General features: G+C 36.4%; 8 protein-coding genes, 1 long non-coding RNA gene and 1 other non-coding gene across 13 annotated transcripts; 7 read left to right on the plus strand and 3 right to left on the minus strand.

Moving 5' to 3' along the window:
- The first annotated feature begins 9,377 nt into the window (after window positions 1–9,377).
- Window positions 9,378–12,520, plus strand: LOC131943723 (quinone reductase). The gene is made up of 3 exons (XM_059303942.1): window positions 9,378–9,677; window positions 10,838–11,074; window positions 11,911–12,520. The coding sequence occupies exons 1-3, from the start codon at window positions 9,524–9,526 to the stop codon at window positions 12,141–12,143; spliced, it is 624 nt and encodes a 207-aa protein (XP_059159925.1). The 5' UTR covers window positions 9,378–9,523; the 3' UTR covers window positions 12,144–12,520.
- Window positions 12,521–22,203: 9,683 nt separating this feature from the next.
- On the plus strand, window positions 22,204–23,616 carry LOC131943717 (uncharacterized). Its single transcript, XR_009386934.1, has 3 exons — window positions 22,204–22,668; window positions 23,012–23,236; window positions 23,328–23,616. It is a non-coding gene; the product is annotated as an uncharacterized LOC131943717 (long non-coding RNA).
- A 1,793-nt stretch (window positions 23,617–25,409) lies between these two features.
- LOC131943713 (uncharacterized) lies at window positions 25,410–38,352 on the plus strand. Its single transcript, XM_059303927.1, has 3 exons — window positions 25,410–25,610; window positions 36,297–36,533; window positions 37,439–38,352. Exons 1-3 carry the CDS (start codon window positions 25,469–25,471, stop codon window positions 37,669–37,671), a joined length of 612 nt encoding a protein of 203 aa, XP_059159910.1. The 5' UTR covers window positions 25,410–25,468; the 3' UTR covers window positions 37,672–38,352.
- A 604-nt stretch (window positions 38,353–38,956) lies between these two features.
- Window positions 38,957–57,127, minus strand: LOC131943712 (protein unc-45 homolog B). The gene is made up of 22 exons (XM_059303926.1): window positions 57,025–57,127; window positions 52,853–53,068; window positions 52,320–52,495; window positions 52,036–52,125; window positions 51,483–51,650; window positions 50,904–51,111; window positions 50,358–50,525; window positions 49,577–49,745; window positions 49,147–49,216; window positions 48,803–48,895; window positions 48,549–48,683; window positions 48,139–48,233; window positions 46,673–46,814; window positions 45,926–46,066; window positions 45,451–45,566; window positions 44,747–44,813; window positions 44,510–44,623; window positions 43,504–43,619; window positions 42,594–42,711; window positions 41,293–41,439; window positions 40,965–41,174; window positions 38,957–40,233 (listed from the first exon to the last, which is right to left on the minus strand). The coding sequence occupies exons 2-22, from the start codon at window positions 53,052–53,054 to the stop codon at window positions 39,796–39,798; spliced, it is 3,183 nt and encodes a 1,060-aa protein (XP_059159909.1). The 5' UTR covers window positions 53,055–53,068; window positions 57,025–57,127; the 3' UTR covers window positions 38,957–39,795.
- Window positions 57,128–57,636: 509 nt separating this feature from the next.
- Window positions 57,637–57,708, plus strand: Trnat-cgu (transfer RNA threonine (anticodon CGU)). Its single transcript has one exon. It is a non-coding gene; the product is annotated as a tRNA-Thr (tRNA).
- Window positions 57,709–60,006: 2,298 nt separating this feature from the next.
- Window positions 60,007–71,820, minus strand: LOC131943719 (elongation factor 1-beta). 2 transcript variants are annotated; one of them, XM_059303938.1, is made up of 9 exons: window positions 71,721–71,820; window positions 67,983–68,118; window positions 64,881–64,964; window positions 62,501–62,579; window positions 62,193–62,365; window positions 61,843–61,906; window positions 61,363–61,488; window positions 60,542–60,660; window positions 60,007–60,105 (listed from the first exon to the last, which is right to left on the minus strand). In XM_059303938.1, the coding sequence occupies exons 2-9, from the start codon at window positions 68,094–68,096 to the stop codon at window positions 60,067–60,069; spliced, it is 798 nt and encodes a 265-aa protein (XP_059159921.1). In that variant the 5' UTR covers window positions 68,097–68,118; window positions 71,721–71,820; the 3' UTR covers window positions 60,007–60,066. The 2 variants fall into 2 exon arrangements, with proteins under 2 accessions (XP_059159921.1, XP_059159922.1); XM_059303939.1 differs by lacking the exon at window positions 64,881–64,964.
- A 302-nt stretch (window positions 71,821–72,122) lies between these two features.
- Window positions 72,123–76,997, plus strand: LOC131943707 (ras-related protein Rab-13-like). The gene is made up of 6 exons (XM_059303920.1): window positions 72,123–72,269; window positions 73,855–73,957; window positions 75,315–75,479; window positions 76,265–76,411; window positions 76,723–76,863; window positions 76,977–76,997. The coding sequence occupies exons 1-6, from the start codon at window positions 72,184–72,186 to the stop codon at window positions 76,995–76,997; spliced, it is 663 nt and encodes a 220-aa protein (XP_059159903.1). The 5' UTR covers window positions 72,123–72,183.
- An 8,353-nt stretch (window positions 76,998–85,350) lies between these two features.
- Window positions 85,351–90,914, plus strand: LOC131943722 (26S proteasome non-ATPase regulatory subunit 14). The gene is made up of 10 exons (XM_059303941.1): window positions 85,351–85,434; window positions 85,988–86,042; window positions 86,852–86,926; window positions 87,210–87,329; window positions 87,605–87,675; window positions 88,013–88,163; window positions 88,327–88,434; window positions 88,875–88,949; window positions 89,350–89,475; window positions 89,907–90,914. Exons 2-10 carry the CDS (start codon window positions 85,995–85,997, stop codon window positions 90,066–90,068), a joined length of 936 nt encoding a protein of 311 aa, XP_059159924.1. The 5' UTR covers window positions 85,351–85,434; window positions 85,988–85,994; the 3' UTR covers window positions 90,069–90,914.
- Window positions 90,915–91,859: 945 nt separating this feature from the next.
- On the plus strand, window positions 91,860–108,684 carry LOC131943715 (ras-related GTP-binding protein C). Of its 3 annotated transcripts, none has more exons than XM_059303928.1 (11): window positions 91,860–92,105; window positions 94,187–94,277; window positions 101,776–101,915; window positions 102,263–102,357; window positions 102,630–102,763; window positions 103,165–103,364; window positions 103,841–103,955; window positions 104,428–104,570; window positions 105,135–105,158; window positions 106,244–106,383; window positions 106,787–108,684. In XM_059303928.1, the coding sequence occupies exons 2-11, from the start codon at window positions 94,275–94,277 to the stop codon at window positions 107,017–107,019; spliced, it is 1,227 nt and encodes a 408-aa protein (XP_059159911.1). In that variant the 5' UTR covers window positions 91,860–92,105; window positions 94,187–94,274; the 3' UTR covers window positions 107,020–108,684. The 3 variants fall into 3 exon arrangements, with proteins under 3 accessions (XP_059159911.1, XP_059159913.1, XP_059159912.1); XM_059303929.1 differs by having other exon boundaries at window positions 91,862–91,915; XM_059303930.1 differs by lacking the exon at window positions 105,135–105,158.
- Window positions 108,685–110,283: 1,599 nt separating this feature from the next.
- LOC131943721 (uncharacterized) lies at window positions 110,284–113,747 on the minus strand. Its single transcript, XM_059303940.1, has 2 exons — window positions 113,589–113,747; window positions 110,284–111,443 (listed from the first exon to the last, which is right to left on the minus strand). Exon 2 carries the CDS (start codon window positions 111,413–111,415, stop codon window positions 110,843–110,845), a length of 573 nt encoding a protein of 190 aa, XP_059159923.1. The 5' UTR covers window positions 111,416–111,443; window positions 113,589–113,747; the 3' UTR covers window positions 110,284–110,842.
- Window positions 113,748–127,511: the final 13,764 nt, after the last annotated feature.

Below are 127,511 nucleotides of genomic sequence, written 5' to 3' on the forward strand. Positions count from 1 at the left end.
GACATTTTAATAATTAAACAAATGATAGACTTATTTTTTAAAATTATTTCAAAGAAAAGTTGTTGGAGAGGTTACCTCCCTTAGCTTAGTGCCTGCTGAAGGTTTTTGAGATAGGCTTTAGTAGCAAATGAATTAATGTATGCTATTAAAATACCCTCTCTTCCTTACCACTTAGTGTTTACTGTATATTGTTCACCATTTTGCTACAGTGGTAATATTTGGTTTCCATCTTCTCCAGGCAGTTGAACATACTGAGTAAATCAAATTACACAACCAGCAGCTGCAGACATAGACATCAAAAACTGTTTACCTCTTTTGCTTAGAAATTAAAAGAGTACTTTAATCAAATTTTTTGAAGAGGTTGTAAATTTGACTATTTTAAGAATTAACCTCTTGTATTTTTTGGTACATCAAACTTTTACTTTATTTGTCTTTAAAAACAAAAATTTTTTTTATTGAGAATTATTTATGTGTGCTCATGGGTGACGTCTATATATTATCTTTGTCTTTGAACAATGGAGCCGGGAACACTTGGAAGTAATGTAAACAGTTCAAAGTAGATTGTTATTAACTTGAATGATATTAATGTTCTGTTTACTTATGAGACAGCTGTTAAACATAGGATATCTGTCAATTGAAGCTCACAACAGTGCTTTGTTTCTGTTTAGTAGTCACACTTATTCCATTCCAGGTTTTAAAATGGGCTGAAAGTATTTCACTTCATGAGAATGTGTATGGCTGGTGTATGCTTGGCCCATTTTTCATGTATCATGTTAATGAATAGTGTGTGGATTCTATACGAGAAGCAGTTCTGTTAATAAAGCCCTTGTCAACATTTTTGCCTTTATCATGTCAAAATTCTGAACAGCTAAAATAAACTTGGTACTAAACTGCACTTAAGAAATTCTTGAAGTTGAAGGTAATTTGCGTTGGTCAAATATCATGGAAATTTCATTTTGTTACGCGGTGTACAGTTAGGTGAATGGTGTATAATATTGTTACTATATTTTTTCACTTACACATAACATCAAACTCTTTGGCTCCATTGGTGTGGTTTTTATGTTTTTTTCTTTTAGTACTATGGCTAAGGTGTAATATTATTAATGCTGTCTATTACATGTGGTTTGTGTTTTTCACTGGAAAATGTGATTGCTATTCACAATCTCATTTCAGGTTTGTTATTATAGTCAGCATTGTTTTTTTATCTTATAGGTATTGGGATAACTGTTTAAAACAAACTTTTTGTGACATGTGGTCTACTTAAATATAGACATGCATCAGACATGTTTTGTTTTCATCATAAATCCTTGTTAATTCTACGGTCATGTCAATTTTTTCACTTCATCTTATATGGGTAACAACACAATTTTTTTAAACACTGGAATGTTTGTGCCTGATGTACATTTATTATATGCCATAGTTTTGGTGTATACTGACTTAGAGCTGCCAAAGTTTCCATGTGTGTAATGGTTTCAATGTATGACCACGTATTGTTACAACAGATCTGACTCGCAATGTCACCCAGCAGGGCTGCTTTTAACATAAGAGGCAAGATTTCTTTGTTGAGCTGCTGATTCAAGCCCTGCTTGGTTGATGTGCTGTTGCAGAATTCCAATTTCTTACTGTAAATGCCAGGAACTTTCTGCTTTGACCACCAGTTTGGTTTCTGTGGGTGTAACCTGCAGTGCCAGTTGTTTTTTTCCTGATACCACAGGTGTGGTCACTCTAAGCGACTGCTATTTAAAACTGTTTCTGTTAGGATTATTAGATAATATTAATAGGGGGATTTTTGCCAGGATTAAGATGTATTCATTGTGTCAAAGTTTTTGTCACCATTAAAAGTATTGTATCAAGTGTTTGGTTGTCCTTCTGGTTAGGGTAATGGGAGATAACTGGTGTATATTTTATCACAAAGTACGTGAGTTATTTACCTTGTACCATTTAATTAAAATACCAGTAATTTCTAATTGGGTAAATGTTTGATTTTGTTAAGTGGTTGTTTTAATGGGATTGGGTGTTTCTCCTGGATATCTGATGTACCGGTACCTTAAAATTGTAACTTCAAAAAGGAATTGCACTAATTCATTGGGCAAGTCACCTTGTGACGCTACTGTATACTACTTCCGGGCATCTGGGGGGGGGAGATAATTTATGTAGAAAATATATACTTTTAACAGTGTCTGGAATAAACACTTATTGAAATAAATAACTAGTACTAGTATTGATTTTAAAAACGTTATAAATAACGTTCCTGAGATTTTTAGAAGCAGTTTTTTTATTGGGGCTAAAGTGTAAGCCAACGCGTTAAAAATGTCTACCTTTCATTAATTTTGTTGGAGTGGGGATAGACTAGTAGTATGAAGTTATTTGGCTATGTGAATTATTCCGAATTTAACCTGATCTTGGCGTACTGTGCGTGACACATGATAAGTGTTCGCCGGCGTCGCAACCGTGTAACAAGGTCTTTTTGAGCTGTTCATGTAAATAAATCCAACCCTTGAAACAACTGAACTAAGTTACAAAATGTTACATAGTTTCAGCGATGAGTGCTATTTAGTTGTGACGAAAGTGCGTACTGCCTTTTATTTCAATTTAGTTTCTTTAAAGTTATGTCATGGTTTAAATATATAGCTTAGCCTAAATCAAAATCCTAAACGTATTTTCACCTTTAAGAGAAACAAGCTAAAACAGCTTGCCCAGTTACTCTTAATGTAACTATTCGTCATTATTCTCCATCCATTGCACCTAATTGTAGACGGTAAACATGTTGCCATCATTTAAATCATTACCGTGTTGTCTCTTCGATGTTTCAATAACGGCACAGCTAACATTACTAACAAGCTGTTCCGTAGACCTAAAAGGCTAAATCTACTTCATGTGCACAGAATCCTACCCACGCTGGTATCGACTTCCACAGCCAACGTTTCAAGCTCGCTGTATTGATTTTGTCAGCAGCAGTGTTGCAACTATCCGCGTCGTGCAAACTAGGTAGGTTGCTACACTTGTCGACTCGCTCAACTGTGACGATGACCTTGTCCTGATCAAGGTTCGTGTATTTTTAGGGGGGGGGGGGGGGGGGGGCGGCACCGTGATCATGTGTAGAATGTGTCAAGTCATGCCAATCTAGCGTTTTGGCTAGAGTAATTTCCCCTGAATTATATCTCCTTTGATGTCGAAATACCGGGTGCTTTATAAATTAAATTATTTTCAACGGTGACCTTCACTTCTTGAAGTTAATTTGAATTTTTTTTTAAATGTTTAAGGCCTCCTAGATCTAGTTATTAAAGTGTATGCAATGAAGAAAAAAAACAATTTTCCTTTGTATTACTATTATGGTCTATCTGTAAAAAGCAGTTTTCGGCCCATATCTCGGCAACCAGACTACTTAGCGACTTGAAACATGTACCAATCGATTCCTGCCATAATTTAGAACAATATTGCCGAAGAAAGTTTTCAAAAATATCCTTTCGTTCGGTCACAAAATTTTTTTTTAATTAATTAAAATTTGGACCGAATTAGTAAGCATATTTATCCAACCACACCACACGCGTCATCGCGTTCAATAGCTGCGCCATCACGTTCAATGGCTGCGTCATCACATTCAGTAGGCGCGCAATGGTTTTTAGTCATGTAACTCTATTGTAAATAAAACATGTAAAATACTGGGAAAAAAATACGTTGGAAAACTGGGGGAGGGGGGGGATTATCTAATGGGAAAAATTTTCAACCTACTTTTCACTGTTAAGTGCTTAAATCTACGTATGAAGTCGCCAAGGACAGTTCCAGTACTGACAGATTGTCAACCCCGCACCAGCGGCCTAGCCAGGTATTGGTCATATATATATACAGTGACGTCGTTAAAGTAGGTCGGGTGTTATCCGATGCGGTACATCACAGTGTCGTCCCCCCCCCACCCCATTTTCTTCACTCTAAATTTTGCAGTTATTTAACCCTTCCTCTCCCCCCCCCCCCAGGTAAAAGCTTTAAACTGTTCACATTTAATATTAACGATGATTATCTATAGTCAGTTGTAAATACAGCTGGTTGTAACATTGTTTTTGTCACCTCTTCCCCCCTTGTAAGGATCAACTCTAATTAACCATTCATTGAAATTGAACTGGCAAAAAAAAAAACATTTATTCTATATATCTTGTTGTTTTTTTCTTGGTGCCACCCCCCCTCCTGAATGGTGTCACCCGGTGCTAATGCTACTCACACACAACCCCTCCCCCCCTCCCAGCTGAATTTCAAGCCTCGTTGACAAGAAGATGACGTTTCGATCCAGGGACCTCATCAGTGCTGAAACAAATCGAAAGTGGTCTCAGCTAGGTACGGCCGATCAGTTCTAGTGTTGGTTCAGTGGTGTTGGTATAGGCTGCTATACAGGGCGGGCATTGATTACACTGCTGTGTGTACATGTGGAGTGTACGCGGGGTGCGTACATGGCATGAATTATACATTGATTGATTCAAACCCTTTGTGTACAGGGTAGTTTCTTCCATGGGCCAGGTGAAGTAGAGTACACCTGTTTATGTAGCCTCGGCTTAAGAAGGGGGTAATGTTGCCAGCATTGACTTTTCCTTTTGAATTAACGCTGGCAGACTCGACCCCCCCCCCCCCCCCCCCCCGATCCGAGCTCTATAGGGCATTTAGGGTTAGCAGTCATGCACTCTACCATCCTACCACGCCGTATCATTTTTGTTTGGAAATGTCGGGGGCGCAATTTACCAATCATTATTCTTTTTAACAGATTTTATTTGGGTGTAAAACAATTGATATAGAAAATAAATGAACAGACTATGTTCTTAACTTGGACTGTGTATAATTCAGTAATTCAGCTCAGAATGAGCCTTTAATGGGTTTTTTCTTACCCCGTTTGGCGCCCCTATCCCAAACTTCAGCACCAGGGGCAGAGGCGTGGGGGGGGGGGGGTACATATGTCCCCGGGCGCCGACCATAGGGGGCGCAAAAATTGGCTGGAAAAAAATTAATAGCTCATTTTAGCTGCAGTTTTGCATTATAAATATAAAAAATATATGGGGGGGGGCGCCAAATTGAAAGTTTGTCCCCGGGCGCCGGGAAGGGTCGCCACGCCTCTGACCAGGGGGGTCGTCTCACATCCCCCCCCCCCCCCCGCCCCACCCTCTACTAGCTACGCTTCAGTCGAAGTTCAGACAATGTGAACTGTAAAAAACATACTATCTACATAAAAAGTTCTTGATTCCCCACGACAACAGAAAAAAACATGTACTTATAACCACTCTACCAGATGACAGCTGTTCCAAAGCTACAGGAAGTGCTGACAAAGTTTGTTTCTGATTACATTCAAGAGAAGCGCTAGCGACCATATGCAACACACAATGGCGTAGGCAAGGGGGGGGGGGTCAGGGGGAGGATAACCCCTCACATGGACTCACACCCCTATATATATATATATATATATATATATATATAATATGACTTTATACATAATATGGAAAAATATTTGAACCCCTCCCATGACCAATTCCTGGCTACGCCACTGGCAACACATAACAGATGCCACCTCCTCCCCGTCCTTAAATATACATGTAAAAAGTGGCTTATGTCTTGTATATCCCACTAATGCAGACAAGCAAATTAAGTCGCAGGGGTTGTGGCTTAATTGTCTGCTGGGTAGGGGAGGGGTTGGGACGTGATCGGTCGCATTGTGAACTGATTTTATTCATATAACAACAGCGATTCCCCCCCCCCCCCCCCCGCCCCCAGTGAGTTGATTAGATTATGCGCACACAATAAATGTTTAAATAACGGTGATTTATATATATTTACATTTCTATAACGTAAGGTATGAAGATGGTCGGGTAGACTAAACAATGCAATGTTAGATAATGGCGCAGGTAGGATTTTGAGAAGAGGGTGGGGTAGGGTTTTTCCGGTTTCACTTGAAGGGGGGGGGGGGGGCAATAGAAACTTGGGGGGGGGGGGTGTGGAGGCCAGACTCTGGTTAAAGTATATATGTTCAATAAATTATAAATATGTTTAAAAAATTATTATGGGGGGGAGGGGGGGGGAGGAATGAAGAGATAAATGAAACAGCAACGAGGTAGGGGGGGGGGGGGGGCTTACACTGTTTGCATGTGTATTCTATAATGATTCTGGGAATTTATGGCATTCGCAACTGTAAAACCGAAGCATGGAAAACTTTAACCCTAATCATGACCCCAACCCCAGAAAAATATGTTTATGGCGTGCGTTTAAATATTCAAATGTCTAAACATCAGAGATGGGTCACGGTCACATCACAGGTGGCGGGGCTTAACTTTTCGTCCGGCACTTTTTGCATGTGGCGAGGTTTATCTCGACAAAATCCCAATATTATAAGCCTTCGCCGATTTATATTATGGTATGTAGCCTAGATTTGTCTCTGTAGATATCATTGTTTTGTTAAGGGCTAGTTCTGAGTTATCGCCTGATTTAGAATCGCAATATCAACATTAAAAGCGTATATAAAAAAGAGAATAACTTTTTTACAGCTCCGCCATTGATCATAGAAGTATAGACAGTTCTAAAAATAAACCTGTGAGATTTGGTGTGGGTGTAACTAGGTAAGAAAAAATATATAAACATTCGCAGAGTTAAGGGACTTTAGTCCAGTTTCACTTGATACAGTTAAATGTTTGCACGTGAAGCTTTGCGATTTATCAGTTACGTAGAGATCGTATTCGTTTTATTTGTCGAGTCACGCTAGCTAGTTGCACGTGCATTCTGAAGCCTTGAGATTGCTATAAATAAATGCCATTAACATTTAATGAAAGCGCAATCGATTTTTCTTGTCCGGCAAGGGAAGCAACTATTGTCATTTAAACGATTTTCGCGAGTAAGTAATCAAAAAGGCCGCCAAGTCTTACTTTCATTCTCTATGTCAATATTCAAATATCTTCATAGTAAGGAAAAAGTAATTTAAAAAGTGTTTAACCTACTCGGTGTAATGTAGGCAACCCCCTTACACAACCCAAAAAAGAAACACCATTTCTGCTACTGTTTGTACAAAAAATTCGGTCTACTTCCGGGTTAAAATCAACATGGGTTCTCAGAACTCAAAAGGTTTCAACAGAGCGTAGCAATTATTCACCAATGTGAAAAGTATTGAGTTACTGTGTGCTCCTGGTAGCTGGTGAAGGGCGAATTAAAACGTAATGTCAGGGTGTCATCTTAGAAATGCTATTCACGTCGAGAGGGGCGTATAAAGGTAATAATAAAATACTTAAAATAAACTTTTTAAAAAACCACGTTTTTCTTGTGGACTAAAAAGTAGAACATAAATTTTCATACATTTGATGACAAAAAACGTGGGTACGTTCACCATCGAATTTCCCGACCCATCTACCCGACCCACGTTTTTTGTCATCAAATGTATGAAAATTTATTCACAAGAAAAACGTGGTTTTTTAAAAAGTTTTTTTTAAGTATTTTATTTTCTCCTTTTTAGTCCGTTGCTACACATGAAAAACGTGGTTTTTAAAAAAGTTTTTTATATAGTTTATTTTCTACTTTATCTAATGACTTGATTAAGTATGACTTGACTAAGTGTTTATAAATACACGGACTAAAAATCTTGAGCGACCAGGATTCGAACCTGGGTTGTCGCGGCCACAACGCGAAGTACTAACCGCTATACGATCACGGCCAGCGCGCTCACATCGATTGGGGCCGAAGTAACTGTGTCAATAGGCCTCCAGTCTTGTCGGTATCTTTAGAAATCATGTCCTCAATTTTATGGTCCTTGGGACGTAATTAAATTAAGCTAACTACGGTCTCTAATTGCTAGTTTTTATGATTGCATCTGAAATTGTTAGGCGAAAGTAGCCTACATGCCAAATTTCAGATCTCTAGAGCAATCAGAAGTGGGCTAATTTTCGATGTCAATTTTAACAACAAACCTCCAAACAAAGAAACAAACGCGAAGCTGAGTTAAGAAAAACGTGTTAAAAACGTGTTAAAAAATAAGAAATGACGAACTGTTCTTTTCACCGAGACTGCTCATAAATGGCCCAATATGGTGCCGTGTTAACCAGAGGTTCTGTCAGGCAGGTTTTTCGCCCCCTCAATTTCTCGGAGCACGTCTATACCCCCCCCCCTCTTTCCCAACCCGCCGAACGAAATGAAAAAAAAATACTTTTTATAGAAAGTATATAGTTTACTTTAGCCAGCGTCCGCCTCACTCCGGAAATGTCAAGTGCCCCCCCCCCCTACACCCACACACACCCAGACAAAAATACATGAAAGAAACCCTGGTGTCTGCATTTTTTTGTTAAAAAATTAGTGCAACTATAGTTTTTAGACTAGACTTATATAAATTAAGGGAATTGAAATGTTGGTATGGTATTTATCTTCTTCGTTCTTAAATGTAACACCGAGGGGCATCTAAATAGCCCAGCATCAATTAATCTGCAACACACACACACACCAATGCAATTTTTCTCTGAGTTCGGTTTTCTGGGCCCTGTCTAGCATATTTATTGATCTAGCTAAAGATACTGTGTTGATTTTTTCCTACTATCACCTCGTCTAGTTAAATACGTATGCCTATAATAATTATGAGGCTTTGGCCTAGTCTACTTAACGTTTGAAAAGCTTTCATATTTTAATATAGGTTACTGTTTAAATGAATCCAACAAACTTTTTTTTTCAAAAACGTAGGGATCTTGTCCAGATAAGCCTCGCCAAAAATTTAACCTCCGCCACCCAAAAATATTATAAAAAGATTATATGAAACTTTTATTGAAGAGGGTGAAATTGGGACGTGCCATCAGCGTTTCTTCCAGACTTTTTTCTCCGGGGGGGGGGGGGGGGGGGCACTTGATATTTTCGGGGGGGGGGGGGTCGGTCTACATTTTACTACATTTTTCGCCCCCCCCCCCCCCCCCCCCCAAGAGATGCCTGGAAGAAACTCTGCATGCCATTCATAATTTCCATGTAAAGGTCTGTATTTCGGTATCTTTAAGTTTACCTTTAACCCTCAAGACTTCGTGCGTAGGCAAATTGGAGCTGGCAAAATGTGGCGGGGTTTAACTTTTCGCGAGTGCACTTTTGCATTAGTGGCGTAGTAATGACAAAGTAGTAATGACAAAGTAGTAATGACAAAGCTGGAAAAGATATGCTTTCTTATTTCTTAGTATCGACAATTTCAAAAAAAAAAAAAAAACGATTACAGCGATAGAAAAAAAATTGACAATCCGGAAAACTGCACCGTCATTGTGACTAGGCGTGTCTACACCAACGTCACTAGGAAACGGCGAGTCGAATCGCCGCATACCGGTAGGCCTATTGCTATTTCCCCCCGTTTCGCATCGACTATTTTATAATGGACTAATCCATAAAGTGGGCGTGGCCAAAACTGAGCTGCACTCGCTGCTATCAGGTGTGAACTGGTTCAACGCCGGGTAACCAAACCTCATAGTGATTTTCTTCTTTTTTTTCAGGTATAAATAAGAAATTCTCTTTCCCGGTTCGCCATTGTCATCTAACACTTTAGAGTTGTATGTATCGAAAATTTTCCGAACAAGAAATGGCTTCAAAGAAACTGAAAGTAGTTTTATTCCTCGGCTCAACAAGGGAAGGACGTATGGGATTGAGGGTTGCAAAATTTATTCAGGGACAACTGGAATCTAAAAATTTCCAAGTGGAATTGTTTGGTAAGTATGTCTAGTAAATCTAAGCAGTAAGTAGGTCGATTGATAAAATCTTAAGTTTTGTTACACAAACTGCACCATGGTGTAAGGTCACCAAGGGAAGTAACTAGGTAAAAGAATCTTCCTCGTTCTCACACCCCATTCAAATGTGTATTCTAAAATTAAATACAATTGTTTAATTTAAAAAAAAACCCACAGATTATTCCGGTTTTATAAGATATAAACCAATTCTATTTATAAATATGTGAGTCTATTTAATTTAGGTAGGACTACATAAAATAAATATTAAATATTATAAATAGGCCTAATAAATATGTTGGCAATTATTGAGCGAGATAAGATAGACATAGATCTAGTCTTTTGCATTGAGTAGGTTGAATCTTAATCATTCAATCAATGATTCAATGTGTCTGGAAATTGGGAATACAATCAATCAATTATATGCCTTTGCAAAGATAGTCTATTAAGAATTAAGTAGTAGATCATTATAAAGAGAGTCTATTAAGTACTAAGTAGTTGACTGCATATTATAATATAGTTTTATCTTATTCTTCAACCTTGGTATAATTGTGCTTAAAAATGAAATGTGGAACAACCAGTGTAAATAGTGTATTATGTGTTAGATTGCATTTAAGTTCAGGCCTTCATCTGATTTATGTCCAACTTATGGCCAAGATATCTTAAAAAAAAAATTGACTCTGATAAAAAGGATAGATTTTGGTCTACTAGCCCGTTACAGTTTATAGTTTATAGTTAAGTTAATAGTATTAATACTATTATGCTCGCATGTTTGATACTAAAAACATTTTGATTCTTTCATTATTTTTTTCATATTATTGTCAGACAATATCAATGGATTTTTATTAAAAGGGGTGTTTCATCAATAGTATGCCTAGTTGACTACTATGTCAATGACTACACTCTCTATTAAAATGTTATACTTTTTGACCCTTCAAATCAAGTTACTCTTTGAATAAAATTATTGCCACTACACACAATTTTTGTAAATGCACTTAATATTGTGTGTTAAAGTTGTACTTTTTGACCCTTCAAATCCAGCTCTTTTGATTAAAATTATTAACTATTGCCACTACGCATAATTTTTCTAAAAGCACTAAGTATGTGTAAAATATGTATTAATGTTATATTTTTTGACCCTTCAGATCCAGTCACTCTTAAGTTCCCAGTGTTTGAGAAAGCACTTCACCACTACCAGGACAGGTCCAAAATCCCCAAATGGATGGTCGACTGCGAGACAAAAGTGAAGGAGGCGGACGCCTATGTGGTGGTGTCAGCTGAGTACAACCACAGCATCCCCCCCGCCCTCAGCAACATGATGTCCCACTTTGGGCCAGCTTTGTACAGCTACAAGCCCACTGGGATTGTCTCATATTCTATGGGTGAGTTGGATTGAGACAGTGTTTTTATGTTTGTATTTATTTAGTTTAGGAACTTTTCCAAACTAGTATCAGATAGTCTGCGCTTTCAAAAATTGGGGTACTAGTCTAGTAAACTATTTTGATTACTCTCTACCCAAACTCTATTCCTTCCCTTAAACTAGATTATTTAACCAAATAGTAGTAACACCATTTATTAGTAAACTAACTGTCAAAGAATGTTGGAAAATAATGCACCAGTAAAACTTTTTTAATGACTGTAGGCCTACATGGAATGGTTTCAGTTGATGAATAAAGAATACAATTCAATTTATTTACTGCTTGAATGTGAAAAAAATGAAGTTAATCAGTTTTTTTGGGAAGTAAACATAAGTTTAAAGGATAAATAAAATAATTGAAGTGGAAGCAATTGTATAAGAATTAAATTAAAATTATTTCCAATTTAAGTTTGACATCTCTTATGCATTAGTAACATTATAATTGGATGCTAAAATAGTTATCTTGTGATTATCATGAGTCAGGTTTTTATATTAACTACTTCAAATTTAACTGTATAATTACTGTTTCTTAATGTGGAGTGTCATCATTTATTTAACTAACATCAAAACAAACAGGAAGCTTTTGCAATCACATTTATTTTTGAAATGGCAGCATTTTTAAAAAGTTTATATTGGAAAGTATTTTTTCTTTTAACTATTTTGGATACTATGTCATCACTATAAGTGTATTTATCATCCATGAGTTTTGCAGCACAATCTGTGTATGTTTGTAGGTCCATTGTGCATCATTATAAGTTTATCTTGAGTGTTAACATTAACAATGTATGTGTATGTTTGTAGGTCCATTTGGTGGGATGAGAGCCGCCATGCAGCTCAGGTGTTTTCTCAGTGAACTCGGAACCCTGAGTGTCTCAAATATTTTTGGAATCCCAGAAGTCCACAAGGCGCTTGATGAGAGTGGGAAGCCATTAAATGACCACATGGTTAGCGGTGCGGAACGATTAATCTCACAATTGGATTGGATGTCATGGGCTATGAAAAACCACAGAGACAAAAATGGTGTACCAAAATAAGTTTTTACATTTTTTTTTTGCATCAAGTTTTAGTAACAGCTATTAATTTTGCCTTTTTATGTTTTAGTTACTTTAAATAATAAATCTGCAATTTTTGCTTCATCAAATGAGGGGTATGATAATTTCCTATTTCATTTCTGGTGAAACATTTGCATAATAAATTTAGTTTTGTGATAAAATAGTTGTTAAAAGAAATATAGCATAATTATTAATCTCCAATAACTCAAGTACTTATTGGTGTTGTTGTGTTATAATTCAATTATTTGTATAGAAAGTATACTCAAATTCATGTCTCGAAAACAAACACATATTTTTACTTTAGTATTGACATGTACATGTTTAAATATATTAAATTTATGTAGAACAAAAACATTGAATATTTGTTAAATTCTTTTGTTTGTGTAACAAAAATTAATGGTTCGTAATTTAGACTTGTGACACTTTGCTAAATAAATTATCTTTTTTTTCTTAGTTGACTAGTTTATTCACTATCTTTTATGTACATGTTTATAGTGTACAAACAATTATCATGAAATTTGAAAAGAAAAATTGATATAATCATAGGAATACGGATTTAAGCTTGACAAGTTGGTCTCTCTAAATAACTAAAATCAAACAAATCTATAAATCGGAACAACAATTGAGCTAATCTTTCAAAATGAGTGCCGCTGACATTCCCTACAACATTCAATTTGGGAAAAATGACATTTTTAAAAGCTATCAAACAAGTGTTGGAAATCCATTGCGAAACTTTCCCATCCTGTTTATTTAAGACTAGTGCTGTATAAATAACTAACAACGGTGTTTCTTCCAGACTTTTTTCTCCCGGGGGGGGGGGGGGGGGGGGCTTAAAATTTCCGGAGGGGCGGTAGACTTTGTTAGGGGGGGGGGGGGCGGACACTGTTAAATGTATATATTTTCTATATACAAAAGAGTTTCTCCCCCCCCCCCCCCCCCCCGAAGAGATGCCTGGAAGAAACTGACTAACAAGTGTATAGAGTATAGTGTGTATAGGGCCTTTAATGCAGGAAGTCGCCAGTGTAGTTAGAATGTTTGAGTAAACATTGTTTATTTTTAGCCATAGGCGTCATCTTATTTGCCTAGGCCTGTCAATGTTTTAACTAGAACCTAGATTGTAGGCAGGAAAGGATGTAACACAACTGGTTTCTTTTGTGTAGGGGTTATCCTGTTATGAAATATTTACCAACCCAATAAAACGTACCTTTAAAAAAAATTATTTATTTTTCGCATATTTATATACTGTATTTGCTTAAATTGGTTTAAGACGATGGCAGATCAACTTGTAGTAAACATTGAATAATTTGAGCTGTTTCTTCTCAAATATTTGCAGACTGGGGTGGGCTGGGGGTCATGCTCATTTATAGATACACCATACTTTTAAAAACTATTTTTACCCCCCCCCTATCGCCAATACATGCCAGGACGCCCTCTCCAAATGGTGTCAGTATACTACCCCCCTCTCAAAATTGCAAATTTTGTTTAAAGGGTCGTCCATAAATGACATCACACTCGTAGGGGCGATGGGGGGGGGGGAGGGGTCCGTAATTTTGTGTGATGAGAGGGAGGGGGGGTCAGATGGTGCGACGTCACACTTTTACATTATAAAAAAAGCAATGTTAGAAAACTAATTTTAGACGTTATTTTGCGTTTTAGAAAACTGTTTTAATAAATTGTAATAGGAATTGATTAAAATACTCTATTTTGACAGAGTTCAGACAAAATTTTAGAAAAATATCGATGTTTTTAAAAAAAAAATTCAACTGCAATTTTGAGGGGGGGGGGGTTGTAGGCTGATGTGTGACGTCATTTTAGGGGGGAGGGGTCCGGCTTTTTGTGACGACGTGTGACGGAGGGGAGGGGGAGGTAAAACTCGTCCAAAAAAGCGTGACGTCATTTATGGATGACCCCTTATCTAAAACCGCTATTTAAAAAAAAAAAAATTAACTGAGCTCAGTCAACATTTCAGTATATTGACCCTTTTTTATTTACAATTTTCCCAAAAAGAGTTATAATTCGCAAAATAAAAGCTAAAACTTAGTTTGCAACATAACTTTCTAACAATATTTCTTCCAGACTTTCCGGAGGGGGGGGGGGGGGGGGGCTGAAATTTTCGAGGGGGGGGGGGCGGACACTGATAAAAGTATGTTTTCTGTAGATAGATTGGTGCGAGGAAGAAACAATGCTTTCTAAAATGCGAAAGTATTTTGCTACATTTTCTGCTCCCCCCCCCCCTTCAAAGAAGCACGATGCCCTTCCCATAGGAATGTGAAATCCTTAAAGGATGACCCCTACAACCTAAAACAGTAATAATAAAGGAAGCTGCTGAAAGATTCAGGCAGTAGTGTAGGCAGGGGGAGCGGCTGCTCCATTTAAGAATATTGGCGCCTTTTTCGGAGAATAATTAAATATAATTTAAAACAAGTTCCGCAGCAAAAATTTAAAAAAAAACAAAAAAAAAAACAGCAAGTACGTTACTGACATGTTGTCACCCCCCCCCCCCCCCCTTCACCCTTGTCGGGGTTTGTCTAATTTGCTCTTAAAAGACGATTTAACACTCTAAATAATCACTTAATTAAGTGGAATTAGGCCTATTCTTTTTCTGTATATATTTTGCTAGTTTTTGCCTTGGTGTCACACCCCTAAACGGTGTCACCCGGTGCGGTCCTACCCCCCCCCCCCCCACCATCGCTACGCCCCTGCCTATCACCCCCCCCCCCCCCCCCCCGAACAAAATTGAACGTATAAAGAAAATATATACTTTTACCAGTGTCCGCCTCCCCCCACCCCCTGAAAAAAGTCTGGAAGAAACACTGGTCCTAAAAACCTGTATATACTCCTCAGGGTTGAGGCTAGTTTGAATACGATTATTACTTATTTAACGTACAACACGTGTCTCAACGGTACAATTCCCAAACTGTTACTAGTGAAAGGATCGTTTCCCTTTCTAAATAATAGTAGACCAAGTTAGTAATTTGATGTTAGTGTCCTTCCATCCCCCCCCCCCCCCACCATATTCCAACCGACAGATGTTAGCAAGCCTACACGGTGCCTTCATGTTAACGAGAGTATGAATCAAGCAGGGGCCAGAGTCATAGCGACCCTCCTCGGCGCCCGGGGACAAACTTTCAATTTGGCGCCCCCCTCGAGAGCAAATTTCTAATTTGCACCCCCCCCCCAAACTTACGATTTGCACCCCCCTCAAACTTTTGATTTGCACCCCCCCCCCTGAAACTTTCGACTTGCACCACCCTCCCCCAAACTTACGATTTGCACCCCCCCCCCCCCAAACTATTTATAATGCAAAAATGACATCTTAATTTGTTTTTACAACCCATTTTGGCACCCCCTAAGGTCGGCGCCCGGGGACATATGTACCCCCCTGCCCCCCCCCCCCCCCCCCCATCGCTACGCCTCTGGCAGGGGCGAAGACAGACAGGAGAGGGGGCAGGGGGGGTGCGCCTGCTCTCGACAATGGCTGAGTCTATTTTCAGAAAGTAACGCCTTTTTCGAAGATTTATTATACTTAAAAATTAATACAAGCCAATTAAGAGAAGAACATTACGAACGTATTTATCAATAGGCAAAGTTATGTTAGCCTTTCGTCACTCCTTGGACTTAAGCCGCTGACAAGAGCTTTAATAAAATCCCTGTCCCGAGCTAGTCTCTCCAAGGTGTATCCAATCTTCTTGGTGTCTTTTTCCTGGTCAGTCTCCCTTGATCGGCCTCTTTTCCTTTGCCCTGCAGGATATTAAAATACTAATTAATAGCTAGAGCTATATCCACCGTAGGAATATAACAAGCTCATGAAATCAGCATCGGAAATCACATACTCACAGTTGTGAAGTAATTTACTTACTTGGGCTCTACTATCGCCAGAGACCTCTCACTAGGGGCGGAACTACAGTGCCACCAGATCCCGCAAATTTTATTAAATAATGATTTCAGTGGATTTACCAGTAGCATAATTATCTCCCCTTTAAAAAAAATTCTAGCGGCGCCTCTGTTGGTCATGTGATAAGTGGTGTGAAATTTGACTTTAAACCTAGGGGCCAAGATCTAGACTAGATCTAGATCTAGACTAGATCTAAATTCTATAGTTTGCGTTCATTATCACGGCAAGTTTTGAGCTAGGTTAGGCTAGTAGAAGGTAGATTAAGTAGAATAATAGTTCTAGTAACGACAGGGTTAAATTATTTTTACGGTCCATAACAAAAAAAAAATGCCGAATTCCAGGTTTTGTCTAATTCTAAAATCAAGCCAAAAATGGTTAGGCCTACAACTACAAATGGCTACATTATTGAGTTTCAAATACAACACTAGTTCTACTAATCTAGATCTAAATAGTTAGTAAATAGATATAAGCAAATTCTTGTAAATTAATCTGAATATAAAACAACCTGTATTTTGCAGTCATGAAATATTAAATATGATCAGTGGCGTAGCCAGGATCGTCTCATGGGGGGGGGGTTCCAATTTTTTCCAGCATTATATATATATATATATATATATATATATATATATATATATATATATATATATATATATATATATAGACGCAATAACAGTACTAGAACACAGCAAACAGATAAAAGTACTTATAACATTACTTACCTATAATCGTAGTTCAAGTCTTCTTGGACTCTTGGCTAATTCATCAAGAACCTCATCCGCTAAAATTTCAATTTGTCGGTGAATATTTAATAATGCCAATCCATTTAGTCTATCCTCGCAAGTAGTATTTCGCAAGTACGTTTTTAGCCGTCTGAGAGTGGAAAAAGAGCGTTCGCTAACGGCAGTTGTTACAGGCAATGTTACAAATATTTGCAGTAGTTTGTGTACTGTTGGAAATATTTTTACGTCACACATTAAAAAAGCTTGATGAGCGTTTTGCGGTACATTTCCACTTGTAATAATGTGGCGCCACCACAGTTTCAGTTCTCCAATGCTTTCATCGATGACACTGCTGTTAATCAAACGTTCATATTTTTGCATAAGTATTATTGCATTCTTTTCCTGTTCTTTGGTAAAACCCGAGTCATTGGGTAAAAGACACATAAAACCTCTCAAAACAGATTTATGTTTTAGCAATCTGTCTCCTATTTGACATATAACCGAGTCAAGGAAAGGAATAAATACAGCTATTCTGTAATACTCTTCAGGCGTATTTGCCATAACATTGCAGCGTTGAATTTGTTTTCCAGCTCGACGTGGAATAAGTATATCTATGTCGAAGTCCTCACAAATGTCTTTGACTTCATTAAATACGGTAGTAAATTCTGATTCAGCATCCTTCCGCATATTCACTAGTAGGCTACTTGAATCTTCTGTAAATTTTAGAGCCGCAGATAGATCAAAGTTTTCTGTTTGGAGTATTCTGCTGACAGGAAGTGTTATTGCAAAGATTTTTGAGATAACTCTAAGAGAAACTTGAAACTCAAGACTCCTAATTGCTCCTAAAAGTTGAACCGCTGTTGAAGAAGTTGTTGTATCGTGCCAGGATGACATAATTTCCAGTGCATCAACAGTTGCTTTTTGAAGCTGTATAAAAACGTTGACAGACTCATGACGCTCAATCCATCTGGTTGCGCACAATCGTTTAAGTCGAGATGCTGATGCTTTAGGTGTTAATTTCTCTATTGAATTTGCAAGCAAAGATTGTCGTTTTGGTGTGTAAAAAAAGTTGTATGTACTATTAAGGATTCCCATACAGTTTCTCACAGCTGGTAGTTCGCAGGCATCAGAAAGTGCTAGGTTTAGACTGTGAGATGCGCAATGCACGTAAATAACCAAATCAAATTTCTCAGCAACATATTGTTGCGCCCCATGAAGTCGACCACTCATTGCAGCGGCTCCATCATATCCTTGACCTATCATAAAATTACCGTCTATGTGTAAATTTGCTAGAGTGTCCATTAAAACATTTGCAAGTCCTTTGCCTGTTAGATCAGTTACACCTACAAACTGTAGGAAATCCTCCCTTATTTTCTTTATGTCGTTATCATAGTAGCGAACACACAACGAAAATTATTGCTCCATACCAGCTATATCACTAGTTTCATCGGCTAAGACAGAAAAAAATTTAACAGAAGTAATTTTCGCAACAATCTTTTGAACAATTAATTTATTGCACACATTTATCACTTCATTCTGAATGGTGGGTCTTAAGTATCTTGCATTTTTTGAAGAATTTTCTAGATGATGTTTAAGTGTTTCGTCTCCACCCATGGCTTTGTATCTCAAACAAGCTCGAAAATTTCCATCATTTTCGTCAGGATCCTCCAACTGAAAATTTCCGAAATCCCTGTGCCCCCTAAGTGCAAGACCTTGTCGGCCGCAAAAAATTATAGTTTCTATTATGGTCGCTAACCTTAAACGATTTTCTAGAATTTGTTGACTTAATGATGAGTTCAAGGCGATGTTAATAGGTTCTATTTTTTTCTCCATAACCGATTTACGATTTTGGGAAAGTAAAATTGCTCTTTTATGATATTCACATTGCTGGTGCTCATTAAACTTGTCTGTTGCCTTTTTCCAGTTTGAAAATGGAATTTTTGATAACTTACCTAATGGCTGACTACCTACACCACCATAATTCAAACTAAACAAAACACAATATTTGCAAAATGCGCCATCAAGTAATTTGGAATAAGTCAACCAGTTCCACCTAAGTAGCCACGAATATTGAAACTTTAAATTTCTTTGTCCGCTTGCTGGAAATTTAAAAAGTTCTTCAGGACGCCAGATGTTTTCTAATAAATACAACCGTGTATCATCTGTAATAACTCCTTTGATAAAATTGCCGATATCATTTGCATAAGAAACAGTCAAAGGTGCTGAATTTATGGAAATTTCTTGATGTAATGTAGTTTGAGAGTCAATAGTACCATCTTCATTTTTATCATTTTCAGTTTTATTTTTCTTTGTACAGAAATCAGTTAATAAAGTAGTTTTAAATTTCCTTTTTCCATCCGACATCATTAAAATGAATTTAAATTGCTTTAATTATCAAAAAGATACACATTAAAACACGACTATGCGAATAAGAAAATAAATAATTATTGGTCTTTCTTTTCTGACTGTCTAAAAATGACTACTGTAGGTTCCTGGCTCTACATCTATATTTAACCACCTACGCAGTTTTTATATCTACCAACACTAAGTTTTGTGTCAACAATTGTGGGTCCAGCCCACGCTTTCCTGCCAGATGTGCATCCGGTAGTAATTGAGACGTACCCATATTCAAACCCCCCCTCACCCCCCCCCCCCCCCCGTCACACCCTTTAACTGATAACCTTGTGTCCTCTGCCATCTATCATTTTCAGTTTACTTATCTTTTTAAAAATTAAATAGTTTTCAGTTTCCCTGTTTCATCCGCCATTAGTGAAATGAATTTCAAATGTTTTGAAGTAGTAAAAACATACACATTATAGAACCTCAATGCGAATAATAATCAATTCCTTCGTTGTTGTTTTTTTTTAAATTTCTAGACGCTCTCCGATTGCACTACAATCATATTAGACAACAAAGGCCTACCCACGTAGCCCACCCCTCCCCATTCGACACTCCTTAACTGATCTAACCTTGGCCAACTTTCCCTTGGCCTACTGCGTTCCAGATTATTATACTTAACTTTAGCACGATAATAAAATTCATAACTAAATTCTACAGGCAATTCTCATCACAATGATATACATTGTTGTTCTAGAGGCTGCCAGGTTAAGTGTTTAGTGTTTAAGCCCTAAATAATATCGACACAAGTCAATAGCTGTAGCTTAACGTAAAAAGGTAGTCATATTGGGGGTACATGGGGGGGGGGTTATAACCCCCCCCCTAACCCCCCCCCCCCTGCCTACGCCACTGAATATGATTATGATGTACCCACTTTCTGCGTGGCAACATGTTTGTCTAGATCTGGAGTCTCCAAACTACGGCCCGCGGGCCAGGTGCGGCCCGCTAGGTCCTCTCATCCGGCCCGCGGAGATCTTTATGTCCATGGTAAAATGTTTGTTAGAGGTGGCTGAGGAACTTTATCCAGAAAATTCAAAACAATTTAGGTGCAAATAAAAAGTTGTGGGACAGTTCTGAGCAGAGTATTTAAGTTAAGATAGGAAATAGGTGACTTCCTGGAAAGTAAAGGCAAGCTACAGCCATTAATATCTGATGAAGATTGGGTATAGAAATAATTATTGGCCTCTGCTGCAGACATAACTAGTCAGTTAAATTTTCTGAACCTAAAACTACAAGAGAGGGAAATCTAGCTTATGATCTATACACCTAAAGGCTTTCAGATCCAAACTTTTTTTGGAACAAGTACAGGCCAACAACTTGACGCAGTCTCAGCAGTGCAAGGTCTTTACGGCTGAAGCAAGCACTGAGTTCCCCACGTCATTTGCATGCGAGATAATCAAAGACCTCCAGCTGCAGTTTCAGCAGCGGTTTTCTGACTTGGATTTAAAGGCAGAAGAAGTAATACTGTTTCAAAGCTCATGTGAAGCAAATGTGGCCAGTTGTCCAGATGAATTGCAGCTGTATGCAAAATACACACAGAAGTGCGGGTGGGTTTTTATAAGTTTTTGCTCATGGAAGACTTTCCTAAAATTAAAACTTTTACATCAAAGTACCTTTCAAAATTATCAGCAACATACTTGTGTGAACAAACATTTTCAAGGATGAAATACGTGAAGGATAATTTGAGAGCATACTTGGACCTCGATTGTGTTGTTGCCCTCCGACAGTGTTTCTATTAGATTTTTTCCATGGTAGGGGGGGGCACTTGAAATCTGTATATATTTCTATATAAATTATATTTCGTTGGGCGGGAAGGGGGGGTAGACGTCCTTCGGGGGAGGGGGGGGGGCGTCCACCCCGAAGATATACCTTGAACAGACTCTGGCCCCCGAACTGATACTCGATAGTTAATGCGGCCCTCCGGCTGAAAAGTTTGGAGACCCCTGACTCTAGATCAAGAATGAAATGTGTACTATTAGATCGTAATTTTAGATTCGAATCTAGTAAACCAGTAGATCTAGATCTAGTAACATAAGATATTGATGGCACAGAATGTTATGTTGAAACGTGTTTAGAATCATGTTTAAACTCAACACTTAAAAATTAGAAAATATTTCTAGATCTAACTGCTTAAAAGATTCCTGAAAAGATAATCATAATAAACCGGGAGTGATCTCCCCTAAACTTTCTCGAATATTTTTATATAAAATAACAGGGGATGGGAACTCGGGCTATAGACATGATTTTTAATCCATTTTAAATACTTAAAGTTTTAAAAATAGAATAAAATCTCGTAGACAAATTAATTGCACACCAAGTGAACGCGAAATAAAAAAGCGCATAATAGTGCGCAATATTATTAGTACTTTTAAAATTTACATTAGTTTTTTGAGAAATCGGAAGTAGCGTAAATTACTACTTCCGGTCAACGGAAATTACTCAAAATTTAACAGAAGGTAGAGAATTAGATCTTTTACTTACATGTGAAATTTCATTTATCTATCTGAAATAGTACTCAAGTTATAGGCTTTTGAAAAATTCAAAGTAGAAAAAGTACCACTTCCGGTTATCGGAAATCGCTCAAAAGTTGATACGGATCTACGATTTTGATAAAATACTTATATATGAAATTTCATCAACCTAGCAGTAACGGTACTCAAGTTATCGTGTTTACACACGGACACACAGACAGACACACACACACACACACAGACATACGGACAAGATTGCAAAATTATGTTTTTCCGTATCAGTGAGGTGTAAAACGTCGAGATTTGTAAAAATCTCGATTTTTTTTTTTTGCACGATTACAATACTTTCTCTATACTACGTATATACGAGAAAGTAAAAAAGCTAGTTTCGTCAAGTTTTTTTACCGCGCTTCGCATCGAGTAGTTTCAATTACATTAAGGGGCTACAACACCGTACTCAGCTTGATTTTTTATTTTATTTTTATTTTTTTTTTCGATTTTTTTTTATTTTTTATTTCTATACATTAACATCTTATTTACCTAATGCCATTATCGTTTTAACTGTAAATTGACATTTTCATACATATTTGTGCATTTGAAGAAGGTGTGTGTGCCTGGAAAAATATAAATTTACGGAAAAATGGCCTCCATAAACATGCCTGTCGATTCTTAACTAAGCGACCTAGCATAGCAAGCCGTATATCAGAATGACCGGCTTGCAATTCCTCATTTAAATAACCTAAATACATTGACCTAGTTTTAAATACTAAAATAGAAATCGCGAGGTGAATGCATGATGGAAATAAGAAAAGCTGTATTCCCATTGGTTACCAGGCGAAGCCATGTTGTAAGTTACTAAAATTAGCTCATGTCAAGGCGACATATGACCGAAATGTAAGCCGTTGCCGAGATACGGGCTATTATTTTGCTCAGCGCATGACTTCCTTTACTCGACATCTGCGAACCTGTGTGCTTCTTTTTTATCAAATAAGTGCATATTTTTTGTTTGTTGGCTTCTTTTTACGGTAAGATTTGATTTAATTACTATTTTACTGAAATTATTTTCTAAAATATAGTTATTAATTGTATTTTCATCAATAAACTTGGACTATTATTCCTTATCGATAATGAGTCGTTCTAGATCTAGATCTCGAATCTAGATCTATTCTAGATCTAGAACTAGATTTAGATCTAGATTGGAGATTCTAAATCTAAAACCTAGATCAAGATCTAGAAGTAGAATTTAGATTCTAGTCCAGATCTATATAGGTAAATATGAGTCTATAAATACAAACAATAGTTTATAATAGAATAATAGATAGATCTAGAAATAACAATATGCCTTATTATTTTTAAATATTTTTACAGTCAATGCCTGCAGTCTCAAAGCTAGTGCTGCCAAGCTTGCTAGGGTTGATGCACATCACTTGGGACTGCACAGATGCACTAGATGCACCTACAGTACCTGCATCTCAGTGCACATGCATCGGTTGCAGCTACACTACTTCCACCAACCATCGCAAAGAAAATTTAGTGCTTCTGCAGTCTAATCGCCGTAATGCACTGAGTGGATAGATTGGAAGTCTTACGCAGGTATTAGGATTTGTCAAACTTGTTTGAATTCTTGAAATCACTCTGATAGCTAGAATGTATAGATCAGTATATTGTCTCAATCTCATTTCAGCAGCTGAAAAAATCTCCAGACCTACTTCAAGAAGGCAGTTTCAAGTAAGACTGGCAGTACAGGGAACTGAGGTGGAAAGTTGGAGCTCCTTCTAATCATGTCCCTTTGACAGATGAAAGGACACACACCAGGATTGACAGACAGGGAAAACCTCCTGGTGCTTCTGGCAAATGTGTCATGGTACATAATTCAACACCGCTATCTCACAAAGGTTCATCATTCATCTTAGAACATGTTGCCAAAGCTGTCCAAAATGTTTATTAGCAACTGACGACAAATGCCATATTGAGCAGTTACATGATAGATTCAACCCAAATGAAAGTCTTTCTGCATGCATCTAGGCATATGGCCCCAATCATGGGATTACATGACAGTTAGTAATACTGAAAGATGGCTGTTATTTCACCCATAGCCCAACAGAAACTAGTTCAGGCTGAAGGCAGATCATCATATTTTTCTTCAGCTTTCTAAATAGAGAATGATTAGGCCTACTGTAACTATTTTGTTTTTGTAATGTTAGTAATATGCAAATGTTTTCAGAGTTGTATACTGTACCTCTATGTAGCTATTTTGTAAGCTAATTCAATTTTTTTGTAAATTTTACTTGACCTGTTTTGAAGTTTTTTGTTCAGGGGTACATTTATAAAACCTGATTTACAAGAATAATTACTCCTTAATTTCAGAAACCAAATGATAATAGTAACTTCTGTACATACTAAAACTATTTAATAAGCTTTTACTAGGATATTATTTGATTTAAAAGCTTTTATTAATTTTTAAAATATTTTTGATAACTCTTATTTACAATTTATTTTTAGGGGGTGCACCTCATTAAACCTAATTACCAAGACTAATTATTGCTTGATTTGATTGAAACTTTGATTATAGTATCTTGTATACATTGCTTAAACTATATGATAAGCTTTTGATAAGATATAAAGAGTGTTTAACAGTTTTTTTTCATTTTCAAACACGTTTTCCCCTTTTTCTCACAATTTTGTTTTTTTACCAGTTTTAAAACTTCAAAATTTATGATCTCAAATACTGTCTATTAGATTTCAATGAAATTTGTACAGTAGAAACACAACATAATTACTGTTAGAGTAATAGAGACTTTTTTAGGTTATCTTGAGTAGTTTTGTTTTTAGAGAATTTCAAAGTTGATTTCATGGTTAATATTTTAATCTAAAAACAAAAAATTTGTAACTTCAACATTTTGTCATATATTCAAAAAGTCTCTCTATTCTCCTGTTAGGAATCCTCTCCTTTATTTAAATTAGAAGTTTTAAGTCAATACATTAAATGGTTATTGAGTTAAACAGATTGAAGCATGATATGTCTAAATCATTTATTTCTGTATTTTTTAATCGGCTAACGCTGAAGACACATTCACATTGGTCTAAAAGTATATAAAATATCTTTATAACTGCAATACATGTGTTTGTTTTCTTAAAAAAAATTTTTTTGTAAATTTTTGTATGTACGGTGTAGTGCCCCCTTAATCATTGAAAAGAGGAATGGATTATATTTAATATATTTGACTAGGGGCGTTGGTTGTTAAAATATATAGATCTGGATTCTAGTTCTAGTCTAGTTATATTATATATCTAGTAGATCTAGAATTGAGACTAGTTTTTCATTATATAAGTCTCGTGTTTAGGCCAGCTTTAGACGTAGACAGAGTTTCTTCCAGGCATCTCTTTGTAACACCCCCCCCCCGAACGAAATGAAATTTATATATTTTATATAGAAAATATATACTTTTAACAGTGTCCGCCCTCCCGAAGAAAGTCTACCGCCCCCCCCCCCCCCCCGCGAAAATTTCAAGTGCCCCCCCCCCCCCCCCCCCGGAGAAAAAAGTCTGGAAGAAACATTGGACGTAGATCGGCCACTAGATTCTATATTTATATTTTCGCGAGGTCACAAAAGTTGCTTTAGTTCATAAACCGGTTTTATTACTTCGTATGTAGCAGGCAGTCTATAGTCTATAGGCTCCGTAACACTAGGTAATTAGGTTGTGCACTAAAAGTTAACAGAGCGGCAACAAGTCTTGCAATGGCGTGCGGTAGTATAAAAGCGGTCTGCAGGCCATGTTTATTCAGTACTTGGGGTGATGACAGAGTAATAATTACTTGAACAAAATGGCCCTCTCATCGGCAGATCGAAAGAGAATGCGAGTAGTTGTGTTTCTTGGTTCTACAAGAGAAGGACGGATGTGCACTAGGGTGGCAAAGTTTGTTACAGAGCAGTTTGAGAAAAGGAACTACGCTGTGGAATTATTTGGTGTGTAAAATTATATTTATAATTTTAATTTAACTGTTATACAATAGCTAGGTTTTTTTTTCTTTTACATGAAGGACATAGATCTAGGTCTAGGTCGTAACCAAGCGAAATAAAAACTAGACTACGACACTTGTACCAAAAGTTGATTGCAAACTCTAGATTCTAGATTTAGTTGGGGTTATAATACAAATTAAGATTGCTTCTCAATTAGTTCAATGTTTATCTACCCATTTATATTATGGTGTAGGCTACAAACCAGTAGCGTCGCTAGGTCGAGTGTCACCCCATATATATATATATATATATATATATATATATATATATATATATATATATATATATATATATATATATATATAAATATATATATAAATATATATATATATATATATAAATATATATATATATATATATATATATATATATATATATATATATATATATATATATATATATATATATACAGGGGCGGAACTACAGTGCCGCCAGACCCCGCAATGCGGGGGGGCCCAGACCGATTGGGGGGCCCAAAAATCCTGGCTAAATTATTAAAAAAAAAAAATTAAATTTAAATAAAAAAAATTAGGTGGATGTCGAGTTATCTTTCTTCTACAGTTACAAACAAACACGGTAGTCGGCAAACGTCTATGAGAAAAATGCACAGACTATTGCTCGAGAGACCGCCAGACATATAGACAACTTCAAAGACGCAGCCTACCGTTCTTTTTTAGTGGTGTCGATTAGGAGAACAAAAAAGCTTTGAAAATCGGGCTGGGGAAATGTTGCGGCGACTATCCTGGTCTTCTAGACGACCGGAAAAAGTCGGCACTATTGATGTAGATGTTCATCGGCGTTTTCTTGTCCCCTTCCCTTGAACCTTCCCAACTCTCTACCCTCCCCCCATCCCCCTAACCTCTACCCCTCACCACACCCTTACTCTTACAATAAGATGTAATGCATAGATTAACGAACCGTTTATGAACTACTGAACTGTAAACTGACCACTTCTGCACATTTTGTTAAAGACACTAGTCGTTAGTTGTTCATTTACCTGATGAAGTATTTCGTTGACGAATCTAATTCACACAACAAGAAGGTAAGACTCGTCTTTATATTATTAATCGTTTTATAATTAGTAAACGTGTTAATGGAAAATTAGTTATTAACACTAAATACATTAAAGTTAAATATTTTTAGGATACAATGATCTAGCTTTTAAGCCTAAAAACAACCAAAAGATCTATACAGGGGCGGAACTACAGTGCCCCCAGACCCCGCAATGCGGGTGGGGGGGGGGGCAGGCCGTTTAGGGGCCCACTGCTGACCATAATTAGTATTTTTTTAAATTTTGAATTTAATTTTCGTGCATTTTTGCCTTGATATTTAGTTTGTAAAAGAAAAACACTGTAGCTGCGGTACGATTATCTTTATTTTACAGTCACTATACCACGCTCTTCAGCAAAAAAAAATAAAATCCATTACACAAAATACAGTGTAAAATATAGGCAACGCTTCAAATTTGAATGACACATTTGACTCGTTGCCCCCCTTTGATAGCTAAATAGAGGACACGTAGCTGTTTGACCGATCCTCCAAAGTGTACTGTGGCGGATGGGGCAGGGGATGGGGATCAAATTTTTTTTTATTTATAGTTGTATTTTTTAACCATCGTCAAGGCCGAGTTCTATTTCCCCACGCTGTCGCCGGCAAAATTCTTTTTAAAAAAACAACAAAGACCATAGCACGAGAAGCCGCTACACATGAAGTGGCTTTCATGATGCGCGGTTCTTCGTTTCGGCATTAGTTTGGGACCCGCCGAAATCCATTTAACATTTTTCAATGTTAATATGTGTTAGTGATAGTGGTTGAATTTGTATTCTGTACTATCTTGTATCCTACAAATAATAAAAAAGAATATAATACTAGAAACTTTGTTTTTATATACGTTTACTGGTTTTTTTTTTACTTTTACAAGAAATATCATAGTAAACTTTTAAGGCCTATACTTGGAATTATCTCCCCTGAGTAAGTTTTACAATGGGCGATGCTGACGTACTTAGATCAAGGCGTTTTGTCGTCTCTTTCAAGTTTTTTTCCCGAGCCGACCCTTATCCCATCCCTCTTTCTCAACCTCACAAGTATCGAGGAGATAAATGTATCGTTTATGAACTACTTCCTAACCGTACGATTCACCACTTCAGCACATTTTGTCAGACACTAGACAGCACTAGTCAACAGATATTGATTTATTTGCATACTATTAGTATTAGGCACATCTAATTCACAAAACAGGGAAGGTAAGATTATTTTTTATATAATTATTTAGAAATTAATTAGAACGTTTAGAATTAATCGAACATTATTATATAATTAATAGTCAATTACTATTTATCAATGACGTTATTGAGGTGGGGGGGGGGTGTGTGTGAGGGTCTGGCTTTTTGTTAGTCGTTAAAATATGTGACGTCATTTGTGGATTCCCCCCCCCCCCCTAAATCAGAAAGTTATCCGACGCGTGAGCTGGCCACATACAGTTGTACATGTGAAAAACACGTTTCTGTCTATTTTGCATTACAGCATCATTTACCCAATCGCCATGAAAACTTTGGAAGCTGTTGAGGACAGCCACCAGTGTTTCTTCCAGACTTTTTTCTCCGGGGGGGGGGGGGGGCACTTGAAATCTTCGGGGGGGGGCGGTAAACTTTCTTCGGGGGGGGGGGCGGACACTGTTAAAAGTATATATTTTCTATATAAATTATATAAATTTCATTTCGTTCGGAGGGGCGGTAAAAAAATTTCGGGGGGGGGGGGGGCGTCGCCCCCCCCCCTCTCCCCGAAGAGATGCCTGGAAGAAACTCTGACAGCCACGCAAAGGTTTCTGTCATAGGCTAACATTTGTTTACATATTGGAGTGGGGACGCCCAACGGAAATATGTGATTTAGCGCCCCTAGATCTTGCATAAGCGGATGAGGTTACTACTTGAAATCACCGGCGACAGTGTCATCCTGAGCGCATCACATATGAGCAGGTTGGCTCCCACATCCAGTCGTTTAAAAGTTCCGACAACACTAGGAATAAGTCTCGCTACTACACTCGCTGATTAAATCTAATCAAGTGTTGCACCAATGTTTCTTCCAGACTGCCGGAAGAAACAATATGTCGCGCCCATCCCCTGTGCAGTAATGTAACCAGTGTTTCTTCCAGACTTTTTTCTCCGGGGGGGCACTTGAAATTTTCGGATGGGGGGGGGGGGGCGGTAGACTTTCTTCGGGGGGGGGGCGGACGCTGTTAAAAGTATATATTTTCTATATAAAGTATAGACATTTCATTTCGTTCGGGGGGGAGGGGGTGGTAAAAAAATTTTCGGGGGGGCTTCGCCCCCCCAAGAGATGCCTGAAAGAAACTCTGAATGTAACCGGTAGCTCCCAAAAGCCCCGTGACTCCCCTGACACCTGGGCCGTCGCCGAGGGACTTACAGCATGCCTTGGCGTGTCTAGTTGGTAGAAATGAACTGCCGAAATTGTTAATATTTAATTCAACTTCTGGTAAACAGGGCACACGTCTAAAAAATACACGGTTGTTAACGTTTTGATAAAAGCCTCTTAATAAATCATCGTCAGTTTAGTGTGTCGGGCTAGATTTAGAGAGTCGGTGTTTCTCACTTCGAAAACTTTATATATATATATATATATATATATATATATATATATATATATATATATATATATATATATATATATATATATATATATATATATATATATATATATATATATATATATATATATATATATATATATATATATATATAGGGGCCCCCAAAAAAAATTCTGCGGGGGGGCCTTTTTTTTCTAGTTCCGCCACTGTATATATATATATATATATATATATATATATGTTTATATATACACTAGCCTTTGGTACCCGTTACACGAGAATTATCGGTCTATTTTTTTTATATATATGGTATACATTTTTTAGAAGAGTGTTTTATAAAATAGTTATTGGTCAAAACGCAATGTTTAATGATATTATTGACAAAGCAAAGATATAACTAAACGAGCCCACCCGCGGCGTATCATACGCCGCTATTTAGTTGTTTTTTAAACTTTTCAGTAATTCATAATTTGTGAATTCGACAGTACCAATGCTGCCACTGAAAATATTTGCTTTAAAACACTAAAACCCTCTTTTCCCCCAACCCCTGCCCCACCCCCTCGTGAAAGCAGCCTCCTCTTAGTTACCTCCCCTTAGTTTAAAATCGTTTCAAACTAAAGTATCTGCCCTTAATAGCCGTCACTAAACCCGGCTCTACGGTTTGTAAACATTTAGCGTGAACCACAGCTCACCAGACCATGTGAGAGGGGGGGGGGGGGGGCGGTAGCAATAGAGAGGAAGAGAGGGGACTGCAAGGCGCGCTTGCAGCTTGTTTTCTAACGTCTCCCAGAAGAGAATTATATATATAGATAGCTAAAAGTCGGACATATTTAAAATAACATAGACTACTAATACCTATTAGAAAAAATAAAACCAAATCATATACATAATTAGTCAACACAACACCATATTAAATGCACACATTGATTAAAAGACTGAAATGACTCAGTTAAAAACCCGGCTTTTCAATTGTAGTTATGTTGTTTTTTAAAGTAATTTGTATTAGTTTTGGCCGAGGAAATTGTATAAATTTCATAAATTACGTCTCGATAAGTAAATCTATAGATCTAAATCAAATTTTAATGAAATAGTTCATTTCTTCGTATTCTAAAATTGGAAGATGACGCCATTGGTTTTGTGTACTTTCCGTACTTCAAACATGTGACGTCATCGATTCCGGCGTTCTTGTCCCAACTATAAACACTTTACCTGTTGCATAATTAAAACTGTTTTTCTACATTCGAATATGCCTTTATTTTTTATTTTTCTTCTTTAAATAAAATATTGTTTATACATTTAAAACATCTACCATATTATTTTCTACTAAAGTCCGTATCAAGTTCTCCATAGATCGCTGGAGATTCTGATGTGATATCCTGCGAAAATATTTTGCGGACAGAGAGAGAGAGAGAGAGAAAGAGAGAGAGAGAAGTGCGCACATGGTCTTTTATATATTAGGATATATATATATATATATATATATATATATATATATATATATATATATATATATATATATATATATATATATGTGTGTGTGTGTTAGCCTACATAGGCCTACAATTTAAATACATGCCATATACACGTAGATGTATGTGTGCACGCATGGGGATATGTGTTTTTTATATCGTTCCTTTCTTGATGTATTTAAAATTAGTAAAGCTACGCACTTTTGGGCTGAACCTCTATTTGTAATGTATAGGAAAGTGAGCTCTATGGTGACGATGGAGATTTGCCCAACGTTTGAATCCGCTAAGAACTCTTTACCTTTTTTCGTTCTGATTATTACATTGGTTGTCTGTGAAAGTTGTGATTGGAGTTACCCCCGCCCCTTCCTATTTCTCTTAATGGTCGCAATTTGGGTCACGTAATTATATAATTCAACTATAATCTCAAGTGAAAAAAAAGCATCGTTTTCATAGTAAATTATTAGATTTGGTATTACCCTTACCGGTCATTGGTTGACTTCTCGGATATTAAAAATATTCAACACAACTTTTTTTTATCTGTGTAAGTTTGGCAGGTAGTGTAATTCCCCTCCCCCCTACCCCCACCCGGGTGATAGCTTTAATTTGTACTCACGTAAATGTAACGATGTTTATCTATAGTCGGTTATTAATACAGCTGAATGCACCTTTGTTTTCTCTATAGCTAGCACATTTACGTCATGGGCCACCCTCCCCCATGTCGAGATTGTCAATGTGTACTTAGAAGACTAACTTTAATTAATCATTAATTTAACATGCAAAAATAATTTTTATCTGTAAATGTTGAAATTTTTTGCCTTGGTGTCACCCCCATAAATGGTGCCTCTTGATGGGGTCCGCACCACCCGCCCTTCCTTGCGACGCCTCTGCTACAGATGACCCATTTACCAATGATGTGTGAAAATGTAATATTATTATTTTAAAAAAAGCTATTAAAAAATATTAATTTCGTTTGGCACACTATGTTATTTTGATATATTGCAATTTGTAAAGTGACCCGGAACTTTGTAGTCATCGGTCCACAGGCTTGAATGCAAAAAATGCACTATGAAACTTTAAGTTGAGAAGTCTTTACTTACTTTTGACTTAGTTCTCTTTGCCTCCATATCCTTTCATTTCGTCTGGTCCTCTGCTATAAACTGCTATTACTGCTATTCCTTGCGGATTTGGCAGCCTTGCGTCATACTTCTCCTAAGTGGAGCTCTGGTTCTACCGAGGACTGGTCAGATTTGGTTTCGGTTTCCGTAACTATACTTTGCCTTATGTGGGCGAGTAGTTAACCCATCGCACAACCCCCAACCTGGAGGACCAGGGCACAACGTTTGGTCTGGCACCTACCCACAGGACCAGGGCACAAGTCTGGCCCCTACCCACAGGACCAGGACACAACGTTTGGTCTGGCCCCTACCCACAGGACCAGGGCACAAGTCTGGCCCCTACCCACAGGACCAGGACACAACGTTTGGTCTGGCCCCTACCCACAGGACCAGGACACAAGTCTGGCCCCTACCCACAGGACCAGGGCACAAGTCTGGCCCCTACCCACAGGACCAGGGCACAAGTCTGGCCCCTACCCGCAGGACCAGGGCACAAGTCTGGCCCCTACCCACAGGACCAGGGCACAAGTCTGGCCCCTACCCACAGGACCAGGACACAAGTCTGGCCCCTACCCACAGGACCAGGGCACAAGTCTGGCCCCTACCCACAGGACCAGGACACAAGTCTGGCCCCTACCCACAGGACCAGGACACAAGTCTGGCCCCTACCCACAGGACCAGGACACAAGTCTGGCCCCTACCCACAGGACCAGGGCACACGTCTGGCCCCTACCCACAGGACCAGGGCACAAGTCTGGCCCCTACCCACAGGACCAGGACACAAGTCTGGCCCCTACCCACAGGACCAGGACACAAGTCTGGCCCCTACCCACAGGACCAGGACACAAGTCTGGCCCCTACCCACAGGACCAGGGCACAAGTCTGGCCCCTACCCACAGGACCAGGGCACAAGTCTGGCCCCTACCCGCAGGGCCAGGGCACAAGTCTGGCCCCTACCCACAGGACCAGGACACAAGTCTGGCCCCTACCCACAGGACCAGGGCACAAGTCTGGCCCCTACCCACAGGACCAGGACACAAGTCTGGCCCCTACCCACAGGACCAGGACACAAGTCTGGCCCCTACCCACAGGACCAGGACACAAGTCTGGCCCCTACCCACAGGACCAGGGCACAAGTCTGGCCCCTACCCACAGGACCAGGGCACAAGTCTGGCCCCTACCCACAGGACCAGGACACAAGTCTGGCCCCTACCCACAGGACCAGGACACAAGTCTGGCCCCTACCCACAGGACCAGGACACAAGTCTGGCCCCTACCCACAGGACCAGGACACAAGTCTGGCCCCTACCCACAGGACCAGGGCACAAGTCTGGCCCCTACCCACAGGACCAGGACACAACGTTTGGTCTGGCCCCTACCCACAGGACCAGGACACAAGTCTGGCCCCTACCCACAGGACCAGGGCACAAGTCTGGCCCCTACCCACAGGACCAGGGCACAAGTCTGGCCCCTACCCACAGGACCAGGACACAACGTTTGGTCTGGCCCCTACCCACAGGACCAGGGCACAAGTCTGGCCCCTACCCACAGGACTAGGGCACAAGTCTGGCCCCTACCCACAGGACTAGGGCACAAGTCTGGCCCCTACCCACAGGACCAGGACACAAGTCTGGCCCCTACCCACAGGACCAGGGCACAAGTCTGGCCCCTACCCACAGGACCAGGGCACAAGTCTGGCCCCTACCCACAGGACCAGGACACAAGTCTGGCCCCTACCCACAGGACCAGGACACAAGTCTGGCCCCTACCCACAGGACCAGGGCACAAGTCTGGCCCCTACCCACAGGACCAGGACACAACGTTTGGTCTGGCCCCTACCCACAGGACCAGGGCACAAGTCTGGCCCCTACCCACAGGACCAGGACACAAGTCTGGCCCCTACCCACAGGACTAGGGCACAAGTCTGGCCCCTACCCACAGGACCAGGACACAAGTCTGGCCCCTACCCACAGGACCAGGGCACAAGTCTGGCCCCTACCCACAGGACCAGGGCACAAGTCTGGCCCCTACCCACAGGACCAGGACGCAAGTCTGGCCCCTACCCACAGGACCAGGGCGCAAGTCTGGCCCCTACCCACAGGACCAGGGCACAAGTCTGGCCCCTACCCACAGGACCAGGGCACAAGTCTGGCCCCTACCCACAGGACCAGGACACAACGTTTGGTCTGGCCCCTACCCACAGGACCAGGGCACAAGTCTGGCCCCTACCCACAGGACCAGGGCACAAGTCTGGCCCCTACCCACAGGACCAGGGCACAAGTCTGGCCCCTACCCACAGGACCAGGGCACAACGTTTGGTCTGGCCCCTACCCACAGGACCAGGGCACAAGTCTGGCCCCTACCCACAGGACCAGGGCACAAGTCTGGCCCCTACCCACAGGACCAGGACACAAGTCTGGCCCCTACCCACAGGACCAGGGCACAAGTCTGGCCCCTACCCACAGGACCAGGGCACAAGTCTGGCCCCTACCCACAGGACCAGGACACAACGTTTGGTCTGGCCCCTACCCACAGGACCAGGGCACAAGTCTGGCCCCTACCCACAGGACCAGGGCACAAGTCTGGCCCCTACCCACAGGACCAGGACACAAGTCTGGCCCCTACCCACAGGACCAGGGCACAAGTCTGGCCCCTACCCACAGGACCAGGGCACAAGTCTGGCCCCTACCCACAGGACCAGAGCACAAGTCTGGCCCCTACCCACAGGACCAGGGCACAAGTCTGGCCCCTACCCGCAGGGCCAGGGCACAAGTCTGGCCCCTACCCACAGGACCAGGGCACAAGTCTGGCCCCTACCCACAGGACCAGGGCGCAAGTCTGGCCCCTACCCACAGGACCAGGGCACAAGTCTGGCCCCTACCCGCAGGGCCAGGGCACAACGTTTGGTCTGGCCCCTACCCGCGCAGATCTGTCCGACTTGGTTAGACCTGCCAGGAGCACTAGGCTCCCGCCGGCATAGCTCTGGGGGTCGCTGGGGTACACAAGCCATCCCACCACTTCAAGGCGGTGTGCCATCAGGATGGGAGTTTGGAAGGGGCCGCTTTTATTTATTTCCCTAGTCGCTTGGACACTGGCAGTCCCTTCCGTGTGTAATACTAATAGTACCCTTTTCGGACCTGATGATCCAGTGGTCGGCTGAAGTAAAGTTCCTTTTGCTTCAGTTTGTGATGGGACTGTATCATCGGCGAACTGTCTGGCCCGGTTCGAACCTTTACCCCTCAGGGCTTTAGGCCAGGTAGCCGAACTTGGGTCTTTAAGAAATCGTGTAATCTATCATTTGACCTCGCCGTTACCAATAACATGATGACAGCGCTGGAAAGCTGGGCAGAGATTTGATGAAGAGCAGGAAATCGCCATCAGGAATGAAGCGAATTTCTGGAGCCAGGCGCTAACGCGGCTGGTAAATGTTATCCTGACGATGTGTCTGCCGTGTCTGACTTTATTGAAGATGTGAATATGTCAGAGATGGAGAAGCGCCCCCGAAATTTTTTTACCGCCCCCCCCCCCCCCCCCCGAACGAAATGAAATTTATATAATTTATATAGAAAATATATACTTTTAACAGTGTCCGCCCCCCCCCCGAAGAAAGTCTACCGCCCCCCCCCCCCCCGAAAATTTGAAGTGCCCCCCCCCCCGGAGAAAAAAGTCTGGAAGAAACACTGATCTCACTATAGGGGCGGCATGGTCAAATAGTAGAGCTTACGACTTACATGAAAGTCTCGAGTTTAAATGATGGATTTGTCTAGTGTAGGATATCCTTGAGTTAACCCATTCGAACGTTTTGGAAATCAAGGCAGCTAAGCATTGTGCTGTCTACACTATACCTACATATGCCGAGGTTATTAAAACAGATGAACTCTACTTCATCTGCCCCATGTGTCTTGGGCACAAACTTGAAAAGATGCTGATGAAATTTATAATATAGCTCTAAATCCTGGGAAAGGTGTGCATTGATACTCTATGATTTTATTTAGACCAAGTGTCAGCAGTAGCGTAGCGGGGGGGGGGGGGGGGGGGGGACATATGTCCCCGGGCGCCGATCTTAGGGGGCGCCAAAATGGGTTGGAAAAATAAATTGAAAGTTTGAGGGGGGGGGGGGTGCAAATCGAAATCTTCAGGGGGGGGGGGGTGCAAATCGAAAGTTTGAGGAGGGTGCAATTAGAAATCTTAAGGGGGGGGGGGGGGGGGGTTGCAAATCGAAAAGTTTGTCCCCGGGCGCCGGGAAGGGTCGCTACGCCTCTGCAGTGTCAGTTAAGTTAGCCTGTATGAAAATGTAATCAGTTTACAATAGCCTTGCCTACAATACAGAGTAGTAACCGCTACAACACCAGCATGTTGTTTTCACTTCATTTAATCGTCATGACTTTTAGATAGATTTTGTTGTACAAGATTTCATATTTAAAAAAAAAAAAATATTCCCCAGACCCTGTAGTCTTGAAATTTCCAGTGCTTGAAAAACCTATGCACTTTTATGAGGACAGCACCAAGATACCCCAATGGATGCAAGAATGTGCGACAAAAATTAAGGAGTCCGATGCCATAGTTCTGCTGTCGTCTGAGTACAACTCGGTCATTCCTCCAGCCCTCACCAACATGCTTTGTCACTTCAGCCCTAGTTTGTTTACATGCAAGCCTTGTGGGATTGTGACATATTCCTTGGGTAAGACAGTTTGTTGGATCAATTAAGGAAATATATCACAGTATTAATTACCAAAAGCTTAGTTAAAAAAAAAATTCCCTTATATGGTGTAGGGTAAATTTTCTTTTCACTTGTATTATTTTAGCTAGACTTTTTTTCCCTTGTATATCAATTAAAGTAAGTTATAGAGAAAAAAACAATATTGCAAGGGCTGGGGTAGTGAAAACCTAACTTTATGGCTCTGCAAGATTATGTGTCATGTCTAAATAACACCCTTTGGGTAAGATGTTGCGGTGAAATATAATTTTATTCATGATTTAAATTTGAAAGATATTGGCAAATTATGATATTTACTGTTAACTGAATTAGTTTCATTGTAAAAATGAAATGAGACAAATTATGTAATAGTTTATACCAGCTTGTAAAACCACATAATTTTGTTTCAATAAGCAACATTGTTTTATTTTTCTTTGTAAAAGTCATTTGAGAAAATATGTTGTCTAGACATCAAACTATTTTTCACTTTCCACTAGTTGACCTATTTGTTTAACAGACACCTTTCACTTTAACTAACTGTAAAAGCAATTCTATTAATACGATAATTCATTGTTAATCTACCAACTGTGGTAAAAATCTGAATAATCCCTATCCATTTCCTTTATGATATACTTTTTTTTTGGAATGAATTTATTATAGTATTAGTAGCTTGTTAACCAAGTCGGTTATACAGAAATATTAACTATTTTAAGTAGGTGCTTAAAGCAAACACTTCAGTTGACAATTTGGCTATCTTACTGCATTTACATAAAATCGTAATAATAATTTATGAATGTTACTATTTAAATGTTTCTTCAAACTACCTTTATAAATTATCAGCAACATATAAATGTTTATCTCCCCTTTTAAAAATTTTTTTTTCCTTTAAGGAGTTTTTGGTGGGATGAGAGTAACTATGCAGCTGCGAGCTCTCCTGGGTGATCTGGGATCTTTAAGCATTGGCAACACTTTCTGCATACCAGAGGTGAATAAAGCACTGGATGAAAATGGCATCCCTCTGAACGACAACGTGGTTAGGAGCGCAGAGAAAATGATTTCCCAGTTGGATTGGGTGACTCAGGCATTGAAAAGTCACAAGGGCAACTTTGGCTTACCTTATTAAATTGACCGACTCCTGTCAACATTACCTGAGTAAACTGATTTTTAAAAGTATTTACCTCAATAAATTTAATTGCTATTGTGTTTAAATAACTCAGCAAATGTCACATTAGTATTAAATTATTAAATTAATCTTAATATTTCTTTACATATCTAAATTAAGTTTTGTATGTATCATTTTGAACATACAATACTCAAAACTACTAAATGTTGGAGCTAATTGTAATAATGAATCTTATGTAATTAGTCTTTGATTACTACTATGTGTTACACTCTTGGAGGACCATTGTTTCATGTGAATTAGTTCATATTGCATTGAAAAACATAAAAATAAAGAGAATACATTATTTAAAAATATATTTGTATTTTTTTTAAGTAAGTTTTTTTTTGTTTGACATCACAGCATACACTATTTGAAATCACACAATGCAATCAAATTTCAGCTATATACATGAACATTATAAAAATTAGGTACAGTGAATGGGTTGTATAAAATACTGCTAATGACTTTAATGATACTGAGTGCATAACTGGTTTTAATCTTTGGAATAAACAAAAAATTGATTCACCATTGCAAGATATATATTCTACTTCAAAGAAGTTGTCAATTAAACAATTATGTTAATTATGACAAATTTTATCAGAACCCATTCATATTTTGTCTACATTTGCAATATAAGCTCATATAATTAAAGCAATATGTCTTTCATTAAAATCTTTATATATTTGTCACAATAAATTATGATTTTATTCTTTACTAAAGAACTTAAAATAAAACAAAAATAATAGAAAGTTTTTTAAAATAGTTCTAATTGGGTTTTTTGTGTACAAATCGGTTAATTACAAGCTTTTATTTAAATCACTTCCTCTGTCGTCAGTCTGTCTAGACCGAAACGCCGGAGTGAAAATTCGGAAACTTCTACTTGACCGATACAATTCACAGTTGGCACGTGGGTCAAGTCATGAAGACAATGCATAGTGACATTAAATTTGACTTAATTGGATGCCTAATTAATTTTTTTATGAATTAATTAAAATTTGGACAGAATTAGTAGGCATGTCTATCCAACCACACCACACGCGTCATCACGGTTCAATAGCTACGCCATCATGTTTAATGGCTGCGCCATCAAGTTCAGTAGGCGCGCAATGGTTTTTAGTCATGTAACTCTATTGTAAATAAAACATGTAAAGTATTGAAAAAAAAATTCATAAAAAACGTTTTAATAACAAGCTTTTATGTACTAATGCACTAAAAAGTTTAAAATAAATTATAGACTACTATTTAAATTACTATAAAGAAAAGCGTGGGTCTCTTCCTAAACATTAGTAACGGTATCCAATAGATACTAAAGTGACCAACGCTTTTCTTTATAGTAATTTAAATAGTAGTCTATAATTTATTTTAAACTTTTTAGTGCATTAGTACATAAAAGCTTGTTATTAAAACGTTTTGTATGAATTTTTTTTTACTTTATACAGACCCCAATCTTGAAAAGCTGCACACTTTTTTGAACAGAATAGGCAACAAAAATTAGTTTAGAATAGGGAGGTTGGAGAAGCAGTCAGGATATGGGTAGTTGCAAAAGATGATTTCATTATAATATAACCAACATGCAGGCACACGAAAGTAACAAAATAGATTACAGTATAAAAAATGATTTTTGTACAGGAATATTGCACTATTCCAATAATCGGTGGATTGATATATAAATTTATAAATTAAGAAAATTATGTTTTTAATTTTGCAAACAATAAAATGTATAATTAACTAAATGTAACAAGAATTACATTTTCCCATGTGTTTGATATTAGCTTCATGACCAACAAAATGGGAACCCAAAATGCCATATTTAACTCAGAACTAAATGTTTTTAAACACATCAAGGTGTTAACTAGTCATTTTGAAGACTATCACATTTTACAGTAGTTTCATTCCTTTTATCACACATTTTGATGTCTTTCAATTTTTAAGTTAAAAAAAAACAACCTAAAAATAAATGCTGATTCAAAATTGAACAATTATCAGATCAACTTTAGCACCTTGAATATCCAACATATTCAAATTTGCATAGTAGCACAATCATAGTAATAAATAGCACAGTTAAAAAAAAAATTAACATACTTATCATTGTGGCAAACCACCCTCATCATTCCAAACATCCCCTTTCTCTAACTCTTCTTTGTCAATCTCTTCCTCCTCGTCATTGTTAGAGCCTTTACTTTTGTTCTCAGCTTCCAACTTAGCTACTTCCTCGTCTGTCAGCTCTCGAATTTTCGGACCTTCTACTGAAGTGTCTTTCTTTTCTTTTTTATCCACTATAATTTCTTCCACCTCTTCTTCGTCAACTTCCTCCAAGTTTTTCATCTTTTCTTCTGCCTTTTTCTTTTCTTCTTCCTCCAATTTCCTCTTCCTCTCCTCTTCCTCCTCCTCTTCTTTTATTCTTTTCTCTTCTTCCTCCCGGGCTTGACGCAGCTGTTCCCTTAAAATTTCCAAGAAATTATCTGGTGCCTTCCCCTGCTGATTTTCTTTAATGAGCTCGTATTCAATAGCTTTTTCCAGGGCCTGAAAATAAGATTACAACTTATCTTTTATTATACTCTTCATTTTTTTTTTACATAAAGCAGAGTTCATACAAAAGTAATGGGATGGTGGCTGAGTAGCAGAGCGCTTGACAGCTAGCCCGAAGGTCTCGAGTTTGGATCTGGATTCGGACTTGTAACTGTAGGACATCCCTCAGTCCACCTTGCTCTAATGGGTATATGATTTAAATTTGGGAAAGGTGGTTGAGCATGATGCCAAGGTCAAGAAACACATGAACTTGACTTATCTGCCCAATGATTGCTAGGTCTAAAGAGTAATTTTACTTTTACTTACTTATATACAACTGTAAAAATAAGTGCTTACAGAGTACAGTGGTTTACAGAGTACAGTGGTTTCAGATACAACTTAAGTTCGAAAGTTAATAAAGGAACTGTGTGGCTAGTATAGAAAATGCCACGCCTTCTTTAATATAGTGAATTGCTAAGGGGCAAACAACTAGCTAATGTTCTCTAGTTGGACACTGTCACAAAGACAAGTCCTCCATGTCTTATATAACTACCAACTTGCTTTTACTAATACCTTGCAGACGAGGAGATATAAGCCTGATTACCAATATACAAACTTTAATTCCTATGGCATGCAATTCTATGTTCTACACCTTGACCCCACAGACCTGCTAATCCTTAACAAACAAAACAAATATTTACAAACTGGTGTAGAAAAATTAATTTTAAAATCAAGACAGTACTCACGGCCTGGGCAGCCTTGGTGGCCATTTCTTCCTTGGGATCAGTCTGCTTGGCCACGGCCATGAGGATTTCAAGCATCGGGCTGTCAACAACAAGACTGGCCAGTTCCTTGTCAGCAAACACAATATTCATGACGACATGACATGCACGGTGCTGTATCTCTGGTTGTTCGCTGACCGTATGGACTTGGAATATATCCAACCATGTTTTCACCTACATTACACAGATGACACAACTTGCATTATGGAATACCAAATTGACAAATAATACAAATGCAATATTTTAAGACAATATCTTAGAGAAGTAATTTAAAGTTTATACTTTTACACACCTTTACAATTTTCCTGCATAAAGAGGGTCTGGCTGATAAAATAGCCAAGGCCCCTGTTGCAGCTTTAACCAAGGCAGGGTCATCTTCACCAGAGAACAGAACCAGCACTTTAACTCTGTCGTTCTCCCCTTCAAATAACTCTTGAACCTGGAAGGCATTAGGTTACATTTTGTATTAAAATGAAATGAAATTTAAAACAATTTCGTACTGTACAGGGGCGTAGCGAGGGGGGGGGGGGGGGGGGCGGGGGGGGGGGTGCGGACCGCACCGGGTGACACCATTTAGGGGGGTGACACCAAGGCAAAAAATAGCAAAATATATATAGAAAAACTTGATGGGGGGGGGGGGGGGGGGTGCAAATCGAAAGTTTGAAGGGGGGAAGTGTAAATCAAAAACTTGAGGGGGGGTTGCAAATCGAAAACATGAAAGTTTGTCCCCGGGAAGGGTCGCAATGCCTCTGGGGGGGGGGGGGGGGTGACACCATTAAGTGCCGCACCGGGTGACACCCGACCTCGCTACGCCACTGGTACTGTATACATGATAATTTTGTTTAGAAAAAGGATAAAATTGAAATGTTTTTTTACAGTATATATCAAAAAGGGCAAAGATAATCTAGCTCCTCATAAGTGTTGTTTCAAGTGATTTTTTTCCCTTGTATTTATACCCTAACCCTCACAGAGATATGGCTAAAAAAAACCTTGTTTCTCCATTGCTAAGTTTGAAAACCTAGAATCAACATGAAAAAAAAGGGAACATATTTAATCTACCTTATAACATATAACATATACACCATGTGGCTGACCTCTATATATTTAACCTACCTCTTCACTCAAGATCATATTACACATACACCTTTGTTGACCTATGTATATTTAACCTACCTCTTCACTCAAGATCATATTACACATACACCTTTGTTGACCTATGTATATTTAACCTACCTCTTCACTCAAGATCATATTACACATACACCTTTGTTGACCTATGTATATTTAACCTACCTCTTCACTCAAGATCATATTACACATACACCTTTGTTGACCTATGTATATTTAACCTACCTCTTCACTCAAGATCATATTACACATACACCTTTGTTGACCTATGTATATTTAACCTACCTCTTCACTCAAGATCATATTACACATACACCTTTGTTGACCTATGTATATTTAACCTACCTCTTCACTCAAGATCATATTACACATACACCTTTGTTGACCTATGTATATTTAACCTACCTCTTCACTCAAGATCATATTACACATACACCTTTGTTGACCTATGTATATTTAACCTACCTCTTCACTCAAGATCATATTACACATACACTCTGTGGCAGCCCTTCTCAGCATCTTATGTTCCTCAAACATGTAGTGCTCTATTGATGGAATTCCTTTCTCTTTTACAATTCGGTTTCTGTGAATACATTCAAAGAGATGCAGGTTGAAAAAGAAGTTACTAAATGAAATTAACTTTGGGTATTAAAGCATGTTATACACAATATTTTAATCATTTGTACATGAATCTGGTACACAATAATATTGTAAACATAATGAAAACAATTGGCATGTTTTCCATAACAAGTTTTAATAATTTAGTTTTAATTTAGAAATCTATGTTTTATTAAAGCAAATTTAAAAAAAATTAAGTTAAATAACATATTACACTAGCCAAAGAGAGGAAGACCACTGGAGACATGGAGGAGAAAGATGGAAGAAGAAGTGCAGGCTACTGGCAAGACCTGGCATGAATTAAAGTGGCTCACCCAAGACAAAGTGGAATGGCGGATATTGTTGCTGCCCTATACTCCACAGAAGCTAGGCAGGATCCTATGGGTGTGCAAATAAGAAGGAGGAAGTGGCGCTGGGTGGGTCACACACTGCAAAAGGCTCACACAAATGTTACACGCCAAACGCTTGAGTGGAACCCCCAGGGAAAGTGGAAGAGAGGGCGCCCAAGACAGACCTTGAAGAACTGAAGCCAACAGGGATGTCTTGGGAGATGTCAAAATTAATAGCCGGGGATAGAAAGAGATGAAAGGAAATGGTGGAGGCCCTATGCTCCATAAGGAGCAAAGAGGACTAAGTCAAGTCAAGTCTATACTCCACAGGGAGTGATGAGGATTAAGTAAGTACATTTTACACTGCATATATATTAAAACATTTTTTGAAAGGATATATTAATAAAGTAGAAGTTAGGATGCTTTACCTGACTGAGTCACTGACTGAAGCCAAATTTGTTAGAGCCATCAGGGCCTCAAAGTTCTGTAACCCTGACCTGTCAGCATGTAAGAGGGACACCAGCGGTCTGACAACTTCGTAAACCTAAGGAGAAAATACATCTGGATATTGCCTTATAAACCTAAGGAGAAAATACATCTGGATATTGCCTTATAAACCTAAGGAGAAAATACATCTGGATATTGCCTTATAAACCTAAGGGGAAAATACACCTGGATGTTACATCGTAAACCTAAGGGGAAAATACACCTGGATGTTACATCGTAAACCTAAGGGGAAAATACACCTGGAAACCTAAGGGGAAAGTAAACCTGGATGTTACATCGTAAACCTAAGGGGAAAATACACCTGGATGTTACATCGTAAACCTAAGGGGAAAGTACACCTGGATGTTACATCATAAAACTAAGGGGAAAATACACCTGGATGTTACATCATAAACCTAAGGGGAAAATACACCTGGATGTTACATCATAAACCTAAGGGGAAAATACACCTGGATGTTACATCATAAACCTAAGGGGAAAGTACACCTGGATGTTACATCATAAACCTAAGGGGAAAATACACCTGGATGTTACATCATAAACCTAAGGGGAAAATACACCTGGATGTTACATCATAAACCTAAGGGGAAAATACACCTTGATATTATTTAATAAACCTATGGTAAAAATACATGCAGATTTTACTTCATAAACCTAAGGGGAAAATACCATGGGTCTGACAACCATAAAACCTTAAGATGAAATATATATGCATACCTGGATACATTATTAAATTTACCTAGTCTTCAATCACAGAGATAAATACAAAACAAAATAGTTAATCCAAGTATAATTTTTCTTTAGACTGTGCACGGCTATTGACTACTATATGGAAACTATTTGCTGTAAAATAATGCGTTATTAACAAGAGTGACAACACAAACATATTTTAAATTATCCTACTAAAACAAGTGATACATCTCTTACCCTCTGTCCTGGAAAAGCAAAATGAGGATCTGATGTCACAGATATTTTAGCCAGTGCATGAGATGCCAAAACCACTCCGTTGTCTGTGTTGTTGTTCATCAAGTTCAAGAGGGACTAGGAAAAAAATTACGATTTTCATTCAGTTGAAACAATGCAAAATTAATAATTTATAATTAATTACACACTTGAAAAACTTTGTTGACTAGGCATTAAATTGTGAACTTTAGAACCATCTACCTTGATTCCACCTTGCTGGATTATAAGACCACGAAGTTTTTCTTCAGTTGACAAGGACATAAATACTCTGAAATGTAGAAAATTGGAGTCTCAAAAAATAAACGTTTCATTAATGGAATTAGAAATGAATTATTTTTTTGTGCAGATAGTACAATAGTTTGTCTATAGAAGAATTGCAGGGAAGCAGAAAAACATTTATTTATCTGGCAATACAATAGTTTATTATAGAGATAAATGGCAGAGAAACTAATTCATTTATCAGGCAATACAATCTATATATATAATTCTCTTCTGGGATCAGTTAGAAAACAAGCTGCAAGCGCGCCTTTGCAGTCCCCTCTCTTCCTCTCTATCACTATCACCCCCACCCCACCCCCACATGATCTGGTGAGCGGTGTTCACTCTGTTTACATTTTACAATCACAGAGACGGGTTTGGTGACGGCTATTAGGGGCAGATAATTTAGTTTGAAACGATTTTAAACTTAGAGGAGGTAACTAAGAGGAGGCTGCTTTCACGTGGGAGGGGAGGGGGTAGTGTTTTTAAGCAAATATTTTCAATGGCAGCATTGGTACTGTCGAATTCACAAATTATAAATTACTGAAAAGTAGAAAAAAAACCAACTAAATAGCGGCGTATGATACGCAGCGGGTCGGCTCGTTCTTTATAATAAAGACAAATGGTATGGAAACAAATCAACTCACCTAGATATAAGCTCTCTACTGTTTTTGCTGTCTGTGTCTGATAGAGCAACAAGGGCATTAATAACTCCAGCTTTGGCAAGCTTGTGGATTCTCCCAGAGATAAATTCTGGTTTGTCCTAGGTAGTAGAGTATAATTTCTATTAAATGGAAGTACATTTCACTGTAAGCCATAACAGGGTTAAAACATTTTTTTTCCTTAAAGTAATGACAAGATCTCTGTGGATAAAAATTAATAAGAAATTAAATCACAGGATCTGATGTTTTAATCAAACAGCACAGTCAGATAAAGAAAAATGTATTTATTACATTTCAATTTTTACAGGGAAAAAATTCTGAATTTGTCCTTCTTAAAATCAATGTTCAGACTAAAACCTTAAGTCAGTTTTTTTATCACCAATGTTTTTATATATAGTTTGATACACTTTGCTAACAAAAATAAATTTTATAAAAGTTATCAAGAAAAATGTTTAAAAACCTTGGCATGCTCCTCTGGTATGTGCTGTTTAGCAAACTTAGCTAATTCAAGGAGCTCTGGCATGATGTCCTGCTTGTCGTAACTATTGGTACAGTTGACAAGTACAGTAACCGATGCATAGGTTGTATTGCGATCGGAAAGCTGCAAGAGGGAACACAATAGTAGTTAATACTGTATGCAGTAGTTGCACATAATCTACATAATAATTTTAGATGAACCCTTGCAAGTATCAACGGGTTATTTTATTTCTAATGGAAATCAAATACAATATTTCTAGAGAAAAAAAAAGTACACCAAAACATGTTTGTGCATTGAACCCTTTTTTTTTGGAAATATTTTTTGGATAAAGGGTGGGAGGGGGGTCTTTTTTTAACATGAGTGATTATTATAATTTGCTGTTTGTACTAAATAAATAAGAAACTATAGGCACAGCATAATCTACTGTTAGTAAAATAATAATACACATTTTCTAGAATATTAATTAGAGAGAGTGGAAAGTTGAAGGTTATAGAAAATAGGGATTCTCTATGTAGATAAGTTGGCTACAGAATTAGTAAACTGTCATTTTTAGGTGTGGCTGCAGGGGGCCACAAATGAACAAGGGAATTCATTTTTAGAAAGCAGATGAACTCTATCTTCCCCATGTGTCTTGGGCACGAACAAGAAATGATGATTTTTAGAAATTAAATAAATATTGGAAAAAAAAAAAAATCAACTAATGTTTTAACTAAAAACAAATGCACTTACTTTGGCCAGATCAAAAATAGATTTGATTGCTTCTGTGTCATCCACCAGTTCTTCTTTAATGTTAGCATCTAGGGTTAGGTATGCCAAGCCTTCAGTTGCCCACTTGCGGAGATCTGAATCTTTAGTTGCATTTACAAGAAATCTGAAAAGAATAAATAAATATTTTTAGTAAAATTAAGATGTAGCAATCTAATATAAATAAATTTTATTTGATCATTCATGTTTTGTAAAATAAATAATTCAGTTTTAATCATAAAACCTTGTTTGAGAAAAATATTAGACAATATATTAAAATTTTGTAAATGTGACTAAAGCTGATTTTCACTTTTTTTAAAATATATTCTCAAAACACAATGCTGATGTCGATGGTGAAAAGTGTTTAGGGATCAGACCAATCATCACTATTCAAAATGTGATATCAAAATTTACTTTTTTACACCTTTATACTACGAATATTAGTTTGGTTCTTTTAAAGACGGTTTTAGTTTTAAATACTAGTAAGTTAAGACTTATAAAAAATGTCCCCGCATATGAATCAATAATTAAAAGTAAATAAAATCCCAATTCTGTTACCTTTACCACCTCCTTTCATTTTCAGGTGTAGTTGCAAAAAAAGTACTAGGCTTAAAAAAATGTCATAATATTTTAATTAAGATAACTATAAATAACTATAAATATTTATAAATAAAATACTTAAAAAAAACTTTTTAAAAAACCACGTTTTTCTTGTGGACTAAAAAGTAGAAAATAACTATTTACATACATTTGATGACAAAAAACGTGGGTACGTTCACCATCAAATTTCTCGACCCATCTGCCCGACCCACGTTTTTTGTCATCAAATGTATGTAAATAGTTATTTTCTACTTTTTAGTCCACAAGAAAAACGTGGTTTTTTAAAAAGTTTTTTTTAAGTATTTTATTTTCTCCTTTTTAGTCCGTTGCTACACATGAAAAACGTGTTTTTTAAAAAAGTTTTTTATATAGTTTATTTTCTACTTTATCTAATGACTTGATTAAGTATGAATTGACTAAGTGTTTATAAATACACGGACTAAAAAAATCTTGAGCGACCAGGATTCGAACCTGGGTTGTCGCGGCCACAACGCGAAGTACTAACCACTATACGATCACGGCCAGCGCGCTCACATCGATTGGGGCCGAAGTAACTGTGTCAACAAGCCTCCAGTCTTGTCAGTATCTTTAGAAATCATGTCCTCAATTTTATGGTCCTTTGGGCGTAATTAAATTAAGCTAATTACGGTCTCTAATTGCTAGTTTTTATGATTGCATCTGAAATTGTTAGGCGAAAGTAACCTGCATGCCAAATTTCAGATCTATAGAGCAATCAGAAGTGGGCTAATTTTCGATGTCAATTTTAACAACAAACACATCCACGCGAAGCTGAGTTAATAAAAACGTGTTAAAAATGAAATCACATGAAAAAAAGATAAAAATATACTTGCTTTCTGCATATACGAGCTAACTTCTCAGTTGAACCTTCAGCCATAGGTTGAGCACTAGCATCAGTTCCCATAAAGCTCCCAAGCTTGCACAGGCCCTAAAGTCAAGGTACACAAATATTTTTATAATTATACCAGTCTATGACAAGGGACTCTCCCAAAATAAATTTTTAAAGATAGGCTAAAATTGATACTATCAAGTAATATATTTGTTTACATCTAGAAAACAAACGTTACTATTTAAAAAATATATTTTACAGTGTCATTATCAATATCATGCACAGGTATGAAAAATATCCAAAAATTTTAGCCCAAAATTAAATACACTTTTAATTAAGATTGCTTACATTCCACACATCATGTTACATCCATTCATTTAACTCTACACAATTCTAAGCTAAATCTATACTCACCACTAAAGCTCTGACTTTAATATGATCTTCCGAAGACTGGTACAATTTCTTCAATATTGGAACAGCATCTTTGAGGATACCACTGCATTTGTCTTTCTTTGACGCTGAGCTAACAATAGCTTCTACAGCTACCCTCTAGAAACACAAAAATAAAAATAATTTAAAAAAAAAAACGGAACAAAATCAAAATTACTCTATAGCTCCAGGAAAAATCTAGAAGTAAAAAAAAAACAACCAATCTTGACAAAATTTACCTGGTACTGTACGTTGTCTGTCTCCGCTAATGTAAACATAAGCTCAGTGACACCTTCCAGACCCAGCAACATTCCTCCCACATCATAAGTACCCTAACACGGTAATTCACAATTTCGGTTATTTGAAGAAAAGATAAGTTACTTTATAATTAAGTAATGATTACTTCAAATTTCTAATTAACTGCAATGTAAATTCTAAAATTGTTGGGGTAAGAAAGATAGATATTACACAGCTGATTGTAAACATTTTAACAATATGAGTTGTTAAAAGTTGATACCTATTTAAATACTTCCCAATTATCATAAACTATTTGAACATAGAAATAAATAGTTTATACACATACCTGCAGCAGTGTAGAGAGGGCAGCCACTGCCTCTATCTTAGACTCAAAAATGCCATCAGAAAAAAGATCCCTGAAACCAGAAATAAAACATGTTCAAAATGAAAAAGAAAGAATACAACGAGCAGAAGCGATACTTTAAAAAAAAAGGATATCAAAATCATTATTATTAATTTAAATCATTTGGTAAATAGATACATGTTTCTGCATACAGTAATAAATAGCATGCAAATTTTGAGTGTGAACATTTTAAGGCGTGCTGCTACAGAACAATTTTAATCCAACAAAAATGGGCCAAATCCAGCCTGCCCAGATTCAAACAGAAAAACCACAGCTGGCTGTGAGCATTATTCTACATGTTATACCAAATTTTGAGCATGTTATAGTCAAAGCAAACAATTTATGATGAAAAAGTCATTTAAAAAAATCTCACCTAAAGTACTCATGGCACTTCTCCTTAAATTTATCCCTGAGCTTGTCATTGATAAGATCATCGTATATTTTCGAAAGCGCAACGGAGGCATGCATTGATGAATGTGGAGTAATTTGCAGAGTTTTGAATTCCTTTTGCACACCAGCGACAGTCAAGAGATTTTCTACACCTGAAAAACAAACATTACTGAGATTAACTTTGTAAACACACAGTATGAATGAATAGTAGAGCAACAACAATCATCTTTTTTAATGATATAATATTTGGTGTTCTAAATAAAAGTTATTAACATCCTTTTTATGACCCGAGTTTCAACAGTTGTAATTTTTTTCTATGAATGCAGCAAGTAAAAGAATTATGCAGTCAGTACTATTCCCAGCCAAATACTGAAGCTTAGATGACATACAAACTTACACTTGAGAACTGAGTTTAAGATGTACAGGTTAGCATTTGTGTCATTACAGTTAATTATTATGTTCCATTATGAAAATCAGATGTAGTTTAATATTTCATACACGAAAATAACAAGATAATTATATATTGTTGATCTAGCTATTTTGTGATAAAAATTACATGTTGTTACTACATTGGTTGCTATGGTCAACATTAGCAAAATAGAACCAGAATTTCTGCATCCAGTATATAAATTCACTAATACAATAATACAGCAGCACATTACTACTAAAATAATAATCAACAGCACACTGCAGCCTAGTCAAACAGAAATTTTCAAACAAACTTTTTTTTTACTGCTGTATTTTGAAAAGCTGTTGAACTTTACCCTGTGTATCCAAGAAAGGCTTGGTCCAATCTAAGCCGTCCTTGGAGGTAACATTTTTGGTGATAAGCTCCATGGCAGAATCTCTACCAAAAGCTGAAACTTTACTGCTGACTAGCATCTTCACTAAAGCTTTGAACACTTCATCAAGGAATGCGCTGGACTCTTCACCTAAAGATAGAAATTTAATTAGTGAATCTCAGTTTCATTTAAAATATTTTAACTATTTATATTCTCTAAAAAAAAAATAAAGTAAGCAGCTCCATTTATTCTGTGGGTTTGTATTCAGCAATCCAGACAAAAATAAATAAATTGACAAAATGTTTTTGATTTACTATGCAAATTTTTCATCAGGTTAAAATTTGTGAATAAATGTTTTGAATAAAAATATGTAACTTCAACCTAAATTTGTAACAAATAGTCTTTTAAAAGTTATAAATTTATAAAATGAACAGAAACAATGATTCAGTACTAGCAGTTGTCTAATTTTCTAATATCTGTATAAACATTAAATTGGAATAACAAAGATTCATCAGCGGGATAACTTACTAAGTTTTATGTGCGGGTAAGGTTGTCTTTCACCCTTTTTCTTAGCCTCTTCATACTTTTTTAAAGCATCCTGATGTTCATTAAGTCCAGTGAAGTAGGTGATGAGATTCTGGATCAGAAGAGCCACAGACGACGCCATCTCTTCTGTATCTGCCGACATCAGATGTACCAAGGTGGGAATTCCTATCTCTTTCATTATTGCAGCACACTGTTACGTTAATAAAAACAAAACAACAGATTTTTAGAGAGAAAACTAAAGAAGTTTTAAAGAACACTAAGATTGTATGAAACTGAGATTTGCAGATCACTTATTAAGATAGGAAATTTTTCCCATGGTGGAAAAAGGTTTTATAATCATGTATCTGATAACAAATTAAAGATTTTTTTTACAGGTTTTCCCACAAGAATATGAGAAATTTCAAGGAAAGTCACAGTAAAAATTGATTCTCTCTTCAAATGAAAAATTGGATTTTCTTTTAGAAAAAACTGACTTTAAATTTTTTTTATTTATTGAATACTTGATTACAAAATGACCACTTGAGTAGTGCAGAACTGTTGAGGTAACCAGGAAGTACTCACCCTGACTTTGCTACCTTTGGCCAATGAGCCCAGCACCCTAACAGCTGCTTTCTGTATGTCTTGGTCCTTCTCTGCCAGGAGAGGCTTCAGCTTGTTCAGGCCTCCCTCCTGTACTATCTGTGTGCTGCCAACATTTTCTCTTGACAAAACTATCAGGTTATTTAAAGCCTGAAAATACAGGGAGAAAAATTTATAATTGATTCATTTCTCTAAGACCAGAATCCCACCTGTCTATTAAAAGTATATCATCATCACTTTAAGCATCATGTGAGCGCACATTCTCCCCCACATCACAGACATTTTCTTGTTGAAAATTTTATTACCACTTTGATCCGGCAGATTTTCTTAATGCTATTGAATTTCTCAACCTACTTTTTTACTATAAGATATTGAGGCCATTCTTTTGTTGCTATTATCACTACATGACTATGGCCTTAATACTGACAGTAACAATCACATGATACATACCTGTACTGTCCTGACTGCTATTTAAAAGAACTTATTAAGCTTTTAACAAGACAACAATAATGTTAAGTTTTTTGTTTCTCTTTACCTGCAACCGTTTCTGCTTGTCAACTGTCTGGTCAAAGGCGATGTTAAACATCTGGGATACTTTGTTGCCCGTTGTGGCCTGTTGCTTGGCCTAGAGGAAAAAATTGGTTTACAATGCAGACATGACTTTTAAACAAAACATTTTGTTTTGACTAGCACTGAGCTTAGCATTTTAGTTTAGAAAACATCGCTTAACAAAATAAGACAATCTAGTTTGATACAGTAGACATAATTTACTACTTGTGAAATTCGAATCTAAACTTTGATTTTAAACAGATAACTTACTTTTTCCTGAACAATGCTGTTAAGTCTGTTAAACAATGGACGAGCTGCTTTATTCTGAGGGTCTACTTTGATTAAGAGAATCGCATCTTTGTAAGCATCTTCAACCTGACCCAAACTTTCGTATGCTTGACATCTTCTAAATAAAGCCTTTGGGTCATTTGGTCCCAACTCAAGGGCTAAAAAAATGGAGATTAAAATAAATTATGAGTTAATTAATTATTAATTAATGATCCATTAAAATTGTGTTCTCTACAGGGCTGGTATACTCATTTACATGTTTAAAAAAACGTGTAAATTTTTTGTCAAAAAACAACGTAAAACAATTTACCCCACAACAACTTCAATTAAAAATTTTTGAATAAGATTTTTTGTCTACATAATTTCACATTTTCTTAATTTCCCCCTTTCCACGGGTCACAAAACTCGGGCCCTGTTTTTCCTTTTTATGGATGACCTGTATTATTTAAAAAACATAGGATTTATTCTACTGCCTAACAACAGTTTTATTTACAAAAATGACATTCATGGCTTACATTTAGTGGCATCAATTACAGCATCTTCATTTCTGTTTAACTTGAGAAAACATGCAGCTCTGTTTTTGTAGACAATGGCTTTTTCCTGGTCTTTTAAAGGACCTGTATCAAGGGCCTGTGTGTACCAAGAAAGAGCATCCTCATACTTTTCACTTTTAAAGGCCTGATTTCCTTTTTCACGCAAGGTACCTGATTCTGTCATTTTTTTTTCAACTTCTAAAAAAATAGAAAATAGAAGAAAGAAATTAAAAAGTGAGAATACAAATAATTCTGATATCTTTGAAAAAGTTTATAGATTCTATATTTGATTTTTTAAAACTACATGTTCATATTGTTGTTTATCTATTCAATTACTTTTGTTTGTCTACTCATTAATAAAAAAGTGAATCACATTCTCTCTGATTCTCAGCCTTTAATAATAACTTTGGTAAAACCTTAGTTTAGCGTCGGTTATTATTCTGGAATCGTATAGCAGTAAAAAACAGTAAAACAATGCCTAAGTCTGTCACACACTTCCGGAATTCACCGGAAGTACTGTAAACCATACTTTATTTGGCGTCATCTTTTATTTTTACACAGAATGTTTAAAATTTGGATAGATTTATTTTTGTAATCATTTTTACATTTTGTAATCATTTTTACTATTTTCGTAATCTAGATTTTTTTTACTTGGCCTAGCAGCTAGATATCTAGCTAGATCTAGATCTAATTAATTAATGGTCGCATATCCGATGCAAGCAAAAAACATTAAATTATTACATTTGACTTCATTATTTATATTTATATTAATATGTTTTTTTTATTTTTAGATCTACTAATTTAAATCTACTATTATATTTATTCTTGTTTCCTTTTGTCGATTAAACTTAAAAAATTAAAACATTAATTTACTACAATCGACTTTCAATTTATTTATATTTCAATGGTAAAATAAACCATGGTTAACTCTAGTTACCGAAACTCAACAAACATTACCCGATAATTTCCGACGCTAAACTAAGGTTTTACCATAACTTTAGGCCCTAATTTTAAAAATTCAGATTCTTCAGCCTTGTCTTATCAATAAAAATAAAAGATAGGCCTAGAACTTTTGGTAAAACCTTAGTTTAGCGTCGTAAATTCCAACGTAGCTAGTAATGTGCGATGGAGGTAACTAATGAATATTTCTTTCATTTGGCCATATTTATGACATATTTTGCATAATATAACAGATAATTAAATAACAAATCACAATCCATGATCAAACCAGTCAAAAATATCCTGGAATAAACTTTAAACTACCCCGTTCGAGACAACACTGAGTAAATACAAGCAGCGGCCATGTTTCAAAAACAATAATAAAGAAGTTTCCCTTGAAAAATTGTCTATTCGCATGTCTGTTGTGTTGATTTTGTGGTTTAATATGGTTGTTTTGTATTGTTTTAATATATGCCTGTATAGTAATTTTTCTTTTTCAATATAGTTGACATGAATGACTAATAGACCTTTTCAGACTTAATAGTGTGCATCCAAGACCACAACAATTGTTGGGAGGTCGAACTTTTGAACACTTTTTTTTTACAGTAGGGCCTAATCAAATTAATATTAGATCGCCCTTAAATGACGTCGCTCTTAAGATAGTAATGACAGCGTGCATTATTACAGAACAAACATATGAGCATATTGTTTCAGATAGAAATTGTGATTTGTGGTGCGGAGAGGTTGAGTAGAACTCAGCAGAGGCGTAGCGAGGGGGGGGGGACATATGTCCCCGGGCGCCGACCTAAGGGGGGGCGTCAAATTGAAAGTTTGAGGGGGGGGGTGCAAATGAAAAGTTCGAGGGGGGGTGCAAATCGAAAGTTTGTCCCCGGGCGTCGGGAAGGGTCGCTACGCCTCTGGAACTCAAGGATGTGATTTTGAGACGGGTCAGTTTTTTTTTTCTGAAAACGGGATGGTTGTGGGAGAAAGAACAGCTGTAGAAGTATGACGCGTCATTCATTGGAGATCCATTTTCTCAGTGGGGACGATAGAACTATTAAGAAGGGTCAAGAAAAGTAATGAGCATGCTGAATCGCATTTCTTGAACCCCACCTTTTCATTCCCCCACTTAGCACATCGTCACCGAGTTAACGCGAGACTTTCGGCCCTTTAAAAATGTATTAAGCTCCCACCGTATAGAACTAGCCTACCCATATTAAGCTCCAAAAGAAGTTTGGTGAAAACGGGATGGCCGTCCGATTTTGAAGCTGCGCTGCGCTTTATAAAAAGCACAATAAACGATAAGATGACACTTATATTAAGTAAATTATAGTTCTGAATATTGATACATTAAAAGTGATATTCGAAAATTAAGAGCCAGACAGTCAACATAATATTTCAATTTAAGTCCAAGAAAATAAATTTCCTCAAACGATGGAACATTACTAAATTTTAGCGCAGTTTAGCGAAATTGAATTTAAGTATTTACGTCATCTTACAAAGCGCGATAGCTTACTAGTGCTGTAACGCGGCCCATGCTAATGGCCGTATTCCTAACGCCCCGCATTAGACGCGGCTTATTTGTCGGCAGGCCTTTTTGACGGGGATAATGTGTTGAGGCCGTTTTGCCAAATGTCTTAAACTAGCAGGCTTGCAACATTTGTGATGATTCGTTTTGAGCAAGGTATACGTATACTGATGCCTATTTATCGTTATTTTGATTGAACAAAGCATTATAGAGGTTCTCCATCAACCACCTAGGTATTTTCCCCCGTTCACCTCCTTTCATGATACCGACACGTCATAATTTGCGGAGCCGCCTGAGTTGACGTCACAAATCTTCACTCACTCCCGTAGCAAATCATATGTGACATCATTTATGGACAACCCCATATCACTCACTTGGGTACTTGATATTGACAATTTGACAACAAAGTATAACCAAAATGTGTCTGGCAGGTGGAGACTTGCGATCGACCATAAATGACAACACTCACTTAAGGGGTGGACTGGCTCATTGTTTTAGATGATGTTTTACGAGGGAAGCTGGTGGATAATACATTTTGTCTCTCTGTATATAGAAATGATGACAAACATTTAATGTTGTCAAAATTATGGTTAGAGATCTTAGGGGTCATCCATAAATGACGTCACGCTTTTTTTGACGATTTTTACCTCCCCCCTCCCCTCCGTCACACGTCGTCACAAAAAGCCAGACCCCCCCCCCTAAAATGACGTCACACCTCAACCTACAACCCCCCTCAAAATTGCAGTTGAATTTTTTTTTAAACATCGATATTTTTCCAAAATCTTGTCTAAACTATAACAATTTATTAAAACAGTTATCTAAAACGCGAAATAACGTCTAAAATTCGTTTTCTTACATTGCTTTTTTATAATGCAAAAATTTGACGTCGCAACATCTGAAACCCCCCCCCTCCCCATCTTCACAAAATTACGGACCCCCCCCCTCCCCCTATGAGTGTGACGTCATTTATGGATGACCCCTTAGATAAGGCAGAGTGAAGCGTAATTTTTTACATTATGACTTGTTTTGACATTGACAACAAAAATATGACGGAGGTTGGGGTTTAATTAAGGTACAGAGAAGTAAAAAAAATGTCATAAGTTACGATAAAATCACTAATTGATGAAAAGAAAAACCTGAAATGAAAATAGTGAACATTCAAACAAGAAAAAACTCAAACTATATAGCAATAATAAGATCAAATAAACATTAGTAAAAAAACACGTGATTTAATACATGGATACAAGTTGCATCTCACAATGCTTCTAGAATTAATAAAGTTGTTTGTTAGGAAATTCAGGGCAGAATTTAAAAAAAAAATTCTTTATAATACAGACTATACAACAAGACAATCATATTTAAATACATTTTCATACGAATAGAAATGAAAGGGAAGCTACTCTAAATAACATTTTCTTAAGATGGCTGCTGTTTTTAATAGCAAATTTACTATCTCGAACAGGGTCGATAAAAATTAATTTCAGGATACTTAAATTGATTTAACCATAAATGGTGATCTATTATTCAATTATCTATAATATTTTATCAAAATATACGAAAATATACTCATATTTAATGACATATTCATTAATTCACTCTCTCCCACATTACTAGTTTTGGCCGAATTTACGACGCTAAACTAAGGTTTTACCGAACTTTTAAACAAGACGATAGATTATCAACTCACTGATATAGATCTACAAGTCAGATAACTTTTACTGGTAAGTGAAAAAGTAATTGTGTAGATCTAGATATCTAGATCTTTAGATCTAGACTAGTTGCGTTTTATTTGACTCACACTTCACTACTAAATCTGTGCTCACTCTTATGGAAAGTTCAACCCGGAAATAATAAAATACATATTTACCTCACTGATAAAAGATGCACTTATCTAGATAATTCTGCTAGTTTGGATAAAATATTGTTTGTTTTGCAAATTTGGATTTAATGATTAAAGAGACATAGCTACGGGTTTAAAAATACGTATATAAATGCCAAAACCGAAAATCTGGTATGAGAATTAAAGCATTAAATATTGATCAGTCTATATAAGTTTTTTTCTTAAAGGGCGACAACTAAACACCAGTCATTTTTTTTCTTTACGCGATACCCATAAAAGGAAGTTGCTTAGATGAGTGTATTTTACGATCTCGGTGTTAGGTAATAGAGATTAAGCAAATGTATTTCATAGTGCGCTATCTAAGGCAACGAAAAATCAATTTAAGTACCTTATTTCACCAAATATAGCACAAATATGGGAATTCAAATATGTACTTTGCATTTGTCGTGATTTGCGTCAGCCTCTGTGGCCAAGTGGTAAGGCGTCGGTCTCGTAAACCGAAGATCCAGGGTTCGATCCCCTGCGGAGGCATATTGAGTACGATTTTTTCGTAATTTTTAGAGTTCTTTCTATTCATGGATAGATTTTATTCTAAAACATACTCAAGTCATTAAGTGTTCTCTAAAGAATTGAGATCTACACATGGACAATGGACATATATACATAGATTCTAGTATAAATTGTTTAGCAGAGACATGATTGATAAAGCTTTAATGTCATCTTGACCAATGATCTTCACACATACAGTTAGGTGTAGCCCCCTTCCCGCCTCTCCCACAACCCCTTTAACAATTTTGCACTTTCGGTTTGGGTTTCACCCATTCTCACTTTTGTTATTTTAACTGGATAATTCTTGTCGCACTGTTTTATAAACAGTAGCATTGTCATTCAGGTGTATACATTCTCTATGCATACGTACAAGGGCATATCAACATTATGATGATTAATTTAACGGGTCATGTGGACATCCACAAGAACCTAAACAATTCATTCCCCCATATTCTAGCCAGCCTTATATCATCCCAACTTATCTCCTTCATGCAGTGTTTCTTCCAGACTTGTTTCTCTGAGAGGCACTTGAAATTTTGAGGGGGGGGGGGGGGGGCTAAAATTTGGGGGGTGGGGGGCCGGACACTGGTAAAAGTATATATTATTTTGTATATAAATTCTATTTCTTTTGCAGGCGCGATAGAAGTTTTTTTTTTTTTTGGTTGTGGGGGATGCTCTCAAAGAGATGCCTGGAAGAAACTCTTCCCCCATGTTCGTTTAATAATTGATGCCCCTTATTGATTCAAGTTCAGGGAAGTGGCCATTGATGGATCTAGTAGCATGCGTAGAAGTGCTTAATCCTCACAATTTGATTCTATTATTAGAAATTTATAATTTAACTTTTTTACTTGGTTTGTTTTTTAAAAGATGCAAAGAGACATGTTTGTTGGGCGCAGGTTTGTCCACACTACCACCGACAGGGCATGCAGAATGAAAGCCTTGAGTGTATGTTATTTACCCCCTTGTATTAGTGAGGTAGAACTTACCTCAGTGAGCGCCCAGGTATCAGTGGTGTCTTGGGGCGGGTTTACACTCCCGCAGGGCGCCTGGTGCAGACCCTGATTTGGTTTAATCATTAAACGTCGAATGCTGTGTCCCTATTGTAAACTATTGTTGGGTGCGCCATAGTGCTCATGGAGGGACCCTGAGGAGATGAGGCTCACAAAACCTTTAGGACCAGTGTTTCTTTCAAGCTTTTTTCTCCAGGGGGGGGGAGGGGGCGACACTTGAAATTTTTAGGGGGGACTAAAATATTTCCGGGGCTGGGACACTGTTAAAAGTATATATTTTCTATATAAATTCCATTTCACTCGGGGGAAAGGGTAGGTAGAAGAATAAACCCTGACCATAATAGTGTTCACCAAAAGGCCTAAGGCCACTTTGAAATTCAATTTCTTTTTAAGTAGAAACCTCCCCAGGGGTATTCTCAATAGCTTCTCAAAGTTTCATGCCGATTTGTTAAAGGCTAAAGGACATAAAAACCAATGAACAAAACATACTTTAAATATATATAGAAGATACTTTACACACATCATTGTCACATCAGCAACAAAAAACTAATTGAATCCTATTTTAGTATTTTTTAACAATTTTTATACTGCTACTCAGTGATACTGTTTTATTTTCTTGTAGAAGTAAGTAGTATTATAAAAAAGTTTTGTTTTCATGATCACTCACTTACCACAAATCCACAGTTTTGGATTTAGATCTATCTATAGTTTTTGTGAATAGTAAATTACCTGTTGAGCTTTTTAAACACGGGCACTCTCGATTAAACTGGATTTTTTTTGTCTTACTCCCCTAGTGTGAACTACCCCCAACTTTTAAAAAAGGGAGAATACTATGGTGTTGTTTTTTTTATTGTTTAAAAAAGTAGTGATGTCCCTTGTCATTATCCCTTACGTGTAATATGGCCCTCTTAAAATGGTATGCAGGGCGAGGACACATGTTTAAAATTAAGAGTACTGTATGAATGTATCTTTCATAAGTTCACCTTTTGTGCTGTATTATCAAGTATTTTTCTAATCTACTTGAATAAAATGAATGGGCCTTTTAAAACTGTTTTTAATTAAGGTTAAGCAGAGGTATGCCATTCAACATTGTTAAGATATTTTCAAATAATAAATATTTTAAGTTTTGAAAAATGTATCAATTTCTACACATGAAGTGAAGACTCAAGAAAAATTGTACATTGGTGAGCAATAGTTGTGCTTCTTTCTACATCACATTAATTTTGCAGTCTTTACTAAAAAACAGAAGAAATGAAAACAGGAAACAAAATTTGAAATATAAATAACATTTGCTTTTATTATTTTTACAATTTAAAATTGTATTCCATATCTAGATTTTGTTAAATGCAGCCACATCAACACTTTGGACCTGAAAATTCAAACAAAATTTTAAAATTTGAATGTTGTCTAAAGCATAGGACGTAAACTAATTTACAGAAATAGTTTAGAATATGGGAGAAATCCAAATGGATCATTGCTAAACATATTATTGTGTTTCTCGTTAACATATAAAGGAAAGCTTTTTTAAAACCAATAGTTAGATATTTATGAAGTTTTAATACATTGAATTTTTTTCTCTCTTTTAAAACCTAACAAATGGAAAACAACTAATTCTTGGAAAATTCCCAGAAACCGGGACAGGGAGCTTGATTGAAAGCAAACTTAAAGCATAATGATGTTCAATTTTCAACTCAGTAGGATTATTTTCTTATTGTCCCTGGAATTTTCAGATTTCTAAGATTTAATGCAGATCATGTAACGTATTTTTGATGGACTAAATAGTTTATTTACTCAATTAAACCTACCAAATCTTCATTCTCGTTTGTGATTCGTTCAGAAAGATCTTCTATGCTGACTTTGTCATCTTCTACAACACACATAATAGTAAGTTTCTTGATGCCATATCCTACTTCAACAAGTTTTGCTGAAATGAGAGTAAATAAATATTGCGATAAACATACACTATTCATTATTTTAGAAACACTACAACTAAAAGGCATATGTATGGTTATCCTCTATACAACAAGAGCATTGAGAATATAAGGAACAAAATAGCAATATTTTAAAAACACCATTCTTACAACAAGTTTTCAAGTTGATAAATGAACAAATGAATAAATGTATTTTAACATGTCTTTTGCAGTCAGTTTCAGCTATTCTGTGTTGTTTGACTTTGATATGAATGTACTACAAAGTCATGCTAAAAAGTAAAGACTTCTCATCAACTTTACATAAGACAGGCAAGTAATTAGTAATTTAAAAAACACAATTTTGTGATAACAAATGTGAGGGGCATTGCTATGTACTTATTTCAATATTAGATAATAGTATTTGTAAATGTTAGTGGTATGAGCCTTAAAGAAATGTAATTCTGTAACGATTGTAGGTGAAAATGAAGAAAACTACAATTTAATAGTGAAAGTGAAACTACTGAAAGTTTTATGTTATAAGTATTTCTCATGTTTGGGAATGTTAAGGTGGCTTTATGTTATTATTTTTATTTCTCGCATGCTCTCTTTTTCTCTACATTGTGAACTTTGTCTTGTAAGATTAACCAACCAAAATATTATTTCATTATACTTTCTTATGATTCTTTTTAATTTGAAAAAAAAAAAGTTATCCTTACATGCACCCCATACTAGACCATCTAATTCAATTGATCTAACTCTTTTCTCCATTTCAGCCATATCTGTCTCATCATCCCAAGGCTTACAATCAAGAAGAACACTTGATTTGGCGATAAGAACTGGCTCTGAAATACACATCTCCATAGTCAAAAACATTCTGATAACACACAATTAATATTTTCATAGTGCAACAAACACTGTATGTATCAGATTTCATGGGGAAAACATGAGCATCTTTATACAAATTTTGTTTAAAGAAATTCTGCATTTTTTAATTTTTAAAATAGAACAATACAAAACAGACCAATTTAGCAACCATGGAGATTCTTTTTATAGGAATTAAATTTAAAATTTACTTCCCTTACAGTAGGTCTAAAATAAAAAAAAAATGAAAAAAAAAAAAATCCATTAACCGTCCCAAGGACAACCAAAAAAGCCGTTGCCATTTGCTAATAAGATTTTTTTTATACATAACTCACTTTTGGCTTTTTTTTCTTCATAATCCTGAAGTCTTTTAGCTTTCAATGCTTTTGTTTCCTCATCCTATATGGAAAAACAAAAAAGAATTACTCAAATGTAAGCTCAAAATTATCCAACCAACTAACCATAATCATTTACGACTTAATAGCAACAAAACATTTTAACCTCATATTTTAAGTAACAGTAGTGATTCTAAATTGTAACAAAATACTAACTTTGTTTACAACTTAAAAATTCTTCAAAAACATTCTTAGACTAAAATAAAATCTGTAATTACATCGCTGCCAGTTTACAACTTAAAAATTATTTTAAAAAACTCTTAGACAGACTAAAATAAATCTGTAATTACATCGCTGCCAAACAAATCATCATCGTCGTCATCATCATCAGCAGGGGGTGCAGGTTTTGATGGAGCAGGTTTACCTGGTGGTTTGCCAGCAGGAGCAGCAGCAGGGGTAGCGGCTGGCTTACCAGAACCAGATGACTGTATGTTTAATATCAAAGCTTTAAGGTCATCAGTAACTAGAGATGAAATAAAAATGACATTCAAACACAAAGAAGCAAAATCAGGGAACACAATCTGCAATATGTTTCAGCTAGTTGAAAAAGCAATTGACAATAGGCAAACAGAATTGACAATAGGCAAACATCACTCACTTTTCCTGAGTTCTCTGTTTTCTTTTTCTAAGGCTTCTAAACGCTTCAGAACACTAGCATCACCACCAGCCCCTCCAGCCTGTGGGTAAAAGCAAACAAACAACAACACATTTAATTACAACCTATCAGGTTTTTTTAACTGCTGGTATTGAAACATTACAAGTTCATCCCAAATTTGAAATGAAATTGAAACAATAAAATGTTCTAGTACTATAATAAATGTGTGTCATTCTCTGCAATGTTAAATAAAGTTGGGTCTAGGCTGTACAGAAAAGTCATTCCAATTTAAGATTTTAAGGTACATAAAAAACCTGAAAAGTAAAGAGAACTAAGATTGCAAGAAGTCACTCCAAAGCTAATGGAGAAAAAACTTTTTAACCTTTTAAAGTTTCAAATAAAATAAAAATACACAAAAAAATTAAATTCTATCTGGAAACAATCAAAACTTTTGAGTTAGTATACGAGTGTAAGCAATTTTTCAATAGAAAAGAAGAGAAGTTATATTTTGTTAAAACCCTCTGTAATTCCAGATTCCAATGACACCCTTTTCTATTTTTACAAAGGCCAACCATTTAGTTATTAAATCAGCACTTATATAGAACTCCAGGGTGCTTTGAAGGTGTGAGGGAGAAAATGTGAGTAGAGAAACAGATTCAGTTCTGTACATTCCCATATGCGGTTTTCATTGCATTTTCATAAAATAATTTACTTAATTCAACACTACTCAAATAACTAATTACAAGATTTCAACAACTTAGGTACAGTAATTTCAAATAAGATAAAAACAAAAAAGTTCCATACAATTATAAAAATAAAACCAGAAGCATAAGAGCAATCCAAAGAAAACAACTTATATTACCATAGATATACTGTAAAAAAATTAATGGGAGAATTTAAAATTGAGAAAAATTTTGCAAACAAGCCACAAGGTTGTCCTCCATTTGTGACATTCACAAAAATTTTTATTTTTCACCACTTTTCCCTAAAAGCATCAGCTCTGGATGGAACACATAAAAGTGTTTCCCTATCCTTTTTTTTGTGTGTGATGCACCACCTAAACCCTTCTAAAACTGAAATGCTCACAAACTTGAATGATAGGTTATAGGAGAAAACCACTACAAAATTATTGAGCAAAAAGTAAATTTAAAAAAAAAACACATTATGGAGAATTAAAGTACACATTTTTTTAATAAAAGATATAACTCTCTAACTAATTATTAATAATAATTTAAAATTCATTTTGCTTGATGCCTGCTACAAATAGATTTTGTCAGATTCCGTTTCAGTTACAAGTCACCGTGTTTTGGTATTTCAAGATAGTTTCTTAATTTTAGTAGCAAAAAATTCAGTTAAATTTGAAGATGGAAATAGTAAGTTAACCCTACTTCTCTTGCACATGAGACTGCATTTGTATATTTGATTGTGGATTCCTATAAAATTTTAATAGATCTCATTTTGAATCTCTGCAAGTTACTGATATTACAGTTTATTACTGCCTATAAGAAATATAAAAAAAAAACCCCACAAACAGTGGCTTAATCATCTTTCTTTTAAATCAGCTAATACACTTTTGAGATATCAAAATAACCGCAACTGTATCTGCCACTTTTAATTTTTGGAGTCAAACATTTTAAAAATGCTGTAGTAGATGTCACTATTCAATAAAGGTAATGAAACCAAAGTTGCTTTTTCATAAAAAGGTGTATTTATACCTTAGTTATTTAATGAATAAGTTTAGTTTTTTCAAAGATAACCAAATAACTCACTATTGACTAATTATGGCCTATTAACATATTTTTCATCTCAGGTGTGTGGCTTAGAAAATAACTTTGAAGTTAAGTGTACAAGAAAAAAAATTTGCTATATCACTAATACGAATAATACCCACTTAACAACACATTTTCAACACATAACTAATTTTTCAAAACTTACAGATAAAAGTGTCGCTTCCAAATGTATGGCACTTATACAAAGCATCTCACTAATGACTTTAACTATTTTCTTTTAAAAAGTTATTAACATATCAACTGCATAGCAGTAAAAATAAAATAAAAAATGTCCAATATTAATTATCAAAATTTACTCTTAATACCGAATTGTTTATTTTAAAACTTTAAGTACAATAATAATCTATTATAATGATGGAAATTAATTTCTTTTGTTTCATGCAATCACGACAACACTAAAAAAATTACCCCACAACAAGGACAACTAAAAATTTGTTGAGATAGTAAATAATCAAAATAGCCCACATAAATACAAACAAAAACTGGAAGCAGAATAAAACATGTAAAACATGTCACCTATAAAAATGAAACTTAAGTGAAGCCATTTATACAACTGTGAAGGACACTGAATTATTATAGTGAATGTTACTCACTCCCAAAACTGGTTGTTTATTTAATGCATTCTGTATGTCCTTTCTCACTTGGGCTATTTCACCAGCCAAAGAGTTACCTGTTTTCTACAGATAAAAACAAACACTTTGCACAAGCTTGGAATATTTGCAGTTATAGAGGATATTTTAAAATGCAGGCTTATAACCATAGTTTTGTTTTTAAAAGCTTATACAGGAGTGGAGTGTGATGGCAACAAACAGATTTAATCAAATATGACGTTTTAACATCTGGCGCATTATAAATCTATAACACTGATTCAAAATTAAAATGTATAAAACTGTTTACAGACAGCTTTGTAAAAGTTTATATAAAATAATGTGAATGTAAGAAAATGCAAAAGAGCAAACATTTGAGTTTTTGAGGTGTAAATTTTGGTTTAAAAAAAAAACATTATATAGGCCCACATGGGTAAAAAATTCCATGTCCTAATTGATAAAAATTTATTTTGAATAAGGAGCTACTTAAAAATGCTAATCTGTAATACAAACATTACAAAAAATTATTATAAAGTTAAATGACACCGAAAAAAGCAGTAATTGGATGGATGAAAAGAGGTAGTTTACACAGTGATTAGGAGATTTTAAGGCTGGTGAAGAATCAAACTGATTTTAAAAGTATGTCTCATACATTAGAGTAATTTTATTAACAGGATTGAAACAATTTTTACAAACAAGTTTCCAAATGTAATCAGGCAAATAGAATTTGATTGTTATTTCAGAATAACAGAGCCAAAAAATGATACAGTTTCTGTACAAAGAAATGGCATATCAAAATACTCCACGGAAAAAATTGACAAAAATATGAAATTTCAGTTTAAGGAATCATGTAATTTAATTTTTAAACATGATTTTAAGTACAAGGCTAAATTTAGCTTTAACTTTAAGATGGAACAAATCACTAAAAGATAGGAAAATAGAAAATGGTAGGAACCTAAAGTAATACTCTCAGCATATAGTAACCAAAGAAAATATACAGACATTGCACTTACAGAAAAATTCCACCACCAGAAATGCAAACTATTTATTTAAACCCACAAAATGGTGCATATTAAGACATTGGCAAAAACACAGCCGAGTTTATCTTTAGTAGCAATGCTACCCTAACAACACTGACCTTCAGGGTTCGTACTGCTTTTTGAAAATGAAATTCCAGACTTTTTCCAGACATTTTCCAGACTTTTTTGGAAAAATTCCAGACTTTAGGCAGATAATGTGTTAGCGAATAATTTTTTAAAATGATGCACTATTTGTACTGTCATTATAATTACTTATACTAAATTGACATTTATTTTAGGCAATTGAGCTATATTCATAGTGAACTTTCTCTAGCCAAATTGACAAAAAAAACATTTTTTCTAAGTTTGCCTAAAATTTTAACAATTAAAATAATTGATTAAAATTATGCAACTATTTTGTTTCCAACATTAGACTTATGTAATCTGTTCCTGATCTAATTGCTTATGTTTTCAATTAAACTATCATTAAAATGGTATTGCATAATAGTGAGAGTTAATTACTTCAAAGAATAATAATTTAATGTATTAATTTAGGTCTGCTCTTGTTAAGTAGCCTAAATAAATATAGGCTACTTGTAAAAAAAAATGTGGAGCAAAAAAAGAAAAATCATTCACTGTTTGTGCTTATAGTAATAGCTGAGAAACGGGTCTGCAATTAAAAAAAAAAGTTGCCGGTATCCTTCCCCCCCCCCCCCCCACAGACACGACACGGTGAAGGGGTCACTGTGAGGTCATAGTAGTCTAGACTTCAGTATGCCTGTTTAATACGTCATAACATGAACTGTGCTGTGACTTATACCCCCTCCCCCACCCTACTTACCAAGAAGTACCAACTACGTACTTGGGGTTACGGTGAGTTCACACAAGTGACCGATGTTACAAGGAGGGGCGGGGTAGTCTAACTTTAATCGTCAGCATTTGCAAATATTTCAAAAACAGTTTAATGGAAGGTGAATTACAATTAAAGGGGTCATCCATTTATGACGTACACATGGAGGGGGGAAGGGGTCGGAAGATTTTGTGATTACATTCTAAAACAAACATAAAACTTGTATCTTGCAAGTAGAAAGTAAAATTAAGAGGACTGTGCTGGTGTTTTAAAAACCATCACAGCGTGTAAATAAAACACGGTATTTATATCTGCCCTAACATTATTGCAAGAGCGTGTAGTCACACTATAAAACCCTCCTCCCGACTTTCCGGAGTGTGACGTCATTTATGGACGACTCATAAATAAAAATAGTACCTCTTTGTTAAGCTGAAGCAAACAGAAATACAGGTATGAACCCAAGGAGGCCTTGCGACTTATTAATCTTATAAATGTTATTATATTAATCCAAAGTAAGGGAACGCGTGTGGACAGAGGGCGGGGGAGTGGGGAAGGGGGGGGGGGTCTAAAATCCAAAAAATTGTTGTAAGTCATAAATGGATGACACCTTACAGCTGATAAATTATATCTAAACTACCACTCACACATCTTCCCCATAACTTTTTGTTATGACTGCCTGCATGCAAACTCAAACGATGAAAAAATAGCGGGTAACAATCATGACGGCGATCATTCTTTTATTAAACGACAATTGTAAGTACTTGTAACACATTCACACGGTCAGTCGTGCCACAAAATATCTCTTCCCTCCCTTCCCCTCTTCTCCCAATGACGTAGATCTAGTAACTGAGCATTTTTTTCTGCAAACCAGCGAAAAAACGTCACAACATAGTGTAAACGCGCGCGACAGCGCGGGAAAAAAATTGGAGTAAATTTACTTAAAAATAGCAATTTTTTAAGTTGGAAAATATGGACTACGAAGTTTTGTTTCTAAAACTAGATTCCAGACTTTTTCCAGACTTTTAAAAAATCCAGCCCAAAAACTAGCGATTTTCCAGACTTTTTTAAGTCTTAAATTCACTTTTTGAAATTCAAGACTTTTTCCAGACTTTCCAGACTGCGTACGAACCCTGGACCTTATCCTCAAGGGATACAGGCAGAATCATTGCTGTAATGTTATAACAGATTTTTTAAAAAAAGATGGATTTTAAATTTTTGACTATCGCAAATCATACAAACCTCTACAACTGAAGCTTTTGTTGTTCCAGCTTCAAGCTGGCGGTAAAGACGCTCAGCATCCTCAAACTTTTGTTGCTGGAGCCAGACATTTTCTAAAGCAAGAGGATTAGCCATTGCTGATGGGTCTGTTACTTTACTGTGAACAAAAACAAACATTGAAATATAAAAATCATACCAGTTCAAGTTTAACAAAAAAAAAAGATTGATTTAATACTTCTAGCCAGGAAAAAAAAGAGCCTCAACAATGAAGGTCAAATGTAAAAAGGGTACACTAACCTATGTAAAAACATCAGACTAAATGGTACCAAATATAGTCAACATTAAAATTTAAGGCATTATTAGTTTGTTCATCTAGTGAAAAAAATCGTGTTTTTTTCTGCACCCATTTAGGGGAAGAAATAAAAACTCACAAAAAAAGCCATTCAATATAGGCCTATTTTTTTAGCCTTGACGTCATTGCTATCAATGTGAATGCTGGACAGTAATAGGCTCTGTTGCTACTAAGTTTTTAAAATCATTTTTGGTCTATTTTCCCAGCTTAATTACAATTCACCTGTCTATGGGAGGAAATAGTTTAGACTCTAAAACCTCCCATACCACAATAAACTAACCTTTCAGGTTTTGTATTTTGTGTTAGCACATTAATTTTAACTTGTTTAATTATTCATCTGGATCTAGAAGGACTAGGCTAAAAAATTTAATATCCTAATATATAAAAGCCCAAATGCGCACTTCTCTCTCTCTGTCTGTCCGCAAAATATTTTCGCCGGATATCACGTCAGAATCTTCAGCGATACATGGAGAACTTGCTACGGACTTTTGTTGAAAATAATATGGTAGATGTTTTAAATGTATAACCACAATTTTATTTAAAGAAGAAAAATAAAAAATTAAGGCGTATTCGAATGTAGAAAAACAGTTTTAATTATGCAACAGGAAAATCGTTTATAGTTGTGAAAAAGAATGCATAAAACAGTGATGTCACTAATGTTTATACATTAGCTAATGACGTCATCTGCCGTGTTTAGAATAAAAAGAAATGAACTATTTCATTCAAATATTATTTAGATCTACGTACGCTATAAAATTTATACAATACAATTTTGCTCGGGCTAAACTTAAAAAAAAAATTCTATTAGGATTCTAAATCTAGATAATCTAGATCTAGAGATTCTAGATCATCTAGATCTAGATATTCTAGATCATCTAGATCTAGATATTCTAGATCATCTAGATCATCTAGATCTAGATGTACGGAAAAACTAGACCTACACAGATGTAGACCCTACCTAGATCTAGAATCTATTCAAATAATACATTTCTATATTAAGTTATTTCAGGCCTTAATTACTTTATTGAAATCTTTGTTTATCTATGCAATTTGCTAATCTCTATAATATATAAAGCAAAGTTGTCGGGTGCCCGACAGGGCACTTTCCAGCACCACAGGCGCTTCAAATTTGGCAGGATATTACCTTGGGGCGACAGAACACGGGGGCCAGTTGGCCGAAAAGTCTACGATGAGGGGGTCTAAACTGACCTCTACTGACCGGCGCCTTATATGAGCTATAAATCGAACAAAAATGTCCACGTAGGAACCTCTTATAACTCCTGAGGTCGTAGACCAACCCTCGGGCGAATTAATTAAGCATTCAAATTCTCAATGTTTTCGAAAGCCTAAGCAAAGCTGGGCAGCATGCCTAGTGATAACCATACTAGCCAAGGCCTACATTAAGAGATCTGAATAACTGGCCCAGTTACATCTAATTAATGTAGTACTGGGTCTAGCACATGCTCATTTAAGAAAGGAAGAAAAAAATATTGTGGCAAATTTACACATTTATTTTCAAGCCAAATTAACTAGAACCAGCTAATTTAGTAGTGTCTGGTTGGTTAAAGACCTCTAGTTTTTACTATTATTGTTAAGTAGTATTGATGCCTATCTTGGGGATAACGCCGGTTGCTAACAACAATATGGCGTCCATAACGGACGCATGACTTCTGATTTTTTTGTCTTAGTTCCATTGACCTTCTTAGAATTACTTTTTAAAAATGTTTACCACAGGCAAAATGGCAAGTTTTCATGTTATTATAATAAACTATAGATCTAGGTGGCAGGGATATAATGCCTGGAAAGCGTTTCAAAATTTCCTTTGGAGAATGAAGGCTAAATTTAAAAGTTGGTTTCATTAAAAATAATAGAACTTTTTAAATATCAATTACCAGAGTACAAAAATGAACATCTAGTGTAGCATTATTAGATTTTTTAAAAAAATCATCGGCTACGTTACACTACTCATACTATTTTTAAGAATTTTTTTTTTTTTAAAGAAATTGACAAATTAAAAAAAAAAACTTCGCCTCAAAATTCAATGTATTAGGCGACAATGAAGAATCACAAATAGGAATTGTTCTAAACCAATGTGAACTCAGTGACCCCTCGACCTTGTCAGGATTTTTTCCCCCGCTCACAGGACAATGAGAGAGGTGACGATTTTAGAAATAGCATATTTCTTGAATATTTTTTAAACATCTAGATTTTATTTAGTAATATTTAGGCATAGAAGAACTTTTTTTTTTAAAAATACGAACCGTGATTGATCTAGGTGGGCCTAGATATAGTTGGTTAGTAAAAACTGTTCTCGCATATCTCAAACAACATGCCTTGATATATTGTGTCTCGCTACTTACCGTTTATTCAGCAGGTACATTTCGCCCATTCATGTTTTACCCACTCCCAGATAATTTTGTAAATAAATAGAAAACTACGCTTGTTTAGGCCTCTCTTTTATTATTTAAACCTCAGATTTATTTATCTTGAAAAAAAAAAGAGAAGATCTAGAAGTAGGTTTAATTTTATTCGAGATATTTTCCATGCGCGACCACACTTTCAATGATTTAGTCCACATACTATTTCTTTTTTCTCTACGGACAACACCGGCTCATATGGTAACCCACTTGTGGGGTCAACAGTTCACAATATAGACCCAAAGACTGCCGCATGCCATGACATAGGATAGGTGGGAAGGTGGTTGTTACGGAAGATACTTGAAACAGCAGAACCGGATAACAGTGAAATTTTAAATAGCTAGATTCTAAATATAAAACTCAGATTGGGAATATTAAGTTACCACTAAAAAAAAAAGCTTAAGTCTAAAAGTTGATTTTGATCTCTACTGAAGGCAAAAGCACAACCTTTGCGGCATAATTGTAATTCCATAACCTGGGTGTCAAAATCATAAAAACCGTACAAGTAGGCAGTCCTGTAATAGGGGCCTATAATATATGCAGGTAACAATAAGTGTCAAAGTGAAGAAGGCATCTGATGGGTTTGATTAGTTTGAACTACTATTGAACCCACACCATCTCAGCACATCAGCCACCCACTCGATCCCACAACGTCATGCTTTTTTGGGTGTTTTAAAAATTAAACCTATCAAAAATAGTCACGACTGTAAATAGCGCTAATATTCCTAATATAATACGGCTATGCCCGAGCAAAAGCCGAGGCCCGAAAGAGAAACAGAAGCTACGAGCGATGAAACGGAAAAAATGAAAAATTTTAAAATAGAACAGAAACTCGAAAGTAAATTGTGTTATTTCGCTTGTTCTTTACGTCATTTTTTCCAAGCTTTTAAAGTTTAAACTTTATCAAAGTAAGAACATTTTAATTTGATTAAAACAAGTTTGCCCTAGTTTTTAAACTGAAAAATAACATTTTAACAATTTTTTTCTAACCTGAAAAAACTTTTGAGGTTTTTCAGACCACGACGACGATTGAAAAGGAAATAACCTGTTAGGTTACTCTTCCGGGTCAATTTTCACCATTCCCCATCATTCTTGATTAGAGAGTGTTTACCTTGGATTTTAAAAAGAGTGATTCCCCATTAGTTTATAATCTCTAAGCAACACGCATTTTAGATCACTGAAGTGTCATAAAGAAATAATTTAAATAAGAGTGCGTAATAATGACATAACTTTTGTGTTATCGACATACATGTGAATTATTCCATAGGCAATCTACATAATTAGTGAACAAAAATACAAAAGAAAAATACTTATGAAAAGTAACTGAACAAGTCTAATCTAGTCTAGTCACTTTAAGCTTAAGGCTTAAGGTTTATCGCATTTTTAGAATATATTAATATTAAATATAAGCCTAGATCTACATAAAATAGTCATCGAATTTTAAAATTGAAAAATGACAGCTAAAGAAGAATATAAATTTCTATTCAAAATTGTAATTGTTGGAAGTGAAAATGTTGGCAAAACGTGTTTTCTAAAAAGGTGAGTGTTTAAAATCTTTATAAAAACTAATCGAGAAATCAAATATATATATATAGATCTATATATATTTTAATTTTTATTTTTTTATTTTTTATTTTTGTGACATACATTTTCTTCTAATATTTAAAGCCCAAATGGATTCTGGGGCTCGTCTTGTGTGTGAGTGACATGCATATAGTAAAAATCTCGACTTGATAGCCATAGTGTAATATTCTTAAAAGATTAATTATAAAAATTAGGCCTAATGATTTAAAAAATTAATGTAGATGGTTTTGTAAAAAAAAATGTTTCATTTTCCAAAATGTATAATTTTAATTAACGTCATGTGAAATAAACAAAATCAAAGAAAATATATCATCCTTTACAAAAATTTATAAAAGTGTACACATTACTTCCCTTTGTTCATTTAGTACCTATTACTTTCCTTGATGGATAAAAAACACATTAATTCCCTTAAAAAATACTACATCGGGGAGAAAAAAAATACTTTCTATTTGTTTGTTTTGGTGTTGGAAAAAAATAATTATACTATTTGCATGGCTCGATAAAGTGCAACGTGGTAGGTAAAACGTGGATATTTTAAATACGGCCTTTTATTTATTTTATACACTGAACGTACTGTTTACTAAATATTTTTTAAATCAATAACGGTTTATAAGCCGCTCCTAAATGTCCTCTATGCTTATTGTTAACTTCTATCTTTCCGTTTGCGGACAAGCTGGGGGTATTATAGTCGTTCACTAAATTGAGTCAGGCACCCTGTGCTGCTATCCTGTGTGCGCTTAAGTGCAGTTTTCATTTTTAAAGAGTGTGATAAGCTTTGGTAAAAAAGGGTTACTACAGTCGTTCACTAAATCGAAACCGGGCGTTCTCCGGCACCCCGACAGAGTGCTATTTGGCGCCCCTGGTCTTCCGTGAGCGCTATGGCGCCTACGTTCGTTTAAGTGAGTGCAATATGGATAAGTTGTTGTATTATAGTCGTTTACTTAGTTGAATCAGGCGGTTACGCCGGTGCACCGACAGGGTGCGGTTTGGCGCCTTGGGCTATAGTGTGAGCACTATGCGTTTATGTTTGCATTTAAGTTTGTGTTTATGTTCTGCGTTATTGTTTTGCGAATAGGTTTGCGTTTGGGTTTTTATCTGCATTTGTATTTGTGTTTGAAAGAAACACTGGCTCCATCCATTGCCCCATTGTTCCAAGACTCATCTCTTTTATTGCTCTGTTTAACATGACATTTTATTCATTGTAGTTATATCTAACGGCAATTTTTGCATAATCCATATCTAACAAAACACTTCTTATAGCAACTATATTTGACATTTTTAAATCAACTATATCTAACATTGCCATTCTACATCGTCTATATCTAACATATTACATCTATTACATCAACTATATCTAATATGACATTTCTTACGTCATCTATATCTAACCTGGCAATTATTGTTACATCGTCTATATCTAGCATGACATCTCTTCTATTAGTATATCTGCCATGACATGTCCTATATAGTCTCTGAGATGACACCTCTAAAACTGTCGATATAAAAGTTTGCATGGAAACTAATGAGTAGTAATTTGTAGATTTGCAGACAATATGTTTTACGAAAGCTACATAGCAACTATTGGTGTTGATTTTTGCATCAAAGCAATCAAATCAAAAGAAGGGGATTCAATCAAACTTCAGGTAAAAATAATTCTACAGACAATGTTTTTTTTTATTTAAACGATAGCTTACGTTCCATAAGGTCATAATCGAAGTTGACCACTCTTCTCTTTTCGAACGCACACCCGAAAGCTTGAGCTCGGATCACGGCCTCCAGAAAGTAAATGCGGCTGGGCATAGTGCTAGTAAAGGCGGCTGGGCATAGTGCTAGTAAAGGCGGCTGGGCATAGTGCTAGTAAAGGCGGCTGGAGATAGTGCTAGTAAATGCGGCTGGGCATAGTGCTAGTAAAGGCGGCTGGGCATAGTGCTAGTAAAGGCGGCTGGGCATAGTGCTAGTAAAGGCGGCTGGGCATGGTGCTAGTAAAGGCGGCTGGGCATAGTGCTGACCACACTATCCCTTCAAATGCTAAGATCACTGAAACAGGTGAACTGTACCGTCTATAAGGTTTGAACGGATACTTTTAAAATTCTAAAGTTTTTATTTAGTTCACAACAATTTCGACCCACTTCTAAAGTATCGATTTTGTTCAAACTTTCCAGATACATATTTGTCTTTGACGACAATGTAAAGACATTTAAATTTTAATCAGTTAGACATTAGAATAGTCAATAAAAATGTAATTAAAAGATTAGTAAATTCAATAATGAAAGGGGAAATAACAAGATTAAGTACTAAGTACTAGCGATCGCCTGAGCAGCTACCAGTGACGTGTTTTTTCACGGCTGGTTTTTTTTCCTGAGCGTCAACTGCGGACTAAGAAGGGTTATTGTCTTTTAGAGAATGCAAGCTACTAATTGTGTTTCGAAGCCAATATTTTTAGTCGTAGCCCCTTTGTGGTATAATGAGACGGCGAGTATGAATCCGGGTTCAAGTCAGTTCAACGTCAATATAGAGTCCACCCAACTCTGCTATATACCTAACTCATGTTAGGGAAAGTAAAGGCGGCTGGGCAAAGTGCTGACCACACCTTACCTTCATATGCTTTCATATGCCGAGGTAAAGAAACATAAGAACTCTGCTTTATCTGCCCCCAATGGATCGCTATGTCTATAGAGGATTCTTTACTTTTTAAAAATTCTAATTTTTCAGTGTCAACTTAATTTAGAACGAATTATTATATGGAAAAGAAAAAAAAATATAATATTTATATATATATAAATTAAAAAGATAAAAATAAAAACTTAATAATTATTAATTATTATTAAACTTTTAAACGCACTGAAAATAAGAACATCAAACTAATTTAGTGATTTGCTTTCTTTAATTAAAGCATTGGTAAGCTCGTGAAATCACCTACACATTTTGGTTGATCTTGGTCTATGTTCTATGATTTCATATTGTCCGTTTAATAATTTCAATGACTCTTATTTGTCCCAGATTTGGGACACGGCCGGGCAGGAGAGATTCCGGACAATAACTACCTCCTACTACAGAGGTTCTCACGGGGCCCTGGTCATGTATGACGTCACCAACAGAGAATCGTTCGCCCAGGTGTCGAAATGGCTGGACGAGCTGCGGGAGGTGATGAGCGGAAAAGAAGCGGTACGTGGCACGTCAGAAAATATCATTGTTGGCCTCTTGTGCTGGCATGCACCATTAGATGATTAAATTTAAAGACTACTGTGCAGTGATTGCTTCAGGCATTTTTGTCCGAGGGAGGGGGGGATTGCTTCGTGGAGGCAGTGCCCCCACCCCCACCCCGAAAAAAATTCTGAAAAAAACTCTGCTTTTATCCCGACCACTTTACCACGTACCCCCTCCCCACCCCCCCCCCCACTCCCCCGCGGAAAATTTCTTGAAAGAAACTCTGCTTTTATTCTGACCACCTTGCCACGGTTTCCCCACCCCTACCTCGAAAAGCTTCCTGAAAGAAACTCTGCTTTAATCCCTACCATCTTGCCATCTGGTTCCCCGTGTAGCCTCTTCGCAATGCCAGTTTCAAAAGGCATGTTTTTTTTAAAATGTTTTTTTTTTACCGCCTGTGTTAAAATTGTTTACCAAGTCTGTCTTATGATGTAATGAAGTGGCGTAGTGGAGCGCACGACAGCTAACCCGAAAGTCTAGAGTTCGTATCCCGGACTCGAGACTGTTGGGCGATCTCCCATCAGCTTCGATGGGTACCTGACTGACGTTAAAGAAAGTGAAGGTGACTGGGCTTAGTGCTGACCACACAATCTCTTCATATGCCGAGGTCACTAAAACAGATGAACTCTGTCTACTTCACTTGCCCCATGGAAAGGCAGGTCTCAACATGGAACTTTACTTACTTATTATATTGTGGTCGTATTTACTAAAATGTTATAAAAATCGCCATGGCTTATTCTTAGATTATACTGGTGGGGAACAAAGCAGACGATAATGGGTCAAACAGGCAGGTCAGCACGGAAGAAGGGACGAAACTGGCCGCAGAGAGAAACATCAAATTCTTTGAGTCCAGCGCGAAATGTGGGAAAAATGTGTCCGAAGTTTTCCAGGTTTGTATAGTATAGAATCTATACTATGGTATAAATAACATAAATCAGATTATATATCTACTTTTTAAAAATAATTAAAAGAATTTTCAACTACTTTTTAAAAATAATTAAAAGAATTTTCAACCTTTGAGCTACTTTTAAAATCAGATTCTAGAACATTATTATTGGATTAAAAAAAAAAATTTCATGCAAAAATTGTACTCAGGGTATGCGTATAATTACTAGTAATGATCGTGTTATACACTACAATGAGGGATCGGGTCATTACATATTTATGTTAAATTCTACACATTTAATACATTTTTCCTCAGGATTTATGTGACCAGCTGATAGTGACCCAAAGAAATTTGATTGGAGGAAGCGCCCCTGAGCCTGTTAAAAGTTCTATGTCGAAACCTGTCAGCGAAATAAAATTGTTTCAAAAGTCTAACGGGGAAAAGAACGGAAAAATCGTACTACACGAAGGTGGTGGGAAAGAGAAAAAGAAAAAATGCTCGTTGATATAAATATTAAATTTAATACATAAAAACATGAATCTCAAAAATAATAAACGCTCAATGTATAGACTACTGGACTACTGGACTGACAATCATATTTATAGAAACAGTACTGGCCAGTTTTATGATTATAGAAATGTTGTTAGAAAGTGGGTGTAGCCAAACGCAAAACGAAGAAATAAGGAGGGATAGTACCAACAAAATAAATATTTGAAGGTTTGAAAGACTCACAAGAGTCTCGAGTTAACAAAATTATAGCCAAACATTTACTAAATACTGCATACATTCCTACTAAATATTAAGTCTTCATACATCCCTTTAGACTCAGATAACCTCGATACCTCACTAACCTCGAAAAATGAATCAAACAGAGGAAAAAACTTATTCGACAAACCTTAAATTAAACTTTAATTTAAAGAAAGATTCAATTTTACTGTAGTAAAGGGGATATATATATATATATATATATATATATATATATATATATATATATATATATATATATATATATATATATATAGGTCATCCATAAATGACGTCACGCTTTTTTTGACGATTTTTACCTCCCCCCTCCCCTCCGTCACACGTCGTCACAAAAAGTCAGACCCCCCCTAAAATGACGTCACACATCAACCTACAACCCCCCTCAAAATTGCAGTTGAATTTTTTTAAAACATCGATATTTTTCCAAAATCTTGTCTAAACTATTAAAACATTTATTAAAACAGTTATCTAAAAGGCAAAATAACGTCTAGAATTCGTTTTCTAACATTGCTTTTTTATAATGCAAAAATGTGACGTCGCAACATCTGAACTCCCCCTCATCACACATCGTCACAAAATTACGGACCCCCCTCCCCCCTACGAGTGTGACGTCATTTATGGATGACCCCATATATATATATATATATATATATATATATATATATATATATATATATATATATATATATATATATATATATATATATATATAAAACTATGTATATATACATATATAAGGCATTATATGTGTATAGGCGTATATATAGTAATATATAGGCTTATAATATATATAAAGTCTGTATATATAACCTATATATATATATATATATATATATATATATATATATATATATATATATATATATATATAAAATGCCTATGTATGCCTGTATATGATTTAACTATACGGGTCATTATGGTCAACAAGAACCTAAATTATCTTGTAGTGTTTGGCCGTTTAAAACTATTTTTAATTTAAATTTTAAACCATACTAAACATTCAAAACCTATCACTATCACTTATTAAAATATTTCATAACAATATGATGCATTGCGTGTTTTTTTTTAACTGTGTTCATTTATGGCCAGTTATTACGGTTAAAATGGAAAGCCGTAGTATAACATGAATCACATATGAGCTTTGTGTTCACCTAGAAAATCGATTTTATTCTGTTGTGAGCGAAGGAAGACTTAACGCGGGAGTGGTCTTTCCTAATTTTCCTTGTAATCTATCTATCTATTCTATATATATAATTCTCTTCTGGGAGCCGTTAGAAAACAAGCTGCAAGCGCCTCCTTGCTGTCCCCTCTCTTTCTCTCTATCACTATCACTACCACCCCCACCCCACCCCCACATTGTCTGGTGAGCTGTGTTCACTCTAAATGTTTACAAGCAGAGTCGGGTTTAGTGACGGCTATTAGGGGCAGATAATTTAGTTTGAAACGATTTTATACGTGGGGGGGGGGGGGGGGGGAGGGGGGGGGGGGAGGAAGGGGGGTTATGGTCCTTAACGTGCTACTTATAGTGTTTTAAAGAAATATTTTCAGTGGCAGTGTTGGTACCGTCGAATTCACAAATTATGAATTACTGATAAGTAGAAAAAACAACTAAATAGCGGCGTATGTTATGCCGCGGGCCGGCTCGTTTATATAATTCTCTTCTGGGAGACGCTAGAAAACAAGCTGTAAGCGCGCCTTACAGTCCCCCCTCTTCCTCTCTATCGCTACCACCCCCCACCCCCTCACATCGTCTGATGAGCTGTGGTTCACGCTGTTTACATTTTACAATCATAGATACGGGTTTGGTGACGGCTATTAGGGGCATAATTTAGTTTGACACGATTTTAAACTTAGAGGAGGTAACTTTCACGTGGGGGGGGGGGGGGGGTTAGTGTTTTTAAGCAAATATTTTCAGTGGCAGCTTTGGTACTGTCGAATTCACAAATTATAAATTACTGAAAAGTAGAAAAAAAAACAAGTAAATAGTGGCGTATGATACGCAGCGGGTCGGCTCGTATATATAATTATCTTCTGGGAGACATTAGAAAACAAGCTGCAAGCACCTCCTTACAGTCCCCTCTCTTTCTCTCTATCACTACCACCCCTACCCCACCCCCACATGGTCTGGTAAGTTGTGGTCACGCTAAATTAAATGTTTACAAATCGTAGAGCCGGGTTTAGTGACGACTATTAGGGGCAGATAATTTAGTTTGAAACGATTTTAAACTTACAGGAGGTAACTAAGAGGAGGCTGCTTTCACGGGGGGGGGGGGGGGTGGTAGGGTCGGGGTTAGGGGAAAGGGGGGGGGGGTTAGTGTTTTAAAGCAAATATTTTCAGTGGCAGCATTGGTACTGTCGAATTCACAAATTATGAATTACTGAAAAGTAGAAAATAAAACAGCTAAATAGCGGCGTATGATACGCTGCGGATCGGCTCGAAGCAAATAATAACTTAAAGTTGTATTTATATGTAAACTGTCAACCTAAGGTGCAGGAGTTTGAAATGAATGTCAAGTTAAGCAACGAATTATCTCCCATTTAAAAATTCAAATGCCAAAATTTTATTAAAGGTAAATAACTGTCACAAGAATAGCTAAATGAGCCATGTGTAACTAAGACATGCTTAAAATTCACACAAAAAACGCTCTGAATCTCATTACTTAATCATTATATCAAATCTTTTGTATTAACTATGTAACCTATGAAAACAATCTATATTTACCTATTGAATACTTAACAGCAGGTTTTGCTTGAATGTCTAAAAGCTGTAGCTTTATTACAACATACTTCTATTTAAATTTGATGACATTCGTTTTAAATCGCTTAGTTTGCATTGATGGGTGATAGATCAATAGAATATTTTAAAATTTTGGATCCCTATATTTCAAGGTAGCGTGCCTTCACCGCCAAGGGTCAATTTAATGTCATGGAAATTTTTGGAATGATAGATCAGTATGAGTATTACAGAGACACTTATCCCACGGTCGTTTCTATTTCTGTCCATGGGTGTCTACAATGTGAACTTTTGACTCCACAGCTAACGACTGAGCACAGTAAACTAAGCAGTCAAGAGAAACCGAGTTTGCACACCTTATTTTAGTCTAGTCTTATGCCATTTTATTTTCTCTCTTTGATTATTATATATGCAAGTGATGTTCATATCTTTGATGCTGTGTAAAACTATCAAACAAGTTATTATTACTGATTTAAATGTTTAAAACAATTGATTAAAAAAAACAAAAAACAAAAAAAAAAAAAGAAAAAAAAATAATTGAGGACTGTATAGATATAGATGTTTGAAAGGGAAGAATGTGTTTGCTTTGATGTGTCTTGTTGTAATAACATAACTTTTCCGATTGCTTAAAATTTGTATCACTTTAATTCTCTGTAATCACAAATTTATTTCAGCACTACTTAAAAACCCAAATTACACCCCGCCCCCCCCCCCCCCTCACCCACCACGCCGAGGAAAAAAAAATCCCTTGAATCATCATTTAATTACACATTTGCATTTTCAGGTTGTTTTTTTTTATTTATTTTTTAAATTTTTTTTTTATATTTAGGCGTTTTGTATTAGATCTATGTATAAGTAAACCATCTTAAATGGATGAAAGTAGGCTACAAGTAAGAAAGAAATATTACTATTGTAAATCTATAACAGTCCTCACAAGCCGATGATGAAAACTGTAATACTAAAGCGAACACACAACTGACGCTGTAAATTACATGTCTGAGGCAAAAAATAATAAAAAAATAATATAAAAAAATAATAATAAAAAAAATTTGGATCCCTTAAATCAGTGGTTCCCAAACTTTATCGAGAGGCGACCCACTTTTATAAAAAGTAAGTAACCCGCGACCTCCATAGAATTAAAATGTCGAAATTAGTTAGGAAATTAATAACCACTAAAATACGATTTTCTAGTAGACTTTCAATATGAATCAATATAAGATCTATATAACTTTTAATACGATGGGTAAAATTGCATGCCATTCACTTGCCTCAACATTCAATGTTGAATATTAATTTTGTTAACGCCAACCTCTTGTCTTTCTCAGCATTGAATTTATTTCGTTGTTTTGTTTTTAGTTGGAGAGGTGTTGAAAATCTATTCTCGCAAATATATGTAGACACTAGACACAAAAGGAACTAAAACTCAAAAGACAATCGATTTCATTTTGGGTATAATTGGTGCATACTACACCAAAATTTTTGAGCAGTTTTTCCTTTAACACGGTACGTGAGGCTGAATCATTTCGCAAATTTAAGATTCATCTTGTAATTTACCGTGAATGCTGGCAACATCAAGGTATTAGAGGGTGGGTCACGTGACAATGCTGATTCTTCTTCTTTCAGCTCAGCGTAATAACACCGCAATTTGTATTCAAATTTATTTTTATTTATCTCATAATCAGATTCATCTACCACAATGCAGTTTCTCAAACATGGCAATGTTTCCAATATTCATTTTTCTTCGCCAAATCTGCAGCTTTGATAAAAATGCCAAGAGATTATTATGAAAAGAGATAATATTCGTTCATTTTCAGGTTAAGCTTATGTTGCTGTTCGAATATATCTGCTAGGTATGCTACTCTCTCCAACCACTCTTTGTCGTTAAAGTATATCAAAAAGTGTTGTTTCCCTTGCACTTCCAAGAACAACTTGATTTCATCTCTCAATTCAAAAACACGATTCAAAATATTTCCTATTGATAACCAACTTACTGTAGTGTAGAACCTCGTGATCTTTATTTATGTCTTTGCACAGTTCTTGAAACAGACGGGCTCCAGATCACCGGTGAATCATGCAATGTATTCCCCTTGGTTGGGGAGCTAAATCTTTTAGTTTTTTCTGAAAACCCCATTTAGACCTAAACACAGATGACTCACCATCCGTACAAACCCCACAGCCGTTTTCCCATTTTAATCATCCAGTTTCAAAAAGCGTATTTATTTACTCAATGATAACTTCACAAAATAGCAACTCTTCTTTGCTATCATCTGAATGAATGTATTTTACAAAGACAAGCGGCTGCTAACACGCAAACAATGGTGAAAGCTTGATTTCATTCAAAATTTATTTTGACATGTCTGCTAAATGCCGCTGATTAGCATCATAAGACAGAGATATGTGTAGAGGAGAATACAGAGATATGTGTTGCATCTTTACTGCACTGGAATCCGGCCCCCGTTTTAGACATTACTAGAATAGTTGATTAACTATTTTAAAAAAAAAAATAAAAAAAAACAACAACACGAAGTTAACGGTTAGTTATAAATTCCATCCTATTTAATATTATATATAAATACTTTTAGAGTGGTAATATCGATTCCTAAAAAACTAAAGATTTTTCAACTAGAAAACGCCTACCTTTCTTTGTAGTGTGTTCCATACTGAATTGAAATAATCTAACTTACGATAAACTCGACTACTCGATATACTCTTCTACATTCACAAATTCATATCAAACTTAGATACATAAACATAACTAGACTCGATGCTCCAGAATTACGACACAATCTCGCTTATTAACTTCACCAAGCTCTACAAACGGTACTCCCAATCAACAACGATTTCACTGGACCTACCACTACTTTAACAGTCAATATAATAAATTTGATACCTTAATACCTCAATAATCAATACTCCCAAACTCCAGAACTACGATACTTCATCACATGCATTATCATTTCTCTATTACCAATCAGATTCCACTAGACCTTTAACTACACAACAGCCAAATAAAAAATACGACACTTTAACACTTCGATACTTTATACCTACGAAACCATATCAGCAACATCCTTCCACCGTTACTCACAAATCTGAACGATTCAGCAAAACTTACCAAACAAGTAATACTTTGAACACCCCGTCAATACAAAATTATGTACACCAGGACAGATTTCTAATTCAAAGTAAGAGAAAACGAGACTTACAAGCCTTATTAAAATTAAATAACCGTTTGAAATATTCGAAATTTAAATAACGAACTTATTTCATCGTTTTCTACATCAATTGTGTGACACCAAATTAAAAAGGCAAAGTGACTGGTAAAAAGCGCCCCGACCTTTTCAAATTAGGGATGTGGGGGTTGCATTATCGCGAATAAATATAGGCCTATATAGACCTAATTTTGGGGTAGGGGTGCACAATTAATAGTTCGTCCTGGGTTCTACCAATAGATCGCTACTCCTTTATAAAAGTTATTAATTGTTAGGTACTTTTTTAAAAATAGCGATTAAACATTTTGCGCCCCCTCCCCTAGGGATGGCACCCATTGGGGAATGTCAGGCAGTGTTTCTTCCAGACTTTTTTGGGGGGGGGGGGGGGGGCGGACACTGTTAAAAGTATATATTTTCGATATAAATTATATAAATTTCATTTCGTTCGGAGGGGGGGGGGGGGCTTCATGCCTGGAAGAAACTCTGATGCCAGGGCCTTGATCTTTTGGCGTTTCCACCCATGGCGACAGAGTAGAAGGCACACAAATAGTTGAAAAGGCTCTGCATGTGATCAGCATTATTACCAAGCATTATCTACAGCAGGGGTTCCCAACCTTTTTTTTTTACTCTAGAGCATATTCTAAAATATCGGTAGGGTGGTGGGCACCACCTATTTTAAATCGACAAACATAATTTGTCATTTTTCCATAATTTATTTTCTTATTTTCTTATAGTCTTAATCAGTGGCGTAGGCAGGGGGGGGGTTAGGGGGGGGGTCATAACCCCCCCCCCCCATAGACCCCTCGGTATATATAAAAAGTATGAGGGGGGGTGCAAATCGAAAGTTTGAGGTGGGGGTGCAAATCGAAAGTTTGAGGGGGGGGGGGGTGCAAATCGAAAGTTTGAGGATGGGGGGGGTGCAAATCGAATGCAAATCGAAAGTTTGAGGGGGGGGGGGGTGCAAATCGAAAGTTTGAGGGGGGGGGGTGCAAATCGAAAGTTTGAGGGGGGGTGCAAATCGAAAGTTTGAGGGGGGTGCAAATCGAAAGTTTGAGGGGGGGTGCAAATCGAAAGTTTGAGGGGGGGGGGTGCAAATCGAAAGTTTGTCCCCGGGTAAAAATTGGAACCCCCCCCCCTTGAGACGATCCTGGCTACGCCACTGGTCATAATGTATTAATACATAATAAACAAAAACACCTGATCTAAAGGATCTAGTTCATCCACTTGGTACATGGCAACACTACAATGGTGTGTTAAGAAAAACAGCGGTCAAGAAAAACCAAGAACAAAAAAAAACAACAGCAATAAATCAATCGTTGGTATTGATTACTACCAGCTATGTTTTGTGTAGTCAAATGCCGTAATGTCGAAACTGAAGAAGTGAAATTCCATTGTTGCCCGTATTGTAGAAAGTGTGTTTTTCCAGGTTTAATTTTGTTAGTTTGGAAGTCTATTTGATGCAAATGAAATTTAAAAAAAATTAAATAAAAAGGCAACTCCGTTTTTACCCGTTTTAAATTTGGGTGTGGAAAAATAATTACATTTACATAGCCTACATAATTTCGACAATACGGGCTTTTGTGCAATTTCAGCAATGTTTAATCAGCATGGGCTGATCCCATGATATCGATTAGATTAGAACATTCAGCTCAGATTTTAAGCCCACAAAACCTATAGATCTGATCTTCAGGGAAGACAATTTTTTTTTACATTTTTTGGACGCCACAAAGGTAATGAACTAGAATCGTCACCAGATTCCACCCCACCCTTCGCTCATGTCATTTATGGACGACCCCTCAGAGTCAAGATGAGGTTCAGAAACTTTTTTGAGTCCTACCGATATTGCATTTATTTCTGTAGAAAAAAAAACCGATGTGTTAAGGTACCATTGAACTGTGTTAAAAGTTTAACATTATTAATAAATTGTAAACAGTAAACACATATTGGCCTACCAACGCATACACCCACGCACATAACCAAGCACACATCTATACACTGGCGTACAAAAACAAACATTAATAAAACTAACGAAAAAGCACTAAAAAGCCAATGATATTATTACAATTTTTCTCATAACTACAAGAAACTAATCCATAGCTGGAAAAGGGGGAGGGAGTTACAATAGTAACGAAGGGGAAGATTAGCGTCACTCTTCCTAACCTAACAACAACGGGCTGTATGCCTATGTTGTTCCTTGTAAACCAATGTAAGCTAACTCTTTTATATTCAAAGGAACAAATATTGCATAAATACCGCTTCCTGTGATTCAGTAGTTTTCGTTTTATACAACAAAGCATTTTGTCACTAGATCCTTAGGTACATGTTTATTTTTAAACGCTTTCTAGATTAGATAGATCAATTAAAATGTTATATTTTAAATTCTAATTACTTTTCGAACTAACGACCCTTTATTGAAATATCAGTAAGACAGATATTTGAAAACTAAAATGAAACCCATTGATTTTGATGTACACTGTGACTAGTTCACTAGTCTACCTACCAATAACCAGTTAACGATAGCTCAACTCAGGACTGAGCTCTAGACTAAACTAATCTAAACTAAGGCCTACACATTTAAAGTAAAACTTATAAATTCTAGGCTTAAATACATAAAGTAACTAATTTATAATCTAAAATAGGCCAAATTAAATTAATTAGCCTAAAATTATAGGCCTAATTTCATAATGCTAGGCCAGTCTCAACTGGGCTAACAAACATTTCAACATTTCATTTGTAAATTGTTTTACTCACTTTTACTTTACAACAACAACAATCAAATTCTTAGCTTAAGCCATGTTTTAAAGCTTATAACCACCTAAAGTTCATACTTAAGCTTTTTAAAATTAAATTTTTTTTTCATGTTTTACAGATAAAAGATGGAAAGGCTTCTGAGTCTTGGCAGTAGGGTTCAAGGTTTGGGTCAGGTAGGTCCCAATGACATTTGTCACTGCCATGTATTATTTGATATTATTTGATATTTGAAAAAATTCCCTGTATTGGGTAAAATGCAAGTGTTTACTTCTTCCAATGAAAAAGACAAAATCTGTGCCAAATAGTTAAATGTAGTATCGTCATAGTATTGAAATTGTTAATTGATTTAAGCCAAACTGTCTTTAGTGCATTCATTTCCATTTTCAACTTAGTTTATTTAAAGAAGAATTTTCAAAATTTAGCTGAACTACTTTAAATTGAAATATTCGGTACTTGAGCATCTGATAGGGTTATACACTACATAGTCAGTTCTGTTTCTCTGACACTGAATCTATATGCAGTCCCCCTTATATCTACTTAAACAGTTTTGTGTGTTGCCATTTACTGCTATAGGCACATTTACTTCATGTATTTCATGCTTCTCTATTCCATTCTGATTGAATGTTTACAAAAATTTAAAAGCAATTGCTCACAAAAATTATACAAAAAAAGTTATCTGGGTCTGAGGTACTTAATTAATCATTTAAAGCTCCTAAAGAACAAAGGGCTACTGTTACACCTCTCCACCAGAGTCTGTTTTGGGAACTCACTTTATTTCAACACATGTAAGCCCCACAGCCATTGCTTCTCCTTCCAAGCTGCTCCCGGGTTTTTGGGTCAGAAGTATTTGGGAACTGAACTTGAAATAATACCCAGGGTTGAGGGAATAGAGAGCAGAATGTAGGTTGAGTCTGTACTGTTTATTAAACAAGTACATTATTGACTTGAATACATGTTAAGACTTTTTTCTTCTTATTCATAGGGTAGCCCTCCTACCGATGCTCCAGTTGTTGATACAGCAGAACAAGTTTACATTTCATCTCTTGCTCTGTTAAAGGTAGATTTTGTGTGGGGAACATTATATGTTTACCAGTGTATTCATCTTTATTGCAAATGTTAATTTAAAAAAAAATCCATTTAATGGTTTTAGAAAAGTGAATGGTGATATAAGTATTTTAGCTAGAAAAAAAAAGGGTTATATCATTGTGAAGGTTAGGTATATTTCACTGGTACTTTATTCCACATATACTACACCTTTCATACATTTTTCATCACCACAATCACATATTTGTATTTTATTAAACTTTTCATTAACCGTCTCATTTTATTTGTTAACATAGATGTTAAAACATGGACGAGCTGGTGTTCCGATGGAAGTCATGGGTTTGATGTTGGGAGAATTTGTTGATGATTACACTGTTCGTGTCATAGATGTCTTTGCAATGCCACAGTCCGGGACTGTAAGTCTATTAATAATCTTGTTTGTATAATGATGTTTGATTTTGTCATTTAATTTACCCGCCGTGGAAAGTATTTGCTGTGTGTCAGTGTGTGAACTGTTTGGTAGATTTGCTTTTGCATGCGATGTGTGATCATCAGCTAGATATTTTAATTCTATATAATATGACATTTTTTTTATTACTTTATTTCAAAAATACACATAGAATTTTTAAAAGAATTAAATAACAATAACTCGGCTCTAAAATATTATTTCTGCTATTAATTAATACTTTAGGGTGTGAGTGTAGAAGCTGTTGATCCTGTGTTTCAAGCAAAAATGTTAGACATGTTGAAACAAACTGGAAGGTAAGTTGTGTTATAAGGATTTCATATTTGAAATGTTGTTTTAATAAAATGGCTATTAAAAATTGTTAAAAGTATATTAGTTCATTTTTTATGCTTATATAAAGAGACTTCATTTTTATAATCAATATCAGCATTTTAATAACAAGTGAAAGTATATTTAAAAAAAATAATACAGTTTATAGGGTTTGACAAGGAAATCTACATTTCAGTAAAAAAAATTCTACCATTACTATTTATATTGTTTTCACCTTTCTCTATTTCTCCCCGTCCCCACCAATTGTAATTAACTGAGCTGCCACATATTTTTAACAAAATGCTATTTAAACTATGACTCTAGGCCTGAAATGGTTGTCGGCTGGTACCACTCTCACCCTGGTTTTGGCTGCTGGCTGTCTGGTGTTGACATTAACACACAGCAGAGTTTTGAGGCTTTGTCAGAACGAGCTGTCGCAGTTGTTGTTGACCCCATTCAGAGTGTTAAAGGCAAAGTAAGTAACTCCTCTCTTCCTGTGCTTCTGTTTCCTATTTAAAATTAGCCCTAAACCTTGTTTTCATGTTATGGAATTTTGTTCTCCTTACCACTGTATTGTTCATAACATATAAATATTTTAAGTGCTCATTGTTGCTCTTCTTCTTTGTTCATGAATTTAGGTGGTAATAGATGCCTTCCGTCTTATCAATCCGAATATGATGGTTTTAGGTCAAGAGCCAAGGCAAACTACGTCAAATTTAGGACATCTCAACAAACCTTCTATTCAGGTTCTCCATTTTTTCAACACATTGATGCTTAGGGGTTTAGTACACACCTGTGTGAGAAGAGACTGGGAGGGGGTGGGGGGTTAAATTCAGGCAGGAAATTGAAGTATGCTCTCCATGCCATCCCTTTTTGTATCTATTGGGTTAAAATTGTCTAACAGTGTCACAACATTTACAACCTCTTATGTTGTCCTCTGTTTATATCCAACTGCCTGATTGTAGAGTTAGTATACTTAATTGATCTTGTGCAAAGCATTATTTGTTTCTGATAACTACGACTTATCATTTTATTTTTACTGTTTTTACAGCTATTTTTACTGTTAATAATTATTTACTTAATTTTTAAGACTTTATTAACCTTAAACAGCTATGATTTAATTAGCATTTGTCTATTATCTTTTAATTATATGTTAACAGTATTTTTTGTTTTTGATTTTTTACAGGCACTTATTCATGGGTTAAATCGACACTATTATTCCATTGCAATTAATTACAGAAAGAATGAGCTAGAGCAAAAGGTAACATTACAATTTTTTTTTGTTTCAGATTTGACTTTCCAGATCTTGTACATTTTTTTATTTGTGAATTTTTTCCCCCATTGATTTTTCTGTTACTTAACAGCATATAATTTTGGGCCTTGGCTTATGCTATTTACCCAGCGTCCTAATGGTACATGTTGTCTATCCAGCATACTAAATGGGCACTAAAAATGAATTTGCATTAGATTCATATATTTTTAGTTATGGGCCCTAAATCTAAGTACCCCTGTATGTTGTGGGTAGGCATTATTCAGTGGCAAAGAGGAAAAAATAAAACAATTATCTAAACATTTGGCTTTCAGCATAGATTGCTTAAAAATGTGTCATGATCTAAACATTTTCTTGATGTATTTAAAATGACTGTCTAAAATGTTTTCAGATGTTACTGAATCTCCACAAAAAAAGCTGGGTGGATGGCCTCCAGCTGCAAGACTACAGTGAGCATTGTTCACTCAATGAGAAGACTGTTGGGGATATGTTAGAGCTGGCCAAAAACTACCACAAGGTAACAGCATTTTTCTCATTCCTTAAGATCAATTTAAAATTAATTTTTTAAAATCATTATTTCAACATGTTGAAAAAAAAAGTATCTAAAACCAAAAAATAAAGGGGTACTCAGTTTACTTTGTTTACATATTTGCACCACCATTTTGCAACCTCTCGCCCACCCTTCAATTTACGCATAAAGTGGTGTTTTCTAATGCTGATTGTTTTTAGACTTAAGTTGCTGACACTGTTGTGAAACATCTATTTTATCCATTTTTTTTCTACCTGTCTTGAACACACTAAATTTCAGTGGAAAATAAACAGATGCTTAAATATATTTCTTGAATGAATATCTGGCTGATATATATAGCTTAGTCTCTTTTTACATTTTACTAATTTTTTTTTGAGATTACAGATTAAAAAAAAAAAATTTACCGCTTAAAATTTCAGGCATTGGAGGAAGAGGAGACTATGACCCCGGAACAGTTAGCTATCAAGCATGTTGGTAAGCAAGATCCAAAGAGGCATCTAGAAGAAGAAGTGAATGTCATCATGACTAAGAACATCGTCCAGTGTCTGGGGGCAATGCTGCACACTGTTGTATTCAAATGAAGTTTTATTTTATAATTTAATGTTTTGCGTTGCTGGTGTTGACTGAGTGGTAACTCAGCAGATTTGTAGCAGAAATTTTTTACTTTGACAACAGTGGTACGCCTAACATGTGGCTTAAAAAGTATTTAGCGTTATTTAATTTTTAACCTTTGAATATCATTGGAATTGATGATAAACAAAATGTTTAGACTATACCATAATGAGAGGAATTTATATTTATAAAACTGGTCAGTTTTGGAAATTTTTCATAGTACAATTCAGCATTTGTGCTTAAAATTATATGTACAGTAAATTTAGTAGAATTTCAGTTTTTAAAAAATCAGTGTATTTTTGTGGTTCTGGGAGTTGAGTGATTTTTGTGGCTGTTAATTTGCATGAAAGATGGTTGTTTGCCTGATTTATTACACAAAAGACTTATCCCAATAATCACCAAAAATTGTTATGTTGGAATGTCACTCCACTACATCTATCATTGTTTACAACGCATACACATCTAACTAAACTCTTATCCTGTGATTTTTTTTATATTAAATTTTAATTTTTAAACTGTTTTCACACTGCTTAACTTTCTGCAAGTTATTTTTTTAAACATTTAATTTATAAAAGTAGTGTAAATTGAGTTAGATCTATTTTAAATATTTATGAAATAGTATGCATACACTTCAAAAAAGTTTGTTGAAAAGTAAAAAGTGTGCTGTATTTATTTAGTTAGATAATTTAGCAACATAATACAACATCAACTCTAAGCTGTATTGTAACATCTCATGTCTAAATGGATTTGTTTGGGAAATACCTGATGCATTGTTTTTTTTATTAAAAAAAGTTTTTGGTTTCTATCATGAATAAATGATGTTCGAATTTTGTCGTTGTTGCATTTTCTTTATATATTAGTTTAAAAAATGTAAAGTGTGCTTTAAATATTTCAATAACAGAAAAATGTTTACTTCTACATTATTAAAACATACACTTGGTATATTGTATGCTTGGAATTTAAAATCAGTGGCTGAAGAAAAGCTTATTTGGTTATTTAAGTAAATGCTTCATGGTCATGGAAAATTATTAAATTTATTAAATTATAGCTTGATCCAATTGGTATTGATATTTGAAAAGAAAACCATTAAGCCTTTGATTATAATTATAATGCTAAAACCCTAATTGCCATGCTAGCTTAACATGCATACCTATTCTGATTTAAGAGTCATTTTATACCATTTTCTGCCAAAAATAATGCTACTTCTAGACTTATAATAACGAATGTGGGAAAACTATATTGTAGTGATTTTTTAGTGTCACTACTTTAGTTACTTTAGTCCTAACTTTAACCTGAACAGTGATACATTGAGACATATTACATAAAATGTGCTAAAAGTTTATGTTGTGAAACAGTAAAATCAATAGAATAGTGCAAGCTCAACATTTACAACAATTGTTCTTACAAGTTGTATTTCCTAAAAGCTGAATTTACTACTCAAATAGCTGGAATGCTGGTACCTTTAATGTATTTGCGCAGCATTTAAGAACATTTTTATTTTTAACCAAAATAATATAAAATGAAACATTCTATAGATCTAAAAAATATTAATATAGTCCATGGATTTCCAAAATATGCGAGATCTAGTAATAATAAAATAGTAATTAGAATTTTTAAATAATTTATATAGACTAGATTCTGGCAAAATATAATCTAGTTCTAGTTAAAAAATAATAATATTGATATTGTAGTTTAAGTTTTTTTGTTTCTGTACTTTTTAAAATTCACAGTTTTTGATTCACAAAAGGAAATTATTCTTTTCTAGTGTATTGTCACGCCCTCGCTTGTGGTTGTGTTAAAAATAAAACATTCCGGAGTAAAATTTATTATTTATTTTTAGGCTAACTGATTCCTTAAATAATTTAGTAACCCTGTGTTACTTGAGTACCCTAATTATCTTAAATCACGATTGTGCCGTAAATAAAAGTACTGAATATTTAGATATATGGGAAGTGATAGATTTAGATTTTAGATCGTAAGTCACATGATCAGGAAAGAAAAACACGGTGAGTGAACACAGAAACTCGAGAATGCTGGAGTTTTTTTTAAAGATTGACCGACTTTTTAACTCATTAAACTCAGTTAATAACTGTCTAGTGACTCTACTCTGGGGTTGTATTACTGATTGTAAAAAAAACCCCAAAAACAATAAAAAAAAACAACAAAACAAAAACATCTGAAAATCTTAGCCCTAAAAACTAAAACAATAAATTATGGGGGCCTACTAAATAACTAAAATAATAAAATTAGGCCTAAATAGTAAATAATAAAAATAAAATATGAATTTAATAATTTATTTTATTATTTAATTTAATAATCAAGTCAAGTCCATAGGCTCTAATTGAAAAATTTGAACGTGAAAGTGTTCTTATAATTATTAGGATAATTGTTAATTAGGCAAATTAATATTAATTAGGCCTATATCTGTAGTGGCAGTGTAGAGTCTACCTGTAAGAGTTCACACATGCACAGGGCACAGTCACATTGTCTTATTTCCTTTTCTGATTGGTCCCATTTTCAGGACTGCCTACTTTCATTTTATTTTTTGGATGTTTGACAATATCGATGTTTGATCATAGACTATTCCAAAATTAATTCATTAAGTGTATTACTATTAGGCCTAGTATTGCAGTAATGTCGAATAGTTTAACTTTTATGGTTAGAAATTAGGCTAGCCGGAAAAAGATATGCATGCGCAATGGAGAGAAACTACGACTTTCCATCGGGGCGATGTTTTTGATGGTACTGCGCATGCGTGTGTTTATAACACCAACCCTATCCCTAATCCTATCCCTAACCCTAATCCTATCCCTAATCCTATCCCTAACCCTTATTCTAACCCTAGCCATAGGTCACTGCGCATGCGCAGAGCTATCTTTTGCCGACTAAGTGGAGACGTTGGGGAGAAAAATCTTCAGAGTAGTCACTTCATAGAAATTAGGGTAAAGCGTATAGTAAGACTAGGTCACTGGGTTTGGTGTTGGTTAGGGTTAGCGTTGACATTAGCAAGCCATGTATGTATTTTACTTAGTTAACTACCAGTAAACCAGACACTGAAATAAACCCCTAAACTTTCTTAAGGGGAATTTTTATACCAGTGTCCGATAATAGAATCATCTTTAAAAAAAGGGGTGTTACGTTACGGGTAGTTAACTAAATACATACATTGCTGACTAATGTCAATGCTAACCCTGTCCCTAACCCCAACCCTGGTCCTACCAATACTACCATAAGCCTAACCCTAATTTCTAACCATAAAATTAGTCCAGATTACAACTAACAACCCAACAGACCTATTTTATGATAGTCTATTATCGGACATGGGTATCAAAAAGCATCCCTTTTAGTGCAATGGTACCATAGAAATATTTTTTATTGTTTTTTTTTAATACTTGGGCTACATTTTTATAAAGAATAGAATTGAGTAGGAAAAAAAATTGCGCACCAAATGATTGTAAACAATGTGGGCTTAATTCAGCAGAAAATGAGTAATTCATATAAGAAACTTTTAAAAATATAATTAGACTTAAACAGCTAATTAACTAACATTTTATCTCATATGGCATTGTTATCGAGTCTTGACCTATGTGAAAAGTTTTAAACAAATCAGTCTGGTGTTTTTTAAGAGATTGAAAATGCTGTAAAGTACTACTTCCGGTCACCGGAAATCACTCAACATTTGACAGACTCAAGTGAATAAGATTTTATATTTATGTATAAAATTTTTTTCACCTGAGAAGGCTCTTATGTTATTGTTATTTTAGAATCCAGAAATAAAGTACCACTGTAACTATATAATCATAGCTCTAACCCTTATTTCTAACCATTAAACTAGAAATTACAATATTAGGCCTACTTTAAACCTAACTTACCTATTTTTTGGAAGATTCCATTTTCTGACATTGGTCTGATTGTTGATGTTTAGAAGTCGATATTAGATTTTTTTTAGTTTTCTAGCATTAATAATTATAATCTAATTAAATGGCTATTCCCAGTGTTTTACAATGTTATTATCTTGTATCATAGACAACAGAGATATCAGACATTGCTTCCTAAAAAAAGTTATTCTATATTATATTGCTTACAGATCTCTTGAAAACTATCAAGGTATCTAAAAAAGTTACAGTAATTCTTTGCTGAATAGAGAGAATCACATGAACAGCTAAACAGTAAAAATGGTAAGAGAGTTTCTATTTCTTTTTACACTTCCATTTCAAATAATTGCTTTCATACATTATTAAACATACTGCTTTAAAGCTTTCTGAATTAAATAAAAATATTTAATCAATATAGCAAAATAACGTGTAATTTTGTTTTGTTTATGAAAGCACATGTAATGAATATATATATTTGTAGTTACTACAGTGGAGTTTCTTTTGTCTGTATGGTGTTAAGTTATATGTGTATGTGTTTATGTTGTCCAGGCCTCTGTTACACATGGCCTTTCTTTTTCATATCACGACCTTTAAGATAAGAGGTCAATTCATATGTTGAGCTAAGTCCAACATTTTTAATTTTTGTGTACTTCAAGCATGTTGTGTGCTGATGAAGTCCTAGGGATGATAAATCAGTTGTTCTTGTAATAGTCACTCACTTGTGAGGTTGCTAAATAAAACATGGGGGTATGATAAGAAGACATATTTTTTAAAAAAAAGGAACTACTGAAAATTTGAACCCCTCTCCCCCACATCACCTGGACAAAAAAACCCTCCCCCCTCTTATGCGTAATGTTCACAATATAGACTACCTTTATGGGTCATACTTGTGACCAGTGTACTATCACCAGGTCATTATCAGGGTCGGCGTGGTCGAGTCGGTAAAGCTCATGGTTGCTAAACTGAAAAGTCTCGAGTTCGAACCCTCGGGCAGATGAGGCTCGTTAGCTGGGGACAGCCACTCTTCTAGGAGAGACAACTCCAAAATTAAACAACTGCTGCCTTGTAGTTTGTTCTTGGTTGGACAAAGGCTATGGAAGCAAATCCAAAAAGAAAAGCAGGCTGAAATCGGAGTCAGTGGCCTCAATGGCGCATAACCAGTTGACACATAATGCTTAATTGTGTTAGAAGCGTGGTCGAGTCGGCAAAAAAAAGCTCATGGTTGATAAATTCGAACAAAAGTCTCGAGTTCAAACCCACTGGCAGATAAATCTCGATCCCCTTCAACACTAATAATTAAGAACGAAGAAGAAAGAAGAAGATGTGTAATGTTCACGATATAGACTACCTTTATGGGTCATACTTGTGACCAGTGTACTATCACCAGGTCATTATCAGGTTTGGTGTTACTCTCACTACAGGTGATATTGAGTTCAATAGCTTTGGTATCAGTGTTTTTGTTTCAGTAGATAGTAGACTTACCCCAATGTTTCCCCTTACCCCCAGTTACTTGGTGGCTAGATGTTACTGGTGTTATCAGTGTTTCATCCCACCCCCCAAATAACCCCCATGTTGTCTCCCCGCCCCCTCTCCCAGTCAATGTCTGGCTAGATGTATCAGTGTTTTGTTTCAGTAGATAGTGGATTTACCCCAATGTGCCCCCTTACCCCCAGTTACTGGGTGGCTAGATGTTACTGGTGATATCAGTGTTTCATCCCCCACCCCACTTACACCTATGTTTCCCCCCCCCCCCCCCTCGTCAGTCAATTTCTGGCTAGATGTATCACTGTTTTGTTTCAGTAGATAGTGGACTTACCCCCATGTTCCCTCTTACCCCCAGTTACTATCTGGCTAGATGTTACTGGTGATATTAGTGTTTCATCCCCCACCCCACTTACACCCATGTTTCTCCCCCCCCCCCCCCCTCGTCGGTCTATGTCTGGCTAGATGTATCACTGTTTTGTTTCAGTAGATAGTGGACTTACCCCCATGTTCCCTCTTACCCCCAGTTACTATCTGGCTAGATGTTACTGGTGATATCAGTGTTTCATCCCCCACCCCACTTACACCTATGTTTCCCCCCCCCCCCCCCCCCTCGTCAGTCAATTTCTGGCTAGATGTATCACTGTTTTGTTTCAGTAGATAGTGGACTTACCCCCATGTTCCCTCTTACCCCCAGTTACTATCTGGCTAGATGTTACTGGTGATATTAGTGTTTCATCCCCCACCCCACTTACACCCATGTTTCTCCCCCCCCCCCCCCTCGTCGGTCTATGTCTGGCTAGATGTATCACTGTTTTGTTTCAGCAGATAGCGGACTTACCCCCATGTTCCCTCTTACCCCCAGTTACTATCTGGCTAGATGTTACTGGTGATATTAGTGTTTCACCACCCCACTTACCTGCATGTCATCTTACACTCTCACTTGTGTAACAGAGTTTCACCAACTTGGGGCATAGTTGTACCTCCCTTACCCCCATGTGTCCCCTCCCCCCAGTCACTGTCTATTTAGATGTTACACTCTCACTTGTGATATCAAAGTTTCACCAACTTGGGGCATAGTTGTACCTCCCTTACCCCCATGTGTCCCCCCCCCCCCCCAGTCACTGTCTGTTTAGATGTTACACTCTCACTTGTGATATCAGAGTTTCACCAACTTGGGGCATAGTTGTACCTCCCTTACCCCCATGTGTCCCCTCCCCCCCCCCAGTCACTCTCTGTTTAGATGTTACACTCTCACTTGTGATATCAGAGTTTCACCAACTTGGGGCATAGTTGTACCTCCCTTACCCCATGTGTCCCGCCCCCCCCCCCCCCCCCCCCCCCAGTCACTGTCTGTTTAGATGTTACACTCTCACTTGTGATATCAAAGTTTCACCAGCTGTTAGCTGATAGTGTTATCAGTCATTGACCTGCTTTGGTACAAGCTTAAGTATATCATGATGGTTACTCTAGGATTAGGTGATTGGACGATATAAATAGATTAATTAGTTAAGGGTCAATTTGTATTGAATAATTGAAGACATTTTTTTTTTAGAATCAGTCACCAAGTATGTTTTTATGTATTGTTTATGTGTACCTGATTTACAAGAATGTGTACGTTTTAGTTTTAGGCATGTTAAGATGTGTTGCTAATTTATGTATGTATGTGTTTTAGGGTGTGTTGCTGATGTTTGTATATGTTCTGTGATGAACTGTGACTTGTGGGGTGAATGATTACCTGATTTATGATACATTAAATTTTACACTTTACTGTGACTTTGATTGGTGTATCAGTTGTTTAGTGTGTTTGTTTAATTGGTGTATCATTTGTTTGAATTTAAACTTTGAATAGAATAAACATTGCAGTACACATTGCCAAATTGCATCATGGATAATCTTACAGGAAGTAAATGTGTGTCAGTGTCAGGGGGGGGGGGAGTAGATCCTGATCTAATGTTACCCCATGTAATGCGTTACATATTGACTTGTACTTAACTGTCATTTACACATGGTTGAACTTATTACATGTGTGCAGTGGGACTGGTTGCGCATCATTGAATGTCTAACACTGACACTGTTTTATGTTTCATGATGGTACCCAGTGTTTCTTCCAGACTTTTTTCTCCGGGGGGGGGGGGGGGGGGGGGGGGGGCGGCACTTGAAATTTTCGCGGGGCGGTAGACTTTCTTCGGGGGGGCGGACACTGTTAAAAGTATATATTTTCTATATAAATTATAGAAATTTCATTTCGTTCGGGGGGGCGGTAAAAACCTGTAAACCAAAAGTTAAGATATAAAAAACCTGTATATATTATAAATTTTTATGACGCAAAGCTGCCCCTTAGCTCCCCCTCCTTTCCCATTATCCAATCGTTACATATCCACAACAAAAGTGCGCCCCCTTACACCGAAGTATGTCGGCATTAAAAGACTACCTCAAAGCATGCATGCTTCCCATCTTTGGTATAAAACAGTTTCCCTTCTAAATACAACTACACCAATAGTGAGTTGAACATTTTAAACTGGTGCTGGCTCACAGCCCACAGTGTCGAGTCATTCTTCGGCCCATCGCTACCACAAACAAGATGGTGGCTCAACTACAGGAATAGCGAGTTGAACATCTTATACTGGTGCTGGCTCATAGCCCACAGTGATTGTATTGGACAAGGCTTACGTTTGTGTTGCGTGTCTGTGTCGAGATCAGAACCGGAGGAGTAGTTCACTCTTTGGCCCATCTCTGCCACAAGCAAGATGGTGGCTCAACTACAGGAATAGTGAGTTGAACATCTTATACTGGTGCTTGCTGATAGACCACATTGGACAAGACAAGATTTTGTTGTGTGTCGAGTCATAACCGGCGTTGTTCACTCTTCAGCACATCGCTGCCACAAGCAAGAAAGTGTCTCAACAGAAAGCAGTTCCACCGCCATATTGCGTCTTGCAGGAGGCTCTCGGTTCAGACTATGGAGTTGCTCTCCCTCGTCCAATGCCTAGGTTATGTCAGTTGTTGTCATGAGTCTTCTTCCGGTCTTGTTATAAATAGCCTCCTGTCCAAGGCTTATGGGTATACATGGCGAGTTCTTTAGACTTCAACTGCCCCTGTTCTAATGCCCGTCCACATAAGTTCGGGGAAGGGGGGTTACTACCTTCTAGTTCAGGGGTCTCCAAACTGCGGCCCGCGAAGTCCTCTCATCCGGCCCGCGGAGATCTTTTTGTCCAAGGAAAAATCGTTTGTTGGTGATGGCTGAGAAACTTTGCCCAGAAAAATCACATGTCTGGAAAAACTGGCACCCGAACTAAAATTTAATAGTTAATGCGGCCCTCGGACTGAAAATTTGGAGAACCCTGTTCTAGTTGAAGACTCAAAACCATCTGTTGATGACCTTTCTCATGAGTTCTCGAACATATTTTAGCGATCAAAGCTTTTTATTTAAGAAAGCAAGTTTGTTGTATTTTCTTATTTTCATCGCATTTAAAAGCTTGCTAATACAAAGAATTTTTTATATTTGATTTTTAGTTTCCACTTTTTAGTCATTCGTTGTAAATGACATTGACACTACATAGTCTAAGACTAAACATATTTGCGTTAAAACCTGACAAAAGACAGCCATCTTCAACTAATTGGGTCATGGTCGACGCGCAGACTAGGAATCAACCATCCGTGTCTGTTCAACGTTGTAAACAGACTGACGCTTGAGATTTGTTACTAAATTTAGACGTTTTTAATTTAAAATTTAATGGCTAATTGTCCTTTTAACTAGATTTAAAAAAATGAAATTCACGCATTGTCATTAAAGAAGAAGGTATCTGTAAAGTTTGAACGAAATCAGTGCATTAGAAGTGGGTGAAAATTGAGGTACAAGATTTGTCACAAAAAAAAAAAAACAAACAAACAACAGGCGTTGCTATCTCAGTAAAAGCTTGTAATGAGAGAAAATTGTCTTCTCTTTCTGACATTTTTTAGAGCAGAATACAATTTGACTGCCAACATGATGCGGAGACCCACGAGACCAAAAGAACATTTGCTTTACGGAGATTAAGTATCAGATTGTTATGAGAACGTAGCCAAATGTTGACAGATGAACTGTGAACAACAAACTTGCGACAGGCTACCCGTTTTACTCTGTGTACTGCAGTAGTGTGGCCGGGGTTGAATCGGGAGGGGGCTGAACACGCTTTATTGGGTACATTGATGTTGACGCTTGAATAATAATATATAAACTGCTGTGTATTATTAAAAGGGTTTGGTTGACTTTTATCAATGGATGAGCGAGAAAGTGCTGGAGTGAAATAAATATGTCTTTAGGGGGTCTTGGTGTGGGGGTGTGGTTTAAAATATTTTAAGTTATAGGGCTTCACTTTGGTCAAACGTGATTTGTCCGGCTAAATTAGAACTTGAAATAGTTAGGCTGTCAGGTAGTTTTTTTAGACCAGTTGTCTAGAGAGTGGCGCCCCTTTGAGGCGGACAGCCAGTTTGTGTAGGCACACATAGTCGGGCGATATTAAAAAAAAAACAACAACCGAACATATTATTAAAATCAAGGTAGTGCTGAATTGAAAAGATAGAAAAATGAAGTTGATGATGGGGATATGGCGGTAGTCTTAGATTTTAAGCTCTAGCTAATCCACCGGGTAAGCGGGAAATACCTTGTATGGAAGAATGTTGGTTTTACCTTAATGACGATTTGATGTAAGTATTACTATTACACGCGTCTTTTTAAAGCATTGTCATGTGTCTCTTTACTTTACACTCAAGGGCTGTAGTCTTTGTTTAATTCTTCGATCCTCTTGTTGATGAGAATAGTCCAGCTTATCGTCATGTAGTCCAGCTTATCGTCACGTGACCTGATGTTGACCACGTTAATAGATGTGGTGGACTTAGGGGGTGGGGTGGGGGTGGTTTGACACCTAAGTTTATCTGCGAACAAGATGTTACGTAACCTCGCCTAGACCTGACCTACCCACCTGTACAGAGTGTGCTTTGGTCAGCCGCATCTCCCCATTGTCGTCACAGATAAGCCGACCACTGGATTGGGTAGTGGGCGCCTCTGGTTTATCTGGACACAATAGGCCGTGGTCAGTCGCGAGACGCTCACGTCAATGTTGTGAATAGATAGACGGATACACCACCTGGTCGACGAGAAGATTGTATTGTTTAGCCTCATCCCCTCCCTAACAAGGCGTGGCTTGTTTATTATTTCTTGACACGTGAGCCCCCGAGCTATGGCGGAAGGCGACGATAAAAAGCCGTTCTATTACTGTGTCCCCCGAGTTATGACGGAAGATGACGAAAAGTCGTACTATTACGGGCTCCCCCGAGCTATGTTGGAGGACGATGAAGCGGGCTATTTTTGGGGTCCCACCCGAACCACCCAGGCCGTGACGGAGGAGGAAGAGCAGCTGTACTACGGCGGGGCCCTCATCATCGGCGACTCCCCGCTGTACACCCCCGCCGAGTTCTACATCCGCGCCTTCCTGCCCAGAGACCCGTCCATGGAGAGCGCGCAGGTCGTCGAGTGCCCGACCTGCTTCCACGGCGGGAGCCACAGCCACATTTCCTCAAGGTTCCCAGACCTGGAGCAGACGACCATGTACGACGGCCGGGGCCGACCTAAGATCAGGGTGTCCCAACCCATAGCCATACACAATCCCTTCTCCTACCAGGTTTGAGCAATGTTTACCTATATACCGCCCACGTTGATGGGGAACAACCATCAGCTTTTTCTTCTTTAGGCTGGATAGAATGGTGCTCAGTCTGCCCAATGTTTCTGTTTCTTCTCATTTAGAATTGACTGGAGAATAAGGAGAATATAGGCCTATTCCCAGTTGGCCCAGTATTTCTTTGTTCTTCTTCAGTCTTAGGCCTAATGTTTCAGTGAGATGTGTATATTTCTGTTTGTGTTGTCATTGAGTATGCAGCATTTCAATCTGTGAATATTGATAGTTTTACTTGTTATATGTGGAATTTCTTTGTGTATGCTTTTTAAATGAGTGTATTTCATGGAGTTTGGGTAGTCATTCATGTGATCTGTTTTCTAGCTGTGTATGGATATGAATGGAATTATTCATCTGCTGAAAATGTGGATATTAAGGGTTATTGAGTTTGAAACTGTTTAAATGCATGCCTACAAATAATTTGGTAAAAAAGGTCTAGTTAAAAGAATCAACTACAAATGTGTTATATACTATTGCCATTGTCTTTCATCATTATGAAAATACATACAATGGAAATTGCTTGCATTGTTCTTAAGGTATAGGAGAAGTTAAATTGTAAATAAGCTATAACATTAAATGAAAGTATCTTTTGTTCTATGTTCCAGTCCTTTGTGGACGATCAAGCAGGCACATATGTGGGGTCATTCCCCAAAGGGTTTGGTTATGGACCTGAAGAGACTGACATCGAAGGAGCAGTGAGTCCTGGGGATGAGAAGCCAAGGATTTTGTTGATGGGACTTAGAAGGTGAGTCTTTGTTTACATGCTCTTTGTTGACTTCATATTAAGGGTTAGAATATTATTTTATTGCCGTACCACTGCTAACCCAAGTTTAAATCTGGGTTCAAGTCCATAAACATTCCACCTAGCTCTGATGGGCATAGTACTGACCACACTATCCCATCCCTTCATATGCAGAGGTAACAAAAACAGGTGAACTCTATTTTACTTGCCCCATATTATTTTAGAAGTCTTAGTTTACGCTTTGTTAATGCAACACTTTCTGGTGTTGTTAGTAAAAGAAAGGGTGCTTACAACTTTTTTTTTCCTTTCTTTTTTGTCTGGGCTGTAATAATTTTCCCTTGTTGTTTCAGAAGTGGCAAGTCATCAATACAAAAGGTTGTCTTCCATAAAGTGTCACCCAATGAGACTTTGTTCCTGGAGAGTACCAATAAAATTGTCAAAGATGGTAGGTCACCAGAGGGTTGTTGTATGAACAATTGAGTTATATAATAAGCTAAACTCTGATATTGTAAAAAGATTATTGCTTTGAATTTTAGTAATTAAATGGGTAGTGTTAAAAATTTTCTTTCCCAAACTCATTAAAAAATGACATAGTCTTTCTGAGGAATTATCCACCAGAGTAATACTGCAAATTTATGCTGATAAAATTATTTAAGAAGAGTATAATAATTCTTATGACTGTGTTTTGAAACCATTCATGATGTTTTCCCACTGCAGATATTTCCAATTCATCATTTGTCCAGTTTCAAATCTGGGATATTCCTGGCCAAATTGATTTCTTCGATGCTGCCTTCGACTCTGAATATATCTTTGGTGGATGTGGCGCCCTAATTTTTGTTATTGATGCTCAGGTAAAAAACACACTTTTTAAACAAAAATTGAACTGATTACTCCCCCTAAATGAAATACCAGATTGGTTTCCCCTTAGATGTATGAAAGGAAATATAGTAAAATTTATTAACATAACAAATGTAAAACTAGTAATAGTTGGAGTTTAAAGAAAAAAAGTTAATAAAATGTTAGTATTTTCAAAAGGGAATATTGTTTATTATTTTTAACCACTTATGAGGTATATTTTTAAAGCTAATAACGTCACTTATATTTAGGCTATATTTCTGAAGCTAATAACGTCACTTATATTTAGGCTATATTTTTAATAACGTCACTTATATTTAGGCTATATTTCTAAAGCTAATAACGTCACTTATATTTAGGCTATATTTTTAAAGCTTATAATGTCACTTTAATTTAGGATGACTACATGGAAGCATTATCCAGATTACAGATGGCAGTGACCCGTGCCCATAAAATTAATGAGAATATAAAATTTGAAGTTTTTATCCACAAAGTGGATGGGCTGTCTGATGACAACAAGATAGAAACACAGAGAGACATTCTGCAGAGAGCAACAGATGAGCTAGCAGACGCGGGGATGGATAATATCAGACTGAGGTAGACCCCCACTCTACTGATCTTTCTCCCTAATCCAGGATAACATTATAGTGGTTTTTCTTTTTGCACTAGTTTCCTGGCTGTGGCAGATTAAGATTATAAAGATTTAGGATGATGGTATTGTATATGAGAGCCATGCCTGCGTTTGGTCTCTTGTAAACACATTGGGGCAGCTTGGCAAAGTGGTAGAGCACTCGACTGCTAACCCGTAAGGTTAGGGTTCAGAACCTAGTACATCAGTCCTAAGGATGCCCTTGAGTTTACCCAGCTCTGATGGGTACCTGACTTGGGGAAATTAAGGCAGCTAGGCATAGAACTGATTAAACTATCTTTTCACATGCTGAGATCACAGAAACAGGTGAACTCTACTTCATCTTACTCAACTTTATTGACCGCAAAGTCCGAAAGGGCTGTTACTTTTTTTCTGTAAGCACATTTGACTGACTGATCAACAGCTGATGTTTTGTTCTTCCCAGTTTTCACTTAACCAGCATCTACGACCACTCAATATTTGAAGCCTTCAGCAAGGTTGTGCAGAAGCTGATCCCCCAGCTGGCTGTTCTGGAGAACCTGTTGGACATTGTCATCTCTGTAAGCCTACTATTAAAATTTAAAGCAGATACTTCGGCATAATGCTGCTTTTGTTCTGTCTAAAAAATGTTTTAATTTTAGATTAATTGTTAAATGGATTTGTTACCATTTATATCGCCACCCCACCCCCAAATCTTTCCCAAACAACACACTATAAAAAATTTTTTAAAATTTATTTTGGCATTACATTTTTTTTCAGCTAAGATTTTAAAACTTGTTTTTTCCTGAATGTCTCTACATTTACAAATTGTACTTCTATTTTTTCTTGTAATTATAAGTAAAACCAATATATGTTATATCGAATGGTCGAAATGTCTACTAGTTATTTAAAATATTTATTATTAATTATCAAAAAAATGTTTGGCTTTAATATTAAAATTAGAACTACATTAGATTAAAATACATCACTACATAAAACAAAAACAAATTATTTTGGTAGTTATAAGTAATTTTTAATGATTGCTTATTACAGAACTCAAAAATTGAGAAGGCTTTCCTCTTTGATGTCGTTAGTAAAATTTACATCGCCACAGACAGTTCACCAGTTGATATGCAATGTTACGAATTGTGCTGCGATATGATTGACGTTGTCATAGATATGTCTTGTATATACGGGTATGTTTTGAGGTTCCTGACATTTTTTTTTTTTTTTGAAATTCTAAGGATGTAGTTTTGTGTTGTGTATTTGCTTGTAGATATGTTTTTGTTTGTCCTTATGCGAAGATTTTATAATTTTTTCATCTCAGTTAAAGTAGTTGAGACTGCAATAACTTTTTGATTGGTGTTATTAAAAGTTAACGTAAATTTGCCTGCTTGCATCTTTACTTAAAGACTGTTTTTTTTTATCTATACAGCATCAGATTATACTGTATGAAATAATGCTTATATAGTGTTAGTTTACAATGTTTTTTAGTTATGCAACATTAATGAAATAAGTTGTATAAAGTAGTAAGTAAGATAACATTACATTATTGAAATAGTTTTTGCATTTAAGTTGTATCAAGTAGTAAGATAGCACTACATTGATGAAATATTGAATGCATTTAATTGTTTATAAGTAGTAAAATAACGCTACATTGGCAAATCATTGAATGCATTTAATTGTTTATAAGTAGTAAAATAACACTACATTAATGAAATAATGAATGCATTTAAGTACTGTGTGTGTTTTGCTCCTAGTGTCAGAGACGGTCTGCTTAGTCGGTAATATTAACGTTTTATGGCAACACCCCTACAGTTTTCACCTTGCATCTCTCACGGCTTTAAAAATTACTTCTTTTCATTTAGAATCATAGAAATGATAATTCTGATGGTTTAAAAGCATATGTTTTATACTGTTTCTTATATTTCTTTTGCTTGATGATACCAATTTTTTCTTAAGCTCTGAGCTCTAGGCCTGACTCTTGAAATTTTTTTTTTATTGTGAATGAATGAACATACATCTGAATACACTAAAGTCACTTCAAAAGAAGAAAGGTGTTTTTAGACCCCCTTTATTGTGTTCAAAGATTTGTGTTCTTTGATGTATGCTTGCAACACCCTATGTTTTTTAGATTGAAATTTGGTTTCTTTAATTAAGAAATACTATTCACTGTCTTATTCACTTTATAATTCTTTAATGGATAGTCAAGTTAGTAATCAGAATAATAAATACAACTTAAAATTGTACGCACTGTTTAAGACAGTTCACACGTGACTTAAAGTGCTGTAAAAAACAAGCTGCTATTATTAGTATAAAAATATGCTTTCTAGCATTTATAGAATGTTATAAAAAAAACAACTTGGGTAAATAGAATATAATGGGATTATTAATTAATTATTTTGGGCAAATTGTTTCCTAAAATAGAGCCATGTTTTTCTCTTACCCAACAAATACCTTTTCACTTTGCTTTGATGATTTGCTGTTTCCACTTTTAGTGTCTTGCAACACAAACTGCAGCTCTTTACTGCAGATTGACAGAGCTTGTAGTTTAAAATTTTCCTACAAATCCAGTACTTTCCCCCTTTGAATTGTGGTTACAATATTTTTGTTTTGTTTATGGAATGAAATAGATAGGAAATAATATCTGAAATGATTTAAAAATGTATTTTCAGTAAAATTAATAACTTACTAGAAATAATGTGAAAAATATACATTAAAAAAATATCATGTTAGTACTTTTAGTTTATCTCAATCTTTTTATCAAAATAAGTTAGCTAATATACCGCAAATAACACTTAATTAAAGTATACATAAACAAATGTCACACATTATGGCCCTTTAACTTTAAGCCTAATATCTATTACAGTGCTCGTGATGATGGTGCATTTGACAATGAGTCGGCTTCATTTATCAAACTAAACTCCAGTACAGTGCTGTTTCTTCGGGAGGTCAACCGGCACTTAGCACTCTTATGTATACTCAGAGAGGATGGCTGCGAGAACAGAGGTTACTAATTACATTTTATTTATTAGTTTGTTTCCTTTGGTAAATATCAAACTTATTTGATGAGCTTGTTTTCGTTAACATGCAGGACTAGTCATAATCCTGTTATGTTATGCATAATTTCTGCTTACACTGTGGCTCAAACCTAGTCACAAAAGTCTGAACGTGACCACACTTAAGTATCTCTTCCAGTGTTTCAGGCAATAAAAAAAAATTCTATTTACTTCAGTGGTCTTACATTGGTCTAAAAATTATCACCTTTTTAAATTAGATAGTTAAGATTGAGTTGCGTGTTTTATGAGCTAAGAGTTCTCTTAGTCTCTAAAAAATTATTCACTTCATTAAAGAAGTTCGATAAGCTATTTTTATAGTTTGATTTTCACCTTTTTTGTTCAACTGTCAACAGGTATCATTGAGTACAATTTCAAGTGTTTTCGGGCAGCTATTCAAGAAGTTTTTGTGGCTCGCAATAAACAGGCAAACAAAAGCACTGGCCATCCACAGATGGACCAACTTGTAAATGGACAAACTGACGGCTTGCTGGACTCTTCTTTGGCTGGACAAACAAATGGGATACCTGGAGCTATTGGACATTCGTTATTAAATGGCTCTGTTTTACAGGAGGACTATGATGATTAAGTGAATTCCTAAATCCTTTCAACAAGTGAATGGATGACAATTCTATGAACCTACATTTTAAAATCTCTGTTCTCTGATGATAATAATTTAGAAATGGAACAGTGTGTGCCAAGAGTTCAATAAATCACTCATGAATTGTCACTCTAGAATTTGAAGCCGGAGCTAGAAGAAAGAAATATGCTTTATTAGTACTAGTAGCTTACATAAGCTTCTCTTTATAGCTGCCACTTGTTTTTACCTTACTGAATTTCTTGGTTTAGATGTAACAAAGAGAAAAAAAAATTTACTTTGTTCAGTTTTAATGCTAAAACCTATGTGTTTACCTCTCTCTGTTTACAAATGTTTTTTGACTTAAGTAGTGATTGTCCAGACATAATTTCAGATTACCCAAAGCTATCTCAGATTTTTCCGAGCATGTTTCTTATGCATGTCTTTAAAACATGATATCAAAGAAGACATCACATGGATTTCCTATTGAAGGTTGCTAATTACATTAAAATGGGATAGATTCAATTGTCCAAATATTATGTCCCTTGCATATGATTTTAAAATTTTACTTTATGGTTTTAATTTATTGAATAATAAATTCTGTTGTTATAAGTAACTCTAGCATAAAATGTGCTTTGATAAAGGTCTGTTGGGTTTAAGTCAGATTAGTCACATAATGATTGAATTAATTATTAAGCCTTCTGTGCTGGTTTAATTGTTTGTATAAGAATTAGGTTCACAAATACAAAGGACTCACTGGCATGTGCATTACTTTCTTAGATGAGTTCAACTTTTACATTTTTAAAAGCTCTCTTGTGTGCAAAGCAACAGAATGTTTTTCTTCACCATGTTTTTCATAAACTTAGTCAGCTGAACAGTAAATTCTGCTGATGTTTAATTTATAACTTGTGTTTTGTTTTTAATGCAGAGTGAGTATGCTTGATTTTTGTTTTTTTGTTTTTTCATGTTTGCTCTAGGTTTGTGCCCTATTTTTATCCAGTTTCTTGAAAAAAGTTTGTTTTAAATGTCTTTAAATAAGAAAACATTGGCAGCTTGTAAGATCAAGATGTGATTTATTGAAGTTTGTTTTTTTAATTAAGAGCAATCACTGCATGTTTTATACTAATACAAGGATGAGACCATAAGTACGGTGTTTTAAAAATGGTGAATATTGTGTTGAAGGAGTAAGTTAAGTAGCAAGAAATAACAATTTATATTGTGATTAAGAAAATATGATAAAATATGTTAGAAGTTTTCCTGCCTTTTCAGAAGTTGTTTCCCCTTTTGTACAGATTTTTCTTCACTACCCTAGGACAGGTGTATTAGATACCTGTAGTTAATTTTTAAAATAAACCTTGAAATATTGTTTTAAGAGAATGAATGATTGAATTATTTTTTATGCAAGTGTATCAGATGTTGCAGCTGTAATTTGTGTTTTCTATTTCTTATGACTTTTTAGTGCAATTTTTGACAAGGGCACAAGAAAGATTTAGGGGCTGTTAACTCTTGTCTGCATGTATGTTGTCTTACCTCCCTTGATAATATGTTTGCACATAACCAATGAGTGTTGATAAGATGTATGTGACCTATTTAATGCATGCTGAGCGCTGGCAATTGATGCTTTTAAATTTTTTAATGTTTTCATGAATAATAAATAAAATTTGCATTAATAAAATGTTTAATAAAATTTTATGGTTTGCTTGTATAATCAGAGAAAATGTTAATTTAAAGTTAAAGCTATTCACACATTTGGAATCAGATTTGTATCTAGCACTTCAGGTATATTTCTAGTCTTTCCTGACCGTTTATATCTAGTCATATTTTAGATGGTTGTTTTATTCTTGTAGCTATTTCTTCAATTTCATTCTGTGCAAAAGTGGCTTGTAAACAGCACCGCTCAATACCCAACTTAAATGGTATAGCAAATCGTATCACTATAATCATTTTAACCATCTTACCAATAATCCTATAACTGTAATCATTTAAACCATCGTACCAATAATCCTGTAACTATAATCATTTAAACCATCTTACCAGCCACATATGTTATAGTTTGTTACTGGATGTCTCTGACACACTGGTGTAAAACCTCCAGTACTTTATACTTTTTTTTTTAAAATATTGAAATACCCATTAAGTAGTGAAGCTTTTTTTTTTATACATGTGCAACTAGGGTCACTTATTTACTCCCCCCCTTCTCTACTGGGAAGTAAAAAAACCCTTTACTGGCATACTTCAACACAGAACCCAGCATGCCTTTGCCAAGTTTGTCTAAAGGTCAACCTCACATCCTGATCTTTCACATTGGAAACAATCCAACGCTTGGCATGAAACTAGAGCATTTCCGCAGAATACAATGGCAGCAACTCAACAGGTAGACTGTGCAGGTGTTCCACACAATTGTGTTAAGTGGTTAACTGATCTAAAACTTAAAAGTAAATTTAAAATGTAAGGCCAGGTATTGAATTGAACTACCAAAAATTTCAGTGTTGAGCATACATACTGCACTAAGTAGTAAAGATGTATTATTTTTCTGGTTAAAATAGTATTATCGAAGGTGAGATCCAACACTAGTATGGTGTGTCAACATACTTTGCACCATATGTGGCCCATTTATAATGACCTCTGCCTACCGTTCTATTCAATTTAGTGCTTCCATATCCTTTGTCCACCCAAAATTAATTTGTAAGTCTGTAGTTGTTTAATGTTGTCTTCTCTCCTAGATGGGTTGCTGATGAGCCATCTCTGCCTGGAACGAGTTAGCTATCAAATGCTCTCCCATCCAAACACTGTCCCAGAGGCGCTTAGAAATATAATGACAGAATAGCTTTCCATACCAGACTATTCCCTGGTAGTTGAAAGAAATTGTTTAAATAAGAATAATGTTGCAATATTTATGAGTTTTCTTCACTCTCCTGAGTGACATCTAATTCCCGGAAATACTACCATAAATTAAAAAAAAAAACTATGAATTTTCCTCCTGCAGAAAAGGGGTAGGTATACAAATCTGAGTGTGCATCCAAAAAAAAAGATAACACTGACTACACTATCCCCAATATCTGTGAAACTAAGAACTAGTCCTGCAAATGAGACTGGGGAAAATATTTCAATTTGAGGAATGTCCCATACTTAGGAATTTTAAAAAATATGAAATAATGCTACCAATAGGTAACAGGCACTCAAGCAGTCCATTTATGTGTTAAAATAGTCTGAGCAATGCAGGAAGAATGTTTAAAATGAGACCAACATTTAAACAAAATAAAACAAAAAAACATACATGTTTACATTATTGTCTTTATTAAAAAAATAATAATTTAATAATAAAAACCAAAAAGCATCAAATTTTAAAATTCAGCTTTAAAATTGAATTTCACAGAAATTATGTATCAATAATGATAATGAATTTTGTAATGGGCAGTTAGTGCCAGGCATGACTAGTTGTAAGACTTAAATGTCTATTGTAACAGTCATTTGATGAACCTCATGACACAAGCAAAGAATGGGTTCAAATTCTGGGCCACGCAAGCCCCACCAGCTCCAGTGGTCAGCTTGCCAGGAAAACCCAAACCCAAAGCGTTGCGTTGCTATCCAAAGATATGCTGTGTATCTTTCATCCAATCGGCAAGGCTGTAGTGGTTAACACTACCCAGGACCCGTAGCCACATGAAGATGATCAGTAGCCAGTTCGGCAGGAGAACTGACCTGTTTTTCAACTTTTCGGGAGTGTGACTTTTCATATAGTGTCACGATGTCTCCGAAAGAAAATCCTCAGGGTACCGCGGGCTGTCGAAGTGGATGTGAGGCGACTTCTTGCTGCGAGTTCATCACAGAAATTTTAACCCCTCTCAGCGCGGAGATCTTTGTAGTATATCTCAGTGCCTACAATGCGGCCATCCTTCAGCAGACCTCCCATAGGGAGACAACCTACTTTTTCAAAGCCTGGTATGCTCTGTATAATTTTAATCATGGCGTTGTTGTTGCTAAAGGTGTCACAGTATATTCCCATGAAACCCAAGTCTTTGGCAAATTTTACACAAGTCTGTAAACAAAAAGTTCCAAGTCTGCAGCCTCGCATATTTTGCTTCACGACGATAAACGGATCCGCCACTAGACATCCACGGGAATATTTGCTCAATGCGAGAACAAACGCTGCCACCATGTCCCCGGAATCTTTGTCTATAACAGCAAACTGGAACCCGTCGGTGATGTCTTCAAGGAATTCTTTCTCAGTGGTGTATTCATCAGCACCGAACCCCTGCCCAGTGCTGGCAGCCTCCTGTACTAGCAGGAACATCTCATGGATCTGCGACTCTGTCATGGCATCCACAATGACGCTCCTACCATTGACCAGTGTGGTGCTGTATGGCACCACTGAAGCAGACATCTTGGAGTACTCTTTTAGTAGCATTTCAGAGTAAGTAGGAGCTAATTCAAACCTGAGAAGTAGAAAAATATTTTAAAAATTAAATTCATAAAAATAAGTTATTTTTATTGAAAAACAAAATGGCCACATTTATTACATTAAAAAAAAAACCCATGAAGTAGAACCAATCATATAAAAATAATTCAGTAATGCAACAGCTTTTGTTGGACAAGCGCCAACACAATTAGCTTGTCTGACAATGCTGTGCAATACACCATATTTCAAAGTAAACCGCATATTGGGCATGTGAATCATTCCAACAGAAATCTATCTAGCACATGTTTCTGTTATCTAGTATGCACATGTCCTACTATAGATCTAGATATACTTTATGTGCAATAGGCCTAAACAAGCCCTTGAGTCAAAATCATAAAATAATTAAAGTCAAGCAAAAGAGTAAAAACAGAAGAATCTGGTATTTAAAAAGCGTAATAAAACAATGTCACGGGGTCACCTTTTGACCTATTAACCCCCAACGACATCGGCCCATAACCCTGTCGACTGGGGGCATTACTATTAAAAAAAAAACCAATCTTTTTAACTATTAGACCATGTCAAAAAACTTGATTGCATATTAAAGAATGTGTTGGCCTACATATTCGCCTATCGAAAAAAAAGAAACATAAACAAAACAAAGATAAGCAGTGTCAAGATTTTGAAGTGTAGATTCTGAATAAAAATGTTTTCAATATAATATTATAATTGAATATAATTATTTAGATCGAGATTTAGCCTCCGTTAATTACGAATTTTGTAATTATCAACATTGTTTTTGTTCCATGTCAACAAATGATCAAGTCCCTCGACATGTCTGCTGATACCAATGATTATAAGAATGCAGCATACGTGAAATTACTCTTCCTAAAAAGGTATCTTTTTAAACGGGGTCTGGGCCTAGTGCGGAACACGAGCGGAATAGTGCGAGCAACTTTTTGTTCGGAGCGGAGCAGAGGCGGAGCACAAGCCAAAACATTTTTGCTCCAACTTCTAGGTAAAAACGCAGACATGTTATGTTTACGTTCATCTGTTTAAATCATAGGGGATTTCCGATAATGTGCTCAAGTGATAACTATTTATATTGTTTGTTAATTAATATTAATTATCACAACACCGAAAAGAACCAACTATGAACTCTTTTGAATGCTGCGAATTCAAATAAAAATATAGGGCCTAAATATTTAATTTATTGGAAGGGAAAGGCACAAAATAATAATGGTGGTCATAATTAAATTGAATTGAAGTAATGCTTAATAATTTAATATTAAGCATATTCGTATACTTAACTAGTAAATTATGCAAACCACCAGATAGAATCTATTCTATATCTAAATCTCCGCCTCTCATCTTTACACAACTCTGTTCCTACATTTAGACTGCAGAGCCCACACCCCCTGCTGTGTTTACATTCCGCACGAGACGAGCGCGTGTTGACGTCTGACTTTTTCTTAACCCCTGCTAGATCTAGATATCATTATACTTGTACTATAGGGCGGCTTAGGGTAAAACTAAGAGAACAAAAACAACTTCGTCCACCAAAAAAATTAAAAAAAAATCTAACCGCATGCACAAAGAAAAAGTAAACTTCGTATTTTTAACGCGCATTTAAACGAGAATTGTTAATATCCAAACGTTCTCACATCGATTTTTTAAGCATGCACAGCTCGCGCTGGTATTTTCCAGTTTGGACAACATTCGAAGGCCAGATTGGCTCGGTTAGCCTACGCCTACATTTTTAGTCCCTCAGTGCACAGTCCGTTACATGATGCAGTAACAAGAAGACTATTATTTAGCGCCATGTCTTTTATAATACATTAGGTTGCTTTAACTAAAACAGCTTATAATGATAGATTCTAGATCTAATATAGATCTAGATCTACATCTAGTCTAAAGTTAAAGGAAGTTTGACCTTTTTTTTTATATTGTAGGCCTAAATGTCGGTTAATTATTTAATTTGTGCAAACAAAGGAAATACGACCATATTACTGATATTTCCAAAGTAAAAATTGATTGTCTAACAAATTAAGATTGAAGTTACAGTAACAGATCCCGTCAGATAATGTTTTGATAATAACACATTGCTATTTTTAACTACAATGGTAGGCAGTTGGCTACTTTTCAATTAAGAATTAAATTAACTGTAACAAAAAATTAGACTTACCAAATAATTAACAGCAAATATTCTGTATGTAGATCTAGTCAAGTTTTGGTGTATTCGTAGTTTATAATCTCAGATGAACTTGTAATTTTATAAAATGAAACCAAAACAGCGTCAGTGATTCTATATTCTGCAAAGTACAGTTCGTTTGTGTTCCTCTGCCACGAGAAATCTATTATATACGTTCTCGAACGGCCGTGACAGAGAAAAGGGGAGGAGCTTAGAAGGCAAACCACCAATGAGTCACGGCGCAAAATGGGTCACACGAGATAACACTAACAGGTTTACATTGCCGCTTTGGAGTTAGCTCTACGAATTGTTATATTAAATGTCTCATAGAGGGAAGAAATAACTAATGCTGACCAACAGGACCCTTCTCTTAAAACTCTGAATAATATTGATTGACTTTGTTATAATATAACATTATTTAATTAATTTACAGAATATTTCGTATAGATTACCCGTATTCAATATCAAAGGATTTCGTTTTATATGTTATTTAGATAGATCTTGTGACGTTTTCGATACAAATAAGATTCTATACGAAGCCAAACACAAGTATTTTTGTTAAAATTATAATAAGCAGTTATTTATAATCAGCGCTTAGGGATTGTCCATATAAATAAATTCCATATAACGATACATTTGACGTGGTGGTGGGGTTTTCGAACTCGTGTGACGATATGGAAGGGGGGGGGGTTCAATAATAATATGTTACATTAATTTTGTAAATAAGTTAGAAAAAAATCCGTTAATTATCGTTTATAAGTGGATGGAACGTTGTGACTTCGGTTGTAATGACGAAATGTGACGATAGGGGTAAGTGAGAAAAAAAGGGGATACATGGGGGGGGGTCTAAAATAGAGAAGTTTTGTTGACAACCATTTATTATATATTATTTAGTCGAAGTTGTAAGCTTCCATAAATAAAAATGAAAAAAAAAGAACTCAGTGTAGTAGTCATTTATAGACATACTTGTAGACCCTTTAAGGCAGTTTAAACCAGATCCCTTCCCGGATATTTTAGACCATTATTATTGAAGTAAAATTACATTCCGTTATTCGTACTGTCTATTATTAGTTGTAAAGTCTAAAAGTCGTTAGGTCAAACGTTCAGGAAGTCGTACATAATACCTTGTTTTTGTCATGTTCCTACTTCACTTAATTTTTTGGTGATCACGTGGTTTCAGTCTGAAAGGAGTAGCTTAGCCGAAATGATATACTCCCATTTTTACAAGGTAGTAAATTTATAATCCAAAAGAGATAAGAGAACTGATATAGAATTAAGGTTAACCAAAGTTTAGCAGGTGCATGAAAAAAGTCACGAGTAGCATACTTGCATTTTAATCAATAGTGCTTAGTAAAGTCTGAATTTGATTAGTGTGGTCTGTTTCATTTGAAGTTCAATTCTGTTCAATTAAGCTACAGAAGCAATTGTGTGTTTTTTTACCGTTCATTGCGAGGTAGTACCTGGCAACAAGCGGTTGTAAACATTGCTGACGTTTTACAACGAATACACAAGCGTAATAATTTACCGCGAGCTGGGAAGTCGAAGGTCACGAGACGACGGGTCCCTGCACTAATTTTTTTTTCGGTAATCTTGTGTGTTGGAAGTTAATGACCGGGGAAAATACCTTTCACGAAAAACATGCTTAAAAAGCTTTGATGAAGACAAAACTGAATTACTTCTTACACAGACCGCGACAAACCTTGAATTTTTGGTCAAATATTAGACTACTTGATCTATATTTCCAAAGTAACTCTAGATTGTAATTATTTGAATTTTAAAATATGTTTTTTACGGATTCAACTTTTGGATAAGTAGGTTAAGTTCAACTTTTGGATATACAAATCTATAGGTCATGTACATAATCTGCATAAAAAAATAGTATAATACTTTTTAGTTTATAGTAGTGAAAGTTTGGTACGTCATATATGTTTGCCCTAGATAGTTATACTAGCTCTACTAATATGCAGGCAAGGTTAAGAATGTATTTGTAGAGCTATTTAGTAGGGGAGTGTCACTAACATAATCCATTAAAGACACTTCAGCACTTGCCTCTGAACAGTCACAACACTACCCCTTGCCCAAAACCCATTACATGTATCTCGATCTATGCAAATACCAACGTCTCACTGTACTGGACCAAAACGAGTATGGCCTGTTTGTACTGGGTTGACTTTATAGTAATTACGGCACGATTACTGACCTGAAAAGAGTCAACTAGGTATTATTCAAGCCTATCTAAAACAGTACGTTACCACTGATGCTAATGCACATTGGGCTGACGTATCGTGGGACAAAAAATAATATTTTAGCGTCCGATGAGTTTCAGGCATCTACTCGACTTACTCGAGAGAACCATATCTACGTACTTACCCCCCCCCCCCCCCATCGAACGAAATAGAATTTTAACCTGTATATATAGCCTACGTTACTAGTGTCCACCCCCACCCCTGGAGAGTTTTGTCTTGAGACAAAAGTCTGAAAGAAATACTGCGTCCGATATATTTTATCACATAGGAGTTTACATTTAATTTAAGTGTGCAGTGGCGTAGGCAGGGGGGGGGAAGGGTTAGGGGGGTCATAACCCCCCCCCATCGACCCCTCGGTATATATATATATAAAGTATGAGGGGGGGGTGCAAATCAAAAGTTTGAAGGGGGGGGGGGGGTTGCAAATTGAAAGTTTGAGGGGGGTGCAAATCAAAAGTTTAAGGGGGGGGGGGGTGCAAATCAAAAGTTTTAGGGGGTGGGGTGCAAATCGAAAGTTTGAGGGGGGTGCAAATCGAAAGTTTGAGGGGGGGGGGGGAGTGCAAATCAAAAGTTTGAGGGGGGGGGGCAAATCAAAAGTTTGAGGGGAGGGGGTGCAAATCGAAAGTTTGTCCCCGGGTAAAAATTGGAACCCCCCTTGAGACGATCCTGGCTACGCCACTGTAAGTGTTGGTTTAGTTTTATTTCTCAAACCCTAAACTAGTTGGTATTTTCCGCTCCTAAGATGGAATGGGGTCAAACCTGATATTCCTCTATAGTTGACCCTTTACGGTCACCTGATTTTCTCCTTGACCATTTAGACTTAGAAGCACACATGATAGGAGATTATGTGCTTAGTTAATGTGAATATCGTTTGTATACAAAAGAAGTTTGTAGGGGAAAAAAAAAAACCCAAATTCTCTTTTTTAACCTTCCCCTATTGCTGTTATCAAATATTAAACAAACCGTGCAAAACTTGAACCAAGATTTACCATCCTTCATACGGGGATTAATGTATGTCTCCGCTTCCCAACAGTGACGTCTTAGCAGAGGTCATGCGGTCTACTGACTCAGAGCGGGAAAATCTGACGTAAACCTAACGCACAAGAGAGCAACACTTGCCGAAGGTTGTAGACAGTTCATTCAGCTTTACTGACGTATTAAAAAGTAGGATTGGAAAACAGAATCCGAAATGATGTCAGTCAATACTATGAGTCAAGTGTTATAATGTTGTTGTTTCGTTTTCTATTGTTTTGAAAAGTACACAGCATTTTCTGTTAACCACACCTACTTATTTTAATAACATAGGCCCTACAACGACATTTTACCCTTGAATTCTCATCAGAGGCGTATGCAGGTTTTCGTTGTAGGGGGAGCGAAAAGAGAAAAAAAAGGCGCCGAATTTTTACCACGTTCTATATACGTGTATTATATATATATATATATATATATATATATATATATATATATATATATATATATATATATATATATATATATATATATATATATATATATATATATTATATATATATATATATATATATATATATATATATATATATATATATATATATATATATATATATATTGTTACGACCACCTGGTGTTTAACCTGGGCTGACCCGTATGTTGGGGTAGCGATCTCACGCTCATCCATCAACCTGGCGGTGGTCAGAGGCTGACCAGTGCTGGCCGTGAGAACCTTTGGGCCGTGACGGCCACACCGGATTGGGTACCACGCTGTGGGCGGTGCATACCTGGTGTCTTGGGGGACTCGGCTATTAACGTGGCCAACAGCCCATAAATTACCTGGTGACACCACGGGCTGACCGTTGATGCTTGATCTAGGCTAGTGACGGTCCGTGTTTTACGGCTGGGAAAACCTTCCAGGTCGGAGGGGGCCGAGGGGACCGTCATGGACGGATATGACCTAGGGTCAGGCCTTAATTAAAATCGTTCCCACGGTGTAGGGCGGGGGACGAGTACTTTAGGAGGGTAGACCGGAGACTGGGAAAGACTCACACTCTCGACAGACACTCGGGACACACACACGGAGACGGACGGACGTCTCTGATAGCTAGGTTTAGAGGAGACAAACATGGGTCGTCTATGTGAGCTAGTGGAAAGCCACGACATGTATTAGACTTAGGCTAGGCTTGACAGTTAGGGACAAGTAGGGCAGTCGAATTAAGGACTTTAGTTGTTGTAGTTACTTGTGTATATTTCTGATTGTTGTACTTCGGTGGCGGGTTTAACTTTAAGTGTTGTGATTTGTGGCGAATAAATAGAGATTACTGAAGTTGGCTTTTATTTATTTTTATTTTTCTTCTTCTTGCTTACGATCCCCTGACTAGTTCGAAAGGATTAGAGAAGGGGGTACGTAACAATTGGCGGCTAGAGTCCGGGATAGGACAGACAACGAGTTGAATAGTTTCTTTTGATGCCATTTTCAGTTGGGGGCTCACGAGCTTGTGTTTTAGGTTTAAGTTTTATGAGTAGTGAGAGTAAAGTTTGTTCACGTAATCAGGAGAGTTTTCCAAACATTGAGTAAGTAGCGAGCTTATCACCTTTGTATTGACACTGAGTTTATTTTGCTTGATTTTTATGTTGGTCCAGTAGAGCTGGAATTTTTATTTTTATTCAGTATAGCTGGAGGGATTAATGCCCAGTATACTTGAATGTTTTTTGTGTGGTCCAGTGGAACTGGAGTGTTCGGGTTTATTCAGTACAGCTGGAGGGTCAATTCCCAGGTACGTGAATAAATTCGTAATTTTTGTTTGGTTTGCTCAGTATAGCTGGAGGGTCAATTCCCAGTATACGTGAGTAAATCGTTTGTGATCCAGTGTAGCTGGATATCTTAGTTTGGTTGGCCCAGTATAGCTGGTGTCTACCTGTTCAAGTGTCAAAGGTGATAGCCCTACTTGTTATGTTTAAGTTAAAGTTTTTGTGTGAGCCACATTTTCTTAGTTAACCGCCACCATTTAGCTGAATAAGTTCCGTAAGTGTGAATCATGGACGTAATGAGTTTTATTGAGTGTCCAACTCTAGAAGTTTTAGACAGGTTTTGTCGCGTAGAGTTGTTGCGTCTAGTTGAGGAGCTAGGACTAGAGGTTGATGTGTCGGATAGAGATAGAGTTCTACGAGATCATATTTGTGTTGAGTTAGTGAATACAGGTAGATTAGAGGAGGAGTGCCTAGACTCTATAGAATATTATGAGATAGGACGTATTAGAGTAGAAGAAATTGAGAGAAAGTTTCAAGCTAAGTTGTTAGAGATCGCGAGAGAAAAAGAGGAGAAGTTGTTAGAGATCAGGAGGGATATATTCATGTCAGAATCTTGGAAGGAAATTGACATTAAAAGTTTAGAGAAACTGTTCGGACATGAAGTTAAACTATTAGAGATCAGGAGGGAACGGGATTTACTTAGGCTATGGGAGGAGGCGCAGCTTAGTGGGTTGTTTGACTTTCCAGAATCTGTCTCTGTTTTCTCTCAGGCTAGTGTAGTAGTTTCCGAGAATCGGTATAGAGATGAAGATAGTTTGTTGTCTGATAGAGTTGGTAGTGAGTTTTGTCAGTCTCAGACTAAGGCTGCCACTAGCTTTGGCTCAGTCCCTGAAGTCGACTCTAACCTAGCAGAACCAGCACAAACGTCAAAACGTGCTGATAGCTTACGAGTCGAGAGTTGTGTGCCGACAAGTACTGAAGGCAGTCAGCAAGTTATTGGTTTAGATAAAATCACGGCGACCACTCTAATGTTGACCAGTCATGAAAAGGGGCTGTCAATATCTGACCCAGTGGATACAACCACCGATGATATCACGGCGACCACTCTGATGTTGACCAGTCATGAAAAGGGGCAGTCAATATCAGAACCAGTGGTTACAACCACCGCTGAAATCACGGTAACCACCGAGAGAGTGAATACCCATGAGAACAGGCTGTCCTCGTCTAAACCTGAACCAGTAACTGCACCTGATCAAGACCTTACCACTTGTGGTCTTGAAGGCGTCATGACCTTAACTGGAGGTCATGTGGATGGTGACCTACACCTTCAGTTAGACGAGTCAACGAATCTTCTGCCAGCCTCGGTAACAGACGAAATTGTTACCCATTGTCTTGGAGGTGAGCCTAACACGGGCTGTCCTCCCATTATCACAGCAGTGTTTAATTTCTCCCCGACCAAGTCCAGCAACCTGGAGGCCATGACCTCACCTGGAGGTCACGTGGATGGTGTTCTACATCCAGAGATCGAGGAGACGGTGAATCTTTTGTCAGCGGTGACGAGCAAAGTCGTTACCTTTTGTTTAGGAGTTGAGCCTAACTCAGGCTTCCCTCCCCTTATCACGGAGGTGATTTACGGTTCTCTGACCGACCCGGTCAAGACCAACCACCTGGAGACGGTGACCTCAGCGGGTCACGCTACTTACTTCAACCGAGGGTGCGTACATGCGAGCGCATACCCCATCGCTTTCATGGAGACAGGGCGTGTAATCGTTCCCTTTTCGTGTGACTCGATGTTCAGGATTAACATCGTGTCAAAACATGGCTACACTGCAAGAAGTCCTGTGAAACCACGCCTTATGTGCGAGTTGTTGTTGTTGTGGACGGACAATAACTCTGTCACTAAAATTGTGCTGCGCCGTTATAAAGTTCGGCTTAAGTTTTATGTTTACGGACTCATGACGACCCGAAAGACGGAAAACTAATTTGTGTTTCAAACCTATTAGAACTGTTCCCAAGATAGACTGTTTCATGTTTTCCCAGGATGCAAGTGTTCTAATCAAAATGAACTATTTTCAGGCTTAAAGAATGTACCCTTTTACATGTCTTGTTTGAAAAAAAAAGTGTTATTGATGTTTTACATGTTGATGAATTCGTGACAGTTTTTAATTGTATTGACAGGTTTTGTTGACTGATGACGTAACTATCAGTAAAACGAAGACTGTTGGTTTCAACATTAAGATTATTTGCGACAGTGACACATGTGTTGCAGATTTGCGGTTTTATTTACTTTGATGTCTATGTTTGATGACACTGTGGTTGGTGTATTTAGTCAAACTTGTTATTGTGACTAAATCATCCACGTTTCTTATCTTTTTGATGATGATGATGTTAAACTGTTTTAGTCCTATTTAGGTTTATTCTGGGACTTTTGAGGAGTTGTGAGATTGGGCTGGTGGTCTAGTAAGATATGTTCAATTAATTCCCCTTGCGGTGAATTAATTTCTCGAAGGGAGGGGGTGTTACGACCACCTGGTGTTTAACCTGGGCTGACCCGTATGTTGGGGTAGCGATCTCACGCTCATCCATCAACCTGGCGGTGGTCAGAGGCTGACCAGTGCTGGCCGTGAGAACCTTTGGGCCGTGACGGCCACACCGGATTGGGTACCACGCTGTGGGCGGTGCATACCTGGTGTCTTGGGGGACTCGGCTATTAACGTGGCCAACAGCCCATAAATTACCTGGTGACACCACGGGCTGACCGTTGATGCTTGATCTAGGCTAGTGACGGTCCGTGTTTTACGGCTGGGAAAACCTTCCAGGTCGGAGGGGGCCGAGGGGACCGTCATGGACGGATATGACCTAGGGTCAGGCCTTAATTAAAATCGTTCCCACGGTGTAGGGCGGGGGACGAGTACTTTAGGAGGGTAGACCGGAGACTGGGAAAGACTCACACTCTCGACAGACACTCGGGACACACACACGGAGACGGACGGACGTCTCGGATAGCTAGGTTTAGAGGAGACAAACATGGGTCGTCTATGTGAGCTAGTGGAAAGCCACGACATGTATTAGACTTAGGCTAGGCTTGACAGTTAGGGACAAGTAGGGCAGTCGAATTAAGGACTTTAGTTGTTGTAGTTACTTGTGTATATTTCTGATTGTTGTACTTCGGTGGCGGGTTTAACTTTAAGTGTTGTGATTTGTGGCGAATAAATAGAGATTACTGAAGTTGGCTTTTATTTATTTTTATTTTTCTTCTTCTTGCTTACGATCCCCTGACTAGTTCGAAAGGATTAGAGAAGGGGGTACGTAACAATATATATATATATATATATATATATATATAATTACTAGCTGTATGTCATTACTTCGCTATGATGTAAAATAAATTGAAAGTATCACTCTGAAGAAATAAGAAAAAACACACAATGTAGGCCGACAAAACAAAAATTGTATCAATCTAAACAAAAAAAATATATATACACACACACACTACAACCAAAAACAATGAACGTAACACAATCTGTTTTGTAATTCTTGTAAAAAAAAACTCTTACATAATAATTCCTGGGAAATAATTTAAGACAAGTGAAATAGGGGTAATAATCACTCTCTCAATATAAATATGTATATATATACACATTTAATTATAAATGTCAAAACAAATAAATAATTACTTGAGAATATAATAAAATTGTTTAACACTATTCGTGTTTACAAAACGTTTTTGTCTATAAACAGAATTGAATATATCGTCATCATAAATGCTAAAGTATTGCAGCATAATGAAAGTTTTTAAAATCAGAGTTGGTATAAAAACACGCTTTTCGATATAATAGAAAAACATTCGGAATAACAGCCTACATATAACTAAATATCAGTCATTTAGTTCAGATCATATATTTTAATTAACTACTGCTTCTTTGTGTTCTTTAATGGTCATTTTTTTAACACAGTGATACTGATAGGTATGGGTTAGATCACTGTATTGATCACACACCTTTTTACTGGTATTTGCAAAAACAATATTCACAGAGGTTTACGTGTAAAAAGCTAATTTTCTGGCGGCATGGTACTTTGGTACATCATTACGCGTTTTTCTACATGTACTTAACAGATCAGTTCGGGGTGGGTTGGGGGGGGGGGGGGGAGTGGGTTCAACTTCATTCACCACTGTCCGGTCACTTTAGGTCAATTATCCAACCCAGTGTATACCTAGGTGTGACATTAATGTGCTCTACACAATTGTGGTGGTGAGGTGTGTATGTGGGGGGGGGGGGGGATAACCATCTCAGAGTGAACATAGCGTCAGTTTTTAGATGACTGTTCTAAACATACATATATATTACACAAATATATATTACACAAATATATATTACAGAAATAGATTTAAATAAGTAGCAGTGGTATTATGACAATATTTTTTTACAGAGGGGTCCATGGGGGAGGGGGGTTGTAACTGTTTCATATAATTTGTAATCGTAATCTAAATAGAGGTGCCACATCAGTTGTATTTGTTTTTGTATTGTAATTTTTTTTTAATTAATCACACGATTCAAACTGTATATATATATAAAGTAATCATGTGTGAACATTTATGTATAACATTTTCTAATTCAATTATTCGTAAGCAAATATATTATATAGTTGCCTTAAACTTAACACCAAGTGGTACTACTGTAGAGGTTTTTTAAACATTGTAATGCATCGTAATGGTTATTTTTAGAATGGCAAACTGATACAGCTGTTAATACGTGTTGTAAACGTAGACACTACTAGACTAGCACAATAATGCTTAATTGCTGCTTGAAAAAAAATCTTGTGATTTACATAGATGTGCCGACCAAAAATATTTTTTTAACAAATATCATTGTTTAAAACTTTGAGTTTAAAAAGTTTCCAAAAAGGCGCCACTTTGCTGAAAATGGCCAGAGGGGGAGCGGCCGCTCCCCCTGCTCCCCCCCTGCGTACGCTACTGATTCTCATGTAAATGTAACATATTAGAAGTCTAGGACTAGCCCTAAATAATTAAAGACGGAGAATGGGGATTGACTTTTATGAGGTTGGGAAGGGGAAGGGGAAGTCAAGAAATGTGACACAGCATAATTCTGCATTTAAAAATATAATTGTTACAAACTATTGTTGATAATAGTTAAACACAACTTTAAAAAAAAATGTCAATCAGTTGACTTTTACCAGTTTTGATTAGCTAATATTTACTGACGACGTGGGACAAAACACATCAGCCAAAATCGCGAGACAGTCATTCATAAATACGCCTACGGCTAATCGATTTAGACAACTTTAATATTTCCGTATATCAAATCGAGATCAGCATTGAACAATACACCTCTACATAAACTATAAACAATTCGTGACATTTGGCATGCATGCATGTATAGGTTTCCTTATCACCTTACGGTTCAATTTTCTAAACTTGGTGCATTCGACAAGCTGTCGAATGCCTATACAAGTAGGTTAATTAGGATGGAATGGACTATGGACTATGATACATTTATGACGCGTTTCCTTTTATCCTCGCCCATCAGGGGTTCAAAGGTTAGATAATACATTCTATTTTTAGACATAAAACACATCCATATCGCTTCAATTGAAACGATAAATGCATTCTTATCGCGATAAAGATACTTAAAAATAACAAAACGATAAAATATAGGTCTAAAAACGTCGCACTTTTTAGTAACCCTCTAACCGGAAAATACCAGTTTCGTTGAGCCTAGCGCAGTAACACATCTCCTTGTATGGAGAGTTAGGTTGACGCGTTAAAAAAAATCAATAACAGGAACGGCAACTCGGAGGTCACCTAGTTTGAGCGAGTCTTAACAGGGGTGTTACTACTAATACTAGTGTTAGCGTTTAATATTGGAACAAGGGTGTCACCGTTTTACATTGGAACAAGAGTGTCTCCGTTTTATATTGGAACAGGAGTGTCACCTTTAATATTGGAACAGGAGTGTCTCCGTTTTATATTGGAACAGGGTGTCACCGTTTTATATTGGAACAGAGGTGTCACCGTTTTATATTGGAACAGGGGTGTCACCGTTTTATATTGGAACAGAGGTGTCACCGTTTTATATTGGAACAGGGGTGTCACCGTTTTATATTGGAAGAGAGGTGTCACCGTTTTATATTGGAACAGATGTGTCACCGTTTTATATTGGAACAGGGGTGTCATTTTTTATATTGGAACAGGGGTGTCACCTTTAATATTGGAACATGGGTGTCACCTTTAATATTGGAACAGGGGTGTCACCGTTTTATATTAGAAGAGAGGTGTCACCGTTTTATATTGACAAAAACATAAACTAGTTATAAGCGAATACGAAATTCTAACACATCTGTTTCCCTGTCAAACCATAGGGGCATATGCACCAGCAAATTAAAAATGTGGGCACACAACAGTTAGATTTTTTCCCCTTTCTGTTCTAAAGGGTTAACCATACCCGCATACTCCGTGAGCTGGTATAGCAAACAACGATACTTAATCCTCCAGGATTAAGGCTATGCTTAGAAGCAGATTAAAAAGTGGCTTTGGTTAACGTAACTACTAGAGGGGTCTGATTTGAATACGTTTTACACACACTAAAATATAAGAGATACCATTTAACGAAGCCTGACATAACCCTAAACAGTAGGCACGTTAATCCTAAACAATAGGCACGTTAAATTAGTATTTGTCTAGTTACCACAACGTTTAATTCAGAAGGTAAATAGGTATGTATTGGTAAGATGCGTATGTGAAGTTTTCAAGTTAGATTCCCGGTGCTTAGTAGGTTCCCTAAACTCAGATCTGATTGTAATTAATTCACTTATTTTAAGTAAGTTACCTCTCGGAGTAGGCGGTGAACATGGCAGATGCAGTAGAGTTCACCTCTTTCATTGACCTAGGATATACATAACATGGTTAGTATGGGCAGTGCTAAGCCCAGGTGGTTTTATTTTCTCTAGAGACTTGAATCCGGGGTCCGAACTCGTAACGAGTAGTTGTGCAAACTACGTACCAACCACGCCGTACCATACTCCTCTTTATCTTTTTTTCTCACCAATAACGGTGTAGTCTTTTGTTGGTATCGCTGACCCTAATCCTAAATCTAGCCCCAACTCAATCAATAACCCTAACTCGTATCCGTACCCTTAGCATAACCCTCGGTCTTAACTCAAGCAAAACCAGGAAAACAAAAGCGGAATTATTCTCAATTGCCCAGTTGGCTAACAAATAAATAACAACATTCTTCTTAGAAAAGGAATGTTAGGAATTTATATTTATCATATAATGATATATTTATGCCCTAGATCTTATACGTTCGACAAGTTTTACAAAACAGGAAAGAAAAAAAAATCTGAGTAGTTGTAAAACGGCAAGAACGTGACCTCTCTCAGAAGACAGTTCCAAAACGAGGACATACTTTTTTTCTTACACCCAAATCCACCAAAAATAGACGGCATTGCTTGCACTAGGTGGCAGATAAACACCGATTGAGCCCGTAATGCTGTCACTGATCCTACTTTTTACAAAACCTGACACGATTACCACCGTCTGTCACTGATCCTACTTTTTACAAAACCCGACTATATTTACTCCGGCGCTGTACAGCAGAAAAGATTAAGAATGGGGTCCGGGCAGCGCGAATGGAAATATTTTCTTTAGATAAAACGCAGCGGACCGTACAGGAATTTGAACATTTCTTTTACCCTTGGACAGTTAACCAAATGTACTTGTTATTACGTTTTGTAGCGAAATTTGACTAGGTGAATAAAAATGACTATATATATATATATATATATATATATATATATATAGAGAGAGAGAGAGAGAGAGTAGAGCTGGATGGGCACAGAGTATCACGCAGAAGAAAAGCTAGATACCAGCTTTGTCGGCTAAAGGATATTCGGCATAAAGTTGGGTACCAATTAGAGCTGAGTTGGCTCCAGGAAATCCGACATTTGCCGTCACCTTTTTGCACTAAATTTGAACACGCACATCGAAACAACAGCCCCATCAAAACCATTATAAAAAAACACGCATCAAACTCAACAATCTACCTGGGGTATTGCATGGGGTATGGGTACCCTTCCCACAATGCACACTTACATACACTATCTCAATGTTTATATTACTTTTAAAAACCTTACCTGAACAGAATGTTGATAGATTTACCTCTCCCCCCTCCATAGCCTCTCCCCCGCAAACAAGATATACGCATGCGCAATGATGTTTTTTTTAAGATACAAATTTTTTTGTTTCTTGCGTCAAAGACATTCCAGAGAACAGAGCCAGCATAGAATAATAGAAGTTTTTATTCTGAGGTTACATGCAGTGGTGCCATCTTGTTCAAGGGTTACTGTTCCTTGTCTACATACCCCAACACAGCATGGGGTGCGTACAATGAAGACATTTATTCGGAATCAGAGAAGCGTAGTAAAAAAAAATCCTTTGAAAAACGGAAACAACAAATGACCTTAGTGGAATTCTTTGGTCGGGTGTTAAAGCGTTCGATTGTTCGAACTCAAAATATTATGGTACATTAAAGTTGTATCCTCACCTACCGGCCCACACTGATATGTTATTTTGTCAATTTGACAATCTCAGACCCTTACCACGATACAACTCTGACCTGAACCCAAATCCATTGTCTTACACTAACAGCGGTACCATCCTAGTTTCTTTGACCCCCCCCCCTAATCAGTGTACCGACTTAGCGAACAAATTAGAATTAATATAGAAAATATATACTTTTATCAGTCCTGTTCCCCCACCCCTGTGGAAAATTTCAAGTGCCTACCCCCCCCCCCCCCGCGCGAAAAAAAATTAGTCTAATAGAAACACTGGGTAAAAGAATCTCGTGCCCGGAAACAAAAATACCATGAGTTGTGTCTCTATCATTTTGACAAAGACCTATGGTCGAAACCTCATTTTAAAAATATT

The sequence above is a fragment of the Physella acuta genome, unplaced genomic scaffold (assembly GCF_028476545.2).
Source record: "Physella acuta isolate Inbredline_101_S28 unplaced genomic scaffold, ASM2847654v3 ptg000465l, whole genome shotgun sequence".
NCBI classification, from domain to species: Eukaryota; Metazoa; Mollusca; class Gastropoda; family Physidae; genus Physella; species Physella acuta.

Bases quoted from the DNA above. Each gene is read 5' to 3' on its own strand.
- LOC131943723 (XM_059303942.1), top strand. From the start codon at position 9,524: ATGTATCGAAAATTTTCCGAACAAGAAATGGCTTCAAAGAAACTGAAA. The intron at 9,678-10,837 runs GTAAGTATGTCT...TTGACCCTTCAG, and splicing joins TTTCCAAGTGGAATTGTTTG to ATCCAGTCACTCTTAAGTTC. The intron at 11,075-11,910 runs GTGAGTTGGATT...GTATGTTTGTAG, and splicing joins GATTGTCTCATATTCTATGG to GTCCATTTGGTGGGATGAGA.
- LOC131943713 (XM_059303927.1), top strand. From the start codon at position 25,469: ATGGCCCTCTCATCGGCAGATCGAAAGAGAATGCGAGTAGTTGTGTTT. The intron at 25,611-36,296 runs GTGTGTAAAATT...AATATTCCCCAG, and splicing joins CTACGCTGTGGAATTATTTG to ACCCTGTAGTCTTGAAATTT. The intron at 36,534-37,438 runs GTAAGACAGTTT...TTTTCCTTTAAG, and splicing joins GATTGTGACATATTCCTTGG to GAGTTTTTGGTGGGATGAGA.
- LOC131943712 (XM_059303926.1), bottom strand. From the start codon at position 53,054: ATGACAGAATCAGGTACCTTGCGTGAAAAAGGAAATCAGGCCTTTAAA. The intron at 48,234-48,548 runs GTGAGTATAGAT...CCTTGACTTTAG, and splicing joins TTAAAGTCAGAGCTTTAGTG to GGCCTGTGCAAGCTTGGGAG. The intron at 43,620-44,509 runs GTAAGAGATGTA...TTTTCTCCTTAG, and splicing joins TTGCTTTTCCAGGACAGAGG to GTTTACGAAGTTGTCAGACC.
- LOC131943719 (XM_059303938.1), bottom strand. From the start codon at position 68,096: ATGGCTAATCCTCTTGCTTTAGAAAATGTCTGGCTCCAGCAACAAAAG. The intron at 64,965-67,982 runs GTTTGTATGATT...TTTTATCTGTAG, and splicing joins CAAAAGCTTCAGTTGTAGAG to AAAACAGGTAACTCTTTGGC. The intron at 60,661-61,362 runs GTAAGGATAACT...CTCTCATTTCAG, and splicing joins TGGTCTAGTATGGGGTGCAT to CAAAACTTGTTGAAGTAGGA.
- LOC131943707 (XM_059303920.1), top strand. From the start codon at position 72,184: ATGACAGCTAAAGAAGAATATAAATTTCTATTCAAAATTGTAATTGTT. The intron at 72,270-73,854 runs GTGAGTGTTTAA...AGTAATTTGTAG, and splicing joins AAAACGTGTTTTCTAAAAAG to ATTTGCAGACAATATGTTTT. The intron at 76,864-76,976 runs GTACTACACGAA...CTCAATGTATAG, and splicing joins GGGAAAAGAACGGAAAAATC to ACTACTGGACTACTGGACTG.
- LOC131943722 (XM_059303941.1), top strand. From the start codon at position 85,995: ATGGAAAGGCTTCTGAGTCTTGGCAGTAGGGTTCAAGGTTTGGGTCAG. The intron at 88,435-88,874 runs GTTCTCCATTTT...GATTTTTTACAG, and splicing joins TCAACAAACCTTCTATTCAG to GCACTTATTCATGGGTTAAA. The intron at 88,950-89,349 runs GTAACATTACAA...AAATGTTTTCAG, and splicing joins AGAATGAGCTAGAGCAAAAG to ATGTTACTGAATCTCCACAA.
- LOC131943715 (XM_059303928.1), top strand. The intron at 102,358-102,629 runs GTAGGTCACCAG...TTCCCACTGCAG, and splicing joins CAATAAAATTGTCAAAGATG to ATATTTCCAATTCATCATTT. The intron at 106,384-106,786 runs GTTACTAATTAC...AACTGTCAACAG, and splicing joins GGATGGCTGCGAGAACAGAG to GTATCATTGAGTACAATTTC.
- LOC131943721 (XM_059303940.1), bottom strand. From the start codon at position 111,415: ATGCTACTAAAAGAGTACTCCAAGATGTCTGCTTCAGTGGTGCCATAC.